We start from the raw sequence: 132,553 nt of genomic DNA, 5'->3' as shown, positions 1-132,553 counted from the left end.
ATTAGTTTGTAGTGATTGTGAGTAGAAATTGTACTTTCAGTATTTGGTCATTTTTTGGCCTAATTCGGTACTTGTATTTTGCTTGGATCTCAGTTTAGATCACTAGTAGTATTTGTTGAAGTCTCTTATATCTCATTTTGAGAAGTTGTAATCATTGAAATTAGAAGTCCACTTTTCCATTATTTGTAAGTGCCAACATGATCTTTTTATGGGGGGTCGATTGTTCATTTATATCTCTTGGTGAAATTCCATTCGGAGGCATCTTCATCTGGGCTTCTTTGTTGGTGACATCATTTTCATGTTTTCACATTTGAATATTTTATTATGATGTATGCTCTTTCTTGAGCAATGTTGTACTCGCACTATCATAAAGTGTCATACCTCTTTGTATCTTGTCATTGTTGACTATTTGATGTAATCCTCTTGTACACATAGATTAGGAATATCTTGTGAGACTTGGTGCATGGCTCTAGTTGAGACTTAGATTGTACACATTTGTGCATGGCTCCTGTGAGTCTTGTATTGTACCATTATTTCTGCTATTTATGAGTATCGAGATGATACTCAAAGCAGGTTGTCTCCATGCCCGATCTTCTTTTTGTTGCAGCGAGTGATTCATCGTCATCGACTTGGTACCTGGTTTTGTCACACTTTGACATTATTGGTGCAACATTGGCTCTCTTTCTTCCTAATGGGGAGGTATTTTGATCATCATCATTGGACCATCTTTGCAGGAGATTCAACATTGAGGGGGAGCTTCATGATCTTTCTTCTCTCTTATGGGGGGAATATATTTTGTTCTTCGCATTCATCATTGAGAGCATTGTGTACTTTCTTCATCTCTCTTTTGGGGGAGGGTTTTTTCCAATTGGGTTTTTCTCTCTTTCTCCATTTATGGGAGATTGCATTTGCGTTTGTACATGGGTACCTAACATGGCCTTGTAGTTGGGACCCATCTTGCATTGCTTAGTTGCATTGTAGACTTTAGTGCATTCCCCTAAGTTGCACTTAAGGGGGGTGTTGGTGTAAATAATTATTCATCTTGGATATTATTATACTTTACTTAAGTTTACTTAGGTACATACATTTAATTGTAGTTTGGGTATGAGACACTTGGGTGTTTGCGCCACATTGGGATAGTGTGTGTAGGAGAATTTCCACCTTTTATGGTGTTGATCTTGTTGTTACATTCCACCTCATGTGGAATATTAATATTGTTTCTCCTACCTACCCACACCTATTTCCTACCTACTCTTGTTTCTTATTGAGCCACATGTCATGTTTGTGTGCTCACATATCTATATAGCCTTGCCTATATAAGCATGCTCATCTACATTGTTTGTACGAGCATTCATTAAATGATTGATGATCTAGATGATCACATTTTGCATCTTGATAGAATATAGTTTATTCCTATCATCTATTTTGTTCTCTCTTATTTGTGCTTTTCATTGCCTCTAGATCTTGGCAAATTCTCACAAATACAAATCCACAAAGAGGAAACCCCCAAATTTGACATTTCAATCATTTTTTTGATTCTCTTGATAGACATTTGATTGAAGAGAAGACCTTACTCAACTTTTCAATATGTACAAAGATCTACAGCCTAGATCTCTAAAATTTGGGTAACAAGAATTAATCCCAAAATTTGTGATACCATGGAAGAGTTGGTATAGAATACTCCAAAGCATGCAATATTAACTAAAGATTATAGCCACCCAAAATCTAAACACTTCATGAAGGCACAAGAGAGATCAACAATGAAAGAATAATGATATTCTATCAAAGGATGCAATGATAGATTACTTACAAAATACCGAGATTACAAAGGGCACCCCTTGGTTATAGAGGCCACGATGAACATAGGATTGCATAAGATTATGACATGTGTCTTAAACTTATGACTTGAGGCAATTAACACGATAAACTAGTAAACAAGAAGTAATTGTGATAAGATAAGATGACATGACAACTAAGACTTGTAGAAACATTCATAGTAACTATGTGTCTACCCTAAGTAAGCTTACATAACATGTGTGATTAGGACCTAGGTGATGAACTTGCTAGGTAAAACACCCCTTTTAGACCAAAACCTTTTGCTCTTGTAAGATGTTTTACAAGTGGGATAATTTTTGGAAAGGTGTCTCAAACTTGTATCCCAATATTTTGTATTTAATAATTGGCTATATTTATTTATTATTTATTCTTCATATGACACTTTTGGCGACATGTTGAATATGTAATGCAATGCATAAGAGGTTATAAAAGTACCTTATAACACTATAAGGTGTAAGATATTATTATGAAGCATAGGATCATGCAAGAGGAATGCTACGTTGTACTATTGACTTTATCCTCAATGAATGGTATAAGAAATGTTTATACTATTGACTTCCTTTCAATTCCCTAAATCATGCACAATAGAGAATATTTGAAAGTAGGGAAAGAAAAACGATGGGGTAGATTATGAGAACCTAAAGATAACCTTTTGAAACATAGAGATATTGAGGGGGGAAGAAAACAAGAGAGATAATCAATAGAAAAAAACATTAACCAAGTGGTTTGTCCATACAAAATAACAAATTAAAGTAATGTAATTTTATGCTTTGCGAAAGTTAGGGCATTTAATTTATTTCTTAGCATGATTGTAAACCTTGAAGACAAATTTTTATTTTGGTGCAAGTGAATTGGATTTGTTAAAACTTAGTAGCTTTGATAAGATAAATGATTGAATGAGATAATTCATTTATCTCTCATTCAATCATATACCTTATTGATATAACTAAAGTTCGAATGTAGACCTTATGATTAAATAAATGAACTTATTATAATCATCTTATATGCATAATTGATCATACTAAAATTGTATAAATCAGAATTAAGATAACTATAATAGATATCATATGATAGCATCAATTGATGCTATCACATGATAACTATAATAGTTATAATCTTAAACTAAATTTATAGCGATCGATGATTATCATAGTTATCGAATGATTATATTCTTGACATGACCCGATTACTAATCGGTCAAACATACCAACTTAACATGACCCGATAGCAAGTGGTTAATATACTAAATGAAACGTAACCGATAGTTATCGGTTCTTTGCTTAAGTGAAGCGGTGCATATGCTCCGATCAAGAGATCGGGCATGTCAAAAGACATGACCGGTCAAGGCATGTCTTGATCGGGGAACATTGCCTATATGTACATGTCAACGAAAAGGTTGTAGGAACATAGAAAACATTAAAAGTTGTCTTCAACAATCTAAGATATAAATAATAACAAAAAATATATGAAAAAGAATAATAAACTTATATAACTTCAGACTTGAGCGTAAATTTGAATATCGTTTACATGGTATTAGAGCCACACTGATCGAACCTGAGGCATTCAAATTCGAGAAGTTCAAATTGAAGATATAAACATCATATTTCCCATGGCTAACGCTATCAAATTTGAGGACAGACTTGAAGGAGGTGACAATTTCTCAGCATGGAAATTCAGGATTAAAATGATTCTAAAAGAAAACAAGGTTGAATCATTTATTAAAGTTGAATCTAAAGAACCATAGGATGAACCTGGCAAATCAACATGGATCGAGGAAAATGAAAGAGCTATGAAAATCATAGTAGATGGAGTAAGAAATCACATCATGCCAATAATACAAAACATGAAATTGCCTATCATATGTTCAAATCACTTGAAAGTGAATTTGAGATAAATAATGCAAGTAGAACCCTGGCTCTAAAAAGAGAAATAAATCATATAAGTATGAACAAAGGGGAGTCAATCAATGCATACTTTATGCGGATATCAGCCCTAAGGGATGAACTGGAAACATTTGGATATGAGATCCAAAGCAAAGAGCTAACACTCATTGCTCTAGATGGGTTACCTAGTACATGGGAGACATTCATCCAAGGTATCAGTGCAAGAGATAAATTTCCAAAATTTGATAGGCTAAGAGGAGATTGTCTTCAAGAAGAGTCAAGGCTAAATAGAAGGGGATCAAACAAAAGAACATATATGAAGATCTCCATGTTTTAAATACCAACTCCAACAAGAAAAAAAAGAAGAAATACTTCAAGAAGAGAAAGAACCAACATGACAAAAAGTCATCTAAAAGAGACAACTCTCACATTCAGTGTTTTAGGTGTGATCAATATGGACACTATGCAGCAAGATGTCTAGATAGAATCAAACAACAAGCTACATTTGCAAAAGTTAAAAGGGAAGAATATGACTCCGAGAAGCATGCATTCTACTCTTCTCTCTCCAATCAAGTATCCAATAAATCTAACACCTGGATCATTGACAGTGGGTCTTCAAGACACATCACTGGGTATAGAGAATTGCTGGATTCCATGGTAGAAGAAACTGATGAAGAAGTAACCATTGGTGATGACTCTGCACGTCCAGTGAAAGGAGTCGGTACCTGCACCATTAAGCTGAAGACAAGCATGTCTCTTCAACTCACTGGAGTCCTCTACGTTCCTGGCATCAAGAGAAACTTAATATCCATTTCTGCACTTGAAGATGATGGGTACAAAATAACATTCATGAATGGTAAAGTTCTAGTATGGCCACAAAACTCTTCCATCAAGAAGGCTACAACCCTAGGACATAGAAAAGGCTATTTATACGAGGTATGTACTGAATCTAACCTAGCCCTACTTCATGAGATTACAAATTCAAATGAAATTTGGCATAGAAAATTAGGTCATTTAAACTTTCGTGCTTTGTGTTCAATGGAAAAATTAGTAATTGGTTTGCCTAAGTTAAAACAATACCATTCTGGTACATGTAAGGGGTGTGCCCTAGGCAAAAATACTAAGAGTGCCTTTCAGAATAGTTCTAGGAAAACAAGCAATGTTTTAGAACTAGTTCACTCTGACCTACGTGGGCCAATGTTTGTACCATCATTAGGGGGGTGCCTTTACTATGTAATATTCATTGATGACTTCTCCAGGAAGATCTGGATCTATTTTCTTAAACGTAAAGAATATGAAGAGATTCTCAAGAGATTTAAGGAATTCAAATCCCTCTTTGAAAATTCTTCCGAAAAAAAGAATAAAAACCTTAAGGACCGATAATGGGAGAGAATACACCTCAGACATTTTTAGAGAATTTTGTAAAGATGTTGGGATTAAGAGGGAGTTCACTGTCCCTTACAACCCCCAACAAAATGGGGTTGCTGAGAAGAAAAATAGAGCCATTGTGGAGACAACCAAAGCCATGTTTCTTGATCAAAACTTAGAAACTCATCTTTGGGCAGAAGCCTCCAACACTGTTGTATACATGCAAAATAGATGCCCTCACTCCCACATTGAAGATAAAACTCCTGAAGAATTTTTCACGAGTATAAAACCTGATATCACTCACTTTAGGATATTTGGATGCCCTGTCTACTTTAATATACCTAAAGACAAAAGAACAAAACTAGAAACCTTTGGAAGAAAAGGAATCTTTGTTGGATATAGTGAAACCTCTAAAGCCTACAAAATATTTGTGCCTGGACATAACAATATTGAACTTAGTAGAGATGTAATATTTGAAGAAGACATAGCCTTCAAAAGAGCCAAATACTCTATTGAGTCAGAAGTCTATGTTCCTTCTTCAGACATAGAAGAGGATCCCACTCCTGAGATTTAGAGGGAGTGCTTAGAAGAAAATGAAGAAAAAATTCCTCCCCAAGAAATTTATAAGAAAAGACCTCTGTGGGTTCACAAAACAATGGAAGATGCAAGGGACTTTGCAGCTCCTTTAGGGACCTTTAGGGAAAGTAAGAGGCCCCGAAGATTCACTAGCTATGTAGCCCTAATGAATGACCTCTCCAAATCAGAACCTTCTAATGTATCAGAAGCACTTAAACATCAAGTATGGAAAGATGCCATGTCAGAGGAATAACAATCCATCTTAAACAATGATGTTTGGGAAATTGTTCCTAGACCAAAAGGAAAATCTGTTGTTTCATCCAAGTGGCTATTCAAAATCAAACATGCTGTAGATGGTAGCATAGAGAAACATAAAGCCAGATTTGTAGCCAGAGGGTTCTCACAGAAAGAGGGAATAGACTATGATGAGACTTTCGCTCCAGTTGCTAGATACACCTCAGTTCGAGCAGTACTAGCCATTGCAGCCGCCAAAGAATGGAAAGTTCATCAGATGGATGTAAAAACTGCTTTCTTGAATGGGAAAATTGAGGAGGAAGTCTACTTAGAGCAGCCAGAAGGGTTTGAGATCCACAATGCAAAATCACATTTGTGCAGATTAAAGAAAGCCCTATATGGACTGAAACAAGCCCCTATGACCTGGTATGAAAGAATTGATAGCTACCTCATGGGATTAGGATTCTCAAAGAATGATGCAGATCTAAATCTATACTTCAAACAAATCAAAGGTGATATGTTGATATTGATCTTGTATGTTGATGATCTTTTGATTACAAGAGAAAATCACCTTATTGATCAATGTAAGAAAGACCTTGAGAAGGAGTTTGATATGAAGGATTTAGGCCTTCTACATTACTTCCTTGGATTGGAAGTTTGGCAAAACTCTGACAATGTTGTGCTTAATCAAGGGAAGTACACCTTAGACATATTGAAGAGATTTGGCATGATGAACTGCAGACCCATGACTTCTCCCATGGAAACTAATCTTCACAAACTAAAGGAGGCAGTAGCAGACTCCCCATTGGTAGATCCTACGCTCTACAGACAGATGATTGGATCATTAATGTATCTAGTCAATACTAGACCTGATATATGTTATCCAGTAATTGCCTTGAGTCAATTCATGTGTGAACCTAAGGAGATTCATCTTATGGTAGTAAACCATATAATGAGATACCTTCAAGGCACTCTCAACTATGGACTCAAGTATGAGAATATTGATTTGAATCTTCACGGGTTCACTAATTCAGATTGGGCTGGAAGTGTGATTGACAAGAAAAGTACTTCAGGGTGTTGCTTCAGCTTGGGTTCAGTCATGATATCTTGGATTAGCAGGAAACAATCGTCAGTAGCTCAGAGCTCTACAGAGGCTGAATATATCGCAACTTCCATGGCTGCACGCGAAGTTGTATGGCTACGAAAGGTACTTGTTGGATTATTTGGAGAACCAATGAATCCTACTATAATTCATTGTGACAATCAGAGTTGTATAAAAATCTTCGTGAACCCTGTATTTTATGGTAGATCCAAACATATTGAGATCCCTTATCACTATGTGAGAGATATGGTGGATAGGAATGTGATTCAATTACAGTATATCAGTACTGGAGACCAGATAGCAGACATACTGACCAAACCTCTAGCCAGAGTGAAAGTTGAACACTTCAGAAAAGGTCTTGGTATGATTGAGTTGTAATTAGTTTTGTAATCTGTACTAATATATGAGATGTTTAATGTGTAAACTTCTTTTGTCGTGTTATGACTTTATGGGCTCCACCCCCTGTGTACATTTCTAAAAGGTGACGATCTTTTAGACTATGAACACTTGTATTAAAACATTATGAGGTGACGATCTTGTAATGTTGATATCATGCTGACTTGATATCACTCTAACTCATGGATGTACCATGATATATCATGGTAGACATTATGTGACGTAGTGTCAGTGCACATACCATAACCTGGATATAAGGGAATTTAACATTCTCAAGTATTCTATATCCAAGGTATCACGTGTTATGTGATATCTATATCACGAGATGATGTGATATATTCATGTATCACTCATTATGTGATGCATCATGTCATGAGCATATGTGATATGATCCCTTGTATTATGAAGTCGTGTAATACATGTTATTATGAGAAATATGATGATTATTTTCATACGTCTTCAATTATCTTTCCTAGCTAAGAGGGAGTGTTAAAACTTAGTAGCTTCGATAAGATAAATGATTGAATGAGATAATTCATTTATCTCTCATTCAATCATATACCTTATCGATATAACTAAAGTCTGAATGTAGACCTCATGATTATATAAATGAACTTATTATAATCATCTTATATGGATAATCGATCATACTAAAATTGTATAAATCAGAATTAAGATAACTATCATAGATATCATATGATAGCATCAATTGATGCTATCATATGATAACTATAATAGTTATCATCTTAAACTAAATTTATACCGATCGATGATTATCATAGTTATCGAATTATTATATTCTTGACGTGACCCGATTACCAATCAGTCAAACAAACTAACTAAACATGACCTGATAACAAGCGGTTAATATACTAAATGAAACGTAACCGATAGTTATCGGTTCTTCGCTTAAGTGAAGCAATGCATATGCCCTGATCAAGACATGTCTTGATCCGGCATGTCAAAAGACATGACCGGTCAAGGCATGCCTTGATCGGGGAACATTGCCTATATGTACATGTCAATGAAAAGGTTGTAGAAATATAGAAAACATTAAATGTTATCTTCAGCAATCTGTGATATAAATAATAACAGAAAATATATGAAAAAGAATAATAAACTTATATAACTTCAGACTTGAACGTAAATTTGAATATTGTTTACAAGATTATTATATTTTTACATGTGTGTGATTGTTGTTTGAAGTTTGTTAAGTTATCAAGTTAGGTTGTATTTTTACAGACACCCCAATCTAGACTACACTAAGTGGTACTAGATAAAGATTTCTTGGTAAATTGTTTCATGAAAAGGTAGTATGAACATTTTTATAGGTGTGTGTGGAGTCCTGCAACTATAGATAGCTATGAGAGAAGACATGGCACATAGAAGAATATTGAGAGTAGCTAGGGTTGTAGATATAACAAAAATGTTCAAAGGAATTATATCCATAATGGATGTAATAAAAGTAGCACAAAGAATGTTGGGGCTTGGGTGATATTAAAGCATATATATTCCTCGAAGGAAGAGTTTTTCTACATACTTAATTGTGGTGATTGCCATTGTTGGAAAAATAAATAGGTTCGATACCAAAGATTGTGAAGATCAATCTCTATCCAACAAACTAATCAAATGATGAGATTCAAGGCTTGTATAGAAGCAATGTGAAAATTTGACACTCATATGAAAATATGAAAATTAAGTTGCCTTAATTGTGGAAAACCCATCATTAGATACTTCTTCTTTATGGTGCCAAAAAAAAAGCCTGTAAACCATGAGCTTAATAAACCTATCTTATGTGAACTTATAACAACAATAAAGAATGATTAACATTAGCATAAGATAATAGAAATAAGGCATAAATGAGCAACATAACACAAGATTTACATGGAGAAACTCTTGCAAGAAAAAACTCCACCAAGAAGAGAGAACAAGATTGTATTAACAACATAAAAGTACTTACAATACAATTCACTTCCATTCTCCTCGTTTTCTCCACCATACTAGCACCTATGGACTTGTGAGAAACCTCCTTATGCCTCGCATCCCTCCTTCATTCCTGTAGAGAAAACTACATTCAATTATTCTACATTCTGGTTCACCTCAAATCTACACCCAAATGTTGAATTTATAGAATGGAAAGAGCTCCAAACCCACCAATAAAGGTTGGCAGAGAATACTCTTCATTCCTCATGACCACAACCCTTGGAATGCCTCCACAGAAGACATCAGTTTAGCTTTCAATACCTTTCCTCCAACATGGACACCTATACTTGCAAGATAATCATTACATTATATGCAATAAATGATCGGAAACATAGAGACACCTATTGCTTCTTCCATAGTCCCACTTGGAGAAGCCAATAGGTCACTCTTTTTCTACTTTCTTAAGTCATTAAATATTTTATTCTAAAAATATATAAGTGGGGAAAATAATATTAAATATTTGTGTTCACAACCCACTTTTATCACTGCTAGTGTAACCCATCACCCCTTATGGATGTATTACAAACAATGGTGAGAATTAAATATTATAAATTATTTCCCCAATACATCTTAAGTGCCTTAGGACACTTTCCAAGTATGTTGGAACCATGTCATAGGATTTACAAGGTAGGTGACACCTTAATCCCTACAACAATAAAGTTAAAAATGTTGCAATTTACATCAAGAATAGTAATTTATATATGATACTAATAATGTAGGTTTGTTGTATATCATATATGTTAATTCATATGCATTCATGTTATGATAGAAACCACAAGGAATTTGAAGAACTCACAACTACATTGTAACTAATGTTTATTGTAGCATGAATAATGATGCAAGGGCACATGCGGTATAGCTAGAGTCCATGTGGCACAATCTACGAGCACTAAAATGTTCTAGAAGATAACATTAGGTACTGCAAGTAGTCAAGAGTAATACTCTATTGGTGTAAGTTATCATAAGCAAGAAGTGATGGTTATACTAGAATAGATATGTAGAAAAACAATGTTATTGTTGTAACAATTGATTCATATATGTGACAATGATAATGTGTACAAGGAGGTTATGCATGTGGAGACATCACACCTTGGAATTTTATGTAGTATGATGACATCATGTATGGGTGGATTACAATTGCACGACTTGTGGTATTCTATGGGTTGGTTGGAAAGTTATATGGGTGATTCTATATTTATCATCTTATACAAATGTGCCAAGGTTAATTAGTTGATTATATAGGCCAACATAGTGGTGGATTATATATTGTCGGTGTGTAAACAATAGAGTGATTAAAAAAGATTGTGATGTAGATTGGGACTTTGTAAAAGGTTCCAATGATCTTGTTCTATTGAATCAATTTTGATTATAAATAATATAACTATGAATGCATTTTGGTAGTGGCTTTTCACTTGAAAGGTTTTCCCATGAAAAAAATTGTCTTGTGAAAATATTGTAGGTGCATACTATTCCATTTAATTCTATAGATGTTGTTACACATATTTTGCAAGTGTTATTGAATATTACTAAGCACCTAATCCTATATTTTTATTTATCCAATCCATTAATGAATTGCACTAGGGGTTGAAATCCCTAACATTTGATATTATAGAGTAGGTTGTTGTTTGGATAGTTACTACTTCATTGAGAATTTGAACCCTAGTATGTGTAGAAGTAAACCTTATAATGGTTAGTTTGTACCAATCTATGTATCATTGGAAAGAAAGAGAGACTTTGAAAATTTTTGTAATAAAGTGTAACAATATTAATATATGGCTAGCACATCAAGATATGAAATATTTTGTAATAAAACATAACAATATTAAATCTATGGCTAGCACATCAAGATATGAAATATTTTGTAATAAAACATAACAATATTAAATCTATGGCTAGCACGTCAAGATAAAAAATGGTAAATTCAATGGCCAAAATTTTGAGCTATGGAAGTTGAAGATGAGTATCTTATAGTACAAAGAGATCAATTGTCTATTGTATCTATTTCAATCAAACCCACAAGTATGTTTAATAAAGACTAGGTAAAATAAGATAAGAAAGGAAGAATGATAATCAAGTCGTGTTTGTCAAATTACGAGCTGATGAATGTGTTTGAGGAAAATATGACAAATTAATCCTCATTGTACATAAGTAAATTTGCAATCTTCCTCATTATTTTGTCCTCATCTTGACTTTTGACTATGAATTAATAGATACTAAATTTCCAATCCTTAAAAAAATGAGTACATAACTAAATTTACATACCTCACCATTTTATCCTTCGAATATTGAAACAATAAATAAATCTAAATGCTATAAATTGACATGGATATATTTTAATTTATTAAATTACACGCTGGCATATACCTCCACCTAAAGCAGTTTGCAACCTGTGTCCTGAAGATAGGGAGAGTGTCAGGACTGTCGAACAAAACCTTGAATGGCATTCTAACCATGGGCTTATCCGCACCTGGATTGGATACACAGATATGATCATTCCTACCGACTGAAACCGGGTTCTCCCAACACAGATAAATCCTAGTGTTGACCAAGCTCATTGGAGTAGCTCTAGATTCAACTTCCTTGAATTGATCGCTGCTTATTTTCCCAAATGTCGAGCGCCTTAGCCATTTCTGCACGGTTTTACCCCTCAAATTGCTTGTGTTCAAATCAAAGGAGGGGTAGCAGGCGCAATTTAAGGTTTGTAGGCAGCAACATTTGTGTGAAGGCAACTGCAATCGAGAAAGAGTCGGCCATGGCGGAAAAACCAGAAACTTTTCTGCGCGAGACCGAAGAGTGGGGCGTTTCTGTGCGAGCGCGTTTCGAGAAGACGATAAGAAAAGCGCAGGATGAGGTGTGCAGCGCGGTGGAGGCAGTGGACGGAACGAAGTTCAGGGAGGACGTGTGGTCGAGGCCCGGTGGCGGCGGCGGCATCAGCCGCGTGCTACAGGACGGCAATGTCTGGGAGAAGGCTGGGGTTAATGTCTCTGTCGTCTATGGAAACATGCCCCCTGAAGCCTATCGCGCCGCCAATCCCGGTAAAGCCAATGCCAATGCCAATGCCAGTTCCAACGAATTGTCCGCAATTCCTTTCTTCGCCGCTGGAATTAGCTCGGTCAGCTTTTCTCCTTCCTTTAAACATTTTTCACTATCGATTATGACATACAAACATTCCATTTACTAAAAATGCTGTGTCAATCTGAAACAGCTTTGGTCAAAAGATTTCAACATTTTTCCTTTTAGCATTTTTCTATATCAATTTTGAGATACTAGACATCGCATTTACCTAAAAATCTTCCGAAAATTTTCAGCATTTTCCTTCCTTTTAGCATTTTTTCTATCAACTTTAAGATTAAGACATTATATTTACTTGAAAAGCTTTGTCAATCTGAAACAGGCCTTGGCCTCAAAATAATAAGCATTTTCCCTTCCTTTGTGCTTTTTGTTTACTATCAATTGGAGATACATTACTTATACTCGTTACTGGTGCAGTGAAAACTTCGCAAATTTGGAAAAACACTTATAATATTTCTTAAGAGAGACTTGGAACTTGTGGATCTAAGAATATAATAAGTGCAACAAATCATGATCACACAACACAAAGTATGGATGGATAGCAAAATTTTTGAGACTTAAACAAAATATAGGGCAACAGATGTGGAGATCTGAACCAGGTCACTTTAAAATGAATGTACCACTTTTCATGCACTTAAAATCTTTCCATATTCTTCTTGCATAAACAAGTGTACAATTTTTTAATTTGATGGCCAGAATCCAAGACTGCATTTATTGGAATGAGTTATATGATCACTGTTATTTTTTATGCCTGTTTTTTGCACATATAATTTATAATGCAGATTAAAACACATTTCTATGTTAGAATTTAGGTCTTTGCCTCTTTAGACAAGAGCTTTCGAACTGGTTCTTGTTATTTTTGATCCGTCCCATTGGCACCACAAGGGGGGAGAGAGAAGCTATAGGCTGAATCAACTATTAATAATAGTGTTGGATGTAAACTCGACAATATTGAAAATACATGCCTCTTTTTGACCTGCTGTCAGATATCTTATTAGAAGCTCTAAAAATATGGATAAGTCTTTTATCATTAAAGGATTTTGACAAAAAATGGATCTTAGCAACGATTGTCTTCAAGGGAATGCTAGTGTTTTCTAAGTTTCTTGTTATTAGCACTATATTAATAATGAGGCGAAATGGCTCATATGAACAATGCCCTTGGCCCCTAAATCTAAGGCCATTTGAACTATTTAAGGTACCTAAATTCTTGGAAAATATAGCTTCAACTACCCATCTGGATTTCTGATGGCCCCATCCCCATCTCTCCGAAGCCCCTTTAGGCCTGTTTGTTTGTTTCTATGAACTTCAGTCTCAGGCCCATACTTATCTGTGTCCTTGCCACTTATCCTCGTTTAATGATTGCGTCTCTTTTTCTAGTTGTCTCATTCGCTTGTAGTTGTTTCTTTTGTTTCTTAACTTATGTTGTATTTGTTCCTTCTGCAATGATGTTCATATTTTTCACATTATTTTAGAGCAGGAGTGACTAAGATTTTAGTCAAAAGGAGGAGAAAGTTGCCATTGAAAAGTCTCACTATGCGCTCATCCAATATTGATCTTGGAGAATATTGCTCTATAAGGTGCATATGATTGAATTTCGTAAATCTGCTTAGAGATCTACAAATTTAGCGATTTCCATTTAGGGAAGTCTATATTAGCTTAAATTTGATATCCATGTAGTCTTCGTAGGTTAATTTGGAGCATTCTTCACTACTGTGGACGAATATTCTGGAGGCCATAAGTTTCACATACATAAGTGTTTTAGGTCCAATTTTTTACTGCTCATGTTTTTCCAAAATTGATAAATTGGCTTGTGTCTTTTTTCACTAATTTTGCATTAACAATTGTAGAAGAATATGGAGTCAAACTTAAGTTTGGAGAAGTGTCATGGATCTAACTACGTCTTATGGAAGATCCGAATTGAAGTATTCACAAGAGTTAGGGGCTATGTATGTACATTGGTGATGGGTATCTATGCCTTGAGATCTCAATTGTACTGATGTTTTTCCAAGATCGATAAATTGGCATGTCCTTTTGGCTAATGTCGCATTAACAATTATAGAAGAATATGGAGTCAAACTTAAGTTTGGATAAGTGTCATGGATCTAACTACGTCTTATGGAAGATTCCAGTTGAAGTATTCACAAGAGTTAGGAGCTATGGATGTACATTGCTGATGGGTATCTATCCTTGGAGATCTCAATTGTGTTAAAAATCAAAAGGAGGCAAAACAAATAAAGAATCCATGGTATTCTTACACTTGCAGTAGGCGATCACTTTAGGTACCATTGCACAGAAGAAAACAATCTTGCCAAGTTATTGAGAAGGTTCAAGGAGTTGTATGGAATTGGTGATATTTTTCTAGTATGATAGTGTACTCTCAAGCTTGCTGAGTATTGTAGTGTTGAAGAATGTCTCTCATTTCAATTGGATATGTGCTGATATCCAATTTGTTGGAGGATAGAACGAGGACTTAAGAGTATGTAAATATTTGCTCAATAATCTTTCTCTTAATATGAAAACTTTGTATGGAATTCCCATAGTTTAGATCTTTTCATTGGGATACCTAATGAGCCTTTCTTCAAGCGTGTCAAATTTTTATTCAGTTCCAGGCTTCTTTGTGGAATTTTGGGAAATTGACATTTTCAAACCAAGCTCTTCCAGTCAAATCACTGGGGACTCACATAATCAAGTTCTTAGAAGGATCTAGATTTAGGAACTAGGGCTCTGAGAAAGGTCATTCTAAGAAGCTTTTATGTAATTACCGTGGGAAACATTTTCATAAAGCATTAGGTTGCTGATAGCGAATTTGGAATTTAAAGGAGTGTGCTAAGCAGGTTAGTGGAGAGAAATTTCTGGTCAAAATTTACACTACCTTTTGTTGTGGCCCATCCCCATCCTTGAGTTTCTAAAAGTTGGCTTATTGACTAGGAGTGAGTTGACAAATGACTAGCCACTACAGATTCTTGTTCAATTATTTATCACAACATCAGGGTGAATGTGTTTCAATAGGTGGTGACTAAACACTCACCTTTTTTGGTAGTGGTGAACTCTCTGTTGGCAATGCAAAGCTTCGAGGAGGTACTTTGTATTCCCACCTTAGGTTCAAAGCTACTATTTTTATATCACATTATGTATAGAAGCAGAAAGGTTGAATTTTGGTTGGACAAACAGGTAGTAAAGGGTATGAATGATGTGGCATTCAGTTATTGTGACAAATTGGATTAGATGTGTAAGTTGGGAGAAGCTAGTCCATTGTGTTAGACATTAAAAGATATGGCTATGGTAGCAAAGTTTGATGTTCTCTCTAGCATCACAGAATGAGACACCGATTTTAGATCTATGTGACATATGAATGTTCCATGATATGGTTCGATCGAGGCCTTCCCTCCGTTGGACCTTTAGTGAAGTATGCAAGGGATGCATATTGGGAAAACACCACAAGAAGTGTTTCCCAAGAGCATAGCTCAAACACCCTCTTTGCCTCTAAAACTCATTCATAATACATATAGGTTTCTATGGAGTACGGATATATGAATAAGCTCTCCCTCTTAGTAGCTAAGTATTTTTCGACTTTTATTGATGATTATTATGGAATTTCTATGGGTCTACTGCATTAAGAGCAAGGATGAAGTCTTTTCCAAGTCCAACAACTCTAAGGCTATGGTGAAGAATTACTTGAACAGGGAAATAAATGTCTCAGATCAGATAGAGAGGAATATGTCAGGAAAGAGTTAAAGTGATTTCTCATTGACCATGACATAGCATGCCAGAACATAGTATACTATATTGGTCACTAGAATGGGGTTGCTGAGAGAAAAAATTCTCAACATGGATATTTCTAGGTGCATGATTTATATTAGACAAATGGATTTGAAGTTTTCCGAAGAAGCGATGTCTATGCCACAAATATAGTTGATTGTATTCCCAACTCATGTGGTCAAGGGATGAACTTCATTTAAATGTTTGATAGGCAAGAAACTAGACATTTCTCATTTGCGAGTCTTTGGATATGATACTTGGGTTCGCGTACCAGATGAATTCCATCATGATCTAGAATCCAAGTGCTACAAGTGTAAATCAGTTGGTTATAGCAAGGAGTCAAAATAATATAGACTATTAAACCTTGATACCCAAGGTGTTCTTATTGAGGGGGATGTTTTTCAGGATGATGTTCCTCAAGTGTTCTCTACAGAGCTGCCTACTTTGTTGGCTTCAGAGGATTATCATTGCAGGTAATACTATTAGAGAGAGTTTATCTATAATTCTTTCCTCATTTCAACTCCGGTTCTTCGTGAGTACTACTGTGTCTCAGCCTATTTTCACTATGTAAGTTCTTGATCATCACATTGTTAAGGAGGTCCCTATATCATTGGTCTGGTAAAAGGAGGCTATGGTTTCACTTGCAGTAGAAATCCCCATATGTTTTGAGTCTCTTTCCATTGTTCCAAGTAAAACACCAAAGTTGTGTGTAATCCTACCTCAGAGGATGTTGCTTCCATGCTTGAGGATCCTAGAGAGGTTCACGTGAGGACAAATTTTTGTGATGTTGATATGCAGGAGATCTAGATGATAAAAAAAGTACTTCTGGCTACATATTCTTTGGGATATGGCCCCCATTTGTTGGACAACAAAAAAACTAAGTTGCCGGTACGGGTACGGGTACGGGTACGGGTACGTGGGTACGGTACGCTGGTACGGCATTTTTTTTAGGGGGGGCCTGGGTACGTATGGGTACGTCCGTACAAAAAAAGGTAAAAATCATAAATATATACATATATACACTCTAATAAGTAGAAACAAAAATTAAATTTAGAATCCCACATATCATCCATATGCTAAACAAAACTTGGAACTATCATATATGATTCATATTGATATAAGTTATATAACTATAAGTCTATAACAAAATTACAAACTTTGAATGTTATGATAGATATCGAATTCATTGTTCACTGGCTCAACCGTTCAACAATAAAATGACACAACTAATAATCAGCAATAGCATCATATGGGTCACTAGGAAGATCAAGATCAACATCATCATTGACATTAGATGATGTAGGTAGAGTACTGGAACCACATGCAGCCTCACTGCCACTTGCACTAGCAGCACATTGGCTATCAGACTCCCCAGAAAGTAAAGATTGTGTGGCAGCTGAAAAATCCAAATCAGTTCGCTCTGGATCTACATCCCAAAACTTTGTGCTCCCATCCTTATACTCATTTTGTTTATGAGTAAGAAGGCGCAAGTTTGAATGCACATAAACGAGCTCTTCTGCCTTACTTGCTGCCAGTCGGTTGCGTTTCACTGAGTGGATAAAGGAGTATGTGCTCCAATTTCGCTCAGATGAAGAGGAACTAGCAACCTATTGAATAATTGACACAAAGTGAGAGGGTGACAATTATAAAATAGTAAAAAATCTAAATTTAGAGAGCAATAAAAATTATGAAACTTACTTGCGATAAAACTTTGATTGCAAGAGTTTGAAGGTTTGGTGATGTATGGCCATTGAGGTACCACCAAGCATGAGAATCCTTTTTATACTTGTCACGGAGAGCGGAAACACTTTGACCATTGGAGGCTACAAAATCAGCAAACTCACTTGTCATTAAATCCTCCATTTCAGAATCTGGGAAGAGTTTAGTAAGTGCTGTCCTACACCCTTCACTGACTTCTGAATCTCTATATGGTGGTACCCTTGATGGCTTAGCAAGCATTTCATCACTATAAAATTTGGGAGTCAATGCAAATGCAAGAAGATGTAGTGGGGTGGTCATTTTGTTCCACCGCTCAACACAAATTGATTGAACCTCTTTGAAGAAAGTTTCTTCGGGATCTTGCTCTTTTGCATTGATGATGGCTTTCATTTTCTCAATCATCGAGTCAATGCCATCATATACCTCTCCCAAACATGGGTGATCCATGTCAGTATAACGGATCATACTCATGATGGGCTCAGTGAAACTCAAAAGATATTCCACTCGATCCCACCAAGTGTCATCTAGGATCATGCGCTTTACATTTGCTGCCCTTTCAGTATTGGATTGCCTCCATAGGGACCAACTTTGACTAATTACCATGCTAGCAAGTGGCTGTCGCACCTTCACAAGTCGCCTCAAGACGATTGTGTTGGATGCAAATCGGGTCTCGGCAACCTATTCAAAAATTAAAAATAAAAATTAGAATACAAAGAAGACATGATAAAAAAAAAAAAATTAAGTAACCATCAAAGTGAAATGTAGATTTTAAAAATTGAAGTGTTTCAATTACCTTTAGCAACTCCAACTGTGAAAATGATCTGAAAATGGCCTGTGACATGTTATGGTTTGTGATGAACATTTGGATCTCTTCAGCCTCAACATAAATTTGTTTGATCCAATCTATTTTCCTGCCTATCTTTTGTAGCATGAGGTTGAGAGAGTGGACAGCACAAGGTGTCCAAAATATGTGTTCAAACCGTGTCTCAATCAACATACCTGCAGCTCTACAATTCTTTGCATTGTCCGTTATTACTTGGACAACATTTTGAGGTCCCACATCCTGAATGCATTGTATAAGGATGTTAGCAATAAATTGTGCATCCTTCATCTGTCCCTCACAATCCACAGCTTTCAGAAACATTGCCCCTTTAGGGCACACTGCAATTACATTAATTAATGGCCGATTTTTGGTATCCTTCCATCCATCTGAAATGATGGACACCCCTGTTTGTTTCCATGAATTTCTAATGGGAGCCAATGCATTGTCTATGTTTTTTACCTCCTTTGCTAGTAAGGTGCTACGCACCTTCTCATAACCTGGCCCTGTGTACCCTTGTGGAGCCTCATTTACCTTTTTCAACATATCCTGCCAATATGGTGATCGTACCACATTAAATGACAAACCGTTTGCATATAGACATCTTCCAACGGATTGATCTGCAATCTCTCTAGCATCATTCTTAAATGCTCTCTCTAATGGTCCCTTGCTTCTCTTCACAATAACAGGTTCTTCACTAATTGGGTCCAAGAATGGGTGGCTCTCTACCACGATATCAGGAAAATCGCTATAAGATGGAGAAGTAGGGGGCCTCTTTGATTTACTTCCTCTTCCTGTCAACAAAGGATGGTTTGAGGCACGACCAACTCTTGCATCTGCTTCCTCTTGCTCTCTAATATATCCTGCTATTTCTTGAGGTGACATCCCATTTCCATTCTTTCCTAGACATGGTTTGATTCCTTGTTGGGGAATGGCACAAAAATGGGCTTTGACACAACTGTAGGAGCTAGTTTTTTTCGTACTACAGAAGTTGCATATCCATAAAAATGTTCCACCACCTTTTACTTGGTCTATTATTTTGACATATTTCCATAAAGGTGAATTTGGGTCAGTTTTGAAAGTCCGTTGAGGAGTAGAGCTAGTAGTCGTTGCCATTATGATTTCTACAACAAATTAAAAAATAATTATTAATATTTAATAAATTAATAGTAAACAATAGATTCTAAATGTTAAATATATAAAATTAAATTTAATAATTTATTTAAAATGAAAGTAATTAAATTTTAATTTTTAATTACACAAATTATTATAGACTATAGTTTGTTTAATAGTTTATTAAACAAACTATAGTTTATAATAATTTGTGTAATTAAAAATTAAAATTTAATTACTTTCATTTTAAATAAATTATTAAATTTAATTTTTAAATTTTATATAAATTATTAAATAAACAGAAACTATAATAAAATTTTACAAACTAATAAATTTTTTTAAAAACTATAATAAAATTTTACAAACTAATAAATTTTTTTAAAAACTATAATAAAATTTAATTTTTTAACAAACTATGATCATTATTTTAACAAACTTAAAAAAAATTTAAAATTTAAAACCTGCGCTGGTTGTCGGCCGTCGCCCTCCTGCCTGGCACCTCCCGTCTCGCCTCTCTGTGCCGTCCTCGTGCCTCCGTCGTGCCTTTGTGGCGTCGCGCCTCTGTGCCGTCGTCGCGCCTCCGTTGCGCCTCTTGCCCTAGCGCCTCCGTCGAAGCCTCTGTGCCGTCGCGCCTCCGTTGCGCCTCCTGCCCTAGCGCCTCCTCTCACCTCTGTCGTCGCGCCTCCTCTCAAACCTGCATTTTTCGATTTTCCTCTCACTGTTTCGCGTGGAATAATGATTTCGCGTTTTTTAATTTTAGCTTTGCTTTAGGTTTAAAACGTGAAAAGACATGATTCGACCCGTAAAAAAACCCTCGAAATTTGTGTCCGATGCGGATTCGTCAAAAAAACCTTATGGAATCGCCACGTCTACACCGGATGCGTCTGGAATCGGGACTCCAAAAACGGATGCGTTTCAGGAGGCAAAAATCAGTACCCTGTCCGAATCCACAGGGATTCCGAGGCGAATCCGAATCCGATACGTATCGTATCCGGATTCGGGGGCAAAACCTGAAGTACCGGTAACTTAGCAAAAAAACAATCTTTTATATCTCTGTCTTTTGCCAAGGTCAAATACTATACTACAAATGAAACAGTGTTTCAACCCATGTGGCTTCAGACTCCTCTTTCAAAGCCTAGATTTTCTCAAGCAGTGCCTACATTCGTTTGCATTGAGAATTAAGAGTGTAATACAGACATTTTAAAATCTAGTTCATCATCAGTAAATGAAGCACATTGAGATACATATGCACCGTTTCAAGCAATTGATCTAGGATGGTTGAGTGGATTTTCAGCATGTTTTCTCAGCTGCGAATCTTCAGGAGGGCTCTATCTAAGGATATGTTCCATTAGCTTTGTGCTCACATTGAACTTTGGGAGCCTCCATCAAGGGAGGTGATGCAGAGTGAGGTGACTGCAATAGATGGACAGTCAACTTTAAGGGCAGATGTTGGCCTATGTAATATTGACTTTGGTCCCTCCTAAAGGGGATCTATCTCTATGTTCTTATTTGGGTCCTAGTGACCCCACATAATTGTACTTTTTATAACATATATTTTCTTATTCCAAAGGCTTAGATGTGTATATATACAAATGCTAAGACCATTTTCTGTAACTCCTTTCATTTCATTATATTCAAAGTGATTCTTTTAGCCTAGGGCACCAGTGCAAAATCTTGTGTCTCTTATTCTTGTGCGCCCTATTTGCTTGGAATTTCTTCTTTTGGTTCTCAACTTATGTTGCATTTGTCCCTTGTACAATAATCTTAATAATTTTTGCACTCCCTTATGGTCTTCTTGTTCTGATTTATTTTCCCACATGAGCTTGAGGCTAATTGGCATGCAACTGTGAGGCTAATTGGCATGCAACTGTGGTATCAATTATAAAAGCAAAACCAACCCATATGAGTTTTTGGCCTATTTTTTAAACTTTTAATTCACTTAATAAAACTGTTTAGTAGTCGATCGATTTATTTTTGGTCAACCAATGAACATAATTGAATATAAAAAACTATAAGATTTTAATATTGTAATATTGGTCTCAATTGGTTGATCTGATCATGTCTGGGTTGGATTCGTAGCCTTGAGCAAACTCCATGCAATATTTGCAAGGTGTTAACACTAGAGCTTCTTAACTTGGAAATTTTACAATATTTATACCACTGACAAGAGCACATCATTATGTATGCCTACTTATGTACAACATGAAAAAGTTGAGGCATTGATAGAACTCACATATTTAGTAACCAATCAAGTACACTTAAATTTTCAAGAAAGGAAATCGCTCAGGTAAGTAACACAATTGGCTCATAAATAGTTCTTGGAACTGACCTATCTTGTAACTGATTTGAGAATCTCTAACTCTCATGGTTTTGACTTCTATTGAGACATGATGGGACAGGGCTGGACATTTTATAGATGTTGTAGTCTGAAACACATTCTCAACACCATACAATCCATCTTTAAATTCAACTTAGGAGAATCTTCTTTTTGAATGTGCAATGGTGCTTGCGTATTTGCTTTTCATATTTCATTGTATGTTGAATGGAACTTGCAGGTTAATTAGATAAATACCAGTGTTCCACGGGCGTCGGGGACGGGGGGATGTGGGGACGCGTCTCCGGGATGGGGGGACCAAGGGTCTAAATTTGGGGACGGCGGGGGGGTGGTGCTCATATACTTATACATATACATATAGTACTTGAAAAACTAGTTTTGAAAAGATGTATAACAGTATAAGAATTAGATTTCAAATGAAACTATAGGAAATACCAAGATTACTTAGATTAGTGATACGTAACTAATTGCTAAAAGTAAATAAAATTTGACAAATGAAATTGTCAAATTGGAGATTTCTCATTTCTATCATATGAATATCGAAAAAGGAAAACGAAAATACGAATATCTGATGCCATTGCAAAGTCTATAATAATAAAGATGATTACATGATTCATCATTACAATGAGTAGCCAAATACAAATACGTGTAGCAATAGCATTACAAAAGAGACTAGAGTCGAATACAAAATGACAAAACTGAAAAGTGAAAACTCAAACTGTAGCTAATGGAGGCCTCTAATCATCTGCGAACTCCTCCTCACTGGAACTGTTGGACTCCTGAGGATCAAGGTCCCTCAAGCTCACACCAACTAGCCCTGCATCTGAAGTGGTAGGATCATCCTCATCAATCTGTGAAGGCTCCTCTGGCTCTACATCCCATCGTGCCATTGGACTCTCCTTGTACATAAGTGTCTTGCGGTCTATGAGACGCAAAGCACTGTGTACAGCCACAAGCTTCTCTGCTCTCTTAGAGGTAAGTCTGTTCCTCTTAAGAGAGTGGATGAAGCTATATGTAGACCAGTTCCTCTCAGCAGCTGAAGAACTGGAAATCTGGGATAGCAGACGGATGGCTAGAGTGGTGGTCAAAGATTTCGGGCAATGACAATTCCACCATAAAAGTGGGTCCTCCTGTGCGATGTTGTCTATATCCATCTTTGCCGCATCTAAATAACCTCTAAGAGTGGCAAATCTTCCCCACTTAGTGCGCATTGTGCCGGCATCTCTGGAATCAAACATCTTCTCTATGCACTTAAAGAAACCCGCCTTCACCTCATCATCCTGAATCGGTGTCAGTCTACCCGGTCTAGCCTTGTACCACTTAGGATTCAAGGCAAAGGCAGCCATATGCAAAGGAGTGTTCAACTTGTCCCATCTACGCTGAATGATAGGCTGGATTTGCTCATTGTAGAATACTAAAGAGGGGTCCTTCACTTGCACAGCAGCCCTCATCTGGTCAAGCATAGAGTCAATGCACTCATACACCTCTCCAAGGTTAGGTGCATCCCCATCCCCATATCTGATCACCTGGAATACTGGAGTAATGATAGAGACAATGTATTTCGCATCAGTCCAAAACACATCACTCTTCACTATCTCCTTCACCCTTCTCCCTTGCTCTTTCTTGGCCTCAGCCCACCTATTCCACTCATTAGTCATAACCATGAGTTGCAATGCCTCTTGCAACTCAATCATTCTCTCCAAGAGAATGAAATAGGATGCATATCTAGTCTCAACTGGTTTCAAGAACTCCTTCTTCGCGAAGGTCCTGAAGAGTGCATGTGAAGTGTGGTGGTTGTAGATAAACATCTGCACATCTCTCGCATCGGTGACCACTCCTCTAATCCAGTCTATCTTCCCCATGTCCTTGAGTGCATTGTTCATGGCATGCACACAACATGGGGTCCATCAAATGTGTCTATAGGCTGCCTCAACGAGTCTCCCTGCTGCTCTACACACATGGGCTGCATCTGTCACTACTTGGACCACATTTTGTTGCCCAACCTCCTCAATAGCCTCCCTGAGGACCTGAAACTGGAAATCAACATCTTTATGATGCCCTGTACAATCAACTGCTCTAAGGAAGTATGGGCCCTTTGCACATGTGACCATGACGTTGATGAGTGGACAATGGCTAATGTTCGTCCACCCATCCATAACTATGCTGCACCCCGATGCCACCCAACATGCCTTCATCTTCTCCATCAAAATATTGATCTTGGAATAGTTTTTATCCAAGATCGAGGTCCTCATTTTCGTCTCCCCTGGTGGCACATAAGATGGTCCTCCCTTGGCCACCATATCCATCATCTTCCTATAATAAGGAGACCGTGTAACATGAAATGGAATGCCATTGGCAAAGAAGAAATTGCCAATGGATTCATCTATCTCATCTCTCAGCTGCACATTAAACATATCAGTAATGGGGTTGCTCTGTGCTGTCTGCAACTTACGTTTCCCAGCCCTGGCGGCAGTAGAAGTGGAAGTGGATGGAGATCCAAACATCATTCCTCCCGTCTGCGAAGCATGAGAAGTATGAAGTGCTGCCCTAGCAGACAAAGTAGTAGGCATTGAAATATTTGTGTCATCTGGAACCCCCCAAATCCTGTTAAACTCAATTCTGTACTGTATATTTTTGGCTTCCTCCAAAAACTTACAATGTTTCACGCCTTTTCCTCTCCAAAACAGAAAGTGTGCATTCACCCTACTAATGCTACCGAACCATTCTGTGTCACAAATATTGCACTTCCACTTCCTTGTTCCCCCACTTGAATGTGATGCAGTGCCTTGTACTGATATTCGTGAAGCAAACTGTTTTAGAGGAGACTTAGGATCAAAATGACCCCTAGCATATGGTGCCAACAACTCTGAAGGGCAACCTGTACTAGCTGGTGCACTTGCCATAGAGCTAGATTGGGCTCCAGGATCAGCCCCATGGTCACCCCCCTCATTTTCAGGTTCATATTCTGAATCATTCTCACTATGAGAATGGATTTCCATGTCATCTTCACTCATGCCTTGAGAGCTCATTGTGAAATTGACACTGCATTTCACAAAATGAAAATAAAATCAGCCTAGTTTAACAATATATTTTTAAATTTTTTTCCTATTCATCTCAAAATGAGATTTGATGTTGAATCTTGAGGGCAAAATGATGAATCATTTTGCCCTCAAGATTCAACATCAAATCTCATTTTGAGTCTTGAGATGAATAGGGAAAAAAAATCCAAAAATGACATAGAACAATGAAAATCAGAAAATATTCAAAAAAAAGACAAAAAAAAAACAAGAAAAAGTTGAAAAACCCTACCTTGTGCTTGAAAAATCTCTCCAAAATGTAGAAGAATCTTCTTCTTCCTCTTCTTCTTGCTTCTTCTAGCTCCTATCACACTTGCAATCAGCTTTTCTCACCCCTTCAATCAGTCTTCTTCAAGTTTTTCCTCCTCTTTAGCTTGCTGGAAAAAAAAATCAGTTTACCAAAATGAGAGTTAAATCTAAAAAAAACATGCTTTTGTGTTGTTTTGGGGGGTTGGGTGGGGCCCACGTCCAATTAGGGTTACCCCTTAATCCCCCCAAAAGGCACATGTTTTTTAAAATGTTGCTTTTTGTGTTTGTTTAGGCGTGGGGACGCGGGAGACGCCTGGGCGTCTCCCACGGAGACGCCCAGATGTCTCCGAGGAGACGTCTCCACGTCTCCCTGGGAGACGCGGAGATGGGGAGACTTCTCCACGTCCCAGCGGTGATTGGGTGGCGGTGGCGGGACGGCGGGGGACGTCGCGTCCCCATCCCCCTGTCCCCGAGATGTCCCTGACGGGGGGATGCGCCCAAAAAGGGGGGGGATGCGTCCCCGTGGAATGGGGATAAATACATCTTCTAGTTGGTTTGTAATGCATCTTCCACCCAAACTCTTGGGTATGTGTTGATGTGTTTTTTAGGCACATGTGAACACAATAAAATACCCAAAATTATCTTATCCTCTCTTGAACAAAGTTACTCAAATGTTGAAGATTAGCTTAAGGATCACTTGAGACAACTCCAAGGTTCTGGTATGTCAGGTCTTGACTTGTGGATAAGCACGATTGGTTGTTGTGATTGCTGTTTCATCAAGGGGCCTTACGTATGAGAAGACTTCACAAAGTATTTTACGAATGATATGCAATGAAGTTCTTTCCTACTACTACTAGATATTTATCAAAAAAATTGCAAAAGATGAGGGTTTAGAGATACTAAGCTACTCCTAGGAATGGATGGATGAAGGACGATTCAAGTGAAACTCGACTAGTCTTAGTATTGCTGTACAAGAACAACTCCACCAAAACTAGTGCAATCTTCTAAGGACATTTGAAGATTTTCAAATTGCTACTAAGCATAGACACCATCAATTGAATGCATATCCATGATTAAGCAACAATTGAACTTAAGCACTTTCAATATTTCCAGTTGACCATACAAGGTGCGCTTACAATCAGCAAGAGGCTAGTGGTATGGATTATGAGTTTCACAATAAATCATATGCAACACTCCATCATTCAATCTAAATACTTAAATCAATATCAAAGATTGACTTGAGAGGATGAAAAACCATGTAAGAAGCTTCAAGGATTGAATAGAAACACCATAACTTCAATGTTTTATTAACCCAATAGCAAAGTAGCAACAATTCTTCAAATCCTTCTCTTATCTCTCTTGAACTCTAATATCTATCTCTTATAGCTAATGTCTATTGTCTAATGTCTCTTCTTGTCTTTCATTCTGATTCAAATCTTCTTCACGCTTGGAGGAAGTACTAGAAGGAGGACCGAAATTTGATTTATGTTTCTTCTTTGATGACTCCTTTTCTCCATGATCATCTTTTCTCTTCAAACCTCTTGAGTGAGTTGATTGGGAAGCACTTCCACTCGCGCTTGCATCATCTTCATTGTCTATCCTTGCTTCTGAGTTGAATGTCATTGTTATATTCTGCTCTTTCAATTTATGATGCTGGATGTCTATCCATCTGCGAGTGTATTTCAAGACTTGTTTCATCAACTCCTTCAAATCTACGACCTCCATTTCAACCCAATTGATCTTGATCTCCTTGCTTTCTTTGGCATAGGCGGATTGGAGATATTTGCTGCTATTCTGTGCTTGATCAACAACACTAAATACCCTGCATTTTCGGATGAAATCAAGAGGTAGCCTAGAATACATCTTTTTCTTCACTTCTACATCATCTTGAACATTCATCCAATAGTCTTCTAACTGCCACTTGTGTTTGTACTTCTTTCCCACAATTCCTCTTACATTGTCATATGGATCAAAGTAATCTCTAGGAGTGAATGGCTTGAGTGAATAGAGAGATAACTCCTCTTCGGCGTTCTCAACTGCTTGAAGGGAAGGACACACTTCAATAGAGTCTCCAAGTGAAATAGGAAAAGAGATACTGGTTCCATGTTTGTGCCTATATGCCTTGACGTATGCCTCTAATTGTCTTACCACCTCAAGTAGCACTATTCTGTCTGTCGAATAGCGTGGCAACATGTAGGGAGGAGAAGGGCATCCTTGAACTCTGATGTAGGTGAACTTTGGGAATGAATGAACCATGCACCATATTGTTGAACCAATGTTTGCGCTCCTGGAGAGAGTCTTTGATGAATTCCACCTTGAAGCGACCTTGTGATGTGCATAGTGAATGCATCATTCACTCTCCTATAGTGGTGCTTAGTCGGATGATGAAGTTGTGTATAACACTCATACACTTTTATTTCTCCCAATCCTCTTCAGGGTATGCCTCTATACACCAGTCCAACATACTCGTAATTCCTTGCAAGAGAGTATATAACATAGGAACTCATGTAGAATGTCCTAGTGCGCATTAGTCTTCTCAGCTGCACATCGATACTGTTGCTAATGAGTCTTGTCCAATTGATTGCATTTTTACCACGGGTCTCTGTCTCTGTGAAGAAAAACATCCATTCCTTGAAGTATAAAGCCTTGGGTGCACCCACCACATGATGAAGTCTCTAAATTCGTCCTTGAAGTCCACTTTGTGTAATTTGCCGGGCATTCTGCTCTTGCCACCTCTACTCTTTGATAACCAAAACTTGTCGATGATCCTTAAACAAGCTTCTGGATCATCGTCATAGGCTGACTTAGCTCCGTCTACACTCACGTAGATCATGTCTTTAGGCTCAGATAGATGAAATGCTTCACTAATGGCTGTCTCTGAAAGGTAAGCAAGTACTCTTCCATTCTTCGCCACTATTCTTCTTGAGTGAGAATCATAGTGTTGGGCACATTCAATAATCAACTCATAGCATTGCACCACATGAGGGAAGCCAACTGCATTTACAATCCTGCAATCCATCATCTTCTTCGCTGTAGCAGTAGGTTCGCTTGTATACAACAAGCTCCGGAACTTCTTGATGTCGAATTTCCCAAGATTGGTGTCTCCTATGCTGCTCCAATGAGATGTGATCTTGGTTTCCAACGCACCACTCCTTGAATCTTCTTTGATGAGTGCTTGACAATTTACAGCTCCACTAGGCTTAGGTGCTGCCATTCTTCACCTATAAGATATGTATAAGTTAGAGATATGGTGAAGAGTGTGGGGAATGCCAATTTTAGACCTATTAGACGTTAAGAATGACAGTACAATATTGATTTAAATCAATCTTTAATTCTAATGAATCTGAAATTAAACACTCAATAAGACTGATTTCTCTCCCTATCTGCACTCAATGAATAAAAGAGGTCTAAATTAATAAATTGATCACTATTTGTCTCTAATCAGACCTGTATCTGACCTTCTATAAATCAATATGAAACACTTACCTCTGATTTTTGATAATTTTAACCTTGAATTGGTGCAATTGATCAAATGATGTGATTAGGGAGCCTGCTGTTGCTGAGTATGTATGGATAAATTTGCCCTTGTAGTGATGAATTCTTTGCTTCTTAGGACAAATTCTCTGGTGTTATTCCTTTTTGCAGATGGAATTCGCTGTCTGCTGCTAAAATTTGCTTATTAGAGAGGAAGAGTTTGTTTTGAATTGATGACGAAATGATGGTTTTGATCCTCCTTATATAGGCGCTTCAAGAGGGAGATGTGTCTTTTGGGTGAAGGCCGACTTAGTTTTAAGTAAGAATTTTAAATTATAGCTTTGGCCTCAAAATTATGCTCTTTCAACGGTCAAGAGAAGGAATTCGCTTCTAGGTAATGGCAATAGGAGTGGAATACGCTCTCAATAAGGAGCAATTGAAGTTCTCTCAAATTTCGCCCTTCATCAACTTAAGGCAATGCTCTTATAAGCAACTTCGCTTCTTACCTTGGGCAAATGAAGCAAATTTCGCTCCAACTAGGGAGCACTTGAAGTTGAAATCGCTCCAAAGAAGGAGCAATTGAAATGATCTCTCAAATCGAAGTCTTGCTCACTATCTTTCATTCATGACAACTCAAACACACTAAATCATATTTATTCAAGGCTTGTAGAGACAATTTCGCTCCAAGGGAAGAGAAAATGAAGTAGATTTCGCGCCAAAGAAGGAGCACTTGAAGTTTTTCACTCTGAACTTAGAGCACTTGAAGTGATCTTCAAACTTGAAATTGAACTCGCTCTTACTCACTTCCCTTCGTTCAATGGGCTCGAACCTTAAATCTTTTAACCATTGATTTATGAAAACATGTCAAACTAATCTTAAGAAAGGCTTTTAGGGGAATTTTGCTCTGAGACTTGAGCACATGAAGTAAAATTCGCTCCTACTGGGGAGCAATGGAAGTGGATTGAAATTTGACATTGAGCATTTTCTTGTTTACTCTTCTTCATTCCATTCATTCAAGTTTTTCAAACTAGGCTCAATGTGCATTCTAGGAACAATTTCGCTCTCAACTAAGGGCAAAAGAAGTGAATTTTGCTCCAACTAGGGAGCACTTGAAGTTTTTTGCCCTTAACTTTGAGCAATGGAAGTGACTAGAGAATGCATCTTTGAGTTTAATCTCATCACTTTATGCCTTAGTTTATGCTTCCATACACCGAAAGACCTCAAAATTCACCTTGAATGTGACTTCGCCTTCAACCTAAGGCAGTGGAAGTGAAGTTCGCTCTGAGAAAGGGGCAATTGAAGTTCTTCGCTCCTAGAGAGGAGCAATGGAAGTGACCCTTACTAGCAATCTCTCTTTTCCTTGGTTAAATTCATGATAAACTTCACTTCTATGGTCGAAATGTTGTTAAAGGCTTATAAACTCAATTATTTCCCTCAAATGTTGCTCAAGAAGTCCACATCGCTCCCAATTATAGACAATGGAAGCAGATTTCGCTCCAACTAGGGAGCACTCAAAGTTGCCTACATACCTGCCCTAATTTGAGGTTATTGATCGTGCATTGCATTCCTTGCTCAAATTGAAACATTACACAATGATTAGAAGCATATTGAGCGATTTGGAGAGCTTGGAAAGGATTTCACTCCTAATGAGGAGCAGTAGAAGCAAATTTCGCTCCTACTAGGGAGCAATTGAATTTGTTTTGTATACTTAGTCAAATTTTGCTTCCAGAAGTCACCTTGCACTGGGATGCATATAAGTCACTCGGATGACAAAAGGAGCACCTGCATTGTTGATTAGGTTTAGACTATTAAGGATTCCTCCATCAAATCTCTTCTTATGTATGCTCAATTTGACTTCTCCTTTCTACCATTTTGCTATTGCAGACTTTGAGCAATTGAGCTGACAACCATCCTAACCGCTCACTCAACTTGCAAGAGAGACAATAGACCAAGAGAGACTAGGACTTAAAAAAAAGGGGGGTCCCCATTTTGATGGGGCGATGTGTGATATGGTCACAACAGTATGCATTTGTATCAAAGAAATAATTATCAAGCCTTTCTTTGTTGGATCTCACATTAGAATAGTCTATTCTACTAATTGGTTTTTCTACAATCTCCTTTTTGGTCCTAGTTTTGCTTGACTACTTGCTTGCTATGTCAAAAAGAAGGTGCAGGAAAACAACTTGACTTTGTTTTAGATAATCTGAAAGAGTGACGACATAAGGTCGAGACCTTGGTCAGTGCGAAGAAACTTGCTTTAGTTGAAGTTTGTAAGTCTCTCCAAGAATCTTTAAAAGAACACAAAATATAAATATTTTCTTATAGTTCAATGGCCTACTTCTCTTAGGTCTTGCAACATCCTCACTGCTGTCACATTCCAACACCAAATCTGTTCAAGGCGTGAATCAATCTCAACACTCAACTATTCCAAGGAAAAATCAATATTGAGGCATTGGATGATTGGCTTTGTAATCGAATTCTTATTACAATGTTAATTAGTTCAATAATGTCAAACATCATGTTCACAAATTTCTTGTTAAATATTCGATGATATTAAACAATAGGGCGAGAGCTCTATATAAAGAATTTACAATAGACGATGTTTCTGAAAGAAACAATCGTAAATTGAAGCTGAAAATAGAAACTACTAAAGACAACTAAGATGATTAAGATGATCGTTAAAGAAACATTACAATATTCTAGTACCCTCCCTTAATGGTCATTGTTCTAACTACCCAGAGAAAAACAAAGAAGGCTGCCCCCTTCTCAAAATGTTCTGCGACATGAGCCTGCCACTGACCCTCCCAAAATCTAGAGAACTTGTGGATAACACAAATTGTCCACAAACTTTTGTAGATGAGCATGATGCCCCAAAACAGATTGCAAGAAGCCACGATTTTTGAGGAAAAAATCGCCAAACCCCAAAATTGAAGATTACAAAGAATCGTTTTTTTTGGAAAAAACCCTAATACAGGAACACTTGTACCCATGATTTTTGAGATGAAATCATGCAAAACCCAAAATCCCATGCAAACATCACGAATTATAGATGACTAGACACGATTTTGGAGGCAAAAATCGAAAAACCCTTACAATAATTTTTGAGGAGAAAATTATAAACCTTACAAAAATTTTATTCTAAAAAATTATAAACCAAACCGAATAATTTTTTTAGGATAAAAATTATAAACTCAACATATATTTTTTTAAGGATAAAAAATATAAACCCATCGATTATTTTTTTAAGGCACAAAAGTTAAAAAAAACCCCATCTAGAAATCAGAGAGCCCTCTCGAATTGTGGAAACCCTAACAAGGGCAAAACCAAACCCACAGGAAAAAAAAACAAGGACAAGACGATTGTTCGCAGCTAGAAAGGGATAAACTCCCATCACAAAGAGTTAACTCTCGTCGCAGGAAGATTGGGATAGGCGTTCGTAGGGATTTCCGGACAAGCCACAATGAAGCCCGCGTTGACACCCACGAGAAAAACACGAACACAAAAAGAAAATAAACTTTCCGTCGCGAAAAACAAAATTCTCTATCGCAAAAATGCAGGAAACTCATGTCGTCCGACACAAGTAGAAATTCTTGATGGCAAACATAGCAACAAATAGTACAATTTCTTGCTATTTGTTGCTATGTTTGCACAGAATTCATGGAACACATTTATATAGTCTAGCATTAACTAATCCACCTCTTCTTTCAATATCTAAAATTTCTTTCACACATCATGATAGTGGCTGAGGTGAGCATGATAGTATTCTACACATACACTTAAGTTGACCTGGACATTGTATCAAATTCACTTTATTTCATTGCATTGTGAGACATCAACCATCAAAGCACTAACTAAGAAATGTTAAAATATTCGATGATATTAAACAATAGAGCGAGAGCTCTATATAAATAATTTACAAGAGACGATGTTTCTAAAAGAAACAATCGTAAACTAAAGCTGAAAAGAGAAACTAACTAGAGATGACTAAGATGACAAAGATGACCATTAAAGAAACATTACAATATTCTAATACCCTCCCTTAATGGTCATCATTCTAACTACCTAGAGATAAACAAAGAAGGCTGCCCCCTTCTTCTGAAAATGTTTTGCTACATGAGCTTGCCATTGACCTTGTCACTGAGATGAGCCCCTCTCAGAATTTGAAGAACTTCTGGATAACACAAATGGTCCACAAACTTTGCAGATGAGCATGATGCCCCAAAACAAACTGCAAGAAGCCACGATTTTTGAGGATCGCCAAACCCAAAAACTAAAGATTACAAAGCATCGTTTTTTTCAAAAAAAGGGTAAAAACCCTAAGACAAGAACACTTGTACCCATGATTTTTGGAAAATCTAGAATCCCATGCGAACATTGCGAATTACGGATGACCAGACACGATTTTTGCTTGAGGCAAAAATCGTGTAACCCTTACAATAATTTTTGAGGAGAAAATTATAAACCTTACAGAATAATTTTTAAGGTAAAAAATTATAGTTTTGATCTTATCAATCCATGGTGATGTTATTGGATGCTTTGATTCCTTTCTTTTATATATCTCAATGTGAGGGAGAGGTCACACCTCTTCATCATGCATGCCCTTTGGCAAGAGACACACCCTTTCACCATGAGCACCTTTTGAAAGAGTGCAACTCTTCATTATTTCTGACCTTTGAAAGGGACACAACCTTTCAAAATCAGATCTGCACTTCTCATTTTTCAAATTCCTCCCCCCTCAAATGAGTTTCTCTTCTCCCTTTTATATCTCACGTTTGAGGGAGTCACAACTTATCATTTCATGCCTTTTGACCTTTCATTAACTTTAATCAGATTTTAATTATATTTAATTATATTATTTTATATTTTAATTTTAATTGTAATATTTATTCTTTTGTATTTTAATTTTATTATTATTTATTATTAAATTATATTTCAAAATAGGGACATTACAAAACCAAACAAAATATTTTTTTAGGATAAAAATTATAAAACCCAATAGATATTTTTTAAGGATAAAAAATATAAATCCACTGATTAACTTTTTTAAGGGACAAAAAATAAAAAAAACCCATCCAGAAATCAGAGAGCCCTCCCGAACTGCAGAAACCCTAACTAGGGCAAAACCAAACCCGAAGAAGAAAAAATAGGGACAAGATGACCATTCGTAGCTAGAAAGGCATAAACTTCCATCGTAGAGAATTAACTCCCATTGCAGGAAGATTGGGATGGCCGTTCGCAGGGATTTTTAGACAAGCCATAGAGAAGCCTGCATTGAAACCCACGAGAAAAACGTGAAGACGAAAAAACACGAACACAAAAAGAAAAAAAACTTTACGTCGCAAAAGATAAACGTCACAAAAAACACAATTCTCTGTCGCAAAAGTGCAGGAAACTCTCGTTGTCTGGCACAAGCAGAAATTCCTGACGGCGAACACAACAACGAAAATCACAGACGCGTGAGCTAGCACCAAGAAGAAACACAAACAAATATGTGGCCACGAAAAACCCTTGCAAATGCAAATCGTGAACTCTTTAGACAAAGCCCACAAACTTGCAGACTAAGCTCGTGAAACTGCAGACAGGAAAATCCTCGATTTTGCATGCGAAAATCCTACACGATCTTTGCCTAGAAGACGGGTCAAAACCCTTCATAGGTTTGAACACGAAAACCCTCCTTTGCCAATTTTTACCTAAACAGAGAATCGGAAAAGTCTTCCCAAAAACCTGAGCCCTCCAGTGAGGGAGGCAGGCTTAGACTCACTCTGATACCATGTTAAAATATTCAATGATATTAAACAATAGAGTGAGAGTTCTATATAAAGAATTTACAAGAGACAATGTAAAGAAACAATCATAAATTGAAGCTGAAAATAGAAACTAACTAAAGACGACTAAGATGACCATTAAAGAAACATACAAAATTCTAATAGGCATGAGCAAAGGTTTTGCATTGCAAGGTTGCTACTACAGTGTGAATTGAGCGTCTCATGAAAGTTTGGATTTGTGCAAGGGATCAGAAGAGGCTAGATCTTTTTACTTCATCTTGGATTGCTCCTTGATCTTTATGGCATGTCAATATGCTTGCCCTAACATCTTTTGAGGCAAGAACTATACATTGCTAGCATACTTTGGGGTTTTGTACAAGTCTATTTCATGGAGATCTTGAAATGCACAGAATTCATGGAACTCATTTATATAGTCTAGCATTAACTGATCCTTCTCGTCTTTCAATATCTAAAATTTCGTTCACACATCATGATAGTGGCTGAGTGTAATATCCCACTAGTTTTTTTTTGTTTTTAGGCCAATAACAATTCATCCACAACAAATAACCCGTCAAGGTTAGAGAAATAAACCAAACAACTGAAAGGGAACCTTTCCACCTTTTGTTTCGGGGAGGGTGAGAGCATACGGTGTTTCGGGGATCGTCAGCAACAATAATCAAACTGAAAATTACAATGCATGGGCGACAAGCCAGCCCCTTCTGCTTATCCAACAGGATAGAAACTAAACTCTTGGCGGTAAACCGACCAAGGGAAAATTACAAGAAATTGAAGTTCAATCACTCTACCGCGTATTTCAGTGGGAGGACATTACATTAAACAATCACTCTACCGCATATTTCAGCGGAAGAACTTATCACTCGACCACTTATTTAGCGGGAGGACTGAAAATTACAAATTTGTTGCATATCAGGCAACAAGCCAGCCTCTTCCACTTATTCAGCGGGATGAGAATTACAAAGATAGAACTGGTTAGTAGTACTACTACCTAACCTTACAATAATAGAGATGATAGAAGGAGAGTAATGCAGATTTCTACAATAAAGATATAAATTTCTGTTACAACCAATTTGCAGGCTGAAAGTACAGACCAGCAGCTTAGAGAAATGCCAAAATACTCATAACTCCCTCATTCTACATTCGAATCAGCTCAAACTAGTCCCAAACCCACCGTACATCATATGCAATGGCAACCGATCAAAACCATACCCCCAAACAAACCCTTATTTATTTTGCACGCATCCCAATGCAACACAGAAAACCCACGCCTAGCCTAAGAATTTCGATTTGGCATAATAAATTCAAAACTCAAACAAACGTGCTATAAACTTACAAAGTTTATCGCCAGTGCTGGGAAGGAAGATAGAGTTGATACCCATAACCATCAGTCGCTTCAGCAGAGAGGTGTGATCGAAAATATGCTTCAGCCACAGGCAAAACCAGCGAGTCTCCAGAATCACTTCAACACCAAAAATGTCTATGGTAAACTCTGAGAATGTAGGAGAATACAATGCACAGCTAGGTACTGTATTTCAAGTACGAAACCGGGTAGCACTAGGGAGACGCACTCCGAAGCCTCAAGTTCTGTCGCCAAACCGACAGCATAACATTACAAATTTTCAAGATACCAAAATGAGAGCCCAAGTCACTTATTTATAACTTAATGCCAACCAAATTCAAATTCAAATGCACTCGAAATACGCCCAAACCAAATGCCATTCCATTTCATCCTCATTTAGCATTGCATTTCATTTCATTTCCTTGCACAAGTTCGCCCTTTTTAATAAATATAAGTGTCATAAAATAAAGGGTAAAGTGGGCGTCCAACTATGACTTCCAAATAAAAAATATTACAAAGGCAATATACTTAGAAAATCGCCCATTTGCCTTGAGTTATAATTTACTTATTAACACCATGACGACCCCCTTGAAGTCATATGCAAATTTCGCCCAAATAGACTTAGGATAAAATTAATATTTTCTCCCTTCCTAAGTCGTCCATCCATAAAATAATCAAATATTAATACCTCATGCCTAAGGTATTAATAATTAAAATACCTTCTCCTCAAATATTGATTATTGCCAAATTGAGCCGGAGATTTAAGTGCTGGAAATCACCAAAACTGAATTGAGTTGGGGCTCTGAACTGAACTGCCAAAAATAGTCATCTGAGCTGAGCCGCAGAATCCTTGCCAAGAATAGCACCAGAAAATGCTGGAAGACCAATTGCTCAAACTGACCTGCCGGAAATAGCCATCTGAACAGGCCAGCTGACATCCTGCTAAAAATAGAACTACTAAAAATAGTACTTACTAAAAATAGCATACTGCTAAAAATAGTAAGTGTTTCCAAAGTGATTTTAACCACATTCTGAGCAGCCGTTGCACTTACTAAAAATAGTAAGTCAGGAAAAAGTCACCCGATGCAGATGCATGTCAAACCATCTTGAAGCTCTCTGAAAACCCAGAAGGAATCCAGAATCCAAACTGTCAAACTCCCACATATACACCCTGAAAACACCAAAGAATCCTCCTAGAAAATAGGAAACCCTAATTCTCCTTTCCAAATAGCCTACGAGTCTCTGGAATAGGCCAATGGACCACTGAATGCACATCACTGAGAAGGGGACATTACACTGAGGTGAGCATGATAGTATTCTATGCATACACTTAGTCGACATGGACATTGTATCAAACTCACTTCTTTTCATTGCATTGTGAGACTTCAACCAGCAAAGCACTTAGTAAGAAATGTTAAAATATTCGATGATATTGAACAATAGAGCGAGATTTAGTCGACATGGACATTGTATCAAAACTCACTTTATTTCATTGCATTGTGAGACTTCAACCAGCAAAGCACTAACTAAGAAATGTTAAAATATTCGATGATATTGAACAATAGAGCGAGACTTTAGTCGACATGGACATTGTATCAAACTCACTTTATTTCATTGCATTGTGAGACTTCAACCAGCAAAGCACTAACTAAGAAATGTTAAAAATATTCGATGATATTGAACAATAGAGCGAGAGCTCTATATAAATAATTTATAAGAGATGATGTTTCTAAAAGAAACAATCATAAATTGAAGTTGAAAATAGAAACTAACTAAAGACGACTAAGATGACCATTAAAGAAACATTACAATATTCTAATACTCTTCATTGTTCTAACTACCCATAGAAAAACAAAGAAGGCTACCCCCTTTTCAAATCGTTCTACGACATGAGCATGATACTGACCCTGTCATAGAGATGAGTGTGCCACTGACCCTCCGAGAATTAGGAGAACTTCTAGATAACACAAATTGTCTACAAACTTTTGCAGATGAGCATGATGCCCGAAAATAGACTATAAGAAGCCTCGATTATTGAGGAAAAATTCGCCAAACCCAAAAACTCAAGATTACAAAGCATCGTTTTTTCGGAAAAAGCAGTAAAAACCCTAAGACAGGAACCCCTGTACCCATGATTTTTGAGGACAAAATCATGCAAAACCCGGAATCCCATGCGAACATTGCAAATTATAGATGACTAGACATGATTTTCGATGCAAAAATCGAAAAACCCTTACAATAATTTTTGAGGAGAAAATTATAAACCTTACAGATGGTGGTTGAAAATTTTTTACACTTGGGGAAATATACAAAATTGTGGTTTCAACCACAGCGTGTGATTAAAACTCTTCTAATTAAGGGAAGGCTCCCCCTATCTAACTACAACTTTAAAAATAAAATAGGATGGGATAGCAATCTTTCTTCTTCTTTCAAGAAAGACAATATCATTTTCTTTTCACAGAAAAGTAATAGCGATTTGATATAAAACAGCAGTAACAACTTTCGAAATGAAATGAGAGAAAGGAAATGAAGTTTCTTGAAAGCTCAGAGACTTCCGTCACTTCCTTCGAGCCGGGACAACAATACAAGTTCAAAGATTTGATTATATGAAGTCCTATCTACCCTTTTCTATACTAATTCAATCAAGAACAAATTATAATAGCTCAAAGACTGGAATATCTTATTCTTTTCTACTTAAAACAATGGGAAGTAGTATAAGCTCAAAGACTCACAGCTATTTCTCACAAAATCTACTTCTAAATTCTGTTACGAACAAGTGTAAGAACAAAGTCTTACAACTTTTTCCCAATAGAACTTCTACTTTAACTAAATTAATCTTCAATACTTGCAGCTCAAAAACTGCAAATCAGATTTGATTAAATTCTAAAAGAAACACTTGCAAGAAAGGAAATATGGAACACAAACTTAAGAATGTAGCACAAAGACTCAAAGCTTGAGCAATTTTCTTTTATTCCTTTCAATTCTTCAATTTACACGTAAAAGCTCAAAGACTTCTTTGCTGTAAATTTGGTAGAGTTTTTGCTTGCTTTCCAAAAGATAAAAATTACAATAGACTCCTCAAGTATTTATAGAAGGGGAGTCTTGAGAAAAAGGTGGGAGGATCCCAACTAACTTGAGAAATTCTCTCAACCACCAAGACTTATTCAATAACTAACTATGACTTATTCCAACTACAGTCCTAATTCAACACAACTTGTAGTTGCTTTACATGTAATTACAAAAGTGCAAGTAATGACTTATCTTGCATTTTACAAAAAAGCTTTTACATGTAACTTGTCAAAAGAAAAACTACAACTAAAAGATGACAAATCTGGAAAAATACAACTAAGTGTTGAAAAATGCTTAAGCTGCAGCACGTGAAGACATGAATCCTTCAAACTTCTGGATGATCATTCGTAGTTCATCAAGATTCGGTTCATGGGTGTACGGAGATCTACCCAGATATCCTCAATACGATGCACGTGCACGAAGGATTTTTTGATCTTTTCCTTCATACCCCGGTAATCAAAATCAGCTCTGGACTTAAACCTTTTGAGCTTAATTTTCTGCATCTCAATCTCCATAGCTTTGGCCTTGACAGAAGTGACAAGAGAATACCGGCCAATTGTCAATGGGTTTGTTGTAGAAATCCCCATTCCGACCTTATGTTTGATAGACTGATGAGCGTGCACATCCATGATCTGTCTTCCCAACTCCATAAGAATGATCTTATTAGTCGGGTATCTAGGGAGCATGTATGGCTGCCCACTATAGCATCCGACTCTCATATAGGTAAAGGTCGGGAATTGAAGAAACAAACACCCATACTCATTCACTCTTTCCCATGCCTCATCTGACACTTTTGTTTTTTAGATTTCTGTCAAACTGGCACATGAAGTAACCGAAGAATGCATCTTGAACTCTTCTGAAATGCAATTTGTTGGGTCTCAAAGGCAGCTGATCATAGTATTCCCATACCGATATAAGCGAGCGGTCACCCTTGGTAGAAAGACTAGGGAAATGTTTGAGTGCGCTGCCAAATATACTAAGTATGAATTCATATAAAAAGTCATGGTGGAAGGGATTGCTGCAAGTTGTTCGCACAAGGCATCGCTAATGACTTCTCCCCATGATATATGATGGGACTGCCTTATGAACATGATGAACTGATACATCCAGGGCTCAAAAACATTAGAATGTTCAAGACCCATTATCCTGCTGAGGAGAGTTATGATGTCTCCAATTTCCCATTTGAAGTCACAGCGGTACAACTTAGTCCACCTTGAGAAGGCGGCTCGTGGCTCATGAATCCACCTGTTAATATGACATTTGCAGTCCTTCTCCCTTTTCACATAGTACTCAATTGCACTATCTTTGGAGATTTCCATATAAACAGGTGTAGGAGGTATTCTAAAGACTTTCTCAATTGTGTTTGCGTCAAGGCGGATTATTGCTTCACCATCATCATTTTTAATGGTTCTTGTTTCCTTGTCAAAGTGATGGGCGCAAGCGAGAACAAATTCAGGTTCTAGGGCAGCCACTGGAAAAGAAGATGTGTGATGGATATGGCTGTCCAACAGCCGCTGCATATTGCTTTCTTGTGGATCCTCTACCCTCTTGACAAATTCTGACATGTCCACATGCCCTATCTCTGTATCTTTTATGCGATCCAAAGGAGAAGAGACTTGAGAAGGTCAAACCTCATTTTGGTACTTATCATATTTATACTTCATCTTCTTCGGAATTGGAGGTGACGGTAAATCTGACATTGAAGGACAACCTGGTATACTGCGATGAAGACTTAAAAGTGTTGAGGCAACATCATAATCAGCTGCAGCTAACATTTTTCCTTCTTCAAATGGGAAGAACTCCAACCCTTGCACTTCACGATTTTGTGAGAGAAAGAGGGAAAATAAATGGGAAATGCCAGGAATCTTGACTTTGACCAATTTCGGATCTTGGAGAAAATTTTACAAGTATACAAGTTTGGGAAGAATGCACATGCAATCGGATTTTTAAAACCCGAATGCAAGTATACTTGTACAATGGTAAATGGAGAAATGGGTGAAAAATGGGAATTAGACTTGCGGGAAATGATAGAAAGTACGGATATAGGCGTTATGGGTGGATAAAAATGGAAAGATTTTGGGAATGACATTTTCATGAAAATGGGAAGAAATTTGAACATGCAATCCGGTTTTAAAAACCCGATTTTGGAAGGATGGGCATTTTTCATCTTTGCAACTTGGAATTTCAACAAAAGATGGTTAAAAATTTTAACCGGAAGGGAAGAACAATGATTTTCATCCAACTTGTAATCGGGATTTAAAATCCTGAATACAAGTAAAGAGGGAAAATGGGGAAGATCAATGTAATTCAAAAATTGCTTATCAAGGGGGAAAATCTCTCTCACAAAACCAATTTTTGGGGAAAAACAACATATTTACAAATTTACAACTAGAAAGGAAAATAAGAAAACAAGAAAATAAGAAAATGAAACAAGAAAAAAAAAGAAATCATACCTTGTTTCAATCTGAAAATGCCTCTCCAAAAGATGATCAATCTTTGGAAGAAAGAAGAATAGCTCTTAAATAGAGATAAACTACAATCAGAAACCCTAGCCACGTTTTTACCAAAAGGCAGCAAATGCAAATAAAATGGCCCAAGGAGGGATCGAATCTTCTTCTAACTTCAACGCCTAGGCAAGAGAGGCAAAAACGCCTTAGGAGATTGCTGCTTTGTGGAGTTTAGATCCACCAAAACGTGGGTCTTAGGAATCACGTGGAAGGCGATTTTAGCAGAAAATCAGCAAACAAGAACCCCAAATGGCGTGAAAGATGTTTGCAAATGCACGAGAATAGGGAAGAATCCCAAACGCCTCTCCTTCCTAAAAAAATCTCCACAAAATTTGCTTGAAATCTTCAACAAAAACGTTTCTCCTTGCTGGTCGGGTTTTTTGGAGGAAATAGCAAGTTCGATTTTGCATGCATTGGTGAAAATCGGGTTTCTTGGATGAAATAGCAAGTTTAAAATTGCACTTTTTCATCAATAAGGCAAAATCGGGTTTTAAAAATGCAATTACAAGTTTAAAATCCTCTAAATTGCATTTTATAGAGAAAATTGGGTTTTTTGGGCAAAATAGCAAGTTTTAAATGTCACTTTATTTCATTTCTAGGTAAAATCAGGTTTTGGAGAGAGATGTGCAAGTTACATTTTACTTGTAAAGGGAAAATAAAATCCCTACAACAAGTTTTAATAACTTGCACATATATAATAGAGGTTAAAAATCCCTATTACAAGCAAAAGACATTAAAATAGGGGTTTTTCAAAAGAATTACAAGTAAACTTGTATCTTATCCAAAAAATCTCTATTTTAACTTAAATAACCAAAAAGCAACAAGGGGGAAATAAAAAACAAATTACAAGTTCTTATTTTTCAATAAAGTGCACTTGTAATTAGCCAAAAATTTCCCTACAAAGACCAAAACAAAGAAAATCATTAAAAACTTGCAATTCAAGGATAAGTTCCCACCTATAGTCAGGGAAAAAAAACCCGAAATTGAAGGAAAGACAGCAAACGAACCCAGAATGCGACGAAATTTGAAACACAGTTCAAGGATGGACTGAGGATTAAGTCAGTCCAAGGATTAGGCGAAATTCTGCCTCGGGAAGCATGCCAGAGAGTAAAGTTTTTCATTTTTTGACAAAAAATTTATGTAATGGTCCTTCATTTTTGAAAACAAAAATGAGGACAACAACAGAATAATTTTTAAGGTAAAAAATTATAAACCAAACAGAATAATTTTTTTAGGATAAAAATTATAAAACCCAACGGATATTTTTTAAGGATAATTTTTTTTAGGGACACAAATTAAAAAAACCCTATCCAGAAATCAGAGAGCCCTCCCAAACCGTGGAAACCCTAACCAGGGCAAAACCAAACTCGCAAAAGAAAAAACAGGGACAAGAAGGCCGTTCGCAGCTAGAAAGGGATAAACTCCCATCACAGGAAGATTGGGACGACTGTTTGCAGGGATTTCTGGACAAGCCACAAAGATGCCTTACACTAGAAGCACACTTGTAGACTTGCTAGGAAAGTTTTAGTAGGGGAACTCAAATGTGCATGCCAATGCACATGTGAGCACGATATCTATCCCATCTATGAGATATTCTAACTTCTGGTTTTAGTAGAATTTTTTGCAAATTTCTTGTATGTGTGTTTGGATTTCGAGTTATAACATGAACATGGAGAACATGCAGTAAGATAATTTGCAAGGAGAAACTACACAGAGAATTTTTTCCAAGATATTTATCGTGCTCTCATACATTACTTTGATTCATATTGGATTTCAGAATGCAAAGAAAAACCCAGTAGATAAATCGCACCTTTCACAGCTATGGATATGGAAGTGAAAGGTATGATTGCTGCTCCCTTGTGTTGCTGTCTCAGAATGTTATTATCAGACTCTGTCAGCAATAAGAATCCTGCAATAGGCTGCGATGATCAGCTACAGGCATAGTTACAGGCTGCGATCATATGAGTCCAAGCCACAGCTGATTTGCTGGAGAAATGATGTGCTGATAGCCCAGATTGTTGTCTTCAAACACCAGGAAATTCACCTCCAGACAGCAGCGATAAATGCAATAGATATCCTCAGTGATGGTAATGAATTTGTCACAGACTTCTGGGGTTTCGTCCAGAAGAAAAGCTTCACAGGGTTTGCGTCCTGGAAAGGAAACTTAATTTGCAGAGCAAAATCATAAACCAAATCGATGAATGAATGAATGCAAACCCACAGACGATGCCTTTAAATAAAGAACTCCAGCCTCGAGAAGATTCCTCATGGCAACTTAGGCAATTATTATAAGTTGTATTAATTATTAAATGACCCCCCCACGTTTAGTTGCCTAGGAGAAATATCTTTATAACTTGAAATGGCCCCAACTTAAGTTATATCGATGAGTTTTAATTTTTTGATCTCCAATCATAAGCTTTTTGGGGTATAAATTAATTTAATCTATCATTCCCTTATTTAATTCAATAATCCTAGCCTGGGGAATGCTGCAGGCCAGAATTTGACTTCCTATAGCCTGTCACAGAAGAGGGGACATTACAATCTAAGAGTCTCTTGTGATGTGGCATCACTTGAAATATGTAATGTTTTGTCTGACAATTCATACTTGCATGAGTGAGATTCTATCTAAAGAGCAAAGTTTTAGTGTTAGCTTGTCAAGGTCAACAATTATCTATAGTACATTATCTAGGTCCCCTCTGAACACCCACATCTTATTGGTGTTTGCAAAGAAATGCGGAAATCTTGTGTCTAATGCACATAAGTTTGTACTAGTTATGGCTACCCAAAGTAGTGTGAAAGATTGCAAAGAAGCATATGCTTGTAGCTCAACTTGTTAACACACCAATTGCAACTTGACAATTTACTATAGCAATATGGAGATGTCTTTTGAGAGTCTCGAGGAATTTCAATACATTGCATAGTCAAGCATCAAATTGTTCTTGGTCTAGGATCCTCACTAGCAAACAATCATTTTTATTTCAGATCACTTTGGGAAGGAATAAATTTGTAGACAATCATATAAGCTCACAAAACATGGGAAGATTGGCCAAGTTCTTCACCTTTTGGTAGTCCAATTGTTCTTGAACTGAGGGAGGATGGTTTGTGGTGTCTTTCCATTGACTATCATTTACTCAAAAGAAAGCATTGTGAAAAATAGGTTTCCTTTACCTTGCATTAATGATCTTTTGGATTGGCTTCAATGTGAATGATACTTCACCATCATCAATCTGAATTCCAGTTATTACCATTTTCAAGTCAACCTAGACGATATTGTAGAGATTGCATTCAATACAAAGACGGCCGATAGGACTGTTTGGTGATATACTGATATCTTTTGGTTTGGCTAACATGACATGTGACCCTTCACCATATTGTCTACTTGGATGACGTCATTGTCAACAACAATATTTAAGAGGAGCATATGACATGTGTTAGAAGGTTCTTGATGCACCTCAAAATCATAAGTTGCAAGTTGACTTAGGCAAGTGTGCCATTGATGTTACTCCAGTCCAATTCTTGGGGTACATTATTGATTTGAAAAGAATTCTTGGGGATCCAACAAAGATCAAGATCAGTCAAGATTCTCCCCAATTCCTTGCAGCCAAATTGAACTGTTAACTTTTCCTGGACCCACAAAGTTCTACTTAGAAGTTTATTGGTGCACCTCAGATAATAAATTGCAAGCTAACTTAGGCAAGTGTGCCATTGGTGTTACTCAAGCCCAATACTTGGGGTACATCATTGATTGTGAAAGAATTCACATGGATCCAAAACAAAGATCAAGATCATTCAAGATTCTCTCCAACACCTTTCAGCCACATCGAACTGTTGAACTTTTCTTGGACTTACAAAGTTCTATTGTCAGTTGATGTTTCGATTTTCTAACATCTCCTAGCCAATGAATCAAATCATGCATCCTAAAGTTAACTTTCTACTGTACAACTGCGAACATCAATTTAAGACCTTAAACCTGAACTTATTTTACATCAGTCCTTGTAAAATCTGACATCAATCAACCTCTCAAAGTTGAAACTGACGCATCTGATTTTACACTTGGTTTTGTACTCACTTAACCTTGATACCCTATCGCATCTCACTCAGAAACATTCAGTTACATCATGTGAAATAACCTATGAGAAGGAGCTCTATGCAATTGTGTAATTCCTAAAGCAATTGTGGTATCATCTCTTAAGTGAGGAGATTATCATTCACTCTGATAACAAATCTCTTTAGCTTCTGCATGCACAAAGTAAGCTAGAGAACACAAGGCACAAAAATGGATGATCTATATTCACTAGTTCCATCTAGCGATGAAGCTCAAAAAGAGGAAAGATAATAAAGCAACTGATTTTTTGAGCTAATCTCTAGTCACTCCATCATTACTAATGCTCTATACTCGAGGCCACAACACTGAATTATCTTTTGGTGTACTGCATAGATCAAAGGTTCAAATCTACCTCGATGCCATTTCTCAAGGACGATAAGTTGAAGATCTCTATCTATATGTATGACAAGCTATATATATATATATATAACAAAACATTGGCCACACTTCAACGACATTTCTATCGGTGATGAATGCACAAAGACATTGAGCCAGACATCAAATTATGTGTCATGTGTAGCATTTTGATGAATCTCTACAAGTTTAGCTTGGCCCTTGGGAATATGTCTGCATGAATTTTTCATCTGGCCTACTAATAACCAAATATCAGGACAACTCTCTGTTTATTGTAATTAATTGTTTCTCAAAGATGGCAATCATGGTTGAATTTGAGACTATTAATGCACCAGACATGGTCAAACTTTTCTTCCAGCACATTCAAGTACACTTCAGGGTTTGTCCCTCCATTGTATTTGATCAAGATCATCTGTTTGTGAGTCATTTTTTACAATCTTTGTGGAGAATGTTAGATAATCAACTTGACAGATCAATAGCCTTCCACACAAAGGCTGATGGACAGCCTGAAGTTGGTAATCTCAGCCTAGTTCAATTGATGTGAACAATGCTAATCCTCGCACTTGATAACTTGGTGTACATACGCTATTCACATGTTCATAGGATGTAGTCCATTTCTGACATGATATGAGTTCCAACTTGTGGCACCTCTTCACATTTGTTATTGCACCACTACAATTCTAGAAACTATTACACAAACAAGAGAATTGGACAAAGAAGATAAGTTCCTTGACATTTGACAAGTGTATAATCAGGCTCCACAGATTCTGACTTGCCAGCAATACAAGTACAAGGAATGCCATGGATCACTTAGCACACTACATGTGTTTTAGACTGATGACAAAGTCTTATAGCTTTTGCATAAAGAATGATTCTAAGGTCCTTACTCCAAGATCAAGACATTTCAATACAGTCCTTAGGACACTTCAAAACATTGATGATAATGCATTAATGTAAGGTCTTTCTCCGTACTTGGGCACACATCAGTGTTCAAATTTGAGATACTGCACACCCTCTGCTCAAGCCTTTTGTAGATCAGCTTTTATCATATTTGAATCCTATGCACTTGAGTCTAGTAGGGAAGGATGAACAGATTGACAATACCTCCATTTGCAATCGCCATTGCACCCTTAAGCTGTTTTGAGTTGTGAAGAAGGGGCAATTCTCAGATAATGTTAAATGGTGGACTTTTCAGCTACTCAAAGCTCTGTTTCTGTAACTGCTTACCTATGCAACGGAGACCATTGCTTCTAATAAAGGGTGAATGATCTCTAACACACAAGTGATATTTGCAAGGTATTTAATTACTAGCACTATTGTTTTACAACAGTGAACTTTGCAATGCTTATGAATAGCACTACGAACAACACATCGTCATGTAGGGTTCCATGTGCACAGGAAAACAAAGTTGGGGAACTGATAGAGTAAATGTCTTTAGTAACCTGCTGAGTGACATTCAGCTTCCAAGAAGAAACAGATTGGGTAATTGAAACAATTGGCATGAGTCACACTTAGCTTCCACTTAGGTAATTGAAAGAATTGGCTCATTAATGGTTCTACTTCTTGGAATTGAACTGTCTTGTAATTGACTTGAGAATCTATAAATCTCATCCTCTAGATTCCAATTGAGACACAATTGGACATCGTAAAAACTCCATCTGTGTAACACATTCTTAATATCATACAATCCGTCTTTAAATTCAGTTCATGGGAATACACAAATTTGGATTGTATGTACAGCTTTTGTGCACACATGTACAATACCTTGTTCATGATGAATGGAAGAGCTATATTTTCTGTCCACTGTTATTTCTGAATGTGCAGTAGTGCTTGTGCATTTGTTTTTCATATTTTCATTGCATGCTCAATATGACACAGTGCTCACAGGTTAATTTGATAAATTTGTCTACTAGTTGGTATGCTAGTTGTGCGCCTCGCAACTCTTGGAATCAGCAGGGATCAATAATCCTCTTATCTGTTTAAGCTTGTGTTTAATTAATACAATTTGCACTAAATGTTTTGTTTGATTCTGTTAATTTGCAGGTAATGCATCCAAAAAATCCTTTTGCTCCAACTGTGCATTTCAATTATCGTTATTTTGAGACTGATGCTCCTAAAGGTAGTGCATCACAACTTGCAAATTGAGTCCTGATTGTATTGTTGCTACTATTAAAAAGATTTTTTATATCTAACATATTTTTCTAAATGCATAATGTCACTATTATTATTATCAAATTCAGCGCATACAATTTCAGTTTTCAATCAACTAAATTAGAATTGAGGAGTTTTTGGATTTAGTTTAGATTCAATATACTTTCAATATTTTGAACTGCTTGTTTTCTATTTTCAAAATTCAGATGCAGATGGAGCTCCTAGGAAATGGTGGTTTGGTGGAGGTACTGACTTAACTCCATCTTATGTATTTGAGGAGGATGTCCGCCACTTTCACACGGTAAGGCTACTAAAAGATTGAAATATCTGTTCATTAGACAATCTCAGTAGGATCTATATATCAGCACACAATTTACAAACTGTAATACCTCTGAGAAGTCAAACTACAAGTTTGAAGAAAAGGATTGAGATTGCTAAACAATTGTCCACTAAGTCACGTTGTAAGGAATGCTATTGAGAGCTGTATCATTTAAATTATCTTTATTTTCTATTCTTAATGTAATTTCTCGTGAATCCCAGGGGGCTCTTCTGTATTGCTTCGTTGTATAGAGTTGTAGGAAAGGCAATCAATTTTTTCTTTCCACAATTATTTATAAATATCTTCTTCACCATTAACACATTCTGCGCAAAATGTGAGTTGCAAAGTCAATATTCAAATTCTTTATTTGTTTCCCGGTCTTGTTATGAGGGATCCTTCAAGCATTTATAGAATGATGATGGCTTTGGCATGATTAGGCTTTTGAATTAGGGGGAATCAAGTCATTTTTTAACAAAACACTTGCTAATCATTGCTGATGCATTCTGTTCCATTCGCAGGTTCAAAAACAAGCATGTGACAAGTATGATCTAACTTTCTATCCAAAATTCAAAAAGTGGTGCGATGATTACTTTCTTATTAAGGTAAGGTCTTTACCCATTTTTTGGCAGCATAATTATTAGTTTGCTTCTGATATAATTGTGGATCTAGCTTTATGCCCATGTGATTGAGACTAGAATAGAAGAAATTGTATTAGCAATCAAAAAGATAATCCTTAGAGCACAAGTAGAACATTATAAAACATTGAAACATATGTAATAAAAATTCAACAGAAGATTATACTGTGACTAAATTCGTTTGTTTAGATTCATTTTAAGCTAGTATCATTATTCCTGGACAATGGAAGCAGAGTTTAAATACAATAACTTTAAACAATATGACTACTCATCATGGTAACTGAGACACATCAGATATGGGGATGGGGATATCATTTTGGAGAAGAGGTGATTGGAAGCTATATCCACTGTTCAATGAACCTAAATTCCAGGACTAAATATCTCTAAATTACTCATCTATATTTATGACGAGTCCCCTTCCATCAGCACCATATATCCCTAGGCCTCTTTATGCGCCTTAAATATATAGGCGATGATTATTAATTTGAACTGAAGGTTCAAGTCTATGCTATTATGTGCTTTTGCTGTATATCCATTTTTCTTTTCTTTCTCGTAGTTACAGCTGATTTGATTGAATTCAATGACCATGGCTTTAATTTTGTGTGCTGCTTTTGGTTTTTTCCTTTCATTAATAAAGACACATCTTGTACTTCAAGTTCAGAATTCATAAATTCCAAATGATATTTTTAAGGACAAGTAGCAGGAGTTTATGGGGAATAATTTTATCTCTGAAAGAAAAAGTATACGTTTGTGCCAACTTGTCATTACATGAAAAGTCCAATTCGCCTCCCTGTAAAATTGATATGTACCTTTCAAAATATTTTTGGCTGTGAGACATCTGAAAAATAATCTTTCAAGACTTTCTTGATTTTAAATCATAAGTAACATTTGGTAGGAACATGCATTCTTCTTTTTGGAGGTTATCAGCAACTAGAGACTTGGTGTGGATAGCCCACCAGTGGAACACATCATTTTATGGATGCTATATAAAGTTCAGGTCTTTTGCTAGTGGATGTCAGAGTTGTGAGGGTGTTAGGATTCGTGGCTACGCTATCACAGTTCAGTTTTATGGTATATTTTCAAGAGCACCTTATTGAGCCCCACAAGAATCTTGTACATTAGGGCTGAGAGGTAGAACCTGCTGAATTTCTGTCTTGAAAGTATCAAATTGCTTATGAAGTTCCCTGTGATCCTTCTAGAATTCATTGATCACTCTCCATCCAGATATCTTTGCTTCACTATGGTTGCCATTCTCCATTCAACTACGTGTTTGATCCAAAGAAACGGGACTCGGACTCGGCTCGGACTTGGTAAGGCCGACTCGGACTCGGACTCGGGACTCGGACTCAGACTCGGTTGGACTCGGGAAAGTGAAAAACTCAAGAAATTTAGAGATTTTTAAAGATTTAAAACTTGTTTCAGACACCCTTTATTGAATACACCTTAGAGACACAAAAACATCATCAAACTCGGCTCATTTGATTACATACACAAGTATACATCAATCACATAAGCATAAACGCAAATTGTAGCTGAAGAAAATAACAAACATAGATATATAAATATTGTCAAATGTATACAATATTACAAAACTCATGGAATAAAAAATCCATGTCATTATATGATCATCATCAAATGTTTCATACAAATACCAAAGGTAAATAGTAAATACTAAATACAACTACAAGTGTACAAGCCTATGGCTCAAAGGGCCGTGCACCCTCTCGCCCTGGCCCCTTTTGAAGGCGTTTAAAGTAGATCCTGGATGATTCAGCAGCCATAGTCGCTCCCTGTGACACCAGGCCATGCTCACGAACATCAAGAACAGCTGTGTCATGCTCGCCAACATCAGGAACAGCTGTGTCACTCTGAGTCTCAGTATTTCCTGTCTCTGCTTGTGCTCTCTGCTCCTCCTCTGCCATGGCTACAGCCTCAACCTCTATATCTACCTGGTCAATCCAATCAATGTCATCATCACTAAATACAGCTGTAGGAGTCCCAGGAGCTGTCTGATTCTCATTGGCCCACTCTGCTTCAAGATCAACCTTATCTAGAATGATAGGAGACATGTCATCTACTGGATTCTTTCTCATTCTTAGGCGGAGGTTGTAGTGAACAAAGACGAGATCATTCATCTTCTCCACAGATAATCTATTGCGCTTCTTGGAGTGTATGTGCTCAAACATACTCCAATTGCGCTCACAACCTGATGCGCTGCATGGTTGTCTCAAGATGCAAATGGCCAACTTCTGAATATTTGGTGTCTCTGGGCCAGAAAAGTTCCACCAATGATCTGAGATTGAAATGAGAAAAATAAATAAAATCAGTCTCACTCATGAACTCATTTAACAAGTTACAATATAGTATTGAATAAAACTAAAATTAAGCCTTACAATTTATTTTTACCTGGCGTCATAGTTGTCCTACCGTCTTTGGCGACAGGACGAGAGGTCTCCCCTTGTGCATCTGAGAACATCTGTAGCTCTCGAAAAAGGTCTATCTGAGAAGTACCAGCAGGTCCCATCTTCTCCATGATTGCGTATAGCCCATTAAGGACCTCCACATCAGCCTTGAAAGAAGGGATAAAACGGAATGCCGGATTCAGATAATAGGCTGCCGCATGGATGGGCCTATGAAGCTGATGATGCGATCTCCTATCAATGATCTCCCAAATGGGACCACACTTGCTTTCATTTGCTCCATAGACGAATCTGATGGCCCCCTTCGCCCTATCCATGCCCTCATATATATGGCCCATTGCGGGCTTATCTCCATCCGCAACTCGCAACAAAACCACCAAGGGGCTTAACAAACTGCAAAATTGAAAATATTGTGTAATTTAGAAAATGAGCAAATAAGAGAATACATATAATAAGTTATAAAACATGAAGTTAAATTGTAGAATTTATAAAAAAATTACCTTCACTATCTCATCACAAGGGACCCAAAAGCCTTGCTCATCAAAAATGCAGTCTGCCATATCTATCCCTGCAAGGGTGGTAGCATAGAATGAGGAAGACCAGTCCTCACCAACAATCATACGTCTCAAGGCAGACTTAGACCTAAGCATGGACTGCAATGTGAGGAAGTTTGTGGCAAATCTTGTGATTCCTGGACGATGCAACTCCTTCTGCTCTGTGTATTGTCTCATAAGAGCCAACACCCATGAATGATTATATACAAATTAGCAGACATTTCTTGCCCTTTCTACACATCTCTTGATCCATGGGATTTTTCCAATATCCTCCAACATGAGGTCAATGCAATGAGCAACACATGGAGTCCAAACTATAGATGGGTGCCTCTCCATCAATAGTCTACCTGCAGCAACATAATTTGTTGCATTGTGAATTGTAATTAATGGAGGTACAAACTACAAGATAGTAATTAATTTGCAAACAAAATTAGTTTGTAATCAAAAGTTTACCCGCAGCAACATAATTTGCTACATTGTCGGTCACCACCTGTACCACGTTCTCCTCACCCACATCTTCAATCACCTCCTCTATCTGCTCACATAGGTAGGTGGCATTCTTGCAATGGGCGGAGGCATCAATGGACTTGATGAAAATGGTGCCCCCTGAAATAAAAAAATAAAGCTAGGTCAATGATCATTCAATAAACCATTAGATAAAAAATAAAAAATTAAAGACTATATGAAACTAAAATTAATCAATCACCTGCGGAAGAAACAAGAAAATTAAGGAGAGTTCTATTTCTCCTATCCGTCCAACCATCAGTCATGATGGTGCAACCTTTAGTGCTCCATATGTGACGTTGTTCATCTAAATCCTTTTTCACATCATCCACCATTTGAGACAAAATGGGTCCCCTCAAATCACTCTCACTAGGGGCTTTGAACCCCGCCCCGCATATGGTAATGGCATCAATCATTTGTTGCCAATAAGGAGACCTGTCGCAAAAAAACTCAATGAGATAAGTTAAGTATAAAAATTCAATGAGATAAATTAAGTATAAAAATTAAAACAATCAAAGTTATCAAACATAAAAGTTAGTAAAACATTCACCTGGCTACAAAGAATGGAATACAGCTGTAGCTCCAAAACCTGCCAACTGCCATTTTAGCAGCATCATGGACCTCCTTGTTCCAACCCATGCCCTCAAGCGATGGTTGGGACCCAAGAGTAGTGTGAGGCACAAAGAAGGAATCCAACCTAGATTTACAAATCCTAGGTCCAATGGTAACATTCCCACTACTAGTGGTAGGACATGAGAAGTGGCGGTGGCACTGCCACTTATAGAAGCAGAAGCAGAAATGGAAGCACCAGCAGTAGCAAACTGAGTGGGACGATATGGAGGTAAGGAAGAAGGGCCTCCAACACAACCTAACTGTGTCCCTCTTCCTAAAACTGTCTCTCTCCCAATGGCCGCTCGATCCTCCTTTTGTTTCTTTTTTCTTTCAATCTCCTCAACCATTACATAACAATCACGTACGGCCTCAGTGATTGCTTTTAGGCATGGTTCGGCATCATGTCCACGCACACCAGCAATATGGTATTTCAGCCTATATATACCTCCATGGAATATTGTTTTGCAAAACATACATTTTGTTTGCCCCTTCCCTTGCCCTGGAAAATCCTCATGATATTTCCAAGCAGGGTCCTTTCTAATGGGGGGTCTAGAAGCTGAAGTAGACATTTTAGGATAGTTTTGTGAAACTTGAAGTTGAGGCAAATTGAATTAATAAAGTGATGTTTGCTGCAATAAAACATTACAAATACAAAATAAAATTAATACGTATTACATACATTCAAAAAAACTAAAGTAGGGTTTGTCAAACCCTACTTAAAAAAAATAAAATTTACAAACCCTACATAGTACAACACTACAACTACATACTACATGCTACATACACACATACAAAAGATTTTGAAAGAAGATGTAAAACTTTCAAAATAAATGGATACAAAATAGAATTTTTGCATACAAGAAACAAACTAATCTTAAAAAAAAAACCGTACCTCTTACAACAAGCTTGAAACGAGCTGCAAAGTCTTCCTATCTAACTCTTGATGCACCAAATCGAAACACAATGCAGCTCCAATGTGACAAATTGAAGAAAACTTGAGCTTCCTCCTTGCTGGTTTTTCTTCTATGCACCCTTGTTTTTCTTCCCAACTCACTTTACTCTTTGCAAGTGAATGAAATGAAAGTCACTTTTAGGGCTAGAAGATAATTAACATAAAAAAGCGGACTTCAAAAAACTTTGCATTATATTTTTTTTTTTTGTTTTTCATTTGCCTTACGCCGGCCGAGTCTAGGGCTCACAACTCGCCGAGTTTGGCGAGTTTGGGCCAAACTCGCCAACTCGGCGAGTCTGGTGATTTTACTCGCTAGACTCGGACGAGTCCGAGTCCGAGCCCCTGGGACTTGCCGAGCATGACTCGGACTCGCCGAGTCTGGGCGAGTCCGGGTGAGTCCCGTTTCTCTGGTTTGATTTTATGGATACCTCCTTTTTCGTCAAAATTTTCAGATTTTTCTTGAATGTTGTCTTTCTATACACCAGTGGGTTATTCATTATTGAGGATCCAAGAGTCCTGCTTTTTAGTGGTGTGATAGGAACTGACAATGCTTTTCAAAAAGATGGGTGCAGGGCAGTTTTTTATTTTTCACATTATTTATCTGATTATTATGACTTCAAACAAAAAATTATAGAAATCCTCCTGACACCCGGTATAAAAACAAGCCAGCAACCACAACCAGGTCATAGTGACAGGTCCTCATACAGGAAAACCAACTCTGATACCATTGTAATATTCCCCTTAATTTTTTATTTATTTTCTCAATAAAGTTACAAAGCAAACACAATAACCCGTTAAGGTTAGAGAAATAATCCAGAACAATTGAAAGGGAACCCTTCCACCTTTTGTTCACTGAGAGCCCAATCTGGGAGGGTGAGAGCATACGGTGTTCCGGGGATCGTTAGCTCCATAAACCAACTGAAAAGATGAATACAATAATGGGCAGCAAGATAGCCCCTTCCGCTTATCCAGCGGGTAAACAAAAAAACTTGGCGGTAAACCAGCCAAGAGAACAACACTCCAAAACATAAATCACTCTACTGCAATGTTTCAGCGGGAGGACTGGACACAACAAAAGCTCAACTCGACCGCTTATGCAGCGGGAGGACCATTACAAACATAAAATCACTCAACCACTTACTCAGTGGGAGGACATAACTTCATGACTGAATTACAGAGCAAGAAGGCGGCTAAGCCAACCTCTTCCACTTATGCAGTAGGCAAGCAACACTCCAGAAATGGTTAGTAGTACTACTACTTAACCTTACAAGATAGAAGGAGAAGATTAGAGATGATATCCAATACAGATTACAGCAATAAATAACCATCAAATTAACTCAAATAAAGCCACTACTACTGAACTGAAAATCTAAAGTCAACACACACGACTCCTCTCAACCAACAACACCAAAATGATCATAACTCACTCAAACAAAGACGGAAACACACCAAATCAAAAGCGAATGAAAGATATAACCTGGACAATGATTCAAGAACACAAAACCTTGCAATCCAGTCGCCTCAAAACAGAAGCACGCATCCCAGTGCACCTCTGGAATGGTACGACCCAGCTAGGTAGTACGATTTGCAATAAAAAATCCATCTCTCCAAACCAGCAGCTATAAATTGGTACACTATATCGCCTCTGTGCCACGGTCTGATAGAGCCAATACCCAAAATGAATGGTTCACTTGGCCAAGAGGTATGAATGAAACATGGTTTCAGCAACTCTGCGACCAACAGCAAGAAAACACTCCAAAACCACACAAAAAACACTCCACAATCTGCAAAACACTCTCTAACAGCACTAGAAATACAAGAACACAACTAGGTACTATCTCCCAAGTACAAAACTGAGACTTAGCTAGGAAGCCACACTTCGAAGCTCAAATTTCAATAGCCAAACCGATAGCATAACGGTGTAAAATTTTCAACATCTCCAATGAGAGGCCAAGCACCTGTATTTATAGATTTCTCCCTTGAAATTCAAATGGAAATGGCGCCTAAAATCACTTGAAACTCATTTCATTTCATGTCATGTCCTCCACTAGACATGGCGTCCACTTTCCCCATCTCCCTAGGCAAAGTTCAAACTTTTTCTTTAGGTGAACAACTTGCAACATTAAAAATAATAAAAACATGAAATGTTTTATCGTTCTCAACGGCACCAGACTTAGGAAAATAATAATATTAATGGCAAATAATTATCCTTTTCTCTAAGTCGCCCATAACACAAATAATCAGTAATAAAATATTTAAATATTAAACCTTAGGATAAGGAAATAATATTTAATTCAATAACTTATAACTCCATTACTGATTGCACAAAAGGGTACTCCCAAAAGCGGGTGCATTCTTATGGATTGCGCTTCATGGAACGATACTGACAAGTGACAAGTTAAAAACAATTGGTATATCGGGGCCTAGCAGATGTTATCTATGAAAGCAAGAGGAAGAAACAGTTGATCACCTCCTATACGGATGCAAATATTCAACTCAATGTTGGGATTGGCCTTCAAGAATGCTGTAGAATCACATGGTTCATAGTTGTACTTTCAAAGATTTCATATTTGCTTGGCCTACAAGGGGCAAAAACTCAAAGTGGGGCAGCCTGTGGATCACAGGACCATCAATGGTCGCATGGCAGATTTGGAAAGAACGAAACAAAAGAGTTTTCAGGGAGGAAGAATTGGAGGTTACAATACTCATCAACAGAGTCCAGGCGGCAATTGAAGAAAATGTAAATGGTAAGATATATGGTTAGAGCTACAGATTATACTCCAAGTGGGATATGGAAATGAAACAATCAAGTCTCCACAGATTGAAGGATAAATGGATTGGAAGGAAGAACGTCAAATGGAGTGTGGCGCCTCCTGGTTGGAAAAAGCTAAATTTTGATGGTGCTAGCTGTGGCAATTCGGGTTTGTCGGGTTTTGGGGCTGTGGTCAGAGATGAGGAAGGTAGTTTTGTAGGGGCTATATGTGGGCCTTCAGGAATTGTTTCCAACAATGTGGCGGAAATCACTGCGTTGGAGGAGGGGCTTAAATGGGTTATCGCTAACAAACAATCAAAAGTTGTTATCGAAGGGGACTCTCAAATTATACTAAATGGTGTTAACAAAAAAAGATTTACCAATTCGAGGCTTAACGCATGGATCCTGAGAATAGACCAGCTTATTCAAAAGTTGGAAGACTATCAGGTAAAACACATATATCGTGAAGGAAATCGTGCGGCAGACTTCCTTGCTAACCAGGGCGTAAACGAATCTCAGACTAAGGCCATATTGGTGGCAGATTCGGTGTACATGGACCTGAGTTATTTTCTGGAAGTGGACAGAGATAAGATTTGAAGGATGGGGATTGGGTAATCCCAACCGCAGATAGGAACCATTGGGATAAGAGAATTACTCTCTTATCAACTTCGATGTTTGAGGGTAGGGCAAGTGTATAAACAAACTCAGGTTGAAAGATTTTTTTTCTGGTTATTGGGATTCTGGTGGTTGCAGAGATGGCAAAAGACTATCATGACACATTGAAACCCGAGTTCAAATGAATCTAATGGAAATGGTGGATTTTTATAACGCAAGGGGCACCAATGTTTTTGTTCATTGTGGAGGAAGATGGTGCATCGATTCGGGCTTAGCTGCCTTTGCAGAGAGGAGACATTTGAGGAACAGTGTGATAGATTGTTCGACATCGACACAGATGGTTTTGAGGCGATCTGCGGAATAGTGGCGGGTTCCCTTAGCGAGGATAGGCACTGGTGTGATGGACAAATCTACGAAATAATTATGTGTCTACTGGTTGATGTTTTGCCATCCAAGGAGGCATGTATCGAAAAAATCGCTGGATTTGTCAGGGAGGTTGATGCAGATGCCGTGGGAGGTGCGGTCATGGAGGTGGAAGAGGAATGGGCCAGCATTTTGGGTCCCCTTTTTAGCACTGTGGTTTTTCTGTTGGATGTTGAATGCTCGGATTCGGAGGACGAAGAACAGGTTGCTACAGTGGCCCTCAAAGCTAAGGAGGAGTTCATGAATAACGCCTGGGAAGTGTTTCGAGTGGGTGTAAAGAATGATGACATGGACCCCTTCAAGCGGATGATGCAGAGAGAGGAGGGTTGGCTTTTAGAGGGCAGTATTGATCGGGTCTCGGGTTGCTACCATCTTGAGGCTTTTATAATATGGTATGCGAAGTGTCTTGTTATAATAGTTTATGTTGTAGCTTTGTGTATGTAGGGGGTTTTTCTGTCAGAGGGACTATGATTGTAATATCTTTTCATATATAATATAGGGAGCTATCCCCATTAAAGATAGTACTTGATAAAAAAACAAAACAAAAAAAAAACTCCATTACTGATTATCATCAAAATCAAGGATGAAGCTGTGTGATGAAGACCACTGAATTGTCTGAATCAGGACCTTGTCCGAGACTGCTAAAAATAGAAATGCTCAACACAACCACTTACTAAAAATAGTAAGTCAAGAAATACTGCTCCGAAAAACATGATCTTCACACCTAGAGAAAGAGCTTGGAAAGCTCAATAGAACTGCATCATCCAAACAACCAAACCCTAACTTACTAAAAATAGTAAGTTTACACTTCACCGAAGAGTCAACTGCATGTTATGCCACCCTAGAATTCATGGAAAACCCAGAAGGAAACCATAGACAAAACTGAAGAATTCCCTCCTGATAAACCCGAAAAAGATCACGCAATACTCCACAAAAGTTGGAAACCCTAATTCTCTTTTCCAAATAGCCTACGGGTCTCCAAAATAGGCCAATGGACCACTGAATGCACATCACTGAGAAGGGGACATTACAGTCCGCCCTCCCCAAAATTGCTTGTCCTCAAGCAATCGCAAATCGGGGTGTTGTAATATCTCCTCATTCTCCCATGTAGCATCCTCCACTGGTAAGTCTTTCCACTTAACCAAATACTCTCTGATGGTCCTCCTCAAAAATCGTTCCCTGACATCAAGGATTGCTTCAGGAACCAGTACCAACTCTCCCTCTTCATCCAAAGGAGGCAAATTAGAAGAGACTATCACTTTGTGTCCAAGCGCCTTTTTGAGTCGTGACACATGGAAGACATTATGTACTCGGCTACTCGCAGGTAGCTCCAACTCATAAGCCACAGCTCCCACTCTCCTGATGACCCTGAATGGTCCATAAAAACGTGGCTTAAGATTTTCCGCTCCACTCTTCTTAAGAGTAGACTGTCTGAAGGGCTGGAGTATCAAGTAGACCATATCACCAACCTCAAATGAACGCTCAATTCACTTCTGATCAGCATACAACTTCTGCTGATTTTGTGCAATCTGGAGGTTGTCCTTCAATGCCTTTAGAATATCCTGACACTGTTGAACCATATCCCTAGCCTAAGGGGCTTTACTATCACCAAATATCAAATCAGTGAAGCTAGGAGCTTCATAACCATAGAGTGCCATGAAAGGAGACATTCTGATTGACATGTGGTAGAAAGATTTGTAGCAGTATTCCCCTAAGTGTAGCCATCTCACCAGAGCTCTCTGCTGCTCCGAGACACAATTCCTAAGATAGCTGAAATCAATGCCATGTAACATATCATGCCAAGGCAACTCTATAAAATCCACATTAGCAATTTCAATGCCAATCACAATCCTGGGCAATAGAAAAAAGACTGTGCTCAACCATATAACATAACCCCAAGTGTCACTCCACATGACACCACGGAAATGAAGATCATTCACTGTTATAACTCTGCAATCTGTCAACCCAGGAATGCCATGGACACTTAATCTCCAAGTGACAAGGGAAGGACCTTGTCTACACCAGCCAACCCATCTCATTACAATCAATCAATCATCATCTGAAAGATTGCCAACTAACACCATGAAATGACTACAGTGTCCCAAACTTCTCCAAGAGATAGCGATGAATAACTGAACCATGCCTAGAGAATCTCTCATAACTGGTTTTAATAAAGACTGCAAGTGGTCAAAACCAAACTGCCCCAAGATTGAGGTCGCCATAAATGGTGTGAATCCAGAATGCGACGAAATTCGAAACGTGGTTCGAGGATGGACTGAGGATTAAGCCAGTCCAAGGATTAGTCGAAATTCTGCCTCGGGAAGCATGCCATAGAGTAAAATTTTCATTTTTTCACAAAATTTTTATGTAATGGTCCTTCATTTTTGAAAACAAAAATGCGGACAACAATTGGCTCTGACTGGGGAATTATTTCATTTATCCTTTAAGATTGTGAAAGAATAGAAACCAGATCTCTAAGTGCCTTCCTCTTATCCATTGGGTCACAGAGTCAATCAACGCAAAAACAAAGAAATAAAAGACAAAAATCAAACAAGAAAAAGACATTATTTACAAGAAGTTACCTCAAACCTTCATTCAAAGTAATGCTTCAAATGCTGACCATTATAGGGCAGCGCAAATGGTGTACCATCATGATAAGCCAAGATAAAACTATCTTCTCCAACAATACGGTGAACAGTGAAGGGTCCTCGCCAAAGAGAATCAAATTTGCCATGTAAACCTTTCGGTTCCCTTCGCTTATCCCAAAGCAAAACCCGATCACCAACTTGGAATCCTCTTTGCTTTGCTTTTTTATCAACAAAGACTTTGACTTGTTGCTGATGCTGAGCAATCCGGTCCACCACTTGTGTTCTTTGCTCTTCCAACTGAGAAAGATACATGATCCTTTTGTCTAAAGCATTCTCAAAAGTTTGGTCTTCAATTGCTTTAGCCAACTTAAGAGCAGGAAGTTCCAAAGTGATGGGTATTTCTGCATTGATCCCATAAAGAAGCTGAAATGGTGACATACCAATAGCCCTTTTGGGTGTAATTTTGTCCGCCCATAAAGCATCAAAAAGAACTTTATGCCAAGACCTTTGATTTTCTTCCACAAGCTTGCGAATAATAGTAATCAAATTTTTGTTACTTGATTCCGCCTGACCATTACCTTGGGGATAATAATCGGATGAATGAGTTAACAAAATACTATATTAAAAGCAAAATTGTGAAATTTCACGATTTTGAATGGAACACCAAATCTAGAAATAATATTCTCCTTGAGGAATCTGCACACTATCTCAGAAGTAGCGTTCTTTACTGGTATTGCTTCCACCCACTTGGTGAAATAATTTGTAGCAGTAAGGACATACGAATGACCTGCACTTGAAGAAGGATTGATCACACCAATGAAATCAATGCCCCATTGCCGGAAAGGTTCTTCAACAATAACCGGCTTCAATGGTAATGCTGCAAGCTTTTGTTTGCCCACAAACTGCTGACAATGTATACATTTACGCACCCATCTAAAAGCACCTTGAAAGAGCGTAGGCCAATAATACTTAGCTCTCAAAATTTTGTGAGCAGTCACTGGTGCAAAAAAATGACCACCACAAGCCTTGTCATGGAAAGATTCCAGCAATTTGGTTTGTTGTGCTTTGTCAACACAACGGAGGAAAGTACCATCAATTGCTCTTTTGTACAAACCAGTATCCCATGATACAAAGTTCGTAGCTTTCAACTTGATACTCCTTTTTTCCTTGAATGACAAATGTTGTGGACATTCACCATAAGTCAAGAAAAATGCTATATTAGAGTACCATTCATCAGTAGCACTGACAAACAACACCTTGGGAAGATCTTCAGAATCATCCAATTCTGTCTCCTCTGGAATCCCTTCCGCCATCAGTTGACAGAGTCCTCTTCCTCGAACAAGCTTTGTAGGCTTAATCTCCAAATCACACTCTTGGATTTCAGCAATCCAATTCCCTCTTTTTGTGCCAAACTCCTGTTGTGTTAAGATAGACTTGACTGATGTATTAGGAACTAACGCAACGATATGAGAATTCAAGATGTAAAATCGGAAATTCTTGACTGCTTTAACAACCGCATAGGCATTCTTCTCAATAGAGGAATACTTGAGTTCATGAGACTTTAAAGGACAACTCATGAAAGCAATAGGAGATTCAATCTCTTCTGAGTTCTTCTGCATCAAAATAGCTGACATAGTATGCTCGGAAGCACAACTATACATGATGAACTCCTTGGTGTAGTTGGGACATACCAACACAGGTGCATGAGCAATTGCATCTTTGATATCATTGAATGTAGCTTTGCCCCCTGAATTCCAATGGAAAGCAGTCTTTCCTTTCATCATATCCACAATATGACAAGTCTTTTCTGCAAAGTCAGGAATGAATCTCCGTAGAAAATTTACCTTACCAAAGAAGGAATGAACAACAGTCTTATTGGACGACAGAGGAAGAGTTTGAATAGATTTTAGCATTTCAGGATCAACTTTTATCCCTTCCTTGGAAACAATATGACCAAGGAGTTTTCCCTCTGTCACCCCAAAAACTGACTTCTTGGGATTAAGGGAGATGCCGTGCTTGCGACATCTTTCAAGTACATCTTTTAAGTGAAAAAGATTATTCTCACGGTCTTTACAAAAAATAGTAAGATCATCAAGATACACTACAATATATCTTCCCACAGTACCACGGAAGGCCAAGTCCATAGCTCGTTGGAAAGTAGCTCCTGCATTGATCAACCCAAAAGGCATTATGCGGTAGGCAAATGTACCCCATGGAGTAGTAAATGCAGTCTTATGCTTGATCAGATTCACTAACCTCAATCTGATTGTATCCCGAAAATCCATCTAACATAGATAGCATTTCAGAACTTGTCACTGTTTGCAAAACTTGATCCATGATTGGCAATGGATAATTGTCCTTGAGTGACAGTTGATTAAGATTTCTGAAATCAACACAAATACGTATTTCTCCATTCTTCTTACGCACCGGCACTATATTTGCCAACCATGTTGAATGATGGATGGGAAAGATAATCCGGGCATCAAGCATCTTTTGAATTTAAGAAAGAATGGTACCTGAAATTTTTGGATTATACTGGCGCTACTTTTGTCTAAAAGGAACTGCACCAAGCTTTAGGGGAATGTCATGCTGCACTTCCTTGGGTTGAAAGGATTTTAGATCATCGTATGAATATGCCAAGACATCACGATATTGGTGCAAAAGTGAATAAACTGATCTCTTTCATCTGAAGTGCAGTTATTGCCAATATTGGCAAATTTGAGATCTTCATCTGAGCCAATATTATATTTCTCATATCCCATAGGAGAATCAACACTTTCTTGTTGCCGCCTCTTGATATAACGATCATGTTGATCAAAAAGTTTTTCAAGAGAAACCAACCCCTTGGGAATCTTATTTCCTTTCAGCTGAAGAATATTTTCATCCGACTCGGATGATGTTTCAGACATTGAATTTGATGATGAAGAAGTAGGAGAATTACTTCCTTCGAAATATAGGTTGTTGAAACCATCTTCTGCTTGCAGGAAATTATTAATCTGTTTATCATCAATGAAGATCTGCCAATGATCCCAATTGTCAGGCACACTAGGTCTGCAGATTAACTCAATAATATATTTATCTTGACCAAAGTCAAGATGGGGAATTAACAAAGTAGCTGAAACAGCAAGGGAATCAGCCCTATCATTGTACTCACGAGGCACAACTGAGATGCTAAAAGCATCGAAATCTTCAATATTTTCCCATACCAAATTACGGTAATGCATGAGTCTGTCATTTCCAGTCTGATATATACTCCTTACTTGACAAACTACTAATTCTGGATCACCCTGGGCGTGAAGATTTTTGATTCCTCTTTTCAATGCAACGATCATTCCTAACAAAAGCAACTCATATTCAGCCGTATTGTTAGTATTAGCGAATTGCAATTTGAAGGAGTAAGGGAAGATCTCTCTCTTAGGAGATATGAGAACTACGCCGGCTCCAGATCCATTTGTAGCGCAGCTACCATCAAACTCAAGAGTCCACACATCATTCGAACTGTCGTTTTCATTGGAATGATTAGTGCTGCCTTCATCCAAAACGGATGCATTATCAAAAGAAAAATTATCATCTTCTTCCATAGGAGAAGATGAACTCTCCTCTTGTCGAGAAGGTAATATAATACTTTCATCAGCAACAAGAGATGAGACTTCTTCTACCATAATATATGAACTTGAAGACCCATCTTCCGATGCTTGGTCTTGCTCAATATCAACAAATTTTTCATTTTCTGAAAGTAGTGAAGTGTCGGAGCTGCTAGAAGGATAATCTTCAGCAAATTCTGAGATTTCATCTATATGGAGATAATAATTCCCGAAACCCGAAGATTCAAAAAGAATCTGAGCATGGGGATCATTAGACTTGACAACCGTGTACTTGGTTTCTCTTTCAGGAATTAACTTCTGCACAATACCTTTGACAGGTATTCTTGCTTCTGTCATATCCATGTTGAGTTCACCTCCAACATCCTTGCAAAAATTACGGCCAAGTAACATTCCATATGACGCAGGAACGTCAGCTACCAAAACAATCATCTTTATTTTATTATCTGGAAAAGCTGCAAATGCAAATTGAGCATCTTTGATTTGCCCAATAAGAGGCACTTGTTTGTTTTCCATGGAATAACAATGACCAAAAGTTTTGGTCAAGGTCAGCCCCAAAGCTTGAGCAACTTTAGCGGGCATGACGTTATCGGAAGCACCAAAATCCAAGACATAATTGCTCAATTGAAAACCATTGATCAACAGGGAAATGTAAAAAGGTTCTATCTTTCCTTGGGTAGTAAATGGAATGGTCACCAAATGATTGGGCAAATTCTTGGGTTCTTGAGGGGCAGTATTTTCAAGTATAGGATGAGTTTCCTTATTTTTAACAAAGTCAGCTAACCTATCAAATTGATCAGGATTAGCTTGTAAGTATTTGATTTCGGACATTTGAATCTTGGTCTTCCTAGCATGGTCAATAATATTGAAAGCTTGAAACGAACCAGCTAGAGAGGGATTAACATTGTCCAATTGTGGTCTGGGGTTAGGCATACTGGGCTTGGAATCAATAGAAGAAGCAAAAGGAGGATTTTTGTTACTTGACTTTTTGCTGCAACCTTTGGAATGTAGGGCAGCGGTGTTCCCCTTTTAGCAATAGTAACAGGTGATTGTAAATCACTTGCAACTTTTGCAGCTTCAACTTGTTGAGCCAACCGAGTCTGGGATCTTGTCATTGCGGCAAATGCTTGACTATGAGTCCTTTCAGCAGCTTTAGAGTCATCATAGTGCATATAGCGTATAGTAGAGTCGCTAGTTACATCTTCTTCTTCTTCTTGTTGAGGAAGAGCAACGTCATCAGACTGATAATCAAAATAAGAAGACTCATTTTGATCCGTCTCATAAAAGCCAACTGCTGCCTTTGAAGGAGGTGGTTCAAGCACAAGTCTCTCGGGAGGAGGACGCAACTTGGGTTGATTCTTAGCAGCATAATTGGCAGCAACATTAGGATATGACAGCAACATCTTGATGTTCTACTCCAAGAACACCACATGCCATATAGAAAGATTTGACATGCTCATCGGGATGTTGCTTTCCATCTCCATAGAACTTGGGAAGATTTTTACGGGAACCTTGTGGAAGTGGATGAAGAGGTGGGGTTAAGGCCAAAGGACCAAAAGCTACTCCCCACAGACCGGGAGGAGGAGATGGAGGTGGATTAGCCATACTAGATGATGAAGATATCAACGGTTTGAAAAAGAAAGGAGAATTTTCACTTGGGATAGACTTCTTTTTCTTTGAAGGAGGGTAACTTGTGGTTCGTGAAAGGGAGGATGTACTAGTAAGCAAATGGAATCTAGCTCGTTCCGCAGGAGATATCTCTTCAATATGTTCACCTCTCCTTCGATGAACGTAAACACGCAAACCTTCCAGCTTAGAGAAATTAAAATATTTCCAAGCTCTTATCCCAAGAAAAGTTATTTCTTCTTTAAAATCAGCAAGACACTAGTCTTCAAACGAAAGCATGAGGCTTCCAAATGCGTCCGTGTCCCCAGCGGAGTCACCAAAAAACTGTTGGTGGCTCGGATGGGCCAAACAAATTCATACCAATGATTCTAAGATAGAATTAACAAAGTACTTCAAATCTCTCTTTCTCCAGCAGAGTCGCCAAAAAACTGTTGGTTGAAAATTTTGTACACTTGGGGAAATATACAAAATTGTGGTTTCAACCACAGCGTGTGAGTAAAACTCTCCTAATTAAGGGAAGGCTCCCCCTATCTAACTACAATTTTGAAAATAAAATAGGATGGGACAACAATCTTTCTTCTTCTTTCAAGAAAGACAATATCCTTTTCTCTTCACAGAAAAGTGATAGCGATTTGATATAAAACAGCAGTAACAACTTTCAAAATGAAATGAGAGAAAGGAAATGAAGTTTCCTGAAAGCTCAAAGACTCCCGTCACTTCCTTCGGGACTGGACAGCAATATCAAGCTCAAAGATTTGATTATATGAAGTCCTATCTACCATTTTCTATACTAATTCTATCAAGAACAAATTATAACAACACAAAGACTGGAATATCTTATTCTTTTCTAATGTATAAGCTCAAAGACTCACAGCTATTTCTCACAAAATCTGCTCCTAAATTCTCCTAAGAACAAGTGAAAGCACAAAGACTTACAACTTCTCTCAACAAAATATTTATTTTAATCTATATTAACCTCAACTACTTGTAGCACAAAGACTGCAAATCAAATGTGATTAAGCTCTTCAAGAAACACTTGCAAGAAAGATAATATAGAACACAAACTCAAGTATGTAGCACAAAGACTCAAAGCTTGAGCAATTTCCTTCTATTCCTTTCAATTCTTGAATTTACACATGAAAGCTCAAAGATTTCTTTGCTGTAAATTTGGCAGAGTTTTTGCTTGCTTTCCAAAAGATAAAGATTACAATAGACCCCTCAAGTATTTATAGAAGAGGAGCCTTGAGAAAAAGGTGGGAGGATCCTAACTAACTTGAGAGATTCTCTCAACCACCAAGACTTATTTAATAACTAACTAAGACTTCAATAACTAACTAAGACTTATTCCAAGTACAGTGTTAATTGAACAATTTGTAGTTGCTTTACATGTAATTACAAAAGTGCAAGTAATGAGTTAACTTGCATTTTACAAAGTTACTTTTACATGTATGGTAAAAGAAAAACTACAACTAAAGATTACAAAAGTGGAAAAAATACAACTAAGTGTTGAAAAACAATTAAGCTGTAGCACGTGAAGACATGAATCCTTCAAACTTCTGGATGATCATTTGAAGTTCATCGGGATCCGGTTCATGGGTGTTCTTGGCAACAACCATGGTCTTGACAATAGTATCATGGCATTGGAGGAGCGCAGAACTGTTTTTCTCCAGGATGGATTGGATTTCATGCAAAAAGATTTGGTGTTTCATCACCATTTGAATTGAAGCGGCCAATAATTGTTCGCTCCTCCATTCATTATGAATCCTCATCTGTAAATCAGCAAGAACTTCTTCTTCTGGAATCAACTCTCCATCCTGACTTACTATGTTGCAAGAGGCCTTTTCACAATGAGAGACAATATCTTGGAAAACTTCACCCCGTACTCTCATTGTATCACCAATCTCCTCAATGAGGGATTTAAGAACAAGGGCCTTATTGTCCAGAAGCTCTTCAACTTCCAAGTACATGACCTTGGAAGAGATGATGGCATGTTCTTGTAGAACACTCAACTGTTGTTGGGGCATGGTACGCCAGATTGTCAAAGTATCTTCAACACTTTCCATATTCATTTTGAAAGTATTGGAAGTCTGATTCAGTTTCTCATCAACGGTTTCCAACTTAGACATCATCTGAAAAATGTCTTTCATCACTTGTGCACATAGATCATGAAGCTGATCAACCCAGGAATCCAATGCTTGTACCTTCTGAGCAGCCCTTTCCACTCCACGAATTGATTCTTGGGAACTGGAAGAACCTATGGAGTTACTCCCTTGATTTTATGAACAACTGCCATAAGTTGTCGGTTTTCCTCTTCTAGCTTGTCTTTCTTTGCTAGAAGTTCATCACACCGCTGTACCAATGAAGCTACAAAAAACTGAGCATCATGTTTAATCACCTCATGCGTTTGCTTACCCAATTCTATCCTTGTAACTTTGTAATCAGCAGCTGACATTTCTTCAAGTGGCTTATCCGCAATGGGTTCAACAATTTCAGCTACCTTCATCTTGTTGCTGTCAACAGTTACTCTGGAGATAGTCTTGGCCTTTTTAGCAACCTTGGATCTAGACTGTTTTAGTTGCTGATAATCAAAGGCATCAGGTGAGATTTTTTGCTTCTTCCTTTTTGGAGTAAAAGAACTAAAGCCATGGAGGTAAAACCATCAACTCTCCTTCAGTAGCAGTTGTAGGCAAAGGAGAATCAGTTTATCTTTGAATAACCGTGGTCACCCTGAGAGGAATATTTGTTTGGATGGCGACCATGGTTTGCTCAGTAAACAATGGGCATGAAGATTGCCTCATAAATTCTTCAAAACTAGAAGTAGAGGTATCAATCTTTGACAGCTGGATACAAGCAGGAGTATCCTCAGGAGCTTCCCGCACATTCTCTTGTTGATGATCAGGAGGTGGCTCGTATGCCGAAATAGGAATGGCATTCTAAGGAGATTCATCCACAAGCAAGTCAGGAGGAGAAAGGGGCGTCTCAATGGAAACTGGGGGAATGATCTCATGAGGCGAATCCGATGCTAGAGACTTGGGAGCATCATTAGATTGCTGCCCTTCTTCTGGGTTGTCCAGATCGATCACCTGAACATGAAACCGTGACTTTTCCTTCCCACGAACTGTCGCCTCCTCAGAAAGAAGCACTACTACCCGACTAACTCGCAATTTGATTCTTGTGCCCGAAGATGATGCGCCTTCCTTGTTGTCAACCTGAATCTCAGACTTGTGTCCAAGAGGCCTCGTAGAATCATCTTCTTTTCCAATCTTGATTTTTATGAGTCTAACAGCATTACTTTTTAGCCAAGCGTTGGTGTTAGCCAAGATAGGCTGAAATCTCTCAAGAATGGATATGCAGTCCTTGTGCGACCATTGGATTAAAGGAAGTGGAGCTTCCTCAACCCTTCGTGAAATATATTTAGGATCGAGTACGTGCCCATCGTCAATCATCCCTTGTGGAATATCCACCAAGTTCAAATCAACAAATTGCTCAACAGTTAGCCTGCAGTATTCCATCTTCAGAACCTCGACCTCTGTACAGAGATCTACCCAAATATCCTCAATGCGATGCACGTGCACGAAGGATTTCTTGATCTTCTCCTTCATACCCCGGTAATCAAAATCAACTCTGGACTTAAACCTTTTGAGCTTAATTTCCTGCATTTTAGTCTCCATGGCCTTGGCTTTAACGGATGTGACAAGAGAATACCGGCCAATTTTTAATGGGTTTGTCGTAGAGATCCCCATTCCAACCTTATGTCTGACAGACTGATGAGTGTGGACAGCCATGATTTTTCCTAACTCCATAAGAATGATCTTATCAGTTGGGTATCTAGGGAGCATGTATGGCTGCCCACTATAGCATCGGATTCTCATATAGGTGAAGGTCGTGAACTGTAGAAACAAGCATCCATACTCACTCACCCTTTCCTCATCTGATACCCTTTTGTTCTTCAAAGTTCTGTCAAACTGACACATGAAGTAACCAAAGAATGCATCTTGGACTCTTCTGAAATGCAATTTGCTGGGTCTCAAAGGCAACTGATCATAATATTCCCAAACTCGTATAAGCGAGCGATCACCCTTGGTAGAAAGACCTGGAAAATGCCTAAGCGATGCTGCCGAGTACACCAAATATGAGTTCATGTAGAAAGTCATGGTGGAAGAGACTGCTGAAAGTTGTTCACACAAGGCATCGTTGATGACTTCTCCCCATGATATATGATGGGACTGCCTTATGAACATGATGAACTGGTACATCCAGGGCTCAAAAACATTAGAATGTTCAAGGCCCATTATCTTGCTGAGGAGGGTTACGATGTCTCCTATTTCCCATTTGAAGTCACAGCGGTACAACTTAGCCCACATTGAGAAGGCAGCTCGTGGCTCATGGATCCACCTGTTGATATGTCGTTTACAGTCTTTTTCCCTTTTCACATAATACTCAGCTGCACTCTCTTTGAAGATTTCCATGTAAACAAGTGCGGGAGGTATTCTAAAGATTTTCTCAATTGTGTTTGCTTCAAGGCGGATTATTGCTTTGCCATCATCATTTTTAATGATTCTCGTCTCCTTGTCAAAGTGATGGGGGCAAGCGAGAACAAATTCAGGTTCTTGGGCAGCCACTGGGAAAGAAGATGCATGATGGATATGGCTGTCCAACAGCCGCTGCATATTGCTATCTTGTGGATCTTCAACCCTCTTAACAAACTATGACATATCCACATGCCCTATTTCTGTATCTCTTATGTGATCCAAAGGAGAGGAAACTTGGGAAGGTGCAACTTCGTTTTGGTACTTGTCATATTTGTACTTCATCTTTTTTGGAATTGGTGATGACGACAAATCTGACATTGATGGACAACCTAGAATACTGTGATGAAGACTTAAAAGTGTTAAGGCAACATCATATATAGCTGCAACTAACATTTTTCCTTCTTCAAATGGGAAAAACTTCGACTGTTGCACTCTACGATTTTTGTGAGAGAAAGAGGAGAAATAAATGGGAATGGGGAAATCTTGACTTTGACCAATTTCGGATCTTGGGGAAATTTTTGTAAGTATACAAGTTGGAAAAAGCATACATGCAATCGGATTTTTAAAACCCGAATGCAAGTACACTTGTAAATTTGCAAATGGAGAAATGGATGGAAAATGAGAATTAGACTTGCGGAAAATGACGAAAATGGAAAGTACGGATATGGGTGATATGAATAGATAAAAATGGGAAGATCCGGGAATGTCATTTTCATGAAAATGGGAAGAAAATCGAACATGTACTCCGGTTCTTAAAACCCGATTTTGAAAGGATGGGTATTTCTCATTTTTGCAACTTGGAAATTTAACCAAAAATGGTTAAATTCTTTAACCGTAAGAGAAGAACAATGATTTCCAGCCAACTTGTAATCGGGATTTAAAATCCCGAATACAAGTAAAGAGAGAAAATGGGGAAGAACAATGATTTCCAGTCAAATTGTAATCGAGGTTTAAAATCCCGAATACAAGTAAAGAGGGAAAATGGGGAAGAACAATGCAATCCAAAAATTGCTTATGAAGGGGGAAAATCTCTCTCACAAAACTGATTTTAGGGGCAACAACAACATATTTACAAAATTACAACTAGAAAGGAAAATAAGAAAATGAAACAAGAAAAGAAAAGAAATCATACCTTGCTTAAATCTGAAATGCCTCTTAAAAAAGATGAAACAATCTTTGAAGGAAGAAGACAATCCATTAAATAAAGACAATTTGCAATGCCAAACCCTTGCCACGTTTTTACAAAAAAGTCATAAACTGAAAAACGTGGCAGCAAATCCAAATAAAATGGCTCAAGGAGGGGTTGAATTTTCATCCACCTTCAACGCCTAGGCAAGAGAGGCAAAAACGACTTTGAAGAGGAAGGATTCGTGGCATTTTGTGAGAGAAAAACATGATTTTTGGTAAAAACGTGTTTGCATTTTTGACACCAAGAAACCAGCAATAAATCGAACTACCAAAACCCTAGAATGGCGTGAAAGATGTTTGCAAATGCACAAGAATATGGAAGAATCCCAAACGCCTCTCCTTCCTAAAAAATCTCCACGAAATTTGCTTGAAATCTTCAACAAAAATGTTTCTCCTTGCTGGTTGGGTTTTTTGAAGGAAATAGCAAGTTCGAATTTGCATGTATTGTTGAAAATCGGTTTTTTTGGAGGAAATAACAAGTTTAAAATGCATTTTATCTCATTCCTAGGCAAAATCGGGCTTTTTGGGCAACATGACAAGTTTAAAATGTCACTTTTCCCTCAACAAGGCAAAATCGGGTTTTTAAAATGCAATTACATGTTTAAAATCCTTCAAAAATGCACTTTATAGAGAAAATTGGGTTTTCTGGGCAAAATAGCAAGTTTTAAATGTCACTTTTTCTCATTCCTAGGCAAAATCGGGTTTTTAAAATGCAATTACATGTTTAAAATCCTTCAAAAAAGCACTTTAAAGAGAAAATCGGGTTTTGTAGAGAGATGTGCAAGTTTAAATTACTTGTAAAGGGAAAATAAAATCCCTACAACAAGTCATAATTCACTTGCACACATGTAATAGGAGTTTAAAATCCCTATTACAAGCAAAAACCATTAAAGTAGGGGTTTTAGAAAAGAATTACAAGTTTACTTGTAACTTAACCAAAAAATCCCTATTTTAACTGAAAAAGCCAAAAAGCATCAAGGGGGAAATAAAAAGCAAATTACACGTTTTTATTTTTCAATAAAGTGCACTTGTAATTGGCCAAAAATTTCCCTACAAAGACCAAAACAATGGAAATTATTAAAACTTGCAGTTCAAGGAAAATTCTCCACCTGCACTCAGGGAGAAAAAACCCGAAATTGAAGGAAAGACATAGCAAACAAATCCAGAATGCGACGAAATTCGAAACGTGGTTCAAGGATGGATTGAGGATTAAGCTAGTCCAAGGATTAGTCAAAATTTTGCCTCGGGAAGCGTGTCATAGAGTAAAATTTTCATTTTTTCACAAAAATTTTATGTAATGGTCTTTCATTTTTGAAAACAAAAATGAGGAAAACAAGATCATACTCTTTCTTAATGCAATCAAGTTCCTCCAATACTTGCTCAACTTCTTCGACTCTTTTCCTATTCTCTTGCTCCCTGAAGAGTTTATTGATAGCAATCTGAAACTCTACTGCTTTCAATTTAGACTTCGTTCCTTGGTATATATCTATGGCCTCGACAGCTACCTTAGAAGCCATATCTCTATCAAGGATCTCAAGCAAGAATGTTACCTTGATTTCCTCTATAATATATTCTTCATATTTCGAAGATCAGCAAGGGAAACTTTACACTCCACTTGACCTCTTGGCACATTATGAATTAAACTTCCCACATACCCATGTGCATCATCCATTCTAGTCAAAACTTGTATTTCATTTTCAGTAGTTAATAAAAATTCCCTTCTCCAATTTTGATCAAAGGAAGTCGATGAACTGCTATCAAGATCCCTTTCAACTATAGTTCCATGGCTGCTCCAATTCTTAGGTGCCTCTTCCCTTTCATCCTCACTAGTAAATTGAGAATCCAAATTATTGAAGTCATCGGTTCTCAGCTCTAGATCAGCTTCATGCAAAAGAAAATCTGATTTATGCTCAAAAGAATTAATACCTTCAATGTTGTCTTCCACACATGACTCCTGAGATGAGGTAGCAACAACATTAGAGTCAAAGGGAATAAGCTTGTTCTGGAAGTCGAACCAAAATCCTTCTGTCTTATTGAAGTGAAAGTAAGAATCTTATGTAGGTTCAGTTGCTTCCATTTTCCCACAAGTGTCATGAACCATCTCTTTTCCGAGAATCTCCTTAACTGTCTCATCATAGTTTACAACACAATCTGTTTCTTGAGCCTCATTTGGATCAAAGGGAAATTTATCCCATGTTGGATCCTCTTCATACTTAGTTTCTATTATATCAGGATCCCAAATGCCAAAAGGCTGAAAACCGAACGCCAACTTAGATTTTGAATCTTCTCTTGGTTTCCACACCTTGCTATTCTCACCAAGAGAAATGCTAGGGCCAGGTGATGCTCCATCTTCTATCTCATACAATGGTTTATTGGATGTTATATAATTCTGATCTAGGGTAGAAAGTGAACTGCCACTATGGTCAAGATCTAAATCGGAATCATAATACTTGAGCGGTGTTTTGTGGATCCAATTCACCAAGATGACTAACTTCATGCTCAAAATCAACCTCATGTGAAGATAAGTCTGATTTCCTCTCAGGAATTAAATCAGCTTCATTGGTTCGCATATCTGTATCATGCTCTTCATTCTTGAACTCATTGGTCTCAAGACCAACATTGACTGAATCTGAATTAGGCTTCAGAATCGTTGTTTTGTTCTTTCGACAAAACCAATCATCATTATTTCTGATTTCATGCAAGTTTGAGGGAGTATCTTGAGGCTTTGTCACACATTCTTCATATGTCAAGACAACCTTCCCATCCAAATGTTTGGATTTTGCAGCACTCATTGGGTATACCCTTTCTTCTCTCCTCTTCTTTTGATTCATAAACTGGTCAAGAGAAAAAATATTTTTGATCTCCACAGGGAGTGATGCATACTCCGTGTAACAAGCCCGTATCTCATCAGCCACAAGGACTTCAACTTCAGGTGGCAGTGCTTCCCTTGGAAGGAAAACAGGCTGCAAGGGTCTTGACACTGAACCAACCGACATTCCACCATTGTTACTGCTATGGTTGCTGGCATTCCCATTACCTCCTAACTTGTTAGAGGTGCTAGCATTGTTACCATTAGTGTTTTGATTTTGATTATGACCTCCATTGGGATTCTGAGTCATAGTAGCTAGCAACTGGGACATCATGTTCATCATGGTGTCAAACTTCTTCTCAACTCTTTCCACAGCCACATTTTGACCAAATATTCTCTCTGCCATTGAATCCATTGAATATGTTGAATCAACTTCCTTGTCTCTGTTTCTCAAACCTCTGAAAAGGTTTCCTCTACTGGCACTGTAGATATCTGATACCGGTGCCTTTGTTGTTCTCTGTTGTAGTAACCGATATCTCTGTCACTCATGGAACCCTTCAGTCACACAAGCTGGCAGGAAAACCAACTCTGATACCATTGTAATATTCCCCTTAATTTTTTATTTATTTTCTCAATAAAGTTACAAAGCAAACACAATAACCCGTTAAGGTTAGAGAAATAATCCAGAACAATTGAAAGGGAACCCTTCCACCTTTTGTTCACCGAGAGCCCAATTTGGGAGGGTGAGAGCATACGGTGTTCGGGGGATCGTTAGCTCCATAAACCAACTGAAAAGCTAAATACAATAAAGGGGGGCAAGCCAGACCCTTCCGCTTATCTAGAGGGTAAACAAAGAAACTTGGCGGTAAACCAGCCAAGAGAACAACACTCCAAAACACAAATCACTCTACCGCAATGTTTCAACGGGAGGACTGGACACAACAAAAGCTCAACTCGACCACTTATGTAGCGGGAGGACCATTACAAACATAAAATCAGTCAACCACTTACTCAGTGGGAGGACAAAACTTCATAACTGAATTACAGAGCAAGAAGGCGGCTAAGCTAGCCTCTTCCACTTATGCAGTGGGCAACCAACACTCCAGAAATGGTTAGTAGTAGTACTACTTAACCTTACAAGATAGAAGGAGAAGATTAGAGATGATATCCAATATAGATTACAACAATAAACAACCATCAAATTAACTCAAATAAAGCCACTACTGCTGAACTGAAAATCTGAAGTCAACACACACATGACTACTCTCAACCAGCAACACCAAAATGATCATAACTCACTCAAACGAAGACGGAAACACACCAAATCAAAAGCGAATGAAAGATATAACCTGGACGATGATTCAAGAGCACAAAACCTGCAATCCAGTCGCCTCAAAACAGCAGCACACATCCCAATGCACCTCTGGAATGGTACGACCCAGCTAGGTAGTACAATTTGCAATCAAAAATCCATCTCTCCAAACCAACAGCTATAAATTGGTACATTGTATCGCCTCTGCGCCACGGTCTGATAGAGCCAATACCCAGAATGAATGGTTCACTTGGCCAAGAGGTATGAATGAAACATGGTTTCAGCAACTCCGCGACCAGCAGCAAGAAAACACTCCAAAACCACACAAAAAACACTCCACAATCTACAAATCACTCTCTAACAGCACTAGAAATACAAGAACACAGCTAGGTACTATCTCCCAAGTACGAAACTGAGACTTAGCTAGGAAGCCACACTTCGAAGCTCAGATTTCAATAGCCAAACCGACAGCATAACGGTGTAAAATTCTCAACATCTCCAATGAGAGACCAAGCACCTGTATTTATAGATTTCTCCGTTGAAATTCAAATGCAAATGGTGCCCAAAATCACTTGAAACTCATTTCATTTCATGTCATGTCCTCCACTAGACATGGCATCCACTTTCCCCATCTCCCTAGGCAAAGTCCGAACTGTTTCCTTAGGTGAACAACTTGCAACATTAAAAATAATAAAAACATGAAATGTTTTATCATCCTCAACGCCACCAGACTTAGGAAAATAATAATATTAATGGCAGATAATTATCCTTTTCCCTAAGTCGCACATAACACAAATAATCAGTAATAAAATATTTAAATATTAAACCTTAGGATAAGGAAATAATATTTAATTCAATAACTTATAACTCCATTATTGATTATCATCAAAATCAAGGATGAAGCTGTGCGATGAAGACCACTGAACTGTGCTGAATCAGGACCCTGTCCGAGACTGCTAAAAATAGAAATGCTCAACACAGCCACTTACTAAAAATAGTAAGTCAAGAAATAATGCTCCGAAGAGTCAACTGCATGTTATGCCACCCTGAAGTTCATGGAAAACCCAGAAGGAAACCATAGACAGAACTGAAGAGTTACCTCCTGATAAACCCGAAAAAGCTCGCGCAGAACTCCGCAAAAGTTGGAAACCCTAATTCTCCTTTCCAAATAGCCTACGGGTCTCCGTAATAGGCCAATGGACCACTGAATGCACATCACTGAGAAGGGGACATTACATCACTTAAGAGAAAATAACACAATACATTAAAGAGAATGTCAAATTATTTTATATGATTATAACAATTGTTAGTCTCTCAAGTATGTTACTTGGCTGCTGTTTTCCTACAGCTGGGCACTGAAAGCAGCTTCAGCTTTAAAGTTTTAATTTCCACTTTTAGCTGAATGACTCTTCTATCCTTTTTAGCTTTTTCTACATCTAGAGGAATTCCAAATACATGGAGATAAGCTGTTTTTGTTTCTAGAATAAAGCACTTTGTTCTTTGTTTTATTTAGCCCTTTTTGCTTGAGTTTTTGAAAAGCCTAGAAGATTATCATACTCCATGAAAGAGATCTTTGGCACATATCTTAGCAATAGGGAAAAAATATAGAATATAGAGGAACAATGCTTGACTGTGATTCAGTTTCAGATTAATAAGCAACAGTTTTTTAATCGTTTGTTGTATGTATTTTTAACAGTGACTTTGTAGGTTATTGTACTCAAGTCTACCGTTTGATTGACATTTCAATATGCAGTTCAGATTATTTTTCAAAGTGCAAAATCTGCTTACCATGGTCAGAAGTTTTAACATGGTATTGGAGCATAGTAACTGAAATCTTCCAGGTCTGTAAATGGAATGTGCTGGTTTTTGTAAGAGGAGCTGCTAGAAGATTTAAGTGCCCTTTAGTGATAGAAGTAATCTGGACCTTTGAAAGATTGTAGGCTGTGTTGCGCTAATTGCTTCAGTGATTTGCATATGTGGTGGACTTTTGATTTGTTTTATTTTCAGCTGATTTGTTTAGTTGATAATGATCCATAAATTTGGGGCAGCTGTGCAGTGTTGCTGTACATTGACTTGTGGATTTTAAATGAGACATTTCAACCTTCCTCTATGTGCACTCAACCACGTCTAATCGCTGCCTAAACATGTACATTAAAGAAATAAAACAGAACATCTCAAATACAGAACATAAACTTGCAGCACACACAAAATAATATGCAACGCAGACTGAACTCGATAGAAACCCTCAAACAGGCAGAAAACTCCTAGAAGGGTGAGCAATGCTCCTTGTGCCACTAATTCACGGTGTACAACAGTTTTACATACCTCTATGGGACTTACACTACCCAAAATGTGAACTGTCACGAAATGGATCATGACTTTCAGCTCTACTTGTAGCAATGGAGAATGAAGGACAATACCTCCACGCAAAGGTTTTGCTGTCTACTTGTAGCATTCCAAAAATATGTTGCATCCACCACAAGTGACTGCATGCAACCTCTGGTGAATGGAAGGCTGGAAAGGTACTATTTTGCCATGCTTGCGGCAACATGCTTCTCTTTCCTTCAATATCCCCTCTACCAGCTAGAATCAGCTATCTAGTCAATCTCAGGGGTTTTGCCCGCTCTAAACCAACTAGCTCTACTATTGCCAACCTGCAAATGGCTTTGGTCTACTATCATGTCTTCACTTGTAATAAATTCTCCAAGCTTTGCCCAGGCTTCCCATAGCTTTGACAATCTAAGATCTTTGAATCAAATGAAAGTGAAGCTCATCCAAGGACTCTTAGTATTGTCAGCCCACAATTATTTGGTTCACACACAGCTACCCTGCTCACCAACTTTGCTAAGATATGGCTTTGGAGATGCAACTCATTCTCCAGTAATGAATGGTTCCAACAAATGCAGCCAACTCTGCATGATTCTAACACTCTGCTGGTCACACAGCTAGCTCTATCCAATTTCTAGCAGTGTCAGTTCTCAAAGTCTTTGACTCTCACACAACTAGCCCACTCACTAATTCTGCCAAAAGGGAAAAAAAATGGGGACCCCTACTCACCACTTCATAGACCATATAATAGTCAATCTTCTTCCCTCCCAATCAATCCATCTTTTGCCTTGTCTTCACTTTCCACCCTTTCAGATTTGTTGTCCAAAATGTGAAGAGTTGCTGCCTTAGCGATTGTTGCCAATTATACTGTCACAACCAACAACAGGTCAAGGTATGACCTTGCCCAGGAATGAAATAGCTGCCCTAGCAGGTTAATTGTTCCTGTAGAAAGACACCTAGCAAGATGATTCATGTGCCCTAGGAAGATGAATGGGCATGCATGGGATTTAGAAAGGATTGTGTTTGCAGAATGCTAAACACTCTCCAATATGGGCCACCCAAGCAACTGTTGAAATAATCACTGAAATTGCTCGTGTCAAAATGTTCACCGCTGCCCTATCTTCTGCCACCTGGCAAGATGCAAATGGTTGCATTGGCAGTGAATTGTCACCTTTAAATTGCCACCTCATTCTCTTTGCTCTTACTAGCAACACAACTCAATGTGGCATTTCATTCCTGTTGGATAATGCTAACTCACTCGATCACTTGCAGCCCTGGTTTGCCCTATGCTTGTGCTTTTCAGCCCCACAATGTTGTTGCAAGTAGCACTATGCCTTAGCTGCTGTTGGTGTTGAAAATAAGCCACACCCGGACCGATGATGGACTGGTCCAAGAGGGGCCAGTAGCTCAGTGGTAGAGCACTCCAGCAACGTATGGAAGGTCCTAGGTTCGAGTCCTAGCTGGTACATGTCTCAACATGGTATCAGAGCCAGGTCCAGGCTAGGAGCCCCAAGCACACAAGAGGTGTGGCTTAAGGGGGGGTGTTGGTGTTGAAAATAAGCCACACCCGGACCGACGATGGACTGGTCCAAGAGGGGCCTCAGTGGTAGAGCACTCCAGCAACATATGGAAGGTCCTAGGTTCGAGTCCTAGCTGGTCCATGTCTCAACAGCTGCCATAACCTACTACCCTGCCACAAGTTTTTGTTGCTGACTAGTGCAAATATGATAAATGGAGCGATGCATGTCATTCATGTTGTTGTAGGTGACTTGGTAGTAGACTCAATGCCTATGGCCTTTGTTACAAGTGGACTCATAGCATTACAAAGTCTTTCTATAGGTGTCATATAAATTTATGCATGTGAACTTGCAGCCTCAACCCCATCGTCCACTTTAACTGATCTACTTCCAGATCATTAATTTTAGTGTGTTCCAATAGCTACAAACATTTCCGGTCTATCCAATAGCTACAAACATTTCCGGTCTATGTCATAGAGGTCATAACCACCTAGAGGGTGCTTCCAATTTTACCTCTTAGAAGTGCAGATTGCAGATCCTGTTGGAAGAAGTTAATCATTGGGTTTATTTACACACTAAGATTGCACCTCTTGTTGATCCTATTGAGTTGGCTAAACGTATTAAAAGGATGGCCAAGCAAATAATTCTATGTTACCTCGAGCTTTTGGGACGGCAATTTTTTTTGCCAAATTTGGGGACGGAGGGGGGACGGCTATATAAAATATAGGGATAATTTAAAATATATAGGAAAATTCTAAATGTTCATATGAAAACATGGATAAAGCATGCATATAGACATTATATTCACGTGAAAACATGGATATAGCATGTGTATGATACTATGAAAACATTTTAGAATGTAAATTATGAACATACAACATTGTCAATACTCGATATGCAATTATGCATTCATAATTCAGAATTTCAATTCATTCACATTGTCAATATGCATATCATAATAGATATTAAAGAAATAACATACAAAATGTCAAAATGCCCAAAGGCTACACTGCTGCCATATAGTTTCATTGTCAAATACGATATGAAAATCAAAATAGTACTAATGAATTAACATTTTATTATTTTGATTTCATATTTATAATATGAATTTATTTTAAACGTTTGATATGAATTAATTTTAATAAATTTAAAATTTAATTAATGTTGCCTTTTAATTTTTTTAATAACAATTTGAATTAGTAGGTGACGTTTTCACACATCGCCCCATTGCAAATGGGGACCCATGTTTTTTGCTCGTTTTCGCTTTGCTTTTTAGGGTTTTGGTTTGAATCCAGTCGGTTTTGGGAGCTTTTTGAATTTCCTTTTCTAGAATGCAAATTTTGAATGCAATGAATTCGCCAGAATGGTCTAATTTTCAATTGGAATGTTGATGCAGAGCTTAAATTTGACTAAGTGTTGAAGATGAAATGTGAATTTTTGTCCAATTGAATATTTTTGACCAAATTTTGACATTTTTGATTTTTGATCCTAGGCATCTCAAATGATTTGTTTTCGCCTTGTGAAGTGTTAAAATGTGTAAAATCATGTTATTTTGGCCTGTAGGAGCAAAATCGCTCCTGTCCCTCAGTGAAGGACGGGAGCTCGTTTTCAAATATTTTACTATTCCTGTAGGGTCAAGATGAATTACGAATTGGAAGTGATGGAGAAAGGCGAGATCTTTCCATTGAATATAAATTGAAGATTTTCATGAACACAGAAATGCCTCCAGGGGAAAAATCGCTCCTGTCCCTCAGTGAAGGACCGGAGCTACAAATCCAATTTTGCTTTGTCCTTGCAGGATTTTAGCGTCTTGACGATGTGAAAAGGTCCAAAGAGGTACATTTTATCAAATGAATATAACTTGAAGCGCTGTCGGGGAGATCAACAGGATAACAAGTCCGGCTTGAGTAAGGTCCTGATCCTGAAATTTGGCTAAGTCTGGGATGTCCTGATCCTGAATTTGACTAAGTCTGGAAACTGAAAAACCTCAAAAAACTAGATTTTGCAATATAACTCCTGGAGGTCTGAAACCAATCTCAAACATCCTGAAAGTATATATGGAATATAACTTAAAGTATAAGAAATATTCCATAAAAGTTATCCTGATAGAGAGTGCGAAAAGTCAAATTTCGCTCCCGTCCTTCACTAAGGATCCAGAGCGAATTTCGCTCCTGTCCCTCACTGGAGGACCAAGGCGATGCGCTCCTGTCCCTCACCAAGGGACCAGAGCGAAATCCTTCATAGGGCATGTACTAGGCAAAGATCAAGCGAGTTTTATGTTTGAGGGCAAGGAAAGAGGTCAATCGAACCCGTTGAAGACAAATTGAAGATTATCAAACGTCAACAAAGGACCAAAATGCTTAAGTTCGCTCCTGTCCCTCAGGAAGGGACCAGAGCGATTTTTGTTGTAGATGATTTTCTCGCCAAATTTCAACCGATCTCAAGGCATGAATGAATGAAAGGAGGCATTGCGAATCCGTTGAATATAATTTTCGAAGGTGATGAAATGAAATGAAGGCCACAAGAGCAAGTTCGCTCCTGTCCCTCTCCAAGGGACCAGGGCGATACAGTGGTTATGTTGCGTCTTATTCAAGTTTAGAGCCGATCCAAGTCAGGAACAAGGTGGCAAAGGACGTCCTAAGGCATTTTCGATCAAGCACAAGTTACAAAGGTCGTCACAATGAAAGGATTTGCACTCTAAGACTCAGTTCGCTCCTGTCCCTCTCCAAGGGACCAGAGCGATATCTCCATAATGACATAAATTTCAAAAGACAAACAAGTTTCGAGCAACCAAGAGGGTCGAAAGGACATCATTTCACGTAATGAAGATGGTTGCAAATTGGTAAAAACAAGAACAAGCACAAAATGATGAACTTCGCTCCTGTCCCTCAGGAAGGGACCAGATCGATATTGGATATATTGGCCAATTCATGCGAAATTTACGTGAGGTCAAGCTTTTGCAAGGTCTTAGAGGGTCCATGGTATGATAGGAAGGTGATGCATGAAAATTTCAAACGTAAAATAATCACCAAGATGAACATAGGGACCATATCGCTCCTGTCCCTCTCCAAGGGACCAGGACGATTTACTTAAGACTCTTCATTTTGCTTCAAGTCCATGCCAAGTCAAGGCTTCACAAGGTCATACGGGGTCCAAGGTTTTTTTTTGAGATGACATGCAAATGTTTTGAACGTCCAAACATTGTCAAACATGCTAAAGAGCTCATATTGCTCCTGTCCTTTGGACAAGGACCAAGGCGATTATTGCAAGAACACTCATATTCCTTCAAAGTTGAGGTAAGGCGAGGATGGACAAGGTGAAGGACGGCGTTTGGAAGACATCACCACAAAGATCGAAGTTTAAAGTTGCTAAGATTATGAAGAAAGACATGGATCGCTCCTGTCCCTCTCAAAGGGACAAGGGCGATGATCCCTCTAAACGTCCAAACACCTCATGCAAGCAAATGGAACGAGCATAGAAGGAATGAGCAAAGATGTTATTTGCTTCACAATGAAAGATCAAAGATCGAAGATGCAAGGTCTACGTAAAAATATAGAGATCGCTCCTGTCCTTTGGACAAGGACCAGGGCGATGAACATCTAAAGGCACTCATGAACGCATACATGACGATCAAATTCGAAGAACCTGACAAAATGGTCGATATTGAACGTGGAGATGAAGGAGTTGAACGTTGAAGTTGCAAAAATCATGACAAAATCATGGATCGCTCCTGTCCCTCTCCAAGGGACCAGGGCGATGAGGTACGTCCCTTTCATTTTCATAATTTTGGCACCAAATAAACATTTCAAATTTTCCTTAAATGCTAAGTTCGATAAAATTGAAAATCCTATTTAAATTAGCATTTAATATGGCGTTGATCATTTATTAATTATTTTGCCTTTATTTAAAATCGAAATTTACAAATTAAAAAACGTTGGCAAATAATTAATTAAGTATTTTAATAAAAATTGAGTGAGCGCTTGATATTTATTTGTTTATTTTACACAAGGTCGGCCTTTGTTATTTGTTTAAAAATCGTTTAAATTGCCTTGTTAATTACCAAGTCGGCCTCAATGAATTGATGGTGTAAGCGCTTATATAAGGAGGGTGGTGAAGATCATTATTTTCACATTGTCATTTTGTCATCTCAAGTGCGATTTAAGGAAGACAAAGAGTAGTGCGAATTATCTTCAAGGTGGTGCGAACTTTCATTTCAAAGCAAGGTGGCGTGAAGTACTATCCAAGGAGGTGTGAACACTTGAGCGAACTTGCCAAGGACATATCAAAGGTGGCGAAGTTGTCATTTTGAAGAAGAATCACGTTGAAGACTATCTATACGTCAATTTTGCCTAGGCAAATTTTTCTCATTTGCATTCTAGAGTTAGCTCTCTCCTGAGGCATGGCGATATTGGTTTTATTGTCTTGATTTTGAATTGTTCATCGTCATTTCCTTAATTTTGAATTTTGGAATTTTGTTTTGCCTTAGCTCAGTTGTTTTTAGGAAATGGTTAACAAAGGACTTATCATTAGGTTTCCTAAAAATTTGCTCTCTAATTTACGTTATGTATTGCAAAATCATGTTACTAATTTTGAAATGTTGTGTAGGCATCAAATGGAGATCTCATCAAGGAAAATCAAGCCGGATCAAGGACGGTCTTCGCCAGGACGGTCTTCGCCAGGACGATCAAGCCAAGACATGGGCGACCTCTTTCAATCCAGTGTTCCAAGGCGAGGTACATCATCTTCCTGCACATCAAGGACGCAAGGAGTTAGAACAAGGGCTCGTTGAAGAAGCAAATAATTCCAGATGAATTAATTAAAGATAGCCTCTCAACGACATCAAGTTGAATATCTACCAAGTTACAAGTGTCAAATGAGGTGGCATCCTAGTCATCATTTCTCCAGTCAGTGAGGTCCATCTCAGCATGTCCAGATTCAATGTACTTAACTCATGGAAGGTGGCACAAACTCCGATGTACCTACCCTGGCTATCCATTGGTCGATTTTTCTAGAGAGGACATGTGTCCAAGCAATACAATTTTATCATTGGTCAAGCATTAAATGTTATGTAATGGTTGTAACAAACCCTAATTAGGGTTTTCATTGTAAAATCTTGGCCATTGATCTTGAATTGATCTAGGCCATCAAATTGTATTGTGGGCACTATATAAGCCCAGGCATTTCATTTGTAAAAGCTAATTAGCAATAGCTAGAGAGTTAGAAGATAGTTGGAATAGTTAGAAGATAGAAATAGAATAGCAATTAGAGTAGAATAGGAGGACAAGGCAAGAAATTGTTGCCATTGATTGTAAACAAACTCCATTTTCATTGAAGTAATGGTGAAATATGTCGTTTTTCTTGCAATTTGCATGGTTTCTTGTTGAGTCTTCAATCTTAGATGGTAGATGATTAAATGAATGGAGGGAATGTGATTGATTGATGTTGGAATTCGTACATCCATACTACTAGCAGTTTGTTGATTGCAAACTTGCCTTGTGTAGTCGACTGGAATCGTTCAGCTTAAGCTCAATTTCAATTTGTCGCCTCTTCATTGATATGCATCAACTTGGATGGTATCTATGCCTGCGGTGATGATTTGAACATCATAAAGCTTCCCTAGAAGATCGCACTAGCCTTGTGTAGATGTTCCATTGATGTCAAAACAAGATCTAGTTAGAGTTTCATCAAAAATCAAATCATTGCTCCTACATTCTTAGTATTAGGATTAGATCCTCTCTTCACCCCCATCCTTTTTCCATTTTTTAATCTAAGTTAGTAAGAGCTTGTGTTCTAGCAAAGTTGATCGGAAATTCAATCACCAAATGTAAGTCCCCTTGTGATTCCAGCAAATCACATCATACCACGAAGAGCTTATCCACATGTAGAGACCCTACCAAAAGGAACCTTGGAGTCATCCTAACTGATCCTTCATGCGAATCTTCAGCAGTTAGAGGCTTTATTCAAGAGAGGATAAGATACCCTTAGGTATTTTATTCTGTGTATGATGGTGTACAAAATACACGTCAACAGGGCCCATATTAGAAAATTGAAAATACGACATTTTTTTTTTTTTTAGTATTTTTTAATAGTCTTAGATGTGGGGGATGTCTCGCCATCTCCGGGACGGATTGGGGACGTCCTAGCCATCCCCAGCCAGCCTTGGGACGTACGAATGTCCCCCACAACTAGGGCAAACGTCCCCCCGTTTTGGGGATGTCCCCTCTAAATTCTTGGCAATTTGGGGACGGAGGGAAACGTCCCTTGGCCGTCCCCAAGTCCCCGAAACATCCCTGGGACTGGGATGGGGGTTTTCAGGCCGAGGAGGCTTCCCCGGGTTACATAGAAATAATTTGATCCTTTACAATGTTTACATTGCAGAAAAGAGGACAATGAAGGAGATGCATGATACTTTGATCACTATATATTAGAGTGTGAATATCTCCATTAGATGCGACTAGAAAACAAGCTCAGTTCCACATTTATGGGTGAATCCCTAATGAAGATCACAAAACTTCACAATTAGCTTGTTACGATTGAGGTAAAGGTAGACAATGAAGGGTTGGTGCCCATACTTTAAAGGGGTTTTCTCCACTGTGGGATTTGTTTGTTTAGGGAATGTTTGCTCATGAGAAGCTTTGGGATGATTTCATCTGGAAAGAAACTAGACTTGAATTTATTTTAGTTAGAATGGAAGATTGTCAAAATCAAGCCCTCATTAGGTAGACAAAGGTGGCAAGAAAGACTTGGGAAAGGTTAGAAGGGAAGTACTCAAATTCTTCTCTATAGGGGAAGAAAGACTTGAGGCATATCAAGTTTTTCAAATGCTACAAGAATAGCCACCATGCTTCTCAATGTCTTGAGGAGTAAAAGGTGAAGGACAAGCAACAACATTTGAAGTAGTTTGCAGCGAGTGCAGAAGCTTCAACAGTGGATGAGTTTTCATTCAGACTTGAGACAACCTTATCTATGTTGTCATGCTTATCCACTAACACCATTTCTAGCATAGGGTGGTATGTGGGTAGTGGAGCATCAAGACAGATGACCTTCAATAATACATTTTTTAGTAGACTTTAGGAGCAGAAGACAATAAATAGGTAGAGCTTGGTGATGATTCTATATGTCTTATTATAAGGATTGGAACTATTTCTTGCTACATGCCTTTAGGTGATGTTCTTGAACTTCATGATATTATATATATTTATGGATTAACAAAAAACTGACTTTCAGTATCAGCCATGACATGATCTTATGTGTGCGGTAGAGTTTGATGATCATCAAATTATAATTAGAAATCACAGGCATGAACCTAGTCAAACATTGGTGAGAGGTATGCAAGAGGGTGATCTTTATAGGTTGATTGCTAATTCAATCAAACATGAAGCCTTGTATGTGACAATGACAAATTGTGTGAGCATTGGCACACGAGACATGGTTATTTGTACTATGGAGCTCTACCTCTTTTACGGAATATGGTGCAAGGATTATCGAACTTCACAATCGAGAAGACTAGAGTTTGCAATGCTTGCACACCCAACAAACACACTAATATTGTGTTTTTTGTAGTGAGCATATATCAAGAGGGATTTGGATTTGATTCATTCAGATGTACGCGAACCTAATTTTTTATTTAATGATTTTTCAAAGAAACCTTAATTTACTTCATGAAAACCAAAGAAGAGGTCTTTGGGCAATTCCAAGAGTTCAAAGATCTTGTAGGAAATCAGACACGTAGGAAGATTAAGATTTTGAGGTTTGACAATGGAAATGAGTATATCTTCATGATGATGAAGAGAGAGAGAGGGAGCTAATTATGCCTTACTCTTAGCAAACTGAGATTGTGGAGATGAAGAACACATCTATAATAGGGACAACAAAGGCCATGATTCATCACCTAGAGTAACCCATGTTTCTTTGGGTGGGTTGAGGCATGTAGCTGTACTGTGTACATAATTTTATTTTCAGGTGTTTGGGAGTCTTGTTTATTTTCATGCGCTAGAGGAGAAAATGGCTAAGTTTGAACGGTCTAGCTTGAAGGATGTTTTTCTGGGGTAATGTGAAAGTTTGAACTTTCTAGCTTGAAGGGTGTTTTTGTTGGGTAATGTGAACCTTTCAAAGCTCACAATCTATAATTATATATTTTGTCACAATGAAATTAGTGACTTGAGATGTGAATTTTTTGCTAGGCCTTAGGAGCCTCCCATGGACGTTGATAAAAGTGAACAAGTTAACTGTTCTCAATTCTAATCAGCAAAATACAATAATACCAATTTAGATTAGTCAAGTTCTAGTACAACACATACCTCATGACTACCTGAAACAACTACGAAGCCTAAATGGCTTACTCAAGCATTGCAAGAGGCACAATAACAAGTAGGAACACCAAAAACTTCTTTTAGAGCAAGTGAAGGTAAGTCCACAACAAAGTTTCTAAAAGGATTCTAAATATTCAATTGTAACCCTTGCTACTCCGAGGATTCCAAATTTAAAGTTGACTATAGACTTGGAACTAGATTTTCGTAGATCATTTTTTATATAAGCAGTTGATAGGTTTTCTCAGTCTTCATTAATTCTAGACTTAAATTTTTGTTTTGCAGTGTTTATGGTTGAGTCAAGGGAAGTTTGTTGGATTGCTACGAAACATATGCTCTAATATTCATTTAGGGCACACTTCATTATGGGTTGAAGTATGTTGGGGATGAGGAGTTAATGTTGCATGGCTTTGTGGATTTAGATTGGGCAGGTGATGGTGGTGCTTAGAAGAGCACTTTAGGGTTTTGTTTCAGCCTGTAGCAAGGTATGCTATCCTAGTTCAATAAGAAATAAATAGTAGTAGCATTAAGTTCAGTTGAGGCTGAGTACATAGCGGCTTCTTTTGCTAGTTGTGAGGCAATTTTAATTAGCAAGTTGGTAACAATGCTTACCGTTTAGATGTTGGAGTTGACAATAGTATGTTCTGATAATTAGAGTTATAACTTATATCAAATATTCTGAGAATTCAAAATTTCATTTTTGCCTCAATCATATACACATTAAATATGATTTCTTTAGAGCAAAGTTGCATGGACACGGATATGGATACAGTATCAAATATGGATACAGCTGGATATGAAATTCATAAAAAACACGTACACATATTTAACACAATTTTCTAAGTTATTAGAGGAGATTTTCATTTCTTCAAAAGCAATATAGACACATAATTGTTACATAAATAATTATAAATTGATTTAACAATTGACAATATGCAAAAATAGTAGAGTTGCATTGGAAAATAACCCAGAAAATGGATCTCTGAAATAGAAAAACATTTGATTTGTCTTTCTCCTTTGGTGCAGGTTTTGTTTATACCAATTCTTTTTTATTTTTTAAATTGCACGAACAAAGTTTTTCTAAATTAAATTTAGGAAGATTTATGTCAAATTTTTAAAATATCAAATCACGAAGTATTTGGCACGGTTGAATCAAGATTTCTTGGGCACACATGGGTACAGTATCTGATGTGTATCTGGGCCGTATTGGATATGCATCCATTTCAGATATGGGGATACATACGCCCAGGGAAGGAAAGAGGAGTATCAGGCTACTCTGCTTTAGAGACAAAGTTCAAAACAGTGCAATAGCTTTATAGTATGTACCTTTAGATGGATAGGTTGCAAACATTTTAACAGAGCCCTTGGGAGTAAGGAAGTTTGAAATACTGAGGAGATTAAGTTTGATGGAGAGCACCTTCCTTGCATAGAGAGAGTGTTTAGCTTTTTAAGTATGTTTCTAGGTTACTGTTATTTTACTGCTGGGTACTGAAAGCAGCTTTAACTTGTAAGTGTAGATTCTTTTTATTTTTAGCTGAGTGTTGGATTCGTCTATAGTTTCTAGCTTTTTGTATATTTAACGGGATTCTAAGTTTGTGAGCATAACTTATTTTTGTCTCTAAAATAAAGTGCTTTGTCTTATATTTAATATATATTTTCTTGCTTTAGTTTTTGTAAAACCAGGAAGATTATCTTAGCCTATAAAAGAGATCTTGGGTGTATAACTTAACATGTATGAGTGTAATTCAGCTTTAATTTTATAATGGCAGTTTCTTAGGTGTTATTATTCATTTTTTCAGTAATGCGTGTTTGCAAGTTACTGATGTTTGAAGTTTCAGTTTACAGTTAGGATTTTTCTTTAGAGTGCAGAATCTGCTCACCACGGTCTGAATTTTTAACAATAGCTTTATCCAGATGTTGGATGATATAATGACTCATAGCCATTTATATAATAGTAGCCTCAAAGAGGAATGGCATATGTGGGTGACAATTAGTTCTCAAAATAAACTGTTCACAACAACACATTACTTTTCAACATTTAAGTGTTTTGTTTTTGTGCATCGATAGCTGAGTACAACTTAGGGTTGTACAGCCATTCTCTCAATGAAAATGTTGTTGTCCTTGACTGCATTACTCTTCTCTATCACCAACTCACTACAAACATGGACCACCACATTTGCCACCTCACTTATTGTCAGGTGACCACCATTATCATATAAGTCATTTCTGCTTATCTCTGTGGCCTTGGACAGAAAAGGTCAGTTCTTACTTCTTAGATATAACACGTGCTCTTTTCTAACCATGGGAATTTGAACATTCACAAGCTCTTCATGATTTCTGAAAATGCTTAGACAAGCAGTTAGCGGTATATGGCGACTGAGGGATACAAGGATTGCAATGATTTATAATAATAAAAGACAAAAAGCTATTTCAAAATAATAAAGTATGTTTATAATCTATTTATTTTGAATGTAAAAGAAATGTTTTGACAAACAAACATTGAATATAAAATTCTATGATTACCTGTGTGTGGTAATACAATAAGCAATAAATCTGTAGAACTGTGAAAATACAGGCATAGATGAAACAAAACAGATATTAGTGGGTATAAGCATTAAAATACTTCTTGTGATGTTGATAATCTGCCGACTTCCTAAAACACTTGTTCTTGGAATAAGTTTTCAATCTTGTTCTGTAGAGTTTGGATGACATGTAAAATAATGGCAATGAATGAGAAAGAAAAAGTTAAAAGATGAACGGGAAAGATGAAATATACCATAGAAAATGGAAGTGATGCTAATCAAATTGAAGGCCGTAACGCTATGCAGACAGCCTAAGGGCATAACAGTGTGTCCAAGGAAAATATGTAGACAATTACATGGCAGCAAAAATCTTTTGGGGAAAAAATTGGCAAATTAAAAGTAAAAGATATTTTTTAAAAATTTAAAAAAATTTAGGAAAACAACAGATGATGGAAAAATGTATAAAATTGCTAAAAAAAACCTACTATATTTTTAATTTAAAGGCATTTTAACAGCATAGAGATATAGAGAGAAAATAAAAATGGGAGTAGGGATCTAGGGTGGCAGCTTCTGGCATGGTCAAGGAGCAATGCTTTTCTTGGGGATCTCATCAATGACCAATGGGGTTGAGGGGTAGTGCCCCACATGGGGATTTTGGGGAATTCCTCCAATGGGGTCAAGGGGTGGTTGGGGTTCAATGGCAGCCATTTTTCATGATTTTATTACTTTTATCTAAGCAAGCTTTGAGACTCCTCTAAACTTTTCAAAGAACCCTTGACTTTCATAATTTTGGATTTGATTGTTGTCAAATTTTTATTCATTTTTTTAATTAATAGTTATATAATAAATTATTACGGATTTCAATTATATTATAATATTAAAAACATAAATGATCCTGAAAACCTAACACTTTAACAACATTTGGAATTGATGAAACCCTCAATAAGTTTTAATCCCATGATTATGCTTCACATGGAATCTATTCAATGGCAAAGATCCTATGCTCCATGTAGCTAACAATTAACTTGAAAAATGAATATCAATTAATGCCAATAGAGGTTTCCAAACAATTTAAAACAAATGACAAAAAATAAGTTGCCAATCCTAGTATAAAAACAAGTATGGGTTTGGGGCCTCCTATATGAATACAAGTTCATATCTATATTTTATATATATTTACTAATTATATTAAAATTATATCATTATATTAATTATATCAAAATTAATTAATTATGAAAAATGTTTGAATTTACAATTTAAATGTCATATAATTATTTTTAAAATATTAAAAAATTATAATGAATTATATATTCAAATTAAACAACTTTTATTTTAATTAACTTAAAATGTTCCCCTACATTATAAAGGAAAAACAATAATATAATATAAAAACTTTTTTAAAATTCAAAATATAAACTTTTATATAAAAACAACCATATATTTTAAAAACGTTTTGTTTGATTTAATCATTAAAAGGGAGAGATGTTTGTTTTTGATTAAGGAACAAACAGGTTTTGGGGAGACCTGAAACCCCTTACAACAGGTTTTGAGGGGACCTGAAACCCCATAAGGTAGGTTTTGTAGGGACCCAAAACCCAACACAAGAAAGAGACACTGCCATAAAGATGATCTTCAAATAACTGGCAGCCCACACAAAATAGATAAGAAAAAATTAACGATAAAAAGCTCTCTGCAGCATAAGGGAGCCCAAAAAAATCCCAACACTCACCTTAAATAAGATTAATGGGTTTTACACTGGGTTGCAGGGAAACGTACCCTAGACCCTTGGAGACCCGAACCGGATACTAGTTCGCGTATCCCGTGTGGGAGTCGCCATTGGATGCATTTCCAGTTACAGGAGACGTGGGCGGGAGTCGGCAAGGCGTCTCTCGACGTCTCTAGGCCGAAAATAATAAATAAATCAAAAAACGCGAAAAAAAAACTAAAAAAAAACCCTAAAAGTCGCACGTCATAACACATACGATAGCCAAAAAGTCAAAGAAAACATAGAAAACCTAACGCGAACAGATTTTCGTCTATTTGCAGCCACGCGAACACATTTCGTCGGTTTGCAGCGTCGCGCAAACATATTTCGTCGATTTGCAGCCATGGGTTTCGTCGATTTGCAGGCAGGGTTTAGTGTTAACCGCAAAAAACAACAGGTTTTTTGCATTTTGCCTTCCATTTCGGCGTTAAAATATTCAATTTTTTACCGTTTTTTGTGGGTTTCGTCTGCATTTTTGGCATTTTGCTGGGTTTCGTCGATTTTATATTTTTCACAGTATAGGCTAAAAAATTTCGAATTTTATTTTTCTGGTTTCATAGTCTGTGTTTTTGCCATTTTAAAACTTTATATTTTTATTTTATAATATAATATATTTAATATATAATCTGATTCTGCTAACTCGCCTATTTAAGTTTTTAACTTTATATTTTTATTTTATAATATAATATATTTAATATTTAATATTTATTATTAAATTATTAATATATTATTAATTATATCAATTACATTTATATTTATGATATTAATAATTAAATTATTAAATTATTAATGTATTATATATTGTGAATGTGAGTGTATTTGTATCGAACATTCACAGTTAATATTATTAATTTATTAACTATGAATGTCCAATCTTAATATACTGTGAGTGCAATTTTGTTTTCAATTTTACTGAATGTGAATGTGAGTCGCCATTGGATGCAGTATATTTTTCATTTTTTATTTTCAAGTATATACTATGAGTGCAATTTTGTTTTCATTTTTTAGTGCAATAATAATATTTTTCATTTTTTATTTTCAAGTATATGAAGTATGAACATTGAGCAGTAAGAAAAAAAATTATAATCATATTATTCTTTTGTTTTAATTTTAAACTTTAATTTTCTATTCAAATTGAGCATTCAAAATGTCGGGTGGAGGAAGACAAGGGTTGTGCCCACTATGGAAGTATGTTGATCGTGTTCCGGGGCCGAAAGGATCAGGTGGAACAGCCACTATCAAATGCAAACTTTGTAATTTGGGATGGAAAGGTACCTACACGAGGGTGAAGGCTCATTTCCTCCACTTGCCATGTAATGGTGTTGAAGGTTGTCCAAATGAGTGTGAAAGATATGATGCTGTGAGAGAACAGGAAAGGGCTGATGGGAAAGTTGTTATGCGAAGCTCTCATGCTTCAACAACAAGGGCAACTACTACAACTTACAATCATGATATAGAGTCAGAGGTGGATGTGACTTCTAGAGGTTTAGCAACTGAACCGGCTCCCAAAAGACCACACATTGGCAGCGCAAACCCCACTGGAAGATTGTTTGATGTGCAAGGACGAGAAGCGGTTGATGCAGCCATTGGACGATTCTTTTATGCAAATGGAATATCATTCAATGTGGCTCGCTCTCCATTCTATGAAGAGATGGTTCGTGCTATCAATAATGCACCAGCAAGCTATAAACCACCTGGGTATGAGAAGCTTCGCACTACTCTTGTTGATAAAGAAAAAAGTCGATTAGAGGAACAAACTGCACCATTGAAAAAAGTGTGGGCTCAAGAAGGATGTAGTATTGTGATGGATGGGTGGACAGATGCTAGGAATCGTCCACTACTTAATATCATGGTAACATGTAGCAAAGGGCCTTATTTTTTGAAGGCAATAGATTGTTCAGGGCAAGAAAAAAATGCAGAATTTCTTCATAGCCAGCTATGTGATAGCATTGAGGAGGTGGGGGCATCACATGTAGTCCAAGTTGTTATTGATGCTGCCCCTGTTTGTAAAGCAGCAGGCATGTTGGTGCAAAAGAGGTACAGGCAGATATTTTGGACACCATGTTGTCTGCATTCATTAAATAATGCTCTCAAGGATATTGGCAAGTTCCAATGGATTTCAGATCTCATAGAGAAGGGTAGAAAGATACAAATGTTCATATGTAACCATCACCACACACAAGCCATTTATCATAAATTTGCCAAGGTGGAACTTCTCAAACCTGCTGACACACATTTTGCTTCTTACTTCATTCTTCTTGACCGCCTTTGTGAAGTCAAAGGAGCTTTGTGTTCCACGGTTGTTAATGATGCATGGGCAGCTTGAAAACAATCTACATCAGATATTGCAGTTGAGGTGAGAGCTATGGTCCTTGATGAGCATTTTTGGGCTGATGTTAAGTTTGTTGTGGACTTTATTAAGCCCATATGTGAGGTGATCAAATTTGCAGATTCAGATAAGGCATGTTTGGGAGAGGTTTATGAAGCAATAGATTCCATGTGTGAAAGAGTAAAGAAGATAACTGATGCAAAAGATATTTCTCTATATCCTTTGATAGAAGAAAAGTTACATGGAAGGTGGAACAAACTTAACACACCTCTTCATTGTGCTGCCTATGCACTTAATCCTAAATGGTATGATATAGAAGTGACCAAAAAGAGAACTCCACATCAGGATAGAGAGGTAATGAAGGGCTTTTGGGCTGCGGTTAAAAAGATTTATGGCCAAGGTGAGGAAGCTTCAGTTATGAGGACTCAATGGAATAAGTTTTCACGTGGGCAAGGTGATTTTGCTTCTGTGGAAGCTATATATGATATGAAAGTAAAGAAAGACCCTATAGAGTGGTGGTGGAATCATGGAAGTGAAGCCCCTGAATTGCAATCATTTGCAATACGATTACTCTCACAAGTGGCTAGCTCTTCATCTTGTGAGAGAAATTGGAGCACTTATGGGTTCATTCATTCATTGAAGAGGAACCGATTAGGATCAAAGAAAGCAGAGAACCTGGTGTACATTCATAGCTCACTTCGTCTTCTCTCTCGTGTAGATCCTGGATACAATGAGGGTCCTTCGGCAAAATGGGATCAAATTTCACCTGATGGAGACGTTGCAGCCATTGTAGATGAAGTGGTTGAAGCAGATGGACTAGCTGATTTACCCCTTGTTATTCTACCATCAGAGGAACCCGAATTTGAGAGTGATGACTATTTGGAGAGCCTCATAGCTGATGACCTTGATATGGATGATCATGGCGAAGAAGAGTAGATTATAAATATAAAATTTCTGATTTTTGCTTTCAGTTTTTGGTTTGCGTATCAGCTTGCTGTTTATCAAGCTATCTTCAATTTGTAATCAGTATCACTAATTAGTTTGAAACTATGACACAATGATTGTATGGCATTTTGATCCTAAACTTCATAGTTAATAGTTAATACTTAATGTTATTTCTTGTTTTGAAAGTCCAATGTCATCAGATTTTCAGATTTTCTATAAATTATTAAATTATATTAAAAAAAAAAATTTGGCGTCTCCAAGTACCCACGTCTCCTATTTTGAAAAAATAGTCGTACCAGTACTCGACGTTTCCAAGAACCCCCGTACCCATGCAACCTTGGTTTTACATTGGCTTCCAAAACCAGCAGTGAAGAAAGCCTCAATAAATTATCAGCAATCCTACAGCTAAGACCCATCAACAAGGCAGCAAAAGTCCCCTTGCAACAACGCTGGACCTCTCCCACCAGAACACTCTCCACCTAAATAGGAGAGGAAACCACCTCTATAGGTCAAGTAAGAGAGAAAACAGATTGAAGAAGAACCAGTTCCGCCGCCCCATCAACATGACATATCTCCACCTCCATAGGAGAACACTTCACTTCAATAGAAGACACATGAGATCGGGCATGATATTGGACAAAAAAACCCTCAACTTAGAATAAATCATGTCATGGTAGAGGGTCCTCTCAGCATTACAAGAAATAGCAGCAGCATTGCAGCCATCCACTAACAACTGAGGTTTGAAAGCCTCCAAGAAACTTGAACCCACAACACCCACAAAGCCACTCTTCACCACAGAAGAAGAAGCATCCACCTCAATAGGATCGGCCATGAGGATGTAATAACAGAATGGAAGCTAGACCAAAGTCCACCCCTCCAACAGAGTCTCCAACTCAAGAAAGGAGATGCACACGAAGACAAAAATAGACCAAAGGAGAGAACTGTAGTCAATGAAGCACCAAAACCCCAAACTAGAGAAAAAAGCAGCCCCATACAAGGCCTAGATAGGCATCAAGTCTCCCAAAAGGGGTCCCCATTATAACAAAGTTGCCACCAATCAACCAGACCAGAGAAACACGAGCAGCTCTCACCAAAATCAACGGCTCCCATAAATCAGAAAACCCAAATAAAGCTCAAACCAAAGAAAGAGCATCACCAAAAACAAACCCCTTAAAGGAACAGTAGGAACAGAGAGAACAACATCCCCCCAAAATTCCAGAGAAAGCACCAAATAGAGGCCTCGAAACATAACAGACAGGAGAGATGTTTGTTTACTATGAACTTTTAATTGATTTATCAATTTGTTGAGTGATGCCCACCAAGTGAACAACATCCCCCCAAAATTCCAGAGAAAGCACCAAATAGAGGCCTCGAAACATAACAGACAGGAGAGATGTTTGTTTACTATCAACTTTTAATTGATTTATCAATTTGTTGAGTGATGCCCACCAAGTGCTTTTTCAGAAAAGACATTGCATGAGTTTTTGTTCATGTTGAAACTGAAATTTTAACCTATTCTTATTGGATCTCTAATTTAATCATTAAAAGGGAGAGATGTTTGTTTACTATAGTCTTTTAATTGATTGCATGAGTTTTTTTGTTTTTTTTTTGCTCAATAAAAGGCCTAAGCCATATTTTATTAATAAATAGTATTACAATCTCCGCTCAGTGCGGGCGTCGGTAGGAAAGAGCGGAGAGCAGAAAACCTCCGGCCTTGCCCAGGACCATAGGTCCAGTCAGTGACTAATAACATTTAATGATTTACATATAATCTTTTATAAATTCTACATTCTGCATGTATAAGATTAGTTATAGTAGTAATAGCAAACAAAACTATGTAATGAAAACTTATTCTTCCTCCTTGTCATCTGCGGCTTCCATGCCAGAGGCCTGTGTTTCACTGGGATTATCAGCCTGGAACGGGGTCCACCCCTCTTCTACCATATAACTCACCCACCATTCCCCTTTTGGTTCTTTTACCACTCCAAGCCATTGCTTAAGGAATGCAATGCTCCTTGCAATCTATGTTTGTCTTTGACGACAGAGTTTCTGATCCTTGCTACTTAGAATAGGCCTTGTGAACTCTATATTGAGCACCTCTTCCTTATCTATAGCTTCCGCAACTTTGGAGTAATCTTCCGGGCAAGGTATTTGAAGCTTATCATCCACACATTTTATCGCCATTTCCAGGTTGACCAAGTATTCTTCTTTGAAAATTAACCTACATAGTGTGACTGTGACTGCTTTTTCTTCTCCCATTGTGAGTAGTATTGTTGCAAACCCTGTTGGGATGCTGCTATTAACTCGTTTCTTGTGTTCTGAGAGTATAATCTCATCACCCAAAATCCTTTTGGTCGCATGTATGACCAAATCATCTTCAGATCTCAAAATGACCGACCAACGTTTGTTAGAGATCTCTCCAATGAAGGACATTTCACGCTTCTTAGGGCAGAGACAAGTACCAGGCTAATCTCATGATGTTTACCTATCTGCCTCTCAGTATATATTATGATTGCTTATTGATAACTCTTGACATATTTCCATCCCCAAAATGCCCTGCTGCAATTACTGCGGGAGTGATGATTACTTTCTCATGATTGTTGGTTCGCCTTACTCCCTAGCCTTATCAATGTATGATAGCTCAAGCAGTCGAGCAGTATCTTCATGATAATTTCTAGCTTATGATGTTTAATCATTTTTATATACTAAATTGATGTGAATATATATATATATATATATATATATATATATATATATATATATATATATATGGGCATATATATCTATATCTCTGTGTAAGTATATATTTGCTCTATTAAATTTCTGTCCATGTACGTGTGTGCATATATATATATGCTTTTATGCATATATATCTATATACATATTTATATATCTCTGTATACATGCATGTATATGTGTATATATGTAGATTTATGTATACATATATGCACCTATATGCATATATATCTATATCCATACTTGTATATCTGTATATATATGCATATATGTGTATGTATATATAGATTTGAGTATATAAACCTGTTGTATGTGTCCAGATGAGCATATGTATTTCTGTCACATCTGTGAAAGTTCCAACCCTATTTTGTCTTGTCATATCGATTGTGAGATTGTTGATTGCTCTTTCATTTATTCTCTGTTTGTCTTATATCCTAGTATCTCCAGCTTGCTAAGGATTCGAACCGTGTCTAAATGCTAATGTCTTGTCGTATGATGATGTCTATGCATATCTATATATTATATAGATCTATCTATATATAGGTCTGCATATATGTCTATATGTATGTTTGCATATTTCGGCCTCTGTATATATATATGTCTATATATACAGTTTTTGTTCATGTTGAAACTGAAATTTTAACCTATTCTTATTGGATCATCCTATTGCATTTTTTGATAATAAAGGAATACACCCTACCATGCATGGATAATATATCTTGTGCCAAAAAGCCCATTGAAATCCATTAAATGTTGAAATCAAGCATAAACTTTATTGTGTGGGAAAAAATGTTCAAAATGTGTTCAGTTGCAAAAAAAATCGTGTTAAAATTAGTCAAAATTGCCAATCAACAATTTATTTAGAAATCATGGCTTTAATAGAGAAAAAATTAATCATGTATAATGACAAATTTTTCATGATTTTGGCTTCTTTGGGCAATGCACTAGAGCAATGTAGAATAGCCTTAATTATCAATGCAAAAGAGGATGGATTCTCTCAAGCAAGTATTCATAAATTGGGCATATGTTTAGGATCCTTAAAACAATTCATTTTAAATGCACAACCACTCGTGGAACTTGTATTGACCAAGATGCTCTAGCCATAAGAGAGCCCAAAGAGGGTAATGTAAATTTAGAAGGTCCAAGAATAAAAATAATATTTGGAGAGATAAAGTCATTATCACAAAAAGCATCCAATGAGAGCTTGCTGAAGAAGGAATATTTCGATCCAAAAGCAAAATTCCCCTTGAGGATTTTGTTGATGAAGGGAAATTGATTTGGCATAATAACAACAATTTTTGTAGATCATTGATAGAGGAACTCATCAAAATTGAAGGTCATATGTCAAAAATTGAAATAAAAAATTGAAAGGTTGGGTTTAGTGCTTGTATGACATGTGAAGGACCGATCAAAGAAAATTTTAAACATATTGTCAATATAAAAGATTCATCTCCACCAAGAGAGATCCATTCACATGAAAGATCTTTGCCAAGAAATATGTTGAATACTGAAGTGGGCCTATTAAGAATAGAGTGAAAGAGTAATCCAAATGGGCAACTTAAAATTAGAAAATTATGGAAATTAGAAAAAGTTTCTATTGATATAAAAGATACTAGTCAAAAAGATGAAAGATACAAAAGTTCAATGATCCAATCATCCTTGATAAGTATAAGCTCATTGATGGCAAATCAAAACTCATTATTTTTAATAAGAATTTGAGTCATCCAAACTGTTTAAAGTGAATGACAATGGCATGGAAAAGGTCACCTAAAAGAGGATTAGATAAGCCCACCCAAAGGATGGGTTCAACATATTGAAGGGTTAGTTATCTAAAAATAGACTAGAAGTGTCCAAATTTAGAGGGTTTCCAAGAAAATATTAAAGCTATTGAGGCCAATAAAGAGGCCATTGTTTAGGTGGGCACCCATGCAACCACACCAATTCATTCAAAATAGCGCAAAGGCTATTTGAGCTTGAGTGGTCATTCAAAGGGGAGATGAGGCCAATTTTGGCAACAAAGAGGCTATCCAAAACTTTGATGAGGTACATAATGTTAAAATGAACAATTTTAATGTCAAAGGAGGTTGTTACTTACATAGTCCCTATAATAGAATGACTTGTGATCACTTTTTAACTCGCTTTTATTAAAGTTTGTTCATTATGAAGTCTTGAATGATTGGTCCTCCTATAGTTTGTGTACTTGAAATCAACTTGGATTCGACAAACCAAAAATATCTTGACTCGGCAATATCTTGGCAATCACTTGACAAGCCTAGCAACTTATAAAAATACTTAAATTTCTTTACAAAATATAAATTCTAGGCAAAATATAATTACAAAATGTCCCAATCGATTTTATATTAAATTTGAATACTAATAGAGTCCAAAATTGTATCATCATCCGAATGCAAGAGCCAACCAATAACTATTATGAATTTATGATGATTGTCTTTGAAAATCATCATTCATGAGGCAAGTTACAAATTACAAGAATTTACAATCCTCTTCCTCATGTAGTGAAAAATTGAGGAGAGGGTCTAGTCCTTGCATTTGGTTGTGGCTCCTCATTTAGCCTAGAATATTGTGCCTACAACTTCACCTTGGTAGTAGATGGCAATGACATCATCCTTAATGATATCATTTGATCCAATCTCTCCTACTTTTGTTGTAGCTGCACTCTCCATAGCTTGCATCTCAAAATTAACAATCTTGCCCTTTGTGAACAAGCAAATTTCATTTTGCACAATCTGGTCACTATGAAAATCAATATCATCCAAGTCTATAAGCTCACATGATTTGTCCACATTCCTTGTGTGGAGTTGAAGGTTGTATTGCACAAATACTAGCTTATTGAGGCATTGTTGAGTCAATATATTCGCTTCTTCATGTGAATGGCCTCAAACAAACTCTAGTTGCACTCACATTTATAAGCGCTACAAAGTTGAGAAAAAATTCGAAGAGATAGATTCTAAATTAGAGGTGTTTCCACCCCAATCTTCTTACTAAGAACTTGTAAATAATATATTCAAAAGTTTGCAAGTAAGATTAATAATTGTAGTTTGTAGCTTTTATGATTTAAATATTCTAATTTTCTCTCTCGTTTCTAGGTGGATTTCCTTGGGATAGCTGAAGAATAGAGCCTCTCCCTAGCTTGCTTGTGCTCCCACAACTTTGAAATAATGAGGTCCCTCACTTCAACTTTGGGTCTCATCCTCTCAATGCATGTTGAGAAGCCATTCATTACTTGTGAATCTATTGGTGAAGAAAACTTTGGGTTGAGGTTGTGTTGACGTGTCTAAAATCGCATTGCTGCAAACTCCATATGGCCAACGCAGAATAGAATAAACTTGCTGAGTATCCTATCCTCTCTTGAGATAAGGAAATCCCTAGTGCTATTTTCTACGTTTGATCAAAGGGGACAACCTCGAGGTTTCGTTTGTCAGGTCTTGACTACGGGATTGCTCAGTGGTTTGATGTGTTTTGCTGGAAACACAAGGGGGACTTACAGTGAAATAGGCGATTGCTGGATGAGTTCCCCAAAACTTTAATGGTCTTGCTTATCAAATGGTTTAAGTTGGGTTGATACTGCTTTCAATAGGACTGCGGATTCTCTTGATAAAAAACGGGAAAAGGGGAAGGATAGGGAGAGAGAGATACATAAAAATATAAATTTTAACTAAGATAGCAGGTTCAGCAAACAGATGGACACCTCCAAATAACTAGACTAAGAATCACCAACTTTTTAAGCACAATACTTGCATAAATCTAGTGCGATCTCCAAAGGAAAATAGGATTTTCATGTTATCAGATACAACATTAGAACTTTTACATTCATTCAGTGAGCATTCAATAACCGAACTAAATATATGAAAGGTTCAGATTAACCATGCAGAAGGAAGGGCAATCAGCCATTCCCTAATGGTGTGAACTGCGAGGATTCTATTGGATGTTTATTTGAAAATGCTATATAAAGGAAATAAACATAACTAATAAATTTCTAGATTAATGAAGAAGGAGACCATGCACTCACAAGGAAACTTGAAAACAGTCTTAACTTTGCATTAAATCCTGTAAATTTCACCAGAGTTTTTGCAACAATCCAAGAACTTCTTGCAAAATAAGGGAAAACCAGTCCCTTAAATAGGCTTCAAAAATGGATGAATGGCCAAGATCTAATCTAAACAAGTGGCCCAGATTCATCCATAAAACATGGCTGCCCATACCCATAAATGGGAGGCAAATATCAACAACCACCCCAAAGGGAGCAATAACTACCCAAAAAGGTAATTAGAACATATCAGAAATAATCCAAAAAGGTACATACATAAAGTTTTACATTTTAGTTGACTTGGAAGTCAAACATGACCTTTTGGTCCAAAAGTGTATTTTCAAGATTTTTAAGGAAAAAACACTTTTTAGGAAATCACTTTCTCTTTTCCAGCTCTAGATTCTTCGGTGACGAACTCGACTTCGTCGTGCAAATATTCTCCCCAGATATCCCGATCAGCTGCACGTTCTACCCGAACGTAGTCCTGAAATCTCAAGCATAACTTGAATAATTCGGTTGTTGGCGGCATAGGTGGATTAAACATTTTGTAACTGATACCTTGTAGGAGGCCATCTAAATTCTCCAGTTCCTCTCTCTAGTATGACTTGTGATTTTCAAAATATGATATGTCTGCTTGAAGCTCAGAAGCAAAATCTAGATCCCCTATGGAGTACGTGATTTTGGGAATGAGTCGGTCCTCCCACTGTGGCTGTACCTCACTATCCTCCATACTGTTCTTCCAACCAGGAACCATGGACTTGAGGATCCTTTCACCAAAGTCCTTCACGTTTGATAAAGTGTCATTGCACTTATCATGCATTTTATCGATACTATCCCTCATGTCGTCCTTCATGCTAAGGGTCCAGTACCAGTCTTTGAAGGTACTGATACTATAAGGATTCAAAATAGCATCAACAGCAGGGATCTGAGAACAGGTCCAGAATAAAGCCCGAACAAGGGGCAAAGTCTTTGCCATCGCCTCATGAATATTATAGCATTCTTTCTTTAGTTTACACATTTTGATAACAATAGCTTCCCTATGGAGGGCCATTTTGCGCAGATCCCTGAAGATTCGCTCCCCTCTCTCTTTAATGCCCTACATCCATTCCTTAACGGCCTTTGCGGTATCCTGCACTCCTTCAAATTTTGTTGTGGTCCTCTGTGCCAATGCCGTCGGGGGAATATGGGATTCGGAAGCGTTGTGTAATGGTCTCAGGAGCTGATTGATGTATCCCTCGACCTGTTCAGCACGAGCCCGATACATGTTCTTTTCAGTTGTTATCTCTTCAAGTTGCCTGAGTATGTTCTACACTGAAACCTTGAATTCTTCTTTTTCTTGCTCCTTAGTGGCCCGTCCAATGGGTACAGTCGTGATGCTATAATCTACCAGTGTAATCTGATCTGCTGGCTTGTCTACAGGCGGGGTGGCAATGTGAAGAGTACGGTTCCTTTGATCATCTTTAGTCATTCTAGAATATGCTTTGGGCTTTTTCTTCCCCTTAGCTTTAGCTTGGTCTATGCGCGAGAAGATGTCCTCCAAATCAATAGGTGGTTTGGTGGCGGCCTTGCGCTGGGCCCTGGCAATCAACCATTCTTGAGGTATTGTCTGGGCTGATGATATGGTTAAGTCTGCATTCTGTCCTTTGATGTTTTCAGCCGACTCATCACAGATTCGCAACTGTTCTGTTACCGAAGGAGTGGAGGAGGTGCCAAGTTCCTTGCTTACAGCTGAATTTTCTCCCACTTCATTGAACAACTGCCTGGTATCTTCATGTGATGGTTGTTCTTCAGTCTTTTCAAGCTCGCAGGTCTCATCTGTCCTTTGCTCTCCTTCGATGGTAGAGTCATCTTTGATTGTATTGTGGAACAGCAATCCATGGCGGCTCTGTTGCGTGAGTTCATGCACTTCAATCCCTTGAATGGATGGAATCTCTCCTTCCTCTATTTGGTTACCCAGTTCAGTTGATTCAATGGCTCTTAGCTCAACTTCTAGCATGTCAGGTGTGGGAGGATCATCAGCTTCAAACGCATCAATGTCACTCTGAGAAGGCGGAGCAGGTATATAATCTAATTCTACTACATCGTCGGACGAACTGGGGTCCCTGGACGATGAAGTGACCTCCGGTCTTCTTATAGGAATCTTTTCCCTTCTTGTTCTCTTGGACGTCCGAGTCCCTGTGCAAGCCTTAGCCTTCTTTCTCTTCTCAGGTTTTTCAATTTCTTCCCTAGGTGCACTAGATGTTCCCTCATCTTTGGAAGACTGAGAATCGAGGCTGCCCATTAAGTGGTAGGTGAACTGGACTCCTTCATGAATTAGTCTCTCAATTTGCTGATGCAACCATTGGTTTGTATATCTTGTTGGGGCTGCCATGATTGCCTCAAAATCAGTGATCGGGTCCTGGGACCAATCAACGCCTGGCAAAAGATGCCTTACTGCCTCAAATTCTCTGACCTGGAGGCAATTTCCTGAATCTATGAGTTGATCTGGGACCCGACGGTATTCAAAGAGTCCCTCGTAGTCATCAGAGTAGTTCTTCCAATAATCCTCAACTGATTCCTTTGCCCTGTACCGCCTGCCATAGACTCTCTTTTGCCAGATTATCGTGATCGAAATATTTTCTCGGAAAGTGCTCTTGTAGGCCATATGAGGCCAGCTCTGCGAGGGATTCCTCTGCTAGGGTGGGGGTCTTCAGATGGACATCCTAGTTGCCTATAATCATGGGGAACGCGAATCCAGCCTGCTTGCTCTCTTTGAGTAAGATGCCGGTTGGACGTGACTGCCTTGCGACCTCCATAAGAACTATCTTGTCGGTTGGGTACCGTGGAAGTCGAGAGGGGCACCATCAAAGCCCGCTATTCGGATATAGGAGAACCTTGGGAATTGGATGAACCAGGCTCCGTATCTCTGTACTAGAATAGTAGCTTGCTTTGAGAGCCTTATGTGTAATCCTCCCTGCATTAGCCTGACCAGGCGCATTGTGAAGGCGTCATTGACGCACTCATATTGGCCAACTGCATAAGCTGGGCTGTTCTTTTCTCTTTGAGCTATATCCTGATAGTGCAGCTGCGGGTAACAATCATAGACCTTTACCTGACCAGGCCCATTCCCAATTTCACCTTTCATTATCAAACCTGACAACGGCTGGTTCTTGGCGAACATGTAGACCAAGTAAGAGGTCATAGTGAAGTACTTTTTGCTCTCAAGTTCAATTAGTTGAGCGTGGATGTTGTCGCTTATAATCTGGGCCCAGTCAAACTTGGACTTCCCAACGAAGACTTGCTCTGTGAAATAAAACATCCACTCTTCAAAGTAGTTGGATTTAGGAAGTCCCATAACCCGGCTGAGTAATGTGTCCATATCCCCATGCTCATTATGAAAGTCACTTCTTGGGGTCTTTTTCCCAATTCTGGCGCTTGGAGGCCTTCTCTCCTTGTACCACTCTTCGTTGATCAGTGTTTTGCATCTGGCCGGATTCATATCATATACCCCCTATGCTTCGTCTATAGTCGTGGTCGTGGGATTGTTTGGGAAGGGAATGTCAAATGCGTCGCCAATGGCCTCAAGGGTGAAGTTGGCGAGAGTCATATTCTCGAGGAGCACCAATCTAGAACCTGGCTGATAATGTCGAGCAGCCTCTACCACTAACTCATAATTTTGTACTGCTGGAGGAAATCCTGCCGCTTGGGCGATGCCACTTTCCACCATCTGTCTAGGCTTGCCATATGCGTTAGGGGAGAAGACCCGATTCCTGAAGTTCTAGATGTCAATATGGCCTAGGTCGGTATCACCGACATTGTCCCAGACGCTTTGAACTTTTGACTCCCTCAATCCCCCTCTTTGATACTGGTACTTCATCCTTTCAACTTTGCGTGGGATATCTGATTTGGATGCTCGCGATGTCTCGGCTGTAGCGGGCGTCTTTGATGATTCCACCGCCGACTTAGGCATTTATCCTGCACAGCTGGATGCGGATTACGAGGCAATACAAAAGAAGTAAGGTGGGTCAGATAGAGAATACACCAGCATTCAAGGATCAATTCAAAATTTAGATTGGAAATAGAGTGATATTGCTAGCTGAGAGCTTGATCGAGCAAAACATTTATTCATGAAGCTTTTGATCGCGAATTTATATTTAAGCATTTTCTGGATTAATTTTCAAAAGGGACAAAGCTCGAAAAATTCTCTTACGTTTGAAAATGCAATTTCTGGTTAAATCTTAGGAGCAAATTCTAATTTCGACTGCTTTGCATGACGTTTTAATAATCGAAAAAAGATGCGAATTTTAAGCATTTTAATCAATTTTGCACATGCATGCATCCAATTTATAAACATTTCAAATGATCAAGAGAGACAAAGCGTACTTACCTAATGAAAATGGATGGTGAGAAATTTCCCGACTTGCTGTGCAAAGACGAATGGATAGTTCTGCAAATTTTGAATTCCAACGGTTATCTCTCTAATTCAAATTTTTGCGGCTGGCAAACTTCGGTGAATCGGAGAGTCTGGAGACCATTTAAAACTTAAATCAATTTTTTTGCATTCACTCTAAATCGCGATTCTCGGCACTCAGGCGCTTTGCCAAATTAAACACTTCGCACTTTACCTTAAAATGCGATTTTCGGAGCTATGAGGGTTTTGAAAATTTTTGCGTAGCATGGGGGGGTTTAGCAGACTTTTAAACCTCACGCCTCTTTCTCCTAAATCGCGAACTTCGCGTTTTTTTGCGTTTTGTTGTCTAATAAACTTTTTGTGCTGTGATGCGAACTTCGGATGAATGGGGAATCTCGGAGCATTTGGGGTTTTCGCCAGAATTACCCTTGCTTCTTCACGGCTTTCTCCAGCTTGCGACGTTGGGGATATGGAGGCTCCTTTAGAACTTCAAACTGCGTTTTGATCCCAAGTGCGAACTTCGGTGGTTTATCTCTTTTGGACCTTTTAAACACTTTGCCAATTTTAACAAATTTTGGAGCTTTCAACGTCTTTGCAAACTTATCAAAATTTTCACTTCACCCTTAGGGTCTGAAATTCAGCCCTCTGGGCGATTTTGCGAATTTAAAGATAAATTCGGACCTTTGGCACATTTTGCAAACTTGAAGTATTTTCGGACCCCTCACGCCTTTTGCAAATTTTCGGAGCTTTTCTGAAATTTCGGCCCTAAGGTCCGAAATTAGGCGACTTAAGTGAAATTCGGATCTTTAGAGGTTTTTGCAAACTTTTTAAATTTCTCTCATTTTGTCCCCAGGGTCTGAAATTCGGCCCCCTGGGCGATTTTGCAAACTTTTTAAATTTCTCTCATTTTGTCCCCAGGGTCCGAAATTCGGCCCCCTGGGCGATTTTGCAAACTTTTTAAATTTCTCTCATTTTGTCCCCAGGGTTCGAAATTCAGCCCCCTGGGCGATTTTTGCAAACTTTTAAAATTTCTCTCATTTTGCCCCCTGGGTCCGAAATTCGGCCCCCTGGGCGATTTTGCAAACTTTTTAGATTTCTCTCATTTTGTGCGAGCTTGGGCACTTGGGCGAGTTTGGAGGACTTTGGCATTTTGCAACGAAATTCGCTCCTCCTTCTTTCCCAGTTGACGAAAATCGTCCTTCATTTAAATCTTGTAAACTCCGTAAAAACAAACCTCAGATAATCTATCTCATCGCTCTTACGCGAAGAATGACAATTTTGGGTCGTCATGCGACCTTCAGGTGCGCTGCTCTTTGCTTGGCGGGCTTCGCCAACCTCTATCACCTTACGCCTATCCAAGGCGATTTCACAATTTTGAACAATCTCTTGGTATTCGTGCCCGAGGGCTAGACTAGCCTAATGGAATCATCGGCTCTTTTCTTTCAACATCATCACTTCATGGACCGGTCGTGGACTCGCTCGAAAGGATGCGAGACACTTTGCGCGAAACTCAACAGGGTGAAGACGAAAGGCTCAAAAAAGGGAAGGGGGACCCTGTCGGCGACAGGGAGCATGTGCGATGCACAACAGGTTGTACCTCACTACATAAATGGGTTGGTGTAATTGATTGTTCCACTTTTAATCAATGGTCTCCCAAATATAATCAAATTTGTTTTTGTTTCCCCTATAATAGTTTTGAAAAGGGTTCTATCCATAGCCTCATAAATGTATCCCATTGGGTTTTGCTCACCATCCACCATATGTAAAACCCTCACAAAAGGCTTTGACACCAAGTACAAACAAATTAGTTACAAATAAATAATTTTAAGAATTGAAAATAAAGGATTCAATTTGAAATTCAAATTGAAGTTTGAAGTTATTTTGACAATCTCAACAATTCTCTTTGCAAAGGCATCATCACAAGTTGTCTTTGTTGTCCTCTCTCCATCAAGCTTCTTTGAATATATTGAGTCTAACCATGTTTTACTTACAAAAATTTGCTTCAACAATATCTACAAATACTTTGTAATGTTAGGAGGCTAGTTGCAAACTTTGTGACAACTAGTCACACAAGCTCCTTTTCCTTGGTGTGATCTCATCAAATTGAGCAACCAAGGGTGATTATAAATATATTTTCTGATGTTCCTGGTGTCATCTACAATTGTTCTCACCCAGTTTTGCCTATGTCTTCCAAAAGAAGGTCAAGGCAATTGGTCATTCGAGGGTCCAAAAGAGTGATGGATGTCTCTATGCCCAATTAGTGACAATTTGCATCACATTCTCTATGCCCACCTCTAAGACAACCTCCTCTGGCTCAAAGTTTTTACATTCTTTACTTTCTTAGGGGCATCAATTGACTTCAAGGAAACCATCTCACCATTTGAAACCACGAAAAAATTGATGATGGTGTAGTTCCTTCTATTTGTCCATCCATCTGAAATTTACCATTTCTTTTTTTGTTCTTCTAGAATTGACTTTGCATATACAACTGCATCTTGGAGCAACTTTCCACTTAAGTCTTTTAGAGAGGGTTCCTTGTGTTGGTTCCCCAACTTGTACTCTAGTAACTCCCAAAGATTTACCTAATTTTTATGCTTAGAGTTGCTGGAAGTTAGGCCAATGAATAGGAAACACTTTTAATTGTGTTTTCCTCTGCAGTTCAGGCTCTGCAAAACCTAGGTGAGTTTCCTTCTATGATACTGAGTGTAGGTATGCAACAGATCTATAGCTTAGCACCTAGCAGATTGATTCTTGTATGTTTATGACATGGATTTGTGAATTAATTCTTAAAACATGCAATCTCCTTATGATCAGTTTGTTTAAGATATGAAGATTTCAAACAAATACCGAAATATAAAATAGTTGATTCAAGATTTATCATTTTATGATCAATTTTGAGGCTATGGGAGAAAATGGACTGATCAGTGCCTATTTAGGGTGACACAGTCAATACAACATACATATTCATTCACAGCACATCAATAAACTCCAATGATCAATCAAGAACTATCAACTTGTAATAATTTGACCTGCAAAGGGCTGATAGTGCGATCCTTTTTTAAGATCTGTTCTGTAACAGTAATATTCTTTATTATCTTCAATGAAAGAAATTACAATGTTGCTTGACCAAGACTAACAATGAAAGTAAGATAAGTGTAGCAAATGTGCACTGATGAACATCACAATACTTGATTATTTTGCTCAAAAGAATATTGAATCGCAAACTGGAAACAACACTCATTGAGAGCATGTATTCACGTATTCTCAGATTAGAGTATGTATAGTTATTACAAAAAATTGTAGTCATTGTTTGTGTACCCAAAACAATAAAACATAGAAGAAATCAAGTAGCTGCCCAATGTCTTCTTAGAGCCTGCAAAACGTTTTTTAGCACCCTCAAAATTGGCATTGAATCCCCTTTTAAAGACGAGAATCCAAATTCCAGTTGCTGTGAGGAGAAGTTGTCTTTAGATTGAACAAAGAGCACTAGGTATGCATGCCTCAAACTGTAGTTCTGGAGCATTATCAACACTTGTTGGCAAAAACCATGTTTCTCGAAGAAATTGTGGAAAACCATGGACTTCTACACCATTGTGGAAATTCAAGGGTCATTTGTCATTGTGAAGATTTAGGGGTCATTTTCCTCATTGCACAGATTTAGGGGTCATTTTCCATTGCAGAGACTTAGGGGTCATTTTCTCCATTGTAGAGATTTAGGGGTCATTTTCTCCATTGTAGAGATTTAGGGGGTATTTTCTCCATTGCAGAAATTCAAGGGGTATTTTCTATTGTGGAAATTCAGGGGGTATTTGGACATACCTCTATTAGGGTAGAAATTCTGCAATTGCATAATATTTGCAATTTTGGTTGGTTATTTCCCAATTTTGAAACAGAGATACCCAATTGGATGTTTTAAAGGGTGGAATTGTTGGCGGCCCTCACACTTAGATTTTTGGTTTTTTAATTTGGGTACTTAGGCTGGAAAGAGGGAATAAATACAATGACTAGAACATCACAAACCCATGAAACTTCCATAGATCGATTATGCATGATGGGAATTGAGATGAAGGTACGAAAACCTGCAAGACTTAACACCTTGTATCTTTTCTCTACAATTGTTAGCATTGTCATCAAAATCTCCCAATAAAGGCTCTTTGCCTTGTTGAAGGGAAGGTTGTAATATTAATAATTCACAGTGTTCCACGGCCGTTGGGGACGGGGAGACGGGGGGACGCGGGGACGGGCTTCGGGGACGGGGGGACTTGGGCCTAGGAGGGGGAAACGTGTTTCCATGGAACACTGAAAATTCATGCATGCCTTATTTGCTTCTTGGTGTAGCTCCTTGTTCCACCCTATATCTTGCAACAAAATTTGTGCTCGAGGTGAAAAAAAATCACGTGTGTAGGCTCTTGCTTGAACTAGATGAGGTGGATGTGCCTCATATATGTGGACCATGACTAGAGCCCATAGTGTGTGCCATATCTACCTTTGTTTCTACTAGCAAGTTGGGATCAATAATTGCTTGTGCTCTTGCGCTCACTAGTTTCTTTTCACCCAACAATGCAAAGATTGCTTGCATTTCTCTTTTTGCCTCTTTTGTGGTTTTTTCATATGCTTTGTCGTGTTAAGGAATGGATTCAATATGGTACTTGAGGTGATTAATGCCTTCATTAATCTTTCTTGTGCAAAAGGTACAAATCACATACCCTTGGATTAGTCCAAGTGGTGTGTTTCCAAGCAAAGCCATGGCTTATAGGGGGATGACTTCCACTTGTTGATGTGAGTTGGAGGCCATTGTATGCTATCCTACAACATATTTGAATATAAAAAAATGTTGTTTTAAATAAAGTGATTTGAAATTTTGAACATTAAAAATAAAATAAAATTCACATAAAATGCATTTCAAATGTATTATTGTAATTGAATAGCAATAGCATTAATTAATTTATGTATGCTATCCTACAACATGTTTGAATACAAAAAATGTTGTTTTTAAAAAGGTAATTTGAACACTAAAAAGAAAAAAAAATTCACATAAAATACATTTCAATTGTAGTACTGTAATTGAATAGCAATAGCATTGATTAATTTAGCTCTAGTCACATTATACTTACATGACAATGGTATGACAAATCAAAAGTGTAGGCGGAATTCAATTACATGGGTTTAAAATGGAAAAATCTTGATAAATTAAAAGGCCACTATAATACTCATAAAAAATACAAATGTTATTTCACGTCAAATACACTGCCTGAAAAAAAGAAGCAAAGTCCAAACTTCAATTGTAAAACGTAAATAAACATTCAATGTTGTCAACTAATCGCAAATTCTCATTGTATCATTTTTTTAGTTCTAGAGTACGTTATAGACTTGTAAGTCATATACAAAACAAAATTGGAGAATACAAAATTTAAAATTCAAATAGTTTTAAAGGCATCCATGACTGGATATGTAAAGCAGAAGTTGATACCCCTAAGTTTGCAGCCATTTGGTCCAAAAGAGCATAGTCATGATCATCCAATACCTCATTTAAGATATGCAAATCCTCTTCAGGGTCCTCCTTAGTTGTACTTGTGATCCATTCTAAATCCAGATCAATTGGCTGATATATTCAACACTACTTGAGATTAGCAATGGTATATGCTTGAGTTCCCAACCTACTTGTGTATGCCTCAAAAATAGAAAATAAATGAAATTCATAATTTGAAAGTTTCTAACTTCGAATTTTAATTTTCTTCAAGCAAGGACGAAAGGTTGTGGTTTACTATGCCCAAACCAATCATTTATTGTTCACTCATTCTTTTGTATTCTTTGGACAAGAATTCTTACTAACAGAAGAACTGTATGGCTGGGTTAGAATTTGCATTGCCATCCAATAAAGTTATTAGACCTCGTGGCCAAAGTATTGCCACTATTGTGCTAACATTAGATTAATTGCAGAAACAAAATTTATTAATAAAGCCAAGTGATTGAATTCCATTTAAAGAATAATAAATTAGATTGCAAATATTCAAGAAATTAACACTTGGTGTTTCTGTCTTCCTTGATTTCATTGCACATATGTGGAAGAAGCAGCCCGTTGCTTGCTTGTACAATGGCAACTTTGCTATGGCTTGTCTTTCCTCTGCAAGATTGTGGAAATGCATTTGAACAACCTTGCACTCACTTCTTCATCCTTCTTGAATGATGGACTATAATGGATAGAAGGATACAAGTAGTCCAATATGGATGTGACAATACATATGGCAATTCTATCTAGCATCAATGATCTCCCAAATTGGCATGAATCTCCTCTCATCATTTTGCATTTTGTTCCATATGGCTACCTTTGTCCTATCGATTGTCTCATAAAAATAATTTGTGGGGGAATTTTTCCCATCAACTAATCTTAGCACTCAAAATGAGGGCTCTGAAGTTTGCACAATCTCTTGTGCATCTATCCAAAATCCACTATCAAACACAAGATGCGAACTGGTGATTGCACCCTACCAAGAAATTTTGCTCACGCATTTTTTTTTATTTTTTACTTACTGACATTTCGTTAAACACTTTGCATGTAATTAAATATGAGGTATTTCTGAATGCAAACACAAAGAGTTGCTGCTACTTCTGCCCCTCAACTCTCATTCCCACCTTCTAAGGTAAATCCTAGTCAAAGGGTCCTGCTTTAATGTACATTGCATCTCTAAACACTCCCTATGGGTGGCTTACATTAATTCTAAAAGTTTCAGTATTACCTTTCTATCCATTTCTTCTCTATTTGTGGTTTTTTCCCCAAATCCTCAGAGAAAAGTACATTTTGTCACAAATCCTCAGCTTCTTTTCCAGTCTGTATCAATTGTGTTACCTACCTTGCTAATTGTATTTTTTTTTTCTAGTAATTTCTTTTGAAATCCACTGTCAAAGTTTTTACTCCAAGTGCTCCTCGTTTCAGATTCTAAAAGCTTGTGGTGAGGCTTTTAAGAGCACCTGCTTTCTGTGCTGGTTGATGATGCAAAGCTGCAAGAAGCTAAAGATCTGTATGTTTCCTCTTTTTTATACCCATTGAACCATCCACCTTTTCAGTGAGAACATCAAGGAAAGGCAAACTACAATTATTTAGATCCAAGCATAGTATGACAAACAAAAAACTGTCAAAAAATGAAATGGTACTAATAAAGACTGAAGGGATTAAGAATTATAGGGTGACATGAGTATGGACCAGGAGAATCCATATTACTAGCCTTATGGGTTGTACTGCTGTCAACTATAAGAGAAAAAACATTGTAGCCATCGATCTTCATCTTTTGGCTTTGCAAGGATGGACTCAGCACTTGACTTATATTTTAGGTGTATATATAATAATTACTAAACTGTCATGCGAGCATATTTATAAAATGTAGAAACTTAAACCTTATGCATGTGTACATCAAAAGTTTAATGTATTATATAAGTGCATATGATGTTATTCATTTTTCAGTTTTATTAATAAAATGTTGCTTTGCCAGCATCGTGGTGAAAGACGTGGACTTGGAGGAATATTTTTTGACGATCTGAATGATCAGGGTCAAGAGTTTTTATTTGCGTTTACAAGAGGTGAGTTCAGTGTGTTTTGCCTTTTTGCATTAATATCTTGAGAAGAAAGCAATTTTTTGAAAAATTCATGCAGTTTCATGTATCATGATTTTAATCTAACTCATGAATTACAAAATTTAATTAAGTCATTCTTAACTGTAAGTCACTTATGTTCCATATGGAAGAGCTTATGCAATATGTGCATTCAGTTTATCCAAGGGCTGTTGGGTTTTCCAAAGCTTTTGGAAGCTGTAAAACCCTTAGTGCTTGACTGTACATGCTCATATGCGCAGCCCTTTAGACAGGAATATGAATTAAATAATCAGAACCTTAATTAGGGAGATGATAAAGGAGAAAAAAAGGAGTACTATTTCAATCTTTTGTTACTTGTTAATTCAAGTTATGTAGTCGTTCAAGTTAGAGGCTACTGTTAGATTTAGTGGAAACTATTTACTACACTCTACAAAGTTATATGAATGTAGATCCTTCTTTCTGTACGCAGAATTCCCAATGTTTTATTGTTAAGACTTGAGAGTTCTCTTTTATGCTTGTGTATATACATAATACACACAGAGATATGCATGCATATGTATAGATACGTATGTATGTTTACACACACAAACATTTATATGTTATTTTGAGTATTTATTTGCAATGTATGATAAAAACAGTCTCAAATTTTGTTTTCAACTTTTGCAGAGTGTATGAACTCTGTAGTTCCAGCATACATACCAATAATAGAAAAGCGTAAGGGTATGCCATTCACAGAAAAGCATAAGTCATGGCAACAGCTGAGAAGAGGTCGTTATGTTGAGTTCAACTTGGTAAGATTTTTTCTTTGAAAGGTTTTCTCTTTAAAAGTTTCATTTGGAACTGAGTTAGCACTTAATAACAGTCATTAGACAATCATTAAAAAACATCCAAATTGCTCATCGATATGATCAAACACCTTTGGACTTTAAAGTAGAAATTAATTTGTTTCTTTGACCAGGTTTATGATAGGGGCACTACATTTGGACTTAAGACAGGAGGGCGCATAGAAAGTATCTTGATGTCTTTGCCTTTGACTGCGCGGTGGGAGTATGACCATGTATGCTTTAACTCATCAATCTATTGTTGCCATGTGTTATTGTTTCTTCGATGAAATTACACTTGTTTTTTCAACTTAGTTTACCCTTAAGTATTCTTGATCATGAATTGTAATTTCTTGCAGCAACCTGAAGAGAATAGTGATGAATGGAAATTGCTGGATGCCTGCATCAATCCAAAGGAGTGGCTGTAAATATTAATGCTCTCATTTTTAGAGACTAGGATAGAATAGATTATTTGTTTTTACCAACTAGAGGCAGAATTATTGACATGGGCAAAGGCCAGTTTTGTGCCTAGATTAATGGAGTATAAAGGGTATTGCAGATAGAGAACTTCAGCCGTGTGATTCAAAGATGATTCTTCTCTCTAAGATATCCTATGCTTCATTTGAGTTTTTATCCCTATGTCATTATTAAGAGTTATCAATTCCAAATGAAAAGTTGTATTGTATACTGAAGAAGTAATTGTGTTATATATCAAATCTGGAATAAAGTTTCTACTATCCACTGAAGAAGCATACACTAATTGTATTATTTATCAAATTCCGAATAAAGTGTTGTACTTCTACAGTAGACTGAAGAAGTAAAAAGTAGTCACATCTAGTGAAGTGGCAGCAATGATTTATCATATTAGTACAGTGGCTTTTCCAGTTAATTTCATTGCTGTACTGATTCCTTTTCCTTTTATTACTAGATATGACATGCATTTAATTGTACTCGAAGCACATACAACTAAAAGAGGGCTAGCTAGAGCAAGAGCTAGTTGTGTATGTGAGTTGAATCAGGGGCTCCTTATCAATGAAATAATGGTCCGTGCACAAAAAGTCAACTCAGCGGAACATTGCTTATAAAATTCCATAGCCATTAAAAACATAATATAAATGAATTTGTGAAATGAACCGATAACCGAAATTTAAAACCTCTCAAAGCAATAATGTCTTGATATCTGAAATATAAAAATTCCAAAAATAAAAAATTGATTGATAAGTTGATAACCAAGCTATCCAATTTTTGAATTTCCGCACTAGTATTTGTTGCATTGAGCAACCAAAGCTTGTCCCAAGTGAGCTGCTCCTAATTGTTAAACAGACCAATTCTCAATGACAAAGAACCAGCTAAAACATATGATTTTAAAAACTCTTATTTCAACAAGTGTTGCCCTACCTATAGAAGTCCTCTATTATATTCTTCCTTCAAAAACAAGAAAACAAAAAACTATGTCCACTTTATTTATTCTAAGCAATGTTTGGACTGTACTCCTCATTGTTTTGTTAGTTTCACATGAAGGAATGATATTATGTGCCCCATTCCTTAAATTTGCTTCTATGATCAGATCAAATACATGCACTTAAAACATCAAATACATTTATGTGTTATGTAAGTCTGTCTTCATGCACTTAAAACATCAAATACATTTGTTCCTTTTACTTCGTTTGCCATACAACTGCTTTAGTTTTCAATTGTAGTTGATGAATGCATAGAATTCAGCATATGCGGCCTCGTGGAGTCAAGCCAGAGAAATTTGCAGGGAAAGTGATCTAGTGTGAGCCAAACAATTCGTGGTTGGGAGAATTTCAACAATCGATCTACCTAATCTATTTTGCTAAAATATAAACTAAGTTTCGTAGAAAGCTAGCTACTTATCTTTCAATGAAAACATTATCCTATGTGAGTAAGAAAATGAGTAAACCAATGATTGGAAGTCCTTCAAATTATATTCAAGCTGTTATGGGTAGATTAGGACGCTTTAGATGCACTTAACGAGATGTATAAACCAAAAAAATAGCAATCAAAAGAGTTTTACCAATGAGAAAGCAAGAAAAACACTGCAAAAAGTTATTGCAAAAAGTTATTAAAAAGCTGTAAAAATCACAAGATGCAAAAGTCATAAACTATACCTATTTTTAGAGAAATGTATGTAAAGTACATCAAGATATCTTTTATTGAAATCTAACTTTGATGGTTTATATTTAAAGGTTGAAGTTGATGGTTTATGATTTATAGTAAGAATTTAATTAGAGTATGGAATAAGATTAGGATTAAATTAGGACTTTATGGTTGAATTAAATTAGAGTTAGTGTTCAATTTGAGTTTGGATGAGGTTTCAATTTAGGTTAGGATTTAATAAGGATTAGATTATGGTTAGATTTAATAAGGGTTAGAGTTCAATTAAGATTAGTGTTCAATAATGGTTTGGATTAGGATTAAGGTAAAGTGAAGATCAATCAGGATTAGTATTATTTAGTTTGCTATGCAGGATATTCTAAGTGACTGATAATATAATTCAACTTCAATGCCTACATGTTTAGATGTCTTAAATAAATCTAACAAAAGTAAATGGGCAATTTGACAGAGACAAAAAGAAGCATGTCAACATTAATCATTAGGACTCATTTAAAAACTATAAAAGTGGTGTTGGGGATTTAATCAATATTTTGATTTAATTTTCTTTTAATGTTGTCAAAATTTTATTTATACAGAAGAAGCAATCATATACAATAAACAAAAAAATCATAAAAGATATAGCCTTAGCTCAAATTAACCTCAAACCAACGACAAAAGAGAATAACCAATTAATAAAAAACCACAAATGCTATATAAATTTGTTTTCTTCACAATTTATTATAGCTATAGATAGACTTATTGTTATTGTATAATCTTATTGATCGAGGATGGGAACTTTATTTGAAAAAAAAATTAAAATAAAATTAAAATAAAGAAAAAATTCAAAATTAATAATAATAAAATTAAAATAAATTAAAAAAATATTGCTTTTGTTTAAATGGATTATTGCCATTGTAGTATACGATGGAAGATAAAAACTTCTAAATTTGTCATGGATATTGAAAAATAGGTTCATTATCTTAATGATAATGATATTTTTTTTATTAAAGTGTTTTAAATGAGTCATTGAAATAATTATACTTGCCCTTATAGTATTGTAATAAAAAAATTTATTGTAATCCTTAATTATTATAATTTTGAATTATTGTTATTATTTATTTTTTTGGTAAAAAGGCCTAAGCCGTATTTTATTGATAAAAAAATGTTACAATCTCCACTCAGTGCAAGCGCTGTTAAGAAAGAGCGGAGAGGAGAAAACCTTCCGCCTTGTCCGGGACCATCGGTCCAATCAAACTAACAACCTTTAAATTACAATTGACCTTTTATAGGTTCTACAATCTGGCTTGTAAAAAAGCCCTTCATATGGAGAATCTATGCTTGTCATGGGATAGTGTATTTCTGTCCAGCTTTCCCAGTTCCCTTTTGCCATCATAGTTACCTTCTACTTATCCTGCAAAACAAATTTTAAAACCTTCTCCTCCAAAACAAATTTTCAATACCTTCTTCTGCAAAACCACTATGTTAACTATTAGTTTCAAAACAAGAATAAAGCCAATACTATTTCAGTACACTCTCCCCTGTTGTTATTCTAGACTAGGTTTCTTTCCAAATAGGTCAACATCAGAAATTGTTGGTCCTACTTTGAAAGATTACCCAGTCTACAATATTTCTCAGAAGTGGAAGCACTAGTCAGCAAAGGGTTGATACTACCACAGCCTCTCTAGTCTGCACTTTAGTTTCTTATTATGGTAATCAAGATTTATGTCTCATCTAAGTATAGTTTAACTATCATTTGATATTGTCATATAGTGAGTATCTTACCCTTCGCTGTGCATATTATATCAAAGAAAATAAACAGTTCACTATGCGTCTTGAGCTATCTATCGATCCTATCTGTCTATGCATAAGATTCATTATAATAATTATAGCAAAAAAACTATGTAACTGGAGCTTAATCTTCTTCCATGTCACCTACAACTTCCATACCAGAGGTCTGTGATTCAATGGGATTATCTGCCTGGAACGGTGTCCATCATTCTTCGACCATGTAACTCACCCACCACTCTCCTTTCGGTTCTTTGACCACTCCCAGCGATTGCTTAAGGAATGCAATGCTTCTAGCAATCTCTGTTTGTCTTTGGTTGCAGAGACTCTGGTCCTTATTACTGAGAATGGGCCTTTTGAATTCTACGTTAAGCACCTCCCCCTTATCAATGGCTTCCGCCACTTTGGAGTAATCTTCCAGGTAAGGTGTTTGTAGATTCTCATCCACGCATTTTATCGCCAATTCCAGGTTATCCGAGTATTCTTCTTTGAAAATCAACTTGCATAATGTGACTGTTAGTGCTTTTCCTTCTCCCATTGTAAGTAAATTCGCTGCAAACCCTACTGGGATGCTACTGTGTTTGTCCCATTTGTGAAATAGTGAAAGTTCAATCTTTGGGAGACAAAAGTTAAAATATTGTTAACCATTGAAAATTTTCACAAGTTGATGGAAGATACTCGCATACATTTTATGTGGTTTCCTTGTCTTCATGCATCTTCAAATGGTCATGGTCATTTCAATTTATTTTCGAGGGTATAATGGTTGAAAGAGGGCTATCTTCCATTTTAGTCGAAGTCCTCAGAGTGATCCAAATTTAGGTTTGTAGAGGAAATGTTGGCAAACAAAAGTAATAAATGATATTCATTTTTCGTATAAGAGACGACTAATGTTTTGAAAGTATTGACAAAGAAGACTCATGGCATCCTCATGTCGTCACAAACATTGATATTCATTATTATCAATATCAACACTTATTCTGATCACTCGTATTAAACAAACCCAAAGCCGTATCATTCACATGAGAGTTCGGCCTATAGCAGCCAAGTGTACAAGTGTAATAGATCATTTGTAGATGTGTGTGCAGAATGGAATAAAATGATTGCAGGCTTCTCACAAAATGTATGAATTGAAATTTCAAATCTCTTTAACAATTCCAAATACAGATGTATTAGTCTCGCATGAACTGTGTGACAGAAATGTTGGAATTCAAAGACTTTCAAGCGAATACAATCTGCAAGTATAAAGCCAAATCCACCTGCCTCTCTCATGACATGCAAACATCCATGAAGCAGGGACGAGTTGAGAGCTCAAGTCATTTAGCTGATGCAAATCGACGACCATGTGTATTGTACTAAAATGACAAAAGGGAAATCTTGTTAGATGTTGTGTGCACAATAAGGAAGTGTAGACAAGCATATGACTCGATGTCATTCGAAGCCTTGAAATAGAACATGCACTAAACAAACTTGGAGAAAAGACTTTGAAAACTTTGAATCAGATGCAAATACAAAGTCAAAGGTGTAAAACCATAATGCAGCAACCTTCGCCAACATTCTATCTGCCCGCTTTCTGCTATAGAACAAATATTTGTAAGGTTGGTAATGAAGTGTTAAGCACTCAAAATGGCATTATGATGTTAAAATCGGCAAGTTGGAACAAATTATTAAGTGGCTGATCACATACTCTCGCTCATCAAAGGGTTCGCTATTTTAACTTATTTTTGGTAAAATTGCAAGTGAGCCGCGATACATTCTTTCATTGGTCATTTGGAAGAAAGGCACACGTTGCCGATAATGCCCAAGCATCCGCAAATTGTTCAAGTTGAAGTAGCCGATAGCTCTTTTATCACGTTACGTCTTATCAAATTGTTCAAGTTGAACATTGGCCGATACATATGCTGAGTATTCAATTTGCATTCAAACACGAAGTTCTCTCTCCACTCAAATCGGTAACTGCATCAAACTCACTTATGCATGAGATGATATCGATAAGTTGACCAAAAGATAAACGAGCCGAAAACAAATATCAGCAACCAACTTTCAGATTTAAGTCATGTTTTGGTTGTTATCGGCAACTTGGCAAAGTTGATCAACATGCTGATACCTCTCTAATTGAAAAATCGCACCTCCACCAAGCTTGCCTGAAACCCCAGTTGGCGGAAGGAACTTACCACGTGGCCATGAAGGAAGGCGGAGTTTGGTTTCTAACTACCTTCACCATTTGTTTTGCATGCCGATAAAGATGCATAACGTGCTACCCAACTCCACTTGCAAATGTCAAAGATGAAGTATTAAGTTTCGATGTGTATTCTGCAGATTATCGATGATATGCAAGACAGGAGAATGTATGTTGTGCGTGTCTATTTACATATTATTTGCAGCTGAAATAACTGCGTGAGCATTGCATGAATCCTCTGACTCGGTGGAAGACGTAAAATCCCGAGTTAAATTCTGCTATTCCTCCTCGTGGATGTGGAGAAATGAAAGTCTTGCAGAATGTATCGATGATGCACAAGAAGTACGCAACAATGTATGGAGTCATCAGATGTTCCAGAGTTTCTCAGAAAGGATACTATCTCATGGATAGTTGTGAATAGCAATACGCCACCTTCCTTAGCGTCCTTACTCCTGCATGTAGATATGAAGGCTTTATAACAGTGCCTTGAGGGATTTGTTCAAATATTTCAAAGAAATACGATCATTATTGAGCTAGGTTTAGAGCATGAAAGGCCAATATTCTCTCCACCGGTGCAAAATTCAAGTCTTGGAAGTGGCTATATGAAAGCATAAAGATTAGAGTTTTGATTATAGTCTTGTCAGCCTGCCTATATACAAACCAGACAATATATGGGGTTGGGATAATTTATTGAACACATCACCGAAACCTTCAAGTTGCAATATGTGTAGCATATTTATTTAGTTGGTTTCAAAATCAAGGAAATACAAGTATGGCAGTCTAGAGACAAGGTACAGACTATGTATAGAATGCCATGATTGTGGAAAGTAGGCAAGCGGTTTAGCAGAAGTTTGCAATCAAAATGAAAATGATGTAGAATATTCTACATACATGAGATTTTCCTTTTGACAGAAAGACTCCAAGAAATGAACATATGAAGCCATAAAACCCTTTTGTACGAAGCATTGTAGTTTGAATTTTGTAGTATTGTATGCCGAATATAGAAGCATAAAGGTATTCTGCCCTGAGAAGCCAGTTCTCACCTCAGATATTCTTATTTTCTCGTGAACATGCTGATACACTGAAGTATAAAGGCTAAAGGTTGTAAAAATTTTCATATGAAAGAATTTACAAAAATACCATCATGAAGTACAAGGCTCAGGAGTATGAGTATGCCCCGATGATCAACACCATGTTTCTGGAGGTTCATGATACCAAGATTCGGCATATTAATTTGCTAGAAATCAAAAATTTCTTCATGGAAGGCGACAGATCAAACTTGTCTTGTAGAGTGGCAGGAAGCGGTTTGATTGAAGCAGCATGCTTTCCCATAGCAATTCAATGTACAGATTTGATGATAGAATGCTCAAAAAGATATAATCCAGATGCAAGAGAGATAAGAGCTGCAGATGGATCCTTAATGGCCAAACTTGATGGATTTTCAATAGCTATTATTCTTCGTTTGCCATATAAGGAAAAGTTCACTCACATCGATAAGCAAAAAGCTTACAAATACTTCAGCAATAATAGAAGCAAATGCCTCAACAATCTGGCTAAAGAATGGATGGTTACAACACGAGGAGGACAGTCTCAGCTTCCAAAAACACTCCATCGTTCTCTTTTCATCAAAGAGATTTGTTACTTGATTATCTTACTCCATAGAGTGATAGGAAGTCCTGATTCCACTGAGTTCAAAATGTGGATGTACCTCTTCATAACAATAATCTTTGTCGGTAAGCAATTCATTGACTGGGGCCATCTCATAAGCAACTGCATACATGACCAGTTAGTGCACTTCAAAACAAGTCAACGCTTCCATATGACCTCTTACTTGATATATGCTATTGCTAATTTGAGGTCATGGCCAAGGTTAAGTACTAATGGTGTCCTGAATCAAGAAACTCAAGTTTACCATTATTACAAGCAATTGCAACTTGAGGAAAGCTTTGTGTATTTTAGGCGGGTGAATGATGCTTTCACAATGTGGGCAGTAAGGTTATTACAAGGAGACATTGCCACCAGAATATCAAAGGACGCCGCTAAATTGATAAAGAAATATGGAAGTTTCTTCATCCAGTTTCTGAGATTTACCTATCTTCGAGTAGGAGGATTTGAAGGTTATCCACACAAGCTACCCAGATATGTTGATGATAAGCTCATTTTAGTTAGGCTTTGTCGACAATTGGTTTTAGTTCAAAAGAAATGTAGAGATAGAAAGAATAAAGGGGTAGCCTTTCCCATTTGTCTCGGGCACTATAGATGTGAGTCAAGTTCAAGAGCAGATGAGACAGAAAAAGCTTTATCCAAGGTCAACTTGTATCCATATCAGATGAGGTTTCCTTTTGATAGTAAGGATTATGTCAAGAACAGCTTAAAGTTAGGTCCTGGCTATTTTCATTTTCCTAATCTTGAAGACTTTTGGGAGGATTCTGAAGATGAGTTCGAGGTTAGAAAAAGAGATTGGACAAGGTTGACTTTGAAGCAAATGAATGATTTCAAGATGGATTGGACCATAGAAGGCATTGAAGATGATGGATCTGATTTGATTGATCCTATCTATTTTGAACAAGTCCAGTCCCAGCCACTTCCCAATTTGAATTGGGCAGATCCAGAAGTGAGAGATGTCAGAGAAAGAACGAGTTTTGTAATCAAGAATTTTGAAGCCTGGATTAAGAAGAAGATTACTCAAATGACTGCTACTAGACCAACAAAGGAAACTCCGAGAAGAAAAGGAAATCAGCTTGAGAGCTCTACTTCGCTACATTCTTCCCATACTCCAGCTAGGGATACTCCTTTTTACCAGAATACTCAAGGAAGTGATGGAGATGAAGACCCTCCAAAGAGGAACAATCTTCAGAACACATGTGGTGATGAACCTCGACAAAAGAGAAAGAAATCTAGAGCAAAAGGCATAGAAGAAGATTCTATTGCGAATCAAGAAAAGGATCAAGTTCCAGTGGAATTCTTGGATGACACGAGATTTGATGATGGAATGCATTCCATATCTCCCTCAGTTCCTATTGAATTCCCACGACAAGAAGTACAACAAAATACTTTAGTCATGGATTCATCATTTCCAAGCAATCCAAGTGAACAATTTGAAGAAATCAGAGAGGTGACAACAACAATGGTAGCAAGACAAGAAATCATCCAAGAGTCTACAGAAAATTCTTCTTTCCCATGGTTAGAACAAAGTCTATTGAAGAAGAGGAAGGTAGAAAAGCTGGTGGTACCTGAATTTAGTAGCGTATCTGATCTCTTTGGAAGAGCTGAAAAACCGAAGAAACTCAAAGTATCCTCAAGAATAAAGACTGATCCAAATTCAAGGAATATGTGCTTAGAGATTGCTCAACCCATATCTGAGAAAGATACAAATGAGGCCACCTCTGCGGACTTTGTTGTGACAATGATTGATATGGGACCTTCTTCTCATGAGTCTGATATTCAAAACTTTAATGTGATGGCAACGAGAATGGTGGAGAGAAGTGAAAAGGATAAGCAATCCAAGGATCAATTGAAACAACAAGTGCACACTTTGTCTTCTTACTTGAAATCCGTAGTTGATACCTCCACTATGCCACTAAGTGTAGATCGCCAGCCAATTATATTGACACCAGAAGGAGTAATTGAAAGGAATGTTATGGATAATCTTCAAAAATACCAAGCCTATGGAAAGGTAATTGAAAGTTGGGTAGAAAAGGTCAAAACTCTTGCATGTGATTTCCTAGTCCAAGCAAAATCTATCCAGGATGAGGCCGTAATAGAGAAAAATACTATTGAGAAAGACTTGAAGAATGTCAAGAAAGAGGAAACAGCTTGGAAGGAAATTGTGAATGATTTCAAACAAATGATAGAAATTGGAATGTACACCCTTGCAACTGAGAAAATCCTGCCTAGTAATGAAAAAGATTATCTAGAAATATGGATAGAAAGCATTAACTGGAAACTAGTGATCATAGATCAAGTTTCATCAGAGTTAGAAAAGCTCATGCTTTCATGTGATCAAGTGTGTACCAAACTCCAAGGACAACTCACTGCTCTTTTCCCAAATGTGACATTGATGGAAGATTTGCAGGTGTTACAGAATAGCTTCTAGAACATGGTAGATCAGCAGCTTTTTAATAAGACAAGCTTCAATGAAAATACCATGGAAAGATTGATTGATATTTACTCTTCCTTGAGAATCTCTATGTCTCAGATACTCAGCATGGTGACAGAACTAAGTGGCATTCATAGAAACTTGAAGACATGGAAAATGAGGATAGCCAACATCCTAATTCCCAAAGGAAAATCTGTCACTTCAGCCATCCAACTTTTCAGAATCTTCAGAGACAAAGGACCTAGACAACATAATGTGCCTACAAAAGCAATAGCCTCATCGGCAGCACAATGAGTTAGCTTAGAATAAGTGTAGGGATGCATTTTGTATAGTCTTCATTTTTGTTGTGTTACTCGCATCATGTTTTTGTCTTTCTTTTTAAATAACTCTCATGATCGAGTTTCCTTTCTCTCATCTCTATTTCTTTATTGTAATAAAGGATAAGCTTGGCTCTTTTCATATGAGGTAGTTATCCTAAGTTCTCATTTTAGGTAGTTATTCTAAATAGTTATTTTTCCCCAAGTTAAGGAAGTTATTTCAAGTAGTTGAGGAAGTTATATAGTAGTTATAAAGGTGGTTAGGGTTGGTACCTCAGGTGGTTATCACTTCACCTATATATACCCCATTATTATTCAATGTGAGGGGGATTCCACTTTTTCACAAGCTTTGTATGAGAGACTTGGATAGTATTATTCAAGCAATTAAGCAATAGAGATCAATTTGGATGTGTGTTCAACTTATTCTCATGGGTTATTATCAATGTTCTTATGTTTAATTGATGATTACCTTATGTTTTCCCTTTAATATTGAATGTGAAGAAGATTATTTCAAGTTGTGGTATCTCAAACTTGATTATATGGAATTTATTTTAATCTAGATTCATACCTTGTATGGCATTCAAACTTTCTTTATTGTTCGTTCTTTAAAATTTTTGAAAAATCCAAATACCCCCATTATACGAGGGAGCTGCCCCTCTCAAACGCAGAGAAGAATTACCGTTCTTGTTTTTTTTTTTGTGATTCTTAAACTGTTGTGAACGCTTTGTTGCTAATTACAGGGCAAAATAGAGTTTTTCAAGAAAGTTTCTTAGAGCAACAAATCCGTTTACCAACAGATTTTTGGCGACTCTGCTGGAGATTCGAAATCGAAACAAGAAGACAGTCGCTTTGATATTGTTTTTACTTTCCTGTCATGAAACAAGATGGTTCTTCCGCATGAGAACCTCTTCCCTGTGCTACAACCAAATCTTGATTGGATTCATGCAGAGCAAGAAGATATACTTTCGCAATTGGATACTTTAGCTTGGAGGAATAGAAGAAGTATGGCTGAATATCAAAGAGTAATTGCTATATTGGCAGAAGAAGAAAGACAAGCTCAGAATCCAGTGGTGGTCCGTGAAAGAATAGTGGAAAGATTTCCTCGTGTGTTCTTGATTGCATTAAATCAGCAACCAAATCAAAGACAACCTAGAATATGACAAGTTGATCCAGAATACTAACAAGTGCATCAAGTGTTGGTGGACGAAGTTGGATTATTACTTTCTTAGGAGAGTACATCCTAGACAAGAACCTATTGTCATTGAGAGAATTTTTGTGCTTCCTAGGTGAAAAAGACAAAATGTTTGATGTATGCAAGACCAGTACAAGCAAGGTAATTAGCAAGCACGCTGGCAAGCAAAAGGTATACTAGAGGTGATAGAAGCAAGGGTATCATTGACCCTGATTTTGCTGAACTATACAAGGTTGATTTTTCCACACCTTCTACCACTTATAAAAAGAAAGTTAAGTCTACTAGTAGACCTTCTTCGCCAAAGAAAGCAAGTGCTCATTCCTCATTTTTCCAAGCCTTAACTTTACTTCCTCCTCTTGTTATTAACTTTACACAACCAATCATGGCTCATCCACAACCAGTTCCATGGGGTGCTGCCACAGGCCCTCTAGCTTTAGGAAATCAATTGCATGATTTGCCAACAGGTTCAAGGAAGCATCTTCTGAATTTCTCAGGAGATGGAAAAGTCACTGCAGAAGATCATATTAGTGCTTTCTTTACTGCATGCGCGATCCTCAGAGTTCAGTATGAGAATGTTTCTGTACAACTTTTTGTTGAAACTCTAATTGATGCCGCAGCTGAATGGTTTAATCAGTTACCATCCGGTTCCATTACTAATTGGGCGAATCTGTTACAAAAATTTGAAGAAAGATTTAAAACTATAGATGATGGTCATTTACTTCTTGCTCAATTAACCCAAATGAAGAAAGAAGTGCATGAACCTATGACAGAATTTGTGGCTCGTTTCAACAAAATAGTCAATAAATTAGCAGCTGATAAGAGGCCTACTGAGGAAAATCAAAAATATTTCTTCATTAATGCACAACCCCCTCACATTAGTTTCCAAATAAGAAGAGGACGAGTAGCTGATCTCACTGCAGCACAAAGGTTAGCCATTGAAGTTGAAGATGACCTACTGAGTGCTGGAAAGTGGAATAAAGAATTACAGAAAGGAAAAATTCAACAAGCCAATCCTGCACCTACTGATCCAATGATTCAAAAGCTAGCTAATGATTTACTTCAGTTGAAGAAGCAATTACCACAGAATCCACCACCTATGTATCAAGATATTCCTAGAAGAAATTATATTCCATATCAACAAAACCGGCAACCAAAGCTACCAGCTCCAACACCAAGGTTGGCGATTGAGCATCCATCTACAAGTAATCGTCAAACTGCTGCAATGTGTGATTTTCATCTCACAACAGACCATGATGGAGCCTCATGTCCCGAGATGACTAGGTTTATGCAAATGAACCAGACCAGTGAAAAGATTGAAGAATATGTTGAAGATGAAACTAATCAACAGTTTGGTCCACCTACAGTTAACTTTTTAGAATATGAGTCTGGCGAGGAAAACGAGAAAGATAGTGACATAAATAATCATTCATGTAATGTGTTTACAAAGAATTGGCGCCAGAAGCTCGGGGAGAAAGCTAAGTTAGTTACAAAAGATAAAGAGGTGGATGAGGTTCCTAAGCAAATTCTTTCCAAGAAACAAAGTAAAGAAGAACTAGGATCATCAAGAAAAGCTGAAAAAGAAGTTGAACATGGCGATTCCTCTTTTGAAGATTCTTTTGATTTCATTGAATATTGTAAAAAGACTAAGGTGCAAATTTCTCAATTTGAGTATCTTAAAAAGAATCCGCAGCAATTGGATAAATTGGTGCATTGTATCAAAAAGGATTTCAAGGAACCTCACTCAGACGTACATCAAGAATCGGGAGAGAATTTTGATGAGGATGAGCAACAGGGGTTTATTTCAAAGGAATCATCTCTTGTTGCCACTTCCTTTTCTAATAAGCCAGATCCTTTCTATATTTCCTTGTACATTGCAGGTTGTAAGTTGAGTAATTGTATTATAGATTCTGGTGCATCTGATAACATAATGCCTTCCAAAGTTGCTCATGCACTAGGCCTATCTTTAAATAAGCCTACTGGTAAAGTGTTCTCAATGGAATCAAAGCAAGTACCTTTGGTTGGACAAATTAAGGATGCTCAAGTCGTTTTAGCTGCTCATCCTCAAAAGAAGTTGAAACTTAACATTTTAGTTGTTGATATTCCAGCTAGCTATGGTATGCTCTTAAGCCGTAGTTTTTGCAAAGATTTGGGTGGAGAAATTCAATTAGATTGGTCACATGCCTTGATACCTCTTGGCAACAAGAAAGTTAGATTGGACCCAAAACCCAAAGCCAAATACACAGTTCTCAAATCTGATGATCCAAGAGCTGAAATATCATTTGTTGAGACTGGTCCAGGTACATATATGATGTCATCAAAGAAGGAGAATGTTCCTGAAATTCTGACTCCTGACATATCTACAAAACTTTGGGTAATGCAATTTGATGGAAGCTCATCTTCTTCCGGTTCAGGAGCAGGAGTTGTGTTGATATCTCCTCAAGGGGAAAAGTTTCCTAAAGCCTACAAGCTCGCATTTGATACTACCAATAATATGGTAGAATATGAAGCTCTTCTTCTAGGTTTGAAATTTGCCAAAGAAAAAGGAATCAAGAAGTTACAAGTTATGGGAGATGCTGAACTAGTTGTCAACCAGGTGAGGAGTCAATATCAGACCAAAAATAAAAGGCTCAAGTCCTATCGAAACAAAGTATGGGATGAGATTGAAAGTTTTGATGCTTTCTCTATACAAGCCATCCCAAGAGAACAAAATACAAAGGCAGATTCTCTTGTTGTTTCAGCCTCCTTATTACTTCCTCATCCTGAGTTTGAAACAGATGTGTATATAGTGGAAATGATCTACCGACCTAGTGTGCCAGATAATAATCAAAATTGGCAAGTTTTTGATGATGATAAGCATATCATCTCATTTTTGGAGGGCACCAAAACCTTCTCAAATTTGTCCTTTGATGGTAATCATTCTTTGACAAGCCAACAAAATATAAAAGAAGAAGATAAAGAATCAGAGATTTTGCAACTAAAGGGAAATACTATTCCTAAGGGATTAGTTACTCTTGAGAGTCTCTTTGATAAGAATGATCAGTTTGTAAAGAATGATGAAAAGAAGCCCTCAAGTTCTCCAGATACAGAAAAAGTAAATATTGGTTTTGAAAATGATCCCAAGATTGTTTTAATTGGAAAATGCTTGACCCACAAAGAAAGAAAAGTCATCATTGATTTGTTGAATAGCTATATTGATGTATTCGCATGGTGCTATGATGATCTCAAAGTGTTTATGAATGGCGAATTTAAGCATCATATTTCTCTTAAGCCTGATTCACCCCCATTCAGGCAAAAACAAAGGCAATTCAATCCAAAGATAGCAGATGCAATCTTTGCGGAAGTAGATAAAATGTTAAAGGCTAAAATCATTTACCCAATCCATCATTCCACATGGGTTGCAAACATAGTGCCTGTTAGAAAGAAGAATGGCGAGATAAGAATTTGTGTTGATTTTCGCAATCTCAATCAAGCATCTCTTAAAGACAACTATCCCTTACCAGTAATGGACCATCTCCTTCAAACTGTCTCTGGTTCTGAGATGATGTCGATGCTTGATGGTTTTTCTGGATATAATCAAATCGGTGTAGAACAAGATGATCAGCATAAGACAGCTTTCACTACTTCGTGGGGAACCTTTGCCTATAACCGTATGCCTTTCAGTTTGATTAATGCTGGTGCCACCTTTCAACGTGCAATGGATCTTTCTTTTGGTGACTTAAGAAATAAAATTATTGTTGTATATCTAGATGATTTAACTGTCTTTTCCAAGAAGCGAGAAGAACATGCTTATCATTTGGAGTGTGTGCTACAACGTTGCAGGCAACAAGGTATTTCATTGAATCCAAAGAAATCCATTTTTGGAGTGACAAAAGGGAAATTGTTAGGTCACATTGTTTCGAAAGAAGGTATTCATATTGATCCAGAGTGATTCAAAGCCATTCAGCAGTTACCGTTACCTTCCAGTAAGCCTGGTGTTCGCTCTTTCTTTGGCCAAATTAATTTTATAAGAAAGTTCATTCCTGATTTCTCAGAAAGTACAAAGTCCATTGTTGAGATGATGAGAGGTGATGCCACATTCAAGTGGTCAGATGAAGGAAAAAGGGCTTTCAATCAGATCAAGTCAGCCATTGCGGATGCACCTACATTGGTTTATCCAGATTTCTCCAAAGATTTCAATGTATATTGTTATGCTTCTGACACTACATTATCCGCAATATTGACCCAACATCATAATGAAAATATTGAAGCACCGATTTCTTTTATGAGTATTCCACTGAAAAAGCATGAATTGAAGTATTCTCCAGTTGAAAAGCAAGCTTATGCAGTGGTCAAGGCTATGAAGCAATTTCGCTTTTATGTTCTAAATTCTCATTCTATAGGGTATGTCCCAGATACTGCAGTGAAGACCATACTCACACAACAAGAAATTGGTATGAGCAAGTGAGCATCTTGGATTGCAAAGGTTCAAGAGTATGATATCGATATCAAACCAGCCAAGCTTGTTCGCGGGCGTGGGTTGTGTAAGCTAATAGCTGAGAATAATTCTAATGGGAATGTTGCTCAAGAGTCTGAACTACCTTTGGTTTTATTTGTCAGCACCACGGATGAGTGGTTTTCTAACATAGCACATTTTCTCACATACGGAGAATGTCTTGCTCATCTCACCCCTAGGGAGAAACAGACTATCAAGTTAAAGGCTGCTAAATATATTATTTGGGGTGATGTTCTTTACAAAAAAGGAATAGATGGCACATTTCTCAGGTGTGTAGACAAAGAACAAAGAAAGAAGCTCCTTCAGTTCTTTCATAATGAAGCCTGTGGAGGGCATTTTTCTTCCTCAATAACGGCCTTCAAAATATTAAGAAATTGCTATTATTGGCCTGGAATGTTCAAAGATGTGGATGAGTGGGTAAAGAGATGCGACTCATGTCAACAATTTAAGGGAAGAGTACAACTTGCCGCCCTACCTTTGAAACCTGTGATTATTGAAGAACCATTTCAGCAGTGGGGACTAGATTTCATCGATCCAATTCATCCTCATTCCAGTGCGGGTCATACACACATCTTGGTAGCCACTGACTATTTCACCAAGTGGGTTGAAGCAGTTCCAGTTAGACAAACAACATCAAAAGTAGTTTGTGACTTCATCAAACAAAACATTCTTGTAAGATATGGAGTTCCGCAGAAAATTGTCACCGATAATGCTACCAACTTCTCTTCTTATGAAATATCGGCTTTCTGTTACAAGTATGGAGTTATACTTTCACATGCATCTGACTATTATCCTCAGGGAAATGGTCAAGCTGAAGCGAGCAATAAGAATATCATCACTATTCTTCGCAAGTTAGTCGATAAAAATTAGAGAACGTGGCATAAGTATCTATATGAAGCACTGTGGGCTGATCGTACTACGAAGAAGCGGGCTATCAAGATGTCTCCATTTGAATTAGTTTTTGGTGCGGAAGCTAGATTACCTATTCCATTGGAGTTAGTTTCGCTTAAGTTGCAAGAAGTAGTTGAAAATCAGGAGTTTAAAGATGCATTAGAAAATCGAATATTGTACTTAACCAAGATGGAAGAACAGAGAGAAACAGTGGTGGATAGAATCAGAGAACATCAAATGCGAGTGAAAGAACTATTTGACCGGAAAGCAAGGGAAAGGTCTTTTCAAGTTGGCGATCTTGTCCTATTATGGGATAAACGAAGAGAGTCGAAAGGAATGCATGGTAAATTTGACTCACTTTGGAGAGGGCCTTTTTAGATCAGACAAGTTTGTGGTGAAAACTCATTCTTCTTGGTCTATATGGATGGAACATACTTGT

General features: G+C 37.5%; 3 protein-coding genes across 3 annotated transcripts; 1 reads left to right on the top strand and 2 right to left on the bottom strand.

Annotated features, from left to right (window-relative positions):
- The first annotated feature begins 11,751 nt into the window (after nt 1–11,751).
- Nucleotides 11,752–115,851, top strand: LOC131063621 (oxygen-dependent coproporphyrinogen-III oxidase, chloroplastic). Its single transcript, XM_057997502.1, has 8 exons — nt 11,752–12,490; nt 48,197–48,272; nt 48,511–48,605; nt 49,142–49,225; nt 114,124–114,211; nt 114,890–115,014; nt 115,182–115,280; nt 115,404–115,851. The coding sequence occupies exons 1-8, from the start codon at nt 11,987–11,989 to the stop codon at nt 115,470–115,472; spliced, it is 1,140 nt and encodes a 379-aa protein (XP_057853485.1). The 5' UTR covers nt 11,752–11,986; the 3' UTR covers nt 115,473–115,851.
- LOC131063620 (uncharacterized) lies at nt 17,366–19,694 on the bottom strand. Its single transcript, XM_057997501.2, has 3 exons — nt 18,722–19,694; nt 17,908–18,606; nt 17,366–17,816 (listed from the first exon to the last, which is right to left on the bottom strand). The coding sequence occupies exons 1-3, from the start codon at nt 19,631–19,633 to the stop codon at nt 17,436–17,438; spliced, it is 1,992 nt and encodes a 663-aa protein (XP_057853484.1). The 5' UTR covers nt 19,634–19,694; the 3' UTR covers nt 17,366–17,435.
- Nucleotides 52,565–53,166, bottom strand: LOC131875467 (uncharacterized). The gene is made up of 2 exons (XM_059219820.1): nt 52,939–53,166; nt 52,565–52,838 (listed from the first exon to the last, which is right to left on the bottom strand). The coding sequence occupies exons 1-2, from the start codon at nt 53,150–53,152 to the stop codon at nt 52,663–52,665; spliced, it is 390 nt and encodes a 129-aa protein (XP_059075803.1). The 5' UTR covers nt 53,153–53,166; the 3' UTR covers nt 52,565–52,662.
- Nucleotides 115,852–132,553: the final 16,702 nt, after the last annotated feature.

The sequence above is a fragment of the Cryptomeria japonica genome, chromosome 4 (genome assembly GCF_030272615.1).
Source record: "Cryptomeria japonica chromosome 4, Sugi_1.0, whole genome shotgun sequence".
Classification (NCBI taxonomy): domain Eukaryota; kingdom Viridiplantae; phylum Streptophyta; class Pinopsida; order Cupressales; family Cupressaceae; genus Cryptomeria; species Cryptomeria japonica.
Note: the sequence above shows the minus strand (reverse complement) of the source record. Positions and strands in the feature narration are given on the sequence as shown.

Excerpts from the sequence above, each read along its gene's own strand:
- LOC131063621 (XM_057997502.1), top strand. The coding sequence starts at position 11,987 with ATGTCGAGCGCCTTAGCCATTTCTGCACGGTTTTACCCCTCAAATTGC. Across the intron at positions 115,015-115,181 it reads GTTATGTTGAGTTCAACTTG|GTTTATGATAGGGGCACTAC; the intron begins GTAAGATTTTTT and ends TTCTTTGACCAG. Across the intron at positions 115,281-115,403 it reads CGCGGTGGGAGTATGACCAT|CAACCTGAAGAGAATAGTGA; the intron begins GTATGCTTTAAC and ends AATTTCTTGCAG.
- LOC131063620 (XM_057997501.2), bottom strand. The coding sequence starts at position 19,633 with ATGTCACCTCAAGAAATAGCAGGATATATTAGAGAGCAAGAGGAAGCA. Across the intron at positions 18,607-18,721 it reads CACAGTTGGAGTTGCTAAAG|GTTGCCGAGACCCGATTTGC; the intron begins GTAATTGAAACA and ends ATTTTTGAATAG. Across the intron at positions 17,817-17,907 it reads CAATCAAAGTTTTATCGCAA|GTTGCTAGTTCCTCTTCATC; the intron begins GTAAGTTTCATA and ends ATTATTCAATAG.
- LOC131875467 (XM_059219820.1), bottom strand. The coding sequence starts at position 53,152 with ATGATTGATGCCATTACCATATGCGGGGCGGGGTTCAAAGCCCCTAGT. Across the intron at positions 52,839-52,938 it reads TTTTCTTGTTTCTTCCGCAG|GGGGCACCATTTTCATCAAG; the intron begins GTGATTGATTAA and ends TTTTTATTTCAG.